The following is a 122,549-nucleotide window of genomic DNA, read 5'->3' as shown; positions in this document are numbered from 1 at the left end:
ACAGAGGCCCTAAGCAATTTCATTTGGGTTTTGGTCCTGGCTAGGGAAAAACTATGGGGAAAGGGACTGGTTTGGTCAAACACAAGCTTTATATCATGGACTTAATTTGAGTTAAGCTTTGTTAAAATCCTATCTATTTGTCTGTAGCAATATGTTGCCATAAGGAAGTGAATGAGAACACAAGAGTGCTTTAGGGCTTTGTACGTAGAGCTGTGGCAAGACAAGATCACCTTTGGGGCGTTTGCCTTCCTGTTCCAGGCTGCCATCATCTTGGGCACAATTAACAGCAGTACATAACTACCCACAACCCCACATCTTTCCTTGAGAAATTAGCCATTGATACTTTTAGATTACCCTGAGGAATGCAGAGCCCTGCAGGAACTTCTCAGACTGCTAAGACAGACTCTCTCCTGACACTGGGAAGCATGGAGGAGCACAGCACTGAACAAAGACATCACATAAAATATACAGGGCAAAAATCCACATGGGGATGGGCAACAGCTGTTACTTTCAAACAGTAACTGGATGCATGTTCTCCCCTTACCATGAAAGCAAATAAGAAGTCACTGAATATTGCTCAGTGGTGCTGCACCACTTCCTCCACCTCTGATTCTGCCTTCTGTGCACAAGAACCAGAATGAAAACTGCTCAGTGCTGTCTGTGAAGGGATTTTTCAGGCAAGCAGTTAAGCAGCTTTACACATCTTCCCCTGAACTAGTCCTGTGGGGCTAGAAGCTAGAAGCTAGAAGCCAGAGAGTTAGGCCAGTTTGTCCAGGGACTAATTTAGCCTTGCAGTTCCTCTTAAAAGGAGCTAAATCCATTTATTCTGCATTTCTCACACTAAAGTGTATTATACTCAGTGAAATTTTCTTCTCTGTAGTCTTTCAGTGGGTTGTTTTGACACTTACAGATGTGGAATCAATTGCAAGATGATGTTTTTCTTTCTCCAATGATGTGATCTGACATTATTAAATCTAGGTGTACACTGCATAAGGAAAGTCAAGAATCGTGGCTAAGTACTCAGAACAGAGGAAGGTCAAGAATTGTGCTACTCAGCTGTTATTTTCTACATGGCACCTCTTCATCTTAAATGGTCGTGCTTTGCAACTGTACTCTGCTCTCAGAGGAAAATATGTGCTTCAAATCCCTCAAGCAAACATAGCTATCCTCACTTCTACCTCTGCTTCCTCCTTGCTTGCTCTCCAAGAGCAACCAGAGGATAGAAGAGGAACTAACACAAAAGCCAAAATTAGTAAATCGCCATGCACATGATTACAGCAAATGGCAAAGGCCACTCCTATGTATCACTATAAAAAATAACACTAATTGGGATGCTTTGCAATTTCCTGTACAACCCATAATTAGGTTAGATAAGAAACTAGCAGTGTCTAAGTGCTATAAATGTCTAAATTAAGTTATTTTGAAAGTGCTTGGCACTTTGACATTTGAGAGTTCAGAGTAATTGGGGTATTGAAATAAAATTGCTTCTGTTATTTAAAAGGTCATTATCTTCTTCGGGTAGATATATAAGGACTATTTTCTACTCTACTGAGCTGGTCTATTTGGTTCAATTAGACCTGCTTCAGTAGATTTCTAGTGGGCCTCCTCCCACTTATCACAGCCCCAGCACCAGCACAGAGAAGGCCTGTAAGTATACAGCCCAGATATGGAGTATATATTCAGTTCATAATCAGATTCTGAAGAGCCCAGAGCTTCCCCCACGAACACCACAGGCTGCTATTCAACAAGGTGGCAAATGAGTCCTTACACAACAAAAGCCACCAAATGCTGGCTGAAGCCAGCCTGCCAGGCAGACAAAGGCTTTGGAGCAAATCAGGATTTCACCTTCCCAACCAAATAATCTCATGGTCTGGCAGCAGCTCTGGTTATTGCCATAACTACTGGAATTCCTTGTTTACAACATCCACTGTCCCACTGTCATACAAAGATATGCCTTTTTGCTTGCTGACTAGACCTGGTACTCTGCAATTGTGTCAGTTAAAGATGGGAACTTAAATGACTGCACCTTGACTGCATTTGATTTTGGTCAGTCCAGCAGTGTCAGTAAAAGAAGAAGTATAAAGACATGGACATTATCTAAGGAGATTTAACTTACCACCACTTCTCCACTGGAGATGCCACAGCCAGGAGATGGTAGAGAATGGACTGAGCACTGGAGAGGCCAAAGAGCACTCTCACTCTTCACTGCTGTGGCTTACTTCATGTGCTCCTCATATCAGAGAGAAGAGCAACCCACCAAGACTGGAGTAGGTACGGCAATAGAAGTTTTTGCTGTCCCTCTTGGCCAGAGAACACATGTGCAAGGGAGAAAAAAAGTCCTGAGAGCCTTGTGTCCAAACTGAACAATGAGACAATTTCTGACCTGAAACAAGGGAAGTTCCCATGCTGCAGTTGCCTCATGACTGCACTACACCAACAGCCTCCACATGCATAGAGTTGTAGCACCTGAATATGAAACACATCAAGTGATTGCTGAACAGAGGCACCACTGTCCCCATGAAAAGGGCATCACTGTCCCCATCATTTTCTCAGTACTAATTACAGCAAATATTATGGTCACTAATATGCCACTGTAATGCTGAAAGCTGTCTGGTTCTGGCCACTTCTTATACCAAACAAAGCCAGGTTGATGTCTAGATTGTTGGAGCCATTAGTGCAGCTGCCCAGGCTGCACAGTGAGTGCCACTGCCAGCTCTAGAACAGGGAGCATCTGCTTTTGGCAAAGATAGGCTGCATGAAAAGGCTGAAGGAAGAGTCAATTTGAACACCATACAAGATGCTTACCAAGTAAATGAAAACAAATAGCGACCTTCTTTCACAGGTCTTAATCACCTTTGCCATGGTTCAGAAAATCTGCATTTGCAGTTGACAGAAGTCCAAGTCTTGCTGTGCACGTATCCAAATCACAGCTTATTTCTAAGGAATGTGCAGAAGAAAGAGGAAAGAAGAAGTATACTTTTGTTGACAATTGACCTTTCCCCAGTCCTCAGGAAAAATAAAGATAGGTACAGTTCACCTTTGCTCCATATTTTGATTGGAATATTGGTGTGTCTTGGCCTGTTTTCAGTGTATGTTTTCCTGAGCACAGAAAGATTAGTATTTGACTCATCAAGTCATGCACTTGGAGGTCAGAAAGGAAGACCAGGCAGGTCATCTGTGTAGTCATAATGCAGACTTCCTTGTATGCCTGCATCATGAGCTTACATCTAATTACTGCATTTTCCACAGGCAATTACCTCACTATGGAGATCAGGCCGAACCTTGGGGAGGATGTGGTGGGGACATGTCTCAGCACTCTGTAGGGAAGGAGGCTGTTTGCCACAGGAAGATTTGCTCATTCAGCAACACAATTCAAAAGAAGAGTCATTAGCTAAGCAGTGTCCCATAGGAAGAAGAAAGTTGATCATGTAATTAAAAGCAGACTGGTAAAAACCTGTGTTCTAGTCCAGACTTTTCCTAATGATGCCAGCAAGTCCCTAGCACCAACATTTTGGCATACAGCAGTTCCTCATGTGCAGCACACATGGGGCTTCACTCCTGCAGTGCTATCCAGTCCCAATGCACTGGAAATCAGGGAACTGTCTACTCAAGGATGTGTTTGGTGGTATGAACAAAAGAGCCTTCACACCCATAATGTCCTTTATGTTCTTCCTGGCATATCTCTGACCCAGTCTGTGTGTTCAGGACACTGCTCTGCCTGTGTGGCTGCTCAGCCCTTCTGTGTGTGAGGTAAGATATTCAATCTCTTCACCAGGTCAAGGAGGAGCAGGAGGTAGAGGGAGTTATCAATTTAGCTCATTTCAATTATGCTAAAATGTTAAAGAGGCTGATTTTTCACAGTTTTTCCATCCCCACTAGGGACACAAATGGCACTTGAATTTATTACACTATAGTCTCAGCCTTCATTTACTACAAATGCTCACTTTTACCATAAAGGGAGATTGTGGAGGCAAATCCTGAAGTATGTCTAATACACTTAACTTCCACAGAGTATAAGGACAAGGTTAGAAAGAAGACAGAAAAGAAGGAAAAAGAATGAATATGTTGACCAGCCATATCAGATCTTACTCCTCACCTATTCCATTCATTTTGCCTGCCTTACTATTAAAAAAAGTCAGAGGTAGGAAACATTGCACCATAACACGTCCACAGTGGGGCTGGATAAAGGCACCAGCATCAGGCTGGGAATTCCAAACTTCACTTTGCAAACAAAATAGCTTTTCAAAAGGCACTCATATATTTTTATGCAGATTCAGGGAGGAGGGAAAAGTAAGAATGGAGATATTAATATTCTTGCATGTCAGTGAAGAAAAAAAATACTGCAACATACTCACCTGTTTGAAGCCTGAGTATTTTTTATCTCATGATATTAAAAATACAATATATTATTAAGCCAAGCTGCTCTTTGGCATAATCAAAGCAGTTTTATTTGCTAAATAGTATTTGTGAAATACAGTGTATTATGTCAAATTCAGTATCTAAAATAACATTTTAAATACAAAAGTTTTCCCAAGACAAATACTACAAAAATCTCATTGTCTATGTGCATATCTGTCAGTTTCTCTCACAACTTTGGGGTCCAGTGTGTAATTTAAATTACGCTTGACTGCAGGGTCAGTCCAACAACTCCTTTAAGATTCAGTCTCCATCCAGAGGCTTCCAGTTTCTCTGATTCTCTCATGCTCTGAAGGGTAAATTTTCTCTCCATCCAAAAGGTTGAAAAAACCAAGAAAACTTGGCTGTTTCTTCCTACCCATCCACAGACCAGCAGCAGAGCCTTCCCCAGTCATCACCAACTAGGAGCTTGGAGGAATTTCTTGAGAAAGAAAGAAATATACAAAGAAAACCATGTTTAAGAAGAAGACACAAATAGGATCAAGGCCTTTTCTGAATGTGCAGCAATTAGGAGGATGCAAGATTCAGGGGTGTACATTATCTTTAAAGTTAAAACTGTACATTATTTTTAAAGTTAAAATTGAAGACTCATGTTACAGAATATTCAGAGTTTGATACTTCAAAGATTGAGCTTAGAATTGGGTCCAAAATTTCCTGGAGTTCAGTGGGTGAGTTGTGGACAACTTAACCAGACCAGAAGCCCTTACTGTTTTCTGAGATTCTACGGATGTTAAATAATCTGCTGTCCAGACTCAGAATTCAGACTTGTTAGCACGATGTCCTGGCTTCAGCCAATGAAATCTCTGCTGCCTGCAGTGCCACCGACACTAATGAAACTAACTCTCACCCCAAATGCTGCCCCTTTCAATGCACATCAACATCATCCTAACTGTGCTAAAGCTGAGCATGCAGAATGCAGGAACATTTTATCAACTGTCAAAATCCCAACACTTTCGGAGAAAGAGACAGTAACTGTTTTACAGTACATTGTAACATCCTGGAGTAGGAGATAACAACAAATATTACAGCCAGATGACAGTGGGAGGGGCTTGAGTAAACTAAAATACTGCTGGCTCTGCAAACTGAGAGGAGTTCATCAACAAAGCTGTCCCTTGGCCAAAAACTTCCTGCTCAGATTTTAAGGAGGTAGTGTCTCCAGCAACTCCTAGGATAGGAGTTATTTCTGTGTTGCAGAGATGATGTAGCAGCCACTGAGTTCTACAACAATTCTGGCCAAAATGTGCTATCTGGCTTGTCTCCTACCTGTCCAGTGTTTGGCTTGTCTCCTACCTGTCCAGTGACTCCCCCAATTTCCTTCATTAATGCACCTAGCCAGGCCAGCTCCTTGAGGGGCCGCTTTTGGCTACAAGAGATCTGACTGAGCTCTCCAAACCCCCAAACAGGAACAGCAGGAGCCCAGCCCAGTTCCAGGCCCCCCTCCCAGGCAGTCCCACCTGGACACGGCCAGCGCCGTCACCGCCGGGCTCGTCCTGCTCGCCTTGCCAGTCAGGGCAACGCTGGGATTCAGTTCCCGACAGAGAACAAGATGTTTTCCACGCTTGTTACCTGTTGTGTGGTTTAAAAATAAATATTTAGAAAGTGTCTAGGGGGCAGCATGGATGGGATTGTTATTATTTACGGTCAGCAAGTTGTTAAGTTGAGAACAAATATATTTAATCTTGGCCTGTGCTGTTGCAAAATAGGCCCATCCCAATTTAATTTGTGGCTATGATAGTTACATGTGCTGACGTGCGGCTGTATCAATTGTGTGCTAAATTGGATTTGTGTATTATTGCTTTCTAAATTGCATGCCTAGTTCAGCAAAATTGTTCATCAGTTTTCACTGGCTCTGTGCTTAATAAGATGCCCCACAATACTTTGCTGCCAGGATATAATACAGCCCATAATTGCCTAGTAAAAAGAAATTACATAAAGCCCTGGTATTATCAACTTACCTAAATCTGCTCATAACAGAACCAATAATTAAATGCTGTGGACATTTCACATACACACACATACATAGACATGCACACCTAACAACATAACTCAATCACAGTTACTCTGGTCTTTTTAATGACTGTGTTTCGTATTAATTTTATTTTCTTTAATGCACAGAATGAGATGTGGGAATATTTGGTCATTTAAAATAATTCTGAAGTCATCTGAGTAGGTTAAGGGAGTATGACCCTGCTTTGATTACACCTCTCAACTCTTTATTAAAGAATGCTCTTCCCATATCTATTTGAAAACATAGAGCCTTATGTTCATGTGCAAACAGGTGTTGTCTCTACACATCACCAATCCCTGAGATGGGCACAAATTTTTTATGGTCCTCTTGAAAAGAAACACAAACAATAATGTTCTGCTGTACTCCTAAGGATGACTTTTAAATTGTCATTTAGAAAACTGCCTAAGATATAAATTTTACAAATAGCTAAAATATCAGTCTGTTAAAAAAAAATGCATATGCAATTATGCCTGCAAACACCTGCCATGGGAAGTTAAAAACAAGAACTTCAGAAATTATTAAATCAAAGGAGACTTTTCAATAGGTAAAGAGAATCCACAAAATGACTACAGAACACCACAGGGATTTTGGAACGAATGTCAAGTCTTTTGCTTTGACTTATTGACAAAGTCATCTTCAATTAGAGATGAGAACAAAAACAAATATGAAGTTACCACAGCTGGACTATCTCACATGGGCATCTCAGGTGTTCTTACACCTTTCCTAGAAGCATCTGGCTCTGGCTACTCTGAGGCATGACCAAGGTTTGATAAGCATCTGGTTAGGCCATTAAACATACAGAGGCATATTGGAAATATTTTCATATAGCAATCAAAGTAATGTTGATGCCAAGTTCCATGAACAGCACTTCTGAAGATCTCTGTGGTAATGCCCAATTACTGTATAATATCTTTTTTTTTTTTCAGATGTTACATCTATAGCTCTATATTTATGCAAATTGCGTGCCTAAAATTGAAGTAATAGAGAATGTTTGTAATGAGGACCACAGCAAATAAGTGGAGTAAATTATACATAATAACACCACAATTCCTTTCTCTTAGAAAAAGCATCGGGAAAAGAAGAAAGCTGTTCTATTTAGGATATGCCTTTAAAGCTTTCTGACAGGTTTCAGCTCCTGTATTTGTTAGAACAGAGAAGCAAGCTTGACTTGTTTTTAGTACCAGTCAGCACCATAGTCCCACGATCTTATTAACCTCAGCTCTGCAAGAACTCCATGGTATCAGCTTCAGCTGCACACAGCCTTGAATAAACAGCACTGAGAACTAGGGCCTGCTGCTGGCCTCCCAACAGTTTGAAGGACCTCTGACTTCTTTTAAGATGGCAAAGACAACAAACTTCCCTGTTCCATCCCAGAGCAGGATCTGGCACTGCCCAGTCTGACATGATGCCAGGATACTTTAGTACAGGCCATCAGCAGAGATGCCAAGGCAGTGGACTTTCAGGAGCCAGGACTATTTCCAGCCATTGGTTTCATATCAGAAAGGTGGCCTCCTGAGGTTCACAGAACCCATGGGAGAGCTGTGAAAAAGCCTTCAGCTTCATCCAGGTGTGTCCATGAGATGCTGGCTCAAGTGTGCTCTCTGTCTCCAAGGTGAGGCAGTTGCCACCCACCGCTGTTGCTGGTCACAGTAAGACTGCCTCAGTTGCCCACCCCATCTCCTGTTCACACCGCTGTGCTCACAGCCCCCCTCATTCCTCACAAGCAGACAAGGCTTGCAGCACAGTGGGGGTCACAGTGCAGTACACAGCCCACCCTGCAGACATACCTGTGCCGCCCGGCTCTTCCGTCGCGTTGCTCTGCGCTCCCAGCCCGGCACCTTGCTCCGGGGTATTGCTGTATTTGGTCTTCCACAGCTGTGCCAGTGAGGGGACAAAAATGGAAAAAGCATGGATCATAACAATGAGAGAATCATATCAATCAGCTCCTGCTTCCCAGCCAGGGGTGGGAATGGGACTTCTAACATCAGAACAAGATTTTGCAATTGTCTCCTTCTCTGTCACTGTGCTGCAGGGTGTCACACTGGAGGAATGTATGGGGTTGCAAGGCTGACACGCTACTGAAAATCCCAGGAACCCAGAAAGTTCACCTACCATACTGGAGGGCAGAATCAGCAGTGAATTCCTACTCATGAGAAAGTAGGACTTAATATACTGAGCTGTGAACTCTCAGAAACCATATTCAAATATGTTTCTGAGGAGTATAGAATTTTTCCTTTCAGAATCACCCCAGAATAGACAGCACATTTTCAAAATTCTCCCTGAATGGCGAGAAGACCTCTTGTCAGGATGATAAAAGTTGATAGGAAGCAAATATTTTACTCTGATTTTCATTTTATGCCCTCTGCTGCACGGTGAAGAAAGTACCATGGGCTTTTAGCAGCTCCGTCCCTCCATTTAGAACAAAAGAAACTCTACTTCCAGTCTACAATGAATCAGGTTCCTTTTTCTCTCCCACATCCACCTACCCTCACCACTCCATCTGTGCTTCCTGTGATGATGATGCTGCGTGTGTCCCAGTCCATCACTTCAGCAAAGCAGCAGCAAAGGATGTGGCCCGTGGGGTGGCAGGCAGTGCTGATGCTGGCAAGCAGGTGGCCATTGACTGTCCACAGGTACAGGTGAGACCCCGCACAAGACATAATGTCCCCCTGTAACAGAGCAAGGGGCAAGACACTCATCCTCCTCATAAGTTTTAAATGCTGATTAGAAATTGCTAAATTGCTCTCTTTTAAATTCTGACCACTGTTTTTCTTCTGGGCAGATGATATAAACTAGACAAAGTAAAAATTACTTTTTTTTTTCATGAAAAATTCGTATATTTTTGCATCACGTAAACCTGAAAAAACCGATTTAGCAAGATAATGCAGAAACGAGGGTGGGTTTTTTCCCACATTTTTAAATTAAAATATTTCATGAAATGTTCCCTTTCTGTTCTCCATAAAGGCCAGGTTTTTAGTAAAAAAAGCAGACTGACAGACTGACCTAACTAGTGTCAGGGACAGGGGCTATGCACAAGCAGCGCCTGGCACAGGTTCTGGGCCAGGACTACTGCTCTTGTAAGTTTTACAAACAAGCATTCTCTGAAACAAGGACGTGATGTTCACCTGCTTAACTACGAAGCCTTTGGTGATTTCACAATCCTCCTCTGCCCCTCACAGGGAGCTCACTGTCATCGCATTTCTACACCGTGTTCTGCATTTGACCAATGACCAGCTCTGCATCCAGTGACCTGCACTTGTGATGCAGAAAACATCCTTGGCACGGCCCCTCTCCCCTCCATTCCATGCAGGTGCAGCCTTACCAGAGACTGCTTGTAAGGAGGAAATACACAGGTAAGTCCTTAGGGAAACACACAGAGCCAAGAGCCAGTGCTGCAATTGTAAACTATCAAATCAAAAGTGCTTTTTGATCAAGTCATTAATTGAAATTGTAAATAACTTTTCTTGATCCATACTAAGAATCAGCTAAATAGAACCTCGTCAGCAAAGTCATCTGGTTCTGAGAAAGGACAGTGTGCCCTTAAATTAGCAGCATGCATCTGGTTTAAGTCAACTAACACCTCACTTCACCCCTGCCTCATTTGGGGCCAGGGCTCTTCACCCTGCTGGGCTGAATTCTGGAGATAAAAAAATGATAGCATGTTCAAAACAGAGCTGCCAATAATTTAAGAGATTAAATTTCAGCTATCATATCTGCATGACAGTACATGATGTCCAGGCATTTGGCAATGATCTACAGTGCATTTCAGGTCTGGATCAGGGATTTAAAACTAACTGAAATAATTAGTTACAGCAAGCTTTTACAATCCTCCTTAGTTTATGAACTTTTTGGGTTCTTATTTTGTGTCTACGCTACACAAATACCATGAGGTTTGGGTCTATAGATGAAACTTCTAGATGCTCAAGCAGCAAGAGCTGTGTAGGGTTCTTATTCCACCAATTTTTTTTCCCTTCGAAACTTTGCTTTGAACCCATTCTGAATTTTTCAGGAAAAAACCCTTGCTACCAATCATGTAATTTTGTGTCATTCAAAATACTGTAGCACAATGGAAAGAAACATTTTGTGTCTATTTTCATGTAGCTTTACATAAATATATAGAGAAGAATTAAACAAAAATTACCTTTCAGAATTAAGTGTCCTGTTTTGCTAACATCAAAAAGAATTTTTTCATCCAAGATATGGACCTTCTATTATTTTTCCTTGAAGCTTCAGTCATACTTTTCTAGAGGCTTTTGCTCTATTAAATGAATTTTTGATATACTGTGATTCAAACACCTTAACCATTTGCTCTCCAATAAAGTGGAATAATTTGGATCAGTTACCAGACGATCCTGGCACAGACTGTCTCATTTTTGGACAGCTCCAGGAGAGCAGATACTGACTGAAAAGGCTGCTGTACTGGCTGGTACAGAACGGAGAGAACTCTGTCCCCTTGGGATCTCAAGCAGCCCTGTGCCAGCCCACCCCCTCATTCCTGAATGCTTGGCACTGCTTCAGCTCACTTCATAAGGACCACCAAGATACTCTGAACTGGCCTGCTGAGGCCATAGGCCACTTTACACTAACCAGGACTGCTAGGACTGTGGGCTGAGCTGGCACTGAACAGACAACTGAATTCCCACCCTAAATTGCTAGCCATCAGACTGCATGGTTAATAAAGCCCTGATATGAGATGACTGTTTTGGCACAGACTAAGTAGAGAATATCTGCCTGGTTTCTTACTGCTATGAACTCAATTTTGCTTTTGTACAATATCCAGGACTAGATTCAACCTTGAATTGTCTGAGCAGCTGAAACCCTGTCCTAGTATATTAGCAGACAGAGAAAAAACAAATATGAAAGGAACATTTTTGGGAGGTAAAATGCTGGGAGAAAAAAATCTCATCCAGAGCGTTTACAGTACAATCCAATACAGAATATTTTCCTATCAACATGCATGCAAATCTGGCCAGGCACAAACCTCAACAGATTTATACCCACTGCTCTCAGGAGCCCTCTAAGCACCTGGGACTAGAAAGGAAAGGAAAAAGCCAACATTATCGCTGCAAAGGTGTAAGACAGTTGTCAGCTGAGCTGGCAGACTTGAGTCTAACTTGTCTCAGCTGCATGAATGTGCAGCTCAGATGTGGCTCTGCTGCATGGATGTCAGGAGAAATTAATGAAACAGGGGCAACAAGGTTATAGGTGAGCCAAACCCAGGAGGTACTAGGGTAATACTTCATGCTCCATAAACTAAAAGTTGTTTAATCCTGCTATCTATCTATCCACAGATGCTTCTACTTAGCTACTCAGTCTAAGATGTTGCTTTTAGTGCTCGCCTCTCATCATTAAAAACACTATTAGCAATCTCTGCAGAAAGAAAAAAAAATCAATGTATCAGACTCTCAGGATGTTTTTATGTTGGGAAAAGCACCCATTACATTATCATGAAATGTTCATGGCTGCATCAGAAGAAAGATGATAAATGAAGATCTTACTGTTGAATTGTTGATGGCAACAGAGCTGAGGCTTTCCTCGTGGGCAGGAAGCTGGTTTATGAACGTCAGCTGGTTCAGGTCCCAGATGATGCAGGTTCTGTCTTCAGATCCACTCACAAAGATGCTGTAAGTTACAGAGGCAGCAAGGCAGGTCACTGCCTGAGTGTGTCCATACAAAGCCTGGTGGGGAAAAACCAACCAATAAACCACAGCAGGTGGTGGGTGATTTATTAGGGAACCACGGTCCTACCTCATTTGCTTATTACAAACAAGCAACCTAGTCATTCTTTGGAGAACTGAACAGGGAATGAGGGGGAAATACCAAAGGATATTACAGAGAAGCATCCTTGTCCTCATAGTTAAGGAAAGCTGAAGGTCCAAGAGATTATATGACTTGCCCAAATTACATAGTGATTCAGGGCCCTTGACCTGATCTTCAGACTCTAAGACAGTGCTTTGTGCTCAGAAAGAAAAAAAAAAAATCACTTCAGTCCATGCAGTTTTAACTAAAGGTTATGCTTGGAAATTTCTCAATATTTAAAAAACTTATTGAAATACAATTTATCAAGATGTATTTCACTAGCCTTCTCAATCTTATCTTTCTGAGTAGCTGAACAAGTACTAATACATTTCTAATATTGGTTAAGAAGAGAAACAGGATTTATGGAGAATTCTTCCTTTAAAGCCACATAGAAAATCCTTTCTCTTTCATCATTACACAATATTCTTTTGTTGTTGCTGTTGTTTTATAGGTTCAGAGACATAAGGAGTGCCCAGTTAAACTTACCCTTATTTGAACAGTTTATTTTAAAAGAAACATGCTTTAGGCAATTTAACAGCACAGATAGAAGGCATGGATTGAAGTATGCTGCTAACAATTTTTTTTATGCAGTGTTCTCAAGTGACAGAAGTGACACTTCTGCTGCATAACCACAGTAAATGACAGTAACACCTGTAGGGCAACAGAGAAAAAGTCCTTCACAGCTTTCCTAGAAAGCCTTTCAGGGCTCATCTTTTAGCTGCCTTACCCAGCAGTTTCACTTTTTGGTTTTCAAAGGAAATTTATATTGCTTGCTGGCTTTGTTTCCATGACATCATCAGCATATTTCTAGGTTCTGTCTCAGCTGAGCTTGAAGCAGGGGAGCCACATGTAGCAGAAGGCTTTTGTGGGCACACCTCATCCTCTTTTCCAGCATGTGACTGTGAGACTGAACTTTTGCTGGCTAACATGTGCTGCCACTTGCCAAGGTCACCAGGACAACAGCAGCCAGACGTGAATCCCCTGGTGGAGAAGCTGAGCTGCAGCAGGCTCTGCATTACTGAAGGTGACCCACAACTGCAAGGGATGACTTTCAGCTTGGGACTTATTCCATTCACAAGCACTGTCAGCTATAAATACTGGCACAAAACTAGGTCTCCAACTGTGGTTTTCAGAAGTCAGAAACACTGTCACCTAAGCATGGAAAAGAAGGTTCAGTGATAGCTTTGGACTGGCTGTAGAAAACTGTTTTTACAAACGACTGGGCATAATCAAAGGCCCCTACTTGAAAACTGCACAAGATTGCTGCAAAAAGACTGGAACAAGGCAAGTTCAAGGATTCAAAATTTCCTCTCCTTTCTCCAAAGCATAAAAGAAAACAGATCCAGTGTGAAAGCATCCAAGCTGCCAAAACAAGCCAAGCTAAGCTCCTGCACAAGTTTCACTAAAATTTTTTTTCTCTTTTGTTTTAACCCATGAAGATCCTACTTGGCAGTGAAACACTTTAAATACAAGCTGAGTATGGAAGAGAGGATAGGCTTGCACACAATTACAGTATCAGCTTCAACCCAGCAGTGTCAATGCACATTCATGAAAAAAAGGTCTCATGCTTTTGGCTCCCTACATATTTTCATTATCATTCTGCAAAGACTGACAGATTTTTTCCTTAATGGGAAATATCCTGCAGCATATTTGCATAAAGATCTTGAGGCCTATCTCCAAGGTATTTTAACAAATATCAAAAGACAAAAAAGAAGGCCAGGTTCACTGTAGGAATGTTTAGTCCATTAAAACTTAAACCAAGTTTGACCATTCAACTTAACTGGTTGACAAGTCACTTACACTTTACAGATATGCTCCACACCTTCCTGAGAGGTCTGTGAGGCAGGGAGCCCACCTTACTCAAGGGTTTCATTTGGCCTAGAAATTCTGGAGACTGGATCACACAGATCCCTCTGCTGGTAAATTGCATGGATCAATACTGAGGCAATTAGGCTCAATGTTCAGTGTTCCACAAAACTGTGGAAGCAGATCCCGCTAGAGAGGCAAAAGCTACTTTTTCTGCAAAAATATAGTTTCTGTACTTTACTACATTCCAAACCAGAATGTGTGAGTCCCATGAGACAGCTGGTAAGTGAATAGCATCCACTTTATAGCACATAAGTTGTTCTTAAGCAAAGCTCACTCTCTCAGGAAATTTTTTGTTCAGCAGAAAAAACAGCCACCATGAAACAGTGAATTACATGAAAGCAGAAAGTAATTCACTGGAAGACATTTAGAACCATAGTTCAAGTTTACATCTAGTCCAGACAGTCATTAAAAGAAAAAAAAGCCTCCGCTAGCAAAGTAAAGGAAAAAATATAGAATTTGTCATTGCATGATCTCATACCACTTTGTGGATTTTGGGTAATACCAAATTAATCACACTGAAACACATCAGCAAAGCTGATTTTAGATTTTTTAAGAGACATAATAATGCAGATAAAAGACAGCCTCTTTGGTTGCCTGAAACTCAGACTGAGCTCCTGACTGGTATAGTTTAGATGCTGATGAAAATTATTGCTTATGCTTTTCTCTACTGCTAGTTCTTCCATTTCTATGTCCTCCTTTGGAGTAATAACCAGCTGGATTCAAAGGTCATCAGATCTTGTCTCATATATCTGTCTTCTACAGCATCCAACATCATAAACCTCAAAAGCGAGGTTGCTCTAAAACAGTTTCCCCTGCTAATTTCAACATGATTTCCAACAGGAATTTTTCATAAATGAAGATCTAAATACTTCTCTGGCATCCCAGAATACAATGAAGTTTTCACTTCATTTAATGACAAATGAAATATGTTTTGGCTCAAGGTATGCAGAGTACTGAAATATCATCTGAATACCCTTCTATAAAAAATGAACAGAAGAAGCTTCTGACACTTGGAGACCTTGGTGATCAATGATCCTTTTGTCTGCATAAAAATAACAGAGTTTTTTCATCAAGAGTCTCTTCATTTCTTTAGGGATGCCATGCTACCTTCTAGATATGATAGTGGTATACTCTAGTTTTACTTGTAAAGCTGAGAACTCACTGTACCTGAACCACACAAATCCTGCATGAGAACTCAATTTTGTAAATGAAATAGCATGTATACAGGTGGTTGACGACTAGAGATGAGCTCTAAATCAACAACCACTAAAAGGCTTTGGATAATGAGGACCAAAAACTATAGTATTCTTATTGGATGCATTCCTCCCTCACAGAGTGTTCTGAATTCAGGTTGAGAAAAAAGAATCAAGAGCTTTGCCTGGCTGAGCCTTCATCTCCACCAAGTTTGCATGATGTTTTACAGATCCCGTCCATTGCTGTACCAGCCCAGAATGAATTATAAGCATCTCCAGGTGATACTTGGTTTTGAAAATAACCCAAGGGCTGCATTTCAAGAGAGGAGAATATGCCTTATCTTCATTATTCCTTTTATCGTGCTGAACTTTGACAATGCTACTAAAGTGAAAATATCCACCAAGTGGTACTCATAGCTATGAGCTGTTGGTATAAGGCATTTTATCAGCTCCTGCACTGATATGATCATATGAGGCTGTCATATGATACTGCTCATTACTGCTTTTTTCCTGCTTTCTTATTCAACAAAGGTGCTTCTTTTGACAATCATCTCAGAGATAAAAACCTTATCTTCTGGGTTTCATTAAGTTTCCATAGCAGAAGAGGCACAGTACTTACCTGTCTCAGGTTTAGATATTTCACTTTGTCCTTGACCAGGGAGAATTCCCAGACACATACAACTGAGCTTGTTCCAGATGTGATTATGGTAGTTGCTGAAGGACACACTGCACAGAGGCACCTTCCCCAGTCTGCCATGCACTCAAATGTAGTCATATTCTGTACAAGAAAGTATCTTTAAGTCATATTCTCATCTGGTGATACCATGCATTTACTATTACCAAATGACAGGTTCAATTTTCAAAACTGACCCTCCATATTTTAAATCTAAGAAAGAAAAGCCCATTATAACCAATCTCTATGTGAGCACAGATATGAACATATGGACATGCACAGGCTGTGGCTGCATGCAGCTCTGCCATCTTCCAGGAGCCAAACAGGAGTGCTGAACAAAGCTCAGTATCTTATGTCTTAGGAGATCAGAGTCCTAATTTCTCTTATGCCACACTTCCTACATACCTTCAGGAAAGCTCATTCTGCCACATATTGTAACAGAAGGCAAACATTCCATGTAGATTATAAAGAAGTCTCAGGTTGTGATGGCCACTGCTAACAGAGTTACCACCAGGCCCTGCAACCCTTCCTTATTTGGATTGAAAAGCCAAAATATAAAGTATAAATTCCATTCTGTGCTCTGTTAGCAGCACCCAGATCAGCCTAAAGCAGTGTCAGGTCTATTACACCCTGCTACAATTACAGCACAATCATCTTCCTGTACGTTCTGCTTTAGCTCTCCCCCACACAACTGAGACAACACTCTGGTGCCAATGATTCTGGTGGAGTTGGATGGCACAGCTACAAAACCCCTACCATAGACAGAACAAACCTTTACCTACTTACAACAAGGACTAAAAATTCTTACAAGCTCATGTCCACCAGCACTGTTGACCGAGAGCAAATTCAAGTCAGACTCCCAACTATTACTCATAATGACTGTGTAATCACACTCACTATGCTCAGCATCACCCCGAGTTTTGAAGTGACAAACTGAGTAATTGATGCCTGCAGCAACACTATGAACTGCTAAGCACTGATTTTATTAGACAGGGAGCAGAAATTAAAATATATCTCATGGCTTTTTCATTTCCATTGACTTTGGGTATGTCTGCAAAAACATAATGAATGCCACTTGCGCAAATATCCAAGTTAGTATCTTGCTGAATTACACGTTGTGCAATTCTGGTATCTAAGCTAACTTACAATTCTTTGCATAACATTGTCGCAAATACATCCAAAAATCAGTGTATTTATGGCAGAGGAAAAAAACTACATCTGTCAAGTGCCCTAACAAGCAGTGTGATGATATAGGCCATTTATTTTTAACAGCAAAGAAGTAAGAGTGTTAACTTCATTATTTTGAATGAATGCACTGGGCCATGCTGGAGCCAAAGGGGAATTGACAGATGGTTCTGTCTTAATTCCAGCAGAATTTCTGCACAATGAAATTTCCAATCAGTGACCAGGAGACCTTGTGTTGTCCTTATGACCTATGGATGGAAAACTTGAGATAATTTAGAGGCATATGTCATGTTTTTGGGCAGTGTAAAGTAATTTTGCACTATCTTGGATATTCAACTTGAGATTCCTCCAGAAGCTTGACTGTGAGAAAGTCCTGTATAGCATCCTCTAAAGTCAGGTCCCCAACAGCCTGTGAAATGGGTGCCCAAACCAGTCAAAGACCACAACATATAATTAATTTCGTGAATTCTTAGAGTTTTTCTTATTTACCTTCTCAGATCCATAGTTGCCAAAGCAGCAGGTGAAGTCCTCAAATCCCCAGCAGAATGTTTTGCTCCAAAGAGGAGGAATCAAAATTTTATTTTTTTCAACAGCCAGAATGCCTTTCTCTGTATGAACAATGTGCCCAATAGCTCCCTTGGGATAGTCTGGCAAGACAGAGAAAATACTTAATTCTGTTGGGTTTAGAGCACTTATGTTAACTTTTCTCCTTGCACAGCTTGTGTGGGGAGGCTGGCAAGTCTCACATCTGGGTTCAGGGCTATGGCCAGGCTCACAGACAGAAATCCACTCTGAAATTGAGATTCCACACAAAATAGTGGAAAAGCTCCTCTCCAGTGGACCACATAAATCCATGTGGAGAGGGTGATGTCTTATAAAAAATTTGTTCCATACTTAACAATAGCAGTTTGAAGGAGTTTTCAGTGCCCAGTCAAAATACAAAGATACAAAGATCACGGTTGGCAGAAGGGATCTTAATTGAACCAACTCGTACAAAACTGAATGGCTACTTTTGTGATCTTGAAAATCCAGATTCATCCTATCCAAGAATTGTGTACTTGTTAGCTCAGAAAATGGAACACACCCCCTTGCAGCACCTTTTATGGTAACTGGTGAGAGCTTCAGATTTTGCAGACTGCTCACAAAAGGAGGAAGAATTCCACTTGAGTGAAGGAACAGCCCAGTCTCTCTTCCTGGTGAACTTTTCCCTTGAGCATTCCTGGATGGATGTGGTTTCGTGAACAGCTAGAACAAAGAAACGTCATTGAAAAATAAATCTCTATTTGCAAGACCATGCAGGAGAAACACCTGCTTAAATCTTTAATCACAGACTCCAGGACCACCATACATGAACCTCTTAATCAAAATAAAATGTACACATACTACGTTTTCATCAGACTACATCCCTCCTTCAGAGAGACAGAAAGCTAATCCCAGCAATTCCAGACAAGAAAGAGAAGCACAGGTGAGACTTGGAGCTGAGCTTTAGTTGACTATACCCATTCCCAGACTAGTGATTACTTGTATGCTCTCTGAAGGAGCAGAACACAGAGCTGATGCTGCAGCTGTATGGAATACAACAGGAGCAGCACGGTTAGAAAGTGGGGGTGCATATTGATGTAGTACACAATCTGGAAAAGCCTATAGCTCATCTTTCAGCAGATTTAAACCAGAAGATGTTTCTAATTTAAGTTAGTGTTATTGGTTTCCAGTCAAAATACTGTAAGATCAAGATTATGTTCTTTACTCTCATGATAAAGTGGTACCTGCTTTGGTATCTGTCCAAAGTTGCTGATAAATCCTAGGATAGTGCTCTTAATCAGAGGATCTTTAATGTTGTCCATCTTGTCTCCATAGAAGTAAGGGTGATAGGTGTTAATTGCCTCCACTGCAGCTGAGCCATGCTGCTTGTGGCCAAAAATAAGGTCTATCCAGCAATGAAGGTGTGCACTGACATAATCACTTTCCAGTGCCTGAAACAAACAAAAAAAGAGACTTAATGTGTCAGGCTGCATCTATTACAAAATGCATTACTGCTTTCCAATCCTTGCTGGAGATAAATTCTCTGCAAGTCAATCATGACACTTTCAGTTCCTCCAGTACCACCATTCTCAGCACATCCTCATAAAACACTAAAAGAGACTAAATTGAACCTCCACAGGAAACAGAAGGACAGAGTGTTTGACTTAATAGACACCAGGAGCAATATCCTCAGGGACAGCACAGGTAGGTTCCACAAAGCAAAAAGGAAAGCATTCCACAGATCTTTGCAACCACAGTGATTGGCACATGGATTAATAGGACCAGAATGAACAACTACTACTGGATAAGACTGGAAGAGATGCTACAAGTTAATATATTCACCTAAATGTGGGCTCCATAGAAAGCTCAGTGCAATCACAGAGGAAAACTTCTGCTTGTAAGAGCCAGACAGCAAATTCATAAGCAGGGAACACAAGCTTAAGCCGAACCTGTACCCACCACCAGGTTAGCTAGATATACCTGTGAGGCTTCACCAAATACTACTGCTCCTACCATCACCTGCCTCACCAAATTTTTGTGCATTCCCAAACAGCCTTGCCCAATGATTCAAGCAGCAATGTCAAGCATTATTAAAAGCACTTTCCTATCTCTGAATAATTTGACTGAGTAATCCCTGATGTTCAGTGAAAGGTCTTCCAAGCAGACCAGCCCACCCAGAGCACAGCAGAAATAAACAAACTAATGGGATCCAGAACAATGGCTCATTTCACAGAGCAGACAGTTGCCCAGTGCAGCTGGTGTAAATGACCCTGCCCACAGCTATAATGATCACAGGGCAGCTCACAGAACAAGCACAGTGTACAATCTGTCCCTGAACAGACTCAGAACTCATTCTTATTAATAAAAGCAGTTAGTCCATGAATTACAAACTGTAAATTTTGACTGGCATTCCTGCCAAAGCAAAACAAAGCAACTAACAGAGCTGTAACTGTGCAGCCTCTCAGTATTTCACTGAGCACCATGGCAAGCCCAGCCAGGGAGGGAGAACTTGTGGTTTAGGGAGGAAGTAAGTACATTTATTTAGTGGACTAGATTCCTAACTTATTAAGCATGAAACAGGAAGCTGTTCAGAGTTTTATGTCAAGAACAATTCTTTGCTGTGATAATGTTGAACGCAATAGTCAAACCTCAGAACAGTGTAAACCTCAATCTGTTTTATGCACCAAATTCACTATGAAGCCTCCTAAAAATGGCCACAATACCAGTAATTAGTACTCCAGCCTTGTGGATGATTTCAGAGGAGACTGAAACCCTTATGTTTCAGAATTCAAGATCTCTGATTCTTCACTTCAGGGTTTCACTTCACAAAGTCTCCCAAGCAGATTAATTAAGATTTCTTGCAGTCCCCTGTGTAGTACCTAGTATCAGCTATGGTTGAAGAGACAATATTGCACTGACTGTACAGGAAATCTGATCAGGTCTGGCAAATTATTATGAACACAAGTCTATAAACATGATCTTTCATTTGCTAAGCTGTTTCTATTTGAGATTTAAATTAATTTATCAGCTGTGCCAATGCTACTAAGTAGTGTAGCCCAGTAGAAGCAGTTCTGTAGACAAATGGTAGAGAGCACCCAGTATCCACATAAAATGGGCTCTGGGGGCTTTACTTCCAACTAAATCCAGTCTGCTCCTGCAGGCTGAATGCTACCAGCATCTGGAACACACAACTGGAGTGCAGCTTTTCTTTCATTTCCAAAAAAATCTAGTTTACACAATCTGTGATCATTCTACAGTGACAGAAAATCCATGCCATGCAGGGATGACTGCAGTTTCATTTCCGAAGTGCACCATTACTCTAAAGCTCAAGGTAAAAGCAGATTTCTCCATTGTATCCAAGTGCCTTTGGAGTGTTCCCCATCACACAAACAGTAAGGAGCTCAGTAGTTTACTCTCCAATCAACCCACAATAGAATAGACAGGATGTCTCCCTATGTTTTTCTTTAGAAAGCATCTTTCAGTCATACATGGCTTTTTGTCTGCAGCACAGCTGGTAGGGAAGGATGGTGTTGCCTTTCCCATATTTGGGGAACTGGAAGACAGAGATTGAGCACCTTGGAAAACCACAACACAGAGCAGTAAAAGGAACCAGACAGCCCCAAAACCTCCATGCCTTTCATGGAGCCACTAAGGAATATGAGGGAACTGTTGCATATTTGACCTCAATGGCCAAAACCAATTTGCAGTAGGTAGGAGATAGGGCATTCACTGGACTCAGCTCTTCATTTTAGCTAGGACAATACTTCCAGCAGCAAGTCTATAGTCTACACAAAATTTAGATGAGGATCTCCTTCCTCCTAATAACTGTATCATCACGTGGTTATGGGCACTGACAAAAGCTTGGATCTCTCTTCTCTTCCATCACCTTTCTGTGAGAACAGAGCTCTGACCCTCTAAGTCACTCTCTACACCACATCAGAGATGCTTGTCTCAGTAATACCTATTATTGTGTATGCACAGGAAATTAAGCATTCTGAACATAGCTTTTAATCTCCATTTCAGTTCTTTGGCAAAAAAATCTCTGGTAGATGACTGCATTTTCAAAATGATTGAAGACAAAATTTTTAGTAGGTTTTCCATCACAAGAGTTATCCATTTCAAAATAGGTAAAGCAGCAAGATAGAAATTTAACTTCCTTTAGATATTTTTTTGCATTATTGTTCTGACAGATTTAAACTGAAGTGTTCAGGTCATAAATACAAAATTAGAAACTAAAGAGAGCCTCTTAATTGAAAAGATGAAATAGCTCACTATATAATCAAGTCACGTTATAAAATCAACAGTCACAAAAAAACCCCAAAAAACCAAAGAAAAGGAGGAGTGCTGCACAAAAAAAATTAGGCAAGCAAGGGCTCAGATCATATCCATGTTCATTCACAGGAGTAACCTGAGTGCATGTGAATGAAGCCAGAGTTGAACTGGCTGTCTTTCATACTCAGTCATTCACAAGCCAAAGAGTTTGCAGCATCAGGAATCTTCCAGTACCTAAAGGGAGGCCTACAAAAAAGCCAGAGAGGAACTTTTTACAAAGGAATGTAGTGACAGGAAAAAGGGAAATGGCTTAAACAAAGAGGGTAGATTTACATTAAATATTAGGAAGCAATTGCCAGCTGTGAGGGTGCTTAGAATTTAGAACACGTTGCCCAGAGAAAACTGGATTGCCGCATTCCTGAAAATATTCAGGATCAGGTTGGATGGGACTTTCAGCAACCTGGTCTAGAGAAAGGTGTCCTTGCCCATGGCAGAGGAGTTGGAACTAGGAGATCTTTAAGGTCCCTTCCAACCCAAACTGTTTTATGATTCTATGAGAGTAATGGTAACTTAGTGGGAGCATTGTGGTTGTTGTTAATGGTTTAGAGAACAGTAAAGAGAAGTATTTAAAAATAAGAGTATGACTCTGGTTTTGTTCAAAAGAGGAAGAAGTTAGGGTAGTAAGGAGGTCAGAGGATTTAAGCCAGCATTTGGAGAGGTCAGTTGAGGAGAGGCTTATTTGGAGATACCAAAATAGAAAAGATGGTTGTGTCAACAGATTTGGATATAATCACCTACAAAGTGATTATTGAGAGAGAAAGTTGAAATCTCAAGGGCAGGACCTGCAGAGCAGAGGTGAGAAGAACCCACTGATGCAAAAACTGAAACAATATGACAAACCAGGATAATGTGTGCACTCACACATGCAGCTCACCCGAAGAAATCTGATGGGGTAATTAATGCAGGAGCACTAGAGAGACCTGCACCAAGATATTTTGCTGCAAAGTCTGAGTTCAATGCCACAATCTTCATACAGAATTGCACTTGCATTCACTTTTATGTAGCAGATGACATCACATGGAAGACTTTCTAACTATTAATAGGTAGCACTAATTGCAGTAAGTCTCAGGACCTTAGAGCTATTTGCTTTCAAATAGCCAAGGTTGACTCCATTAAGGGCAGGGAATTACATTAAGTTTCCCCCATCCCAACCCCCCAAAATAATAATAAAAAAATTAGTTCTGGCGTGACTCAGAGATGGAAATAAATAATTTAAATAAACACACAGATTGTTAGCAACAACATTGGATGGTATGCATATAAATTCCTGTGCATTACATTATGTTCTCTTACACTTGTGGGCTGAGATATGTTCATGCCATAAACCGATGCATAATCCACATCTGATGTGGAAAGTTTGCCTTGATTCAAGGTGAATTTTTAGGCAGAGAAAACACATGCTAAGCTCAGAATCAACACAAACTTCACAAAAGCAGGATGCATGTGGATCCAACATTTTCATTTGTGACTCTAGCCTTCAGAGCTTCATTTTCAGTGGGACCCAAGTAGCATTTTGTCACAAATCTTTATATTCACTGACCTGTCTGTGCAGGAGAATGAATTTATGGGGGTCCCCATCTGCCCAAGGAGGAAGCTGCACATCTCCCAGCACTGTTCCATCCTGCATGCAGCCTGCAGGAATTACAAAGGATGAATCCAAAATAAGAATCAGACACACTGAAAATAGGAATAACTTTATTAAAACACTGAAATCAAAGGAAATTGAGGTGATTTCCCCACATACAGTTTCAGGTTCATCAAATTTAGTGCCATAGAAGACTGAAGAATCAATGTTTTGGGATTTCTGATCCAGTAATAAGGCAGTGAGAAGATGTGCTAATATTTGTCACTAATGCAGTAGAAATATGCATGTCCTCAGCACAAACCATTTTAGTACAGAATGCAAACGTAGACAAGACAAATGTGTTTGCACAACTTTCTTTTTATACATAATCCTGTGGGTCTAACTGCCAAATATTCCTACCAAAGCAGCCATGGAAAGGGATTTTGTTCTCAAGTGCTTTGCAACCTGATTCCTTTCAGAAGGTGAGCATATGTTCCTAATTCAGAGCACAGTGTTGTGCAACTGGATGAATTCAAATCTAAATTGAGGTTCAGGTCTGGAACCACAAGTTTCCCTACAATTTAGCAGTGAATGGATTCGGGTTCTTGGCTTTGCCTATTTTAAAATCTTCCTGTATATTTGCTCTCTACTGGCAAGATTCTGGTGATTTTTGGGTCCCCCCTTTCCCCGCAATTCCACTCAGGTCAGTCTCTGTATTTTGATTTCAGCCAGATTTTGTTTCTTGGCCTCCTCTCAGAAGGAAACTACCCTAATTCTTTTTTATCTTTTAACAAACTTGTAACAGCTTTTTTTCCCTTATTCTTATATATAAATATAAACATTACTATCTTTTAGCATGCCTCATTTCACTGATACCTTAAATACAGTTATAGCTAGATTTCAATGGGTTAAGTTGCCTTTGCTGTCACAAAATTCAGGATGATTCTTCAGGTATTTTTCCTCTGCCTTAATTGTTAACCTTCCAGTGTCTATTAAAAAAAAACAGCTTTGCATTGCAAATGGTGTGAAAGTCCTGTAAAGTGAAGTGAATCAAAACTGCCATGCTTATTTCTAAATAGTGTTTTTTCTGGATTCTCTCTGAGCCTTCATCATGGATGCAGTAAGGTCTAGAGACAGTGTACATTCAGAGGGGGTTGTGATGCTCCTTGAGGACAAGGAAAATATATCAAGTTCATGTGAGTTGTACAGAACCTTTGAAAATGAGAGTGAGGACATTTGGAAACTAATCACCTTGTGATGTCATGAAGATTGAGAAAAAAAAAAAACAAAAACAAAACCACCTTTCACCAACACCATTTAAAAACTGACACATCTCCAAAAGAATAATACACTTTCAATAATTGTACATGTATGATAATACAGGCCAAACTTTCAAAAGCAGTCAACTAAATTGATTATATAAAACTCCACTTTTGTGTGACAAAACATGTAATTCTTTTGCCTAGAAATTAATAGGAACTACTTGCTTCTTCCTGGGCTGAAATCTTGGTTCTTCTGACATAATTCAGTTTTCAGAAGCTTGTATTCTTCTAGTGTTATTTGAATAAAAATTGATCTCATTGTTAGAAAGACTCATCCACATAAATCCAGAGACCAACTCAACATATGATCTGGATCTTTCCTTTCAATAAGATGCTGGAAGGAACACTTATGTCCCTTCTAGAACTTACCAAGTTCAAAGTGATTTGCATTGGTTAGGAACTCTGGCAAGTAAAAGAATTCAGGGATGAGCTCCCTGACATCACTCATGTTGTCCCTTGATGCTGATTCCCATGTGCTCTTGACACTGTGAAACATCCGGTCTGCAACATCAAAACTCCCACCCTGCGGAGTGGAGACAGACAAAAAGACTTCAGTGTGAGTATTCTGTTAAATTAAAAGCACCTTAGCCAATTTTGCAATGTCCTTTATCCCATGATTGATAAGGGGATGTCTCAAGATCTGTCCCAGCTCCACATACTGTGGTCTAATTAGGAGTTATCTTAGTCCTGATTTGCAGATATGTACATTGAGAGGCCACAAAGCTTGGAGTCTTAGTGCAGCCTGCAATAGCAGAGGCAAGCAGGAGCCATCATGGGCAGCTTGAGAATATCCCCATGCCCATTTTAATGCTTCTGAAAGCAATTAATTTATTTCATCCCAGAGTGATTTGCAAGCAATGGACCACTTCACTTATGACCCAAACAATTGTGAACAATCTTATGTGCAATTCTCCTGTGAAAAAAAAATCCTCGGAGAAGGGGAGGTTACCACTGAAGTAACATTAATTAGATCCAGGAAACAGGAAAGGCCCAGTGCACAGGAGTGTTGCAGGGACTGGTCATTCTGTATGGGAAGGAAGGACAGCATAAGAGAGAAGAAAAAAAGAATTTTCAGAACTCAAGCTGAACTGGTAAGTAATGAAGGAGATAAAAAAACTACCTTACATCTTGAGAATATTTGAACAAGCTTAGATTAATGAGAGTCAAACACTAGACAAAAGTGGACTTAGTATCCCAGGACATCATTCTGAACTAAGGCCTCAAGGGGAAATTAAAATAAAAGTCACTCACCAAAGGAGGATATACGCCTTCTAATGAAACCATTTTTCCTACAGAATTTCTTAATGGGATTTCAGATACTGTATGCATTTGTGAAAACCCAGGTTTACCTTTACATATGTAATTCTACATGGAGTATGGAAGAATTTAATGTAACATAAAATTTCTATAATAATGGAAATAACCAAATAAAAAATCAGTTTTTGGAGATGACCTGATGAGTTTGTCAGAAACATCAAGCTATTTTAGAGGAAAGCTGACTTTTAAACTCTTTTAAAGTGACAGAACTGAATTGTTTCTCAATACCTAGTTCAGGTGCTGGCAGCAGTGCTCCCAGGCTAATATAGATATTTTAATTGGGGTTAATTAATTTGGATTATATGTCATGGGACATAATTTTACAGCCCACTGCCAGGGCTCAAGAGAGATTGCCAGAGATAGAATGAGTACCTTTAAATTGTTCTGCAGTATAGTGAACACATATGAATGATTGCTCAGCCTCAACCATTCAGTCCTCAAAGCTGCTTCCCTGGGCAAAAAGAATGAACCAGTGGGATTGTATAATGAAGACACTGAAACACAGATGAGGTGCTACAGTAAATCTGTTAAAGATATGAGATGCAGCAGGTTCTGTCTGTGGCTGACCTCTTAGGGAAATGAAACCTTCAGTTAGGTTACTCTCTGCCTGTAGACTGTTGCATGTGCCAGATGAGGATGTTGTACTTCTGCACAGTAACAATCAGCTGAAGTTCTGATTTGCAATCTATTACATAGGCAAACAACATTTAAGCACTCATGTTGTGAGGATGGGATCGCATTCCCATGGATCAGATGAGCCCCAGCAGCAGTTCCCACATCAGTTTCTGATACTAAGAACCACTGCCCTTTTGGCTCCCCTTGAGTCCTGGCTCACTTAGGTTGCAGCTCATTCAGATCTGCTCTTCTCAGTCTGGCAACTGCAAGTCAAGAAGTGATTTTTGCTATATCTTTTTTTAGGGAGAAAATACCTTCATGGATAAGTTATCAGAAGACAGTAGTCAATAAATCCCAAGTGCTGAAGCCCCATTCCTTGCTTGTCTTTTGAGATACACTCACACCAAAACTTAACATATATTCCAGATGGAAAGATCCCACTCCTCTTTCCGCTAAGGAGCATTCTGCTCAGGCTTCTGGTCCAGCCTCATCTCTAAATGACAATATAGTTCTGCTCTAGCTCCTTGTCCTTCTTCCTTACACCAGTGACAGTTGTGAAGCCTTCCCACACCCATTCAAGGGACAGAGTGAAAAAGTGGCTAATCACATGAGCAAGCCTATCTGGAGTTAATCTGATGCACAAGGTCATCTTGCTCTTGATCATTATTAGGCAGGGACCCTTGGAGACAAATTCAAATTGAAATTAAAACAGAGTAGAAGGAGGACTATAAATAAATCAACAGCTAACAAGTATCTCATTGAAGCATATTAAAGGGCTTTGTATATTTAATCTGCAGACAGTGTGCTGTGTCTGGTGGTGATTGATGCTTTTTCATCTTTTTTTGCAGCTTTTATGAGAGCTGGTGGTAATCTCCTGAGAAACAATATGATTTGTAATAAAAAGATTACCTGTATTAAATAAAAATAATATATACATAGGAAATGCTGTTAGCGCGACAAATCTGGTTAAAGATATTACCACCACGAAAAAATGTGATTTTTTCCCTGGCTGTCTAATTCATTTTAGGGAAAAGTAATATCTTTAAAACTTAAGCCTGTATTATTTATAAAGGAAGCAATAACTGATTTTCCCATTTCCTATATTAATAAATTTATTTGCATATATTTATATCAGAATTAATGAGTTTTCTCTCTCTACGAATGCAAAAATGCACTGAAAGGGAAAAAGAGAATCAAGAATTGCTTTATGCTTTTAGATTGCAAGACAACGAACTCTTATGACTTTCTACAGCTAGACACACTAGCTCTCTGTTTTCTTTCCTTTCAGTAGAGGCCTTACTGTCATCAAAAATACTAGAAAACATGCTTTTTAACCCTACAGTCCAGCAGGGTATATACAAAACAAGTGGGCAAAATGATCTCTAGACAGAAATCAGAACTTCACATACTTGTAACACTAAGCATCACCTTGGTGGTGGCTCTAGACCCAAAGACCTCAGTGTTTCTAAGAGTTGCTTATGAAGGTGCAAAGACTTACAACATGCCCAGAGATGCTGAGAAGTTGTTACCTGCTTGTAGTGCTTAAATGACTGCTCGAGAGTCACTAACACCATGAGGAGTAGAGACCCTGGTCTCTATAAGTACTTTTGAGAGGGAAATGTCTGGAAAAGTCAACCTGATAGCTGAAATGCAAGAGTGGGATAAGAATAAAAGGAGATAAAAAAGCTGAATTGATCAGAAGCAAATCTCAGTATTGAGGGTAGGAAGTCCTAGGATGCCTTTCCAATAAAGACACTAAACATGGAAATCTTTACTGCTCTTTTCCCATGCTGAGACCAGTTCTTGAAAAGAATCCCAGGAGATACTTGACCAAGGTAAAGTGGAAGGTTTTACAATACCTGTTTGATAAGCAAATTTCCTCTCCATTCCAGTACAATATACACAGCACATACAAACTTTTATCCAGAGTCAGATCTCAATACACTTAAAAAAAAGTGAAATGAGGTTTCTCCTGTATAGTCCCATTACTGAAGGCAATGCTTCCTCACTGCTGCCTTCTGTGGCCAGGTGCAAATCAACTGCTTGACTTGAGAGACAAGATGTTATGCCACCATCAATTTTTCACATAGAGTGCACCCAAGTGTTGCCTGTCCTTGCCATGTATTTAGACTGTCCATTTGCAGATATAAATGTAGCTTTTTTATTTTTAAGATGCTAAGAAGTTTTCACAGCTCCCAAAGGCAGCAACACTCTTACAAGAGCTTAAGTGTGGGAATTCTCTTTTTGCAGCCTGACAATGACTTGATCATACAGTTCTCAGACCTGCTGTTTTCCTAACAGCATCTCACAATTAGCAATTCCTAAGCTACCACAGGACTAGTCACCTGGGGGAAATGACAACAATGAGCTCAACTGAACATGTGCCAACATAAAAGCAAAAGAATACGAACAGAAGGAGTTTGAGAGTTTCTTTTAGTGGATCCACACCCAGAAATTTTTTTTGTATGTTTCAGATCTCAGCAGCCTTTGAAGATAACTATCCTCACAAAACTGCTGTTACCTGCTTCTCATGCAAACACAGGCACAAAGTATTCACTCAGACTGAGAACTCATTATGCATGAGAAGTGTGCCAGAGAGATCCAGCAGCCTTTGTTGTTTACAACAAGAAATAACTGCTCCACAGTCATTCATGACTGCAGCTAACATATGGCTCACAGAATGTGATGGCAACCATTGCCTCAGGTGGTTCACTAACCCATCAGCTACTGCTGGTAACAGCCAATATCATAGGGCTTATTACTTAATTAACACAGCACTTTATTTGTATTACTTCACTGAAAAAATCCAAATCACAACAGCAAAGCACTTGAAAAGCTGCAGGAGACATGGCTATCCCTCACTATGCTTACAGCAAGTCTCCAAGTGTGAAATATTCTGGCCAAGTTATCTTCCTGTATTTCTCCACAAGGATAGGCAAGATACTCCTTAAAAAATACACCTTGGAGAGGGATTGGTCCTCCTGGTAGACCCAGTTACAACACAACACATTACAGAAAAGAAGGTAAAAACTGTCTGCTACAGCCCAAGTGTATTTGCTTCAGCATTACCAACTGCCTGCCCAAAAGGGCAGTCAGGAAACTTGTTGCCCCTGTATGTTGGTCAGATGAGAAAGGTACAGACAATATTCAATTTCCGTAAGTTTAATTCCATGGTGAGAGCCAGTTTGGCATTGTATAAACAGTAACAAGTTCAGAACAAGATTATATAAAATATTCCTTCTGGACCATTGGATGTAATCTCATCCCACTTCTTCAGGAAGTTGATCCTATGATCCCTATCATTTCACACCTACCAGAACCCATATGTCCTCACCTGGCCCAGGAATGCTCTTCATGCCACCACAGCAAGCTCCAAGTACTTGCCAGTAGCCCTGTGACTGTACTTGGGCTTAAAGAATACCATACCAAAGTCAGAAGCTTTTGCTCAGACAGGCAATAAAACATTATCTGTTTGTTTACATGCCTCAGCTCTCACTCTCCCTCACATCAATCATGGTCCCCTTAAGGTGTTTTCACTGAATTCAACATTCATGGCATAAATGTTGCCCCAAGTAAGCCCCAAGTCCACATATAGAGCACATCAAATGTCAGAAAAACTGATCCTCCTTCATTACACAGCCACAGTAACGCACTACATGGTTCATAACAAGGTGTAGGAGAGAAATTATCTTGCCCCCTTACCTGCAGAGAACAGAAGGTCTGGGTAAATGGCTCCATTCGGACCAGGTAGGATGCCACTATAATTGCTGATGAGTAGTGAGTACAATAATGGCACTGTGCTGACAGGTCTCCTGGAAATTGCACACAAATCACATTCCAATACAAAACACCACCATTTGAAGCCCATGGCATCCAGTTACCAGAATACAACTAACTAGGGAACAGGTATTTTCAGCAGATGTGTCCAAAGACCTGTGAGTTACAGCACACCTTGCACTGAATATGTGCATTGAATGGGCACAGTTACTACTGAACTATGTCCATTTTTTTTGCCTTCCACATTTCATTTTCTGAAGAATAAAGCCTTTAACTTTCCAGACCATCCCTTTCTCTAGTAGTGCCAAAAAGTCTTGGTCTTAAGAGGTCAACAGCCTCAACATTCTGTTTCCTTTTCTTAAGGTTGCTGTTAATTAACCTGAGTGCAGCAGTCTTCTACATGTAGATTAGCTAACAAATAAGACCAATGTGTGCAGCTTTGCTAACAGCACAGTCTTTTCTAGGGAACATTGCTTTTTGCTGTAGTTTTTTTTCCTGTCCAGGGGAAGAGAACAGAGTGCAGCAGTACAAGGCATATAAGGCAGTACTTGCAGGAGACATTTCACTTTGAATTGTCAGTCAGTTTGTGGACAGCAGTGAGAGAGGCTCTTCTTGGCATGGTGTTTCCCTTAGCCACAGCTCTGCAAAGTTTTTGGGTGTTCTGAGGGGACTCAAGCCTCTGTTGTCTATTACCCTCCTAAAACACTCACCCTCAGTTTTTTCCACTTCATTGAAGCGCTGGATAAACTTGTGTTTCCTCTCCAAAGTCTGTGCTCCCATGGGCTTTGACAGGTCTCGAAATGTATGAGGATTGGTGAGGTTTAAAGTCTGAAAAGGAACCCAGCAGAGATGGAGATTTTAAGATCTTAGACATCATAACTATTCCAGTGACATTGGGAGGTGGTAAGGCTGTGTTGGAAGCTTCACTCATACAAGGTCACAGGTTTAGCCTCCTCTAGAACTTCACAAATAAAGGATAGATTGCAAATTGCTCTCAAGGCTTTTCTGTCCAAAACTCCTTCTCTGTGTTCAGAGAACCTTGTCCATGGCTCTCTGCTGAGCTGATGCAGCATGTCCTTAACTAAGTGTTAAATAGATGTTCATCCATAGAACATAATCCTCAGTATGCTGACCTGAAGATAAGGCTAATCTATATGAAATCAGTACAGTTCTAACTAACTACTTTAAATTTTAAACCCTTGGTCTAGACCCCTCTGCTTCAATGGCATCATTCACCAATCCTTTGTGCAGTTGCTACCATAGAAAGCACAGAATTCTCCAGCCAGTACTGACCTCAGAGTGGTAGTCAGCAAGGACCCATGGAAACACAGGATACTGCATGTAATCATTGTAGCTGCGGCCAGCCAGAGTGTTCAGGTACATGAGGTAATCAAAGTTGCTGATCTCCCTCTTCTGCAGGGAAAGGAAGCAGACATTAAAATTTCCAGATTCTGCCCCTAAAATCCATGCAAAGGCACTCTCACAGGCCTGTGGTTCCCAGGTCCACCAGGACAAGAATTATATAAATAGTAAAATCAATCATTTTTTGCCCTTCAGATCAACACAATACCTCTTATACAGCAACCCATTCAACAGAACCTGTCTTCATTCCGTCTCACCATTTGCATTTGTCTATAATCACACAGTGCTTTTATGCTGCATTTGCATAACAGAGCACTTTTTCTTGATTTAAAAGTGAGCCAAATGCATGCAGTCTGGATATTGGAAAATCCTGGACACCTGCCTATACAGAAAAGGTTGCAAAAAGTGCTACATGTAAGCAAGAAGGTATGGATTTCTTCATTTGTCTTGAGTCACCAAGATCACAGCTACAGAAAAATAAACACATCTCCCAGCTCAGCAAAACATCTGTGCATTGATTTAGATGTATTGATGATCTGTGAACAGGCATTCAGCTAGGTGGCTCTCTTTGGTCTCAATTTAAAAATGTGCACAAAATCACACTTAATCTGCTGGACAGTAGCACTACATGTTTCATAGCAGGAGGAGCAAAAACTCTGCAATAACCAAATGTAAATACTGTGCTCCTCTTGCCAACAGGCTCGCCTCCAGCAGTGAGGAAACAGCTTAGGTCTTGAGGTATGTACATACACACATACACATCTGTGTGGTGAAATTCTTTGCTTAATCATATGCAGCCAAGATTTAGCTTACCTGCCACTTCTGGAGCATTGTCTTTTCCCCTCCTGAGTGCTTCCTGTATGGAACAAATATTTGATTGAAACAGCTTACTTCAGAACAATAAGAGAAAGTCAACACACTAACATCTGTGCTCCCTGTGCCCCCTGCTCTCATTGCACAGAAATGAGAGAACACAAACACTAGAAGGCTGAAGATCCACCATTGACCAAATAATTCCAAAATCAGAGTGTCATTGATTAGGTTAATGCTGTTCTGAGTTAAGCCGCACTGCTCAGTCTGTACTCCCAGGCTCATGACATTGTGGAACTATAGAGTGCTAATGACAGGTATCTGTCTGCTTCTATTCTGAAGCCTTATTCTCAAAAGCTCATGCTTTTCTGAAGCATTCAGAAAATGCTGGCTTAAAACCAGAAGTCTCTCAGTCTTCATATCAAAGACTGTTGTTTCACAAAGCACTTTGAAACTAACGTAGGTCTTAAAGAGTGGATTGTCATTTTAATATTTTTTTTTAAAATAATAAATACGTATTTTTTTTGTTCGTAAAGTGCAATTTGTTACTAAAACTTTAAATAAAAAACCCAGATCAACTAAGAGCAGGGGAATTCACTTGAAAATAAGAAAGTGAATAAGAGTCAAAGGTTCTGAAGAAACAAAAATTGCAGTTCAACTGCACTGCACCAGAATGTATGTCAGTATTTGAAGACCATAGACTCACTCTTGTCATATCTAGAGACCAAACTGAGATAAGTGACAACTGGATTATCATTGTTTATCTCCAGCTGGTAAATGAGCCCAACACAGTCACTTATGCACCCTCCCTGCACAGGGATGGAGGAACTGCAGGAGGAAAAGTGAGAAAACTTGTGGGGTAAGATAGTTTAACACATAAAGCATAGGATGTGATGCAAGCAAAACAAAACAAGGAATTCACTCACAACTTCCCGTTGGCAGGCCAGTATTGAGCCATCTCCATGGCTCCATCACATGTAACCATGACTTATGGAAACAAACGTCATCACTTGGAATGTCCCTGCCTCTTATTCCCCCAGGTTTATATGCTCAGTATGGTAGAGTTTGCTGTGGAACATGCCTTTGGCCAGGGGGGATCAGCTGTGTTCTCTCCCAGCTTTTTATACACCCCAAGCCTCCTCATGGTCCTGGTGGGACAGTTTGAGGGATAGAAAAGGCCTTGACCCTGTGTAAAGACTGCTCAGCAATAACTAAAACATCCCTGAATTATCAACACCACTTCCAGCACAAATCCAAATGCAAGAGGAAAATTTACTCTATCCCAGCCAAAACCAGAACATAGATTGAAGAAACTTCATCTGCCAAAGTAAATAGGCTTACTGATGTGATACAATACTGGTGGTAACAGAGGCTCTTCTCTTTAAGAGTAAGACAAATCCTAAAGTGCCAGCTCAGAGTCAGGACATTTCAGTTCATGAAGTGTAAGGAAATCAGTTCAACATAGATTATAAAACTACTGCAGGAAGAACTAGCTGCTATTTTTCACTCCTGTGCTTTATATTGGATCACACCAGAAATCCACAAAGTAAGGCTTAAAGTGTCATCAAAGAACTAAATAAAACAGCAGAATGGTCTATGATGGTTTCCATTTTATTGAATTTGCTGTAGTAAATTCTTGTCAACCACCTTTCATGCTTATGAATAATTGTTTTACTGCCTATTCAATCCTGGACCAGTTAATACTGTCCTTAACATAAAGGAAAAACACTACAGTTTATACATTATTTTGTTACTTGCTTAAGACTCTCTTCAGAGAAAAGTGTATCTGAGAGAAGATTTTTGAATGCGTAAGCCTGAAAGCCAAGATGAATTCTAGCACATGGTCTACAATTCCTAAGCCTTGCTTAGGTCTCCTGCTGAGCATAGGAAACCTAATAATGATAGGCTATGTTTCTGGAAACCAATACACACAAAGGTGTAGAGTTCATGTCCAGTACAGAAAAATATGATCTTCACTCTTTGTCCAAAAAAAGATTAGATTATACAATTTACACCGTGTAAATCAGAAGAAATTCTATTGAGTAGCTGCACGCTCAGTTTGAGCAACACATGGGTCATGAATGAGGGAACTCCAAAGTACAAAAGAGGTATTGTGAACACTTATCCTTTAAAATTAAGTCCTCTCCCACTCTATGGACATTTCACAGAGCTTTGCCCCAGTGGCCTTTGTAACAAGGCCTCCAAGACACATTTGGAACTCAGAGAGGGTATCTTAAAGGGATGTAACAGGATCAGGATTCCTGGCATTATTTGAAGTGTGGTTGGATTAAGCTGTCTGTTACAGAGAGATCAAGTTAGGTTCTTCAATTTCCACAGGGGGATTCTCGCTCGCCAAAACCATCCAGGTTTAGTTTGGATTTCTGGCTGAGTTAAAAAGCAGGGGAGAGCATTATAAAATGCTTCACACAGGACTAAACTGGGCCAGTCTTGTGTGGATGTTATGCAAATATACATATGTTGACTTGTGGGTGCCATGACACCCTGGTGAAACACTTGCTCTGCTTGTCACAAGCCCTAACAGCTAATAAGATCATACAAGGGTAAAAATAATTCTCTCTGCTGACTTTGGGAGCCACTACATAACTCAAAGAGGTTGACAAGTTCACCATGTCATGAAGATAAACAAGGCTAAATGTAATCTCTCCCTTGTAAAAGCCATTCTGGGTCTCAGAGGAGGCTCCCTCTAATTCCCCAGAGATCTGAAATTCTCCATTCTCCTCTGTTTACTCAGGTTTTCCAAACAAGAATTGCATTACAGGCAGCTCAAGCCTATTCCTACTTTCTCCTTGATAATCAATTAGCATTTTTCCAGCCAACACCTCTCTAGACAGCACAGCAAAAGTTCAGTGTAGATGAAGGTCAAATATCCAACTGCAGTAAGTGCATTTAAAAATAAATAAATAATCAAAGGCTTGTTTGTAAAAGAAACTGAAGTGCTTTATAAATATAAATAACTAAAGTTCCAGAGGGAGTGAAATTATATTAACTCAAGAGAAGTACCTACACATCTATCTGTATCTTAATTTATAAGGTATTTGTAGGGCACCAGCCATGGCAGAATGTAAACACAATTTGTACTAATGATGATCCACCTTTGGCTGCTCTATACATAAGTGATTTATTAATCCCTCTTCCATTAACATCAGAGTATGATCTCACCCTTGTGATAGCCAATGTGCCATTTGCCAGAGACAGGTGGACCTCAACACATTTGAAGATTCATTGCAGATGAGGCAACCTTAATGCATAAGATTTTGCCTTCACTAAAATTAATACTAAAATTCCAATAAACTTAATAGATTCTTAGATTTCACAAAACTGCTTTAATTTTCTTTTTTTTTCCCTTCCATCCTCCAGACTACAGTCTAAAAGACTGTGCCAAGGCTCTCCTAAACCAACTCTTCTTTAAGAATCTTTGCAATTACTAAGGATATTGTAAAGAAAATCTCCTTTCTAATAAGCCAAAAACTTAGGTCCAAGTCATACTATTAACAGAGGAAAGAAGACTTCAAAAGAAATACCAGCTTTCCCTTGTGAAACAATCAGGTCTCCCTCAAACTTAAAAAACTTTTTGGTTAGATTACTTTATTCTACAGTTACAGCGTCTTGCTCGTTTGACTGTACCAATCCACCTTCCAGGTATGCCTAACCTGTGGTAAAGAACTGAGATGTAATTCAAAATAAAAAATAAATGTCACATTCAGGTAGGGCTCCTTGAAGAAAGGTGTCTTGAAGGGGCTTAGGGTGGAGAAAGGAATCTCCCTCATTTATGGAACACTGCTTGCACCTTCTGCATTCACTGTGCTTAAACCAAAGGGATAACATTTCCACTGTGGAGGTGCTGCACTCAGGCGTACTTCAGGTTGTGAAGAAACACATCAAGTAAATCCAGTTAATCTGTTTAGGTGAGCAGAATGCAATCTCTGGCCCTGGAATCAGACAAGTACATTAACATCATCTTCATGCTTCTCTATGCCAATAATATCTTGGACCTATTATTGGCAGGAAAGGCCTCAATGTTGCATGTCCTGTGAATAATACCTAAACAAACCACTCAGCTTCTTCTCTTCCATAGTAGGATTTTTTTTGGATATTATTTTGAAATTATTGCGATCATCTACTAAAAGCTTGAGCTTGGTAACCTCAGACACAGGGACAAATTTCAATAAATTCACGTGCTCCAGAGGGAAATTATTATAGCAAGTGCACTTTTGAAGGGTCACTGATAGGTAGATGTGGGAGATAGATAAATTGCAGCTCATATACTCTCTGCTGCACCATTACATGAGCCTTCCCTCCTATGTCCACATCTATCCCATTTGGCATGTGCTAAGGATGCTATCACAAACATTGAGAGTTTTAACACACAGAGATAAATATCTCTCACTCCGCTACAGCCAAGTAAAATAAAGCAGTCAAGTGACTAAAATGGACAGCTAAGGCAGTGTTAGAAGCTGACTAACAGCATCTAATGGGCTCCAGATGCTTTTTCTTTCGGCATAATTTGAAATACAACATTTGCAGGCAATGCATGCCATTCAGTTCTTTTCTTTCCAGCTCGATCTTGCATTCTGGAACCAAACATTATGCTAATGATCTCCAAGGGTGTAGCACTCCTGTTGCTTAGTAACAGTAACTTAGTAAATTCCATAAGCTGCAGGAGGAGCCCTGAATAGCAGGACCCTGGAGTTGGGGAAGCCCTTTTGCCACTCCTCACTGGCACCAAACTTCTGGAAGAGCTGCCATTTCCATCAAGGAAGTACAATTCAGAATTCACAGGACTGCAGATAGGAAACTGTCCTGTGTTTTGTGCTCATGGGTTGATTCACAGACTGAAAGATTAATTCATTATTTAAAGAAGAGAGACAGGACAACTGCACAGTAACTGTGAATACCCAGCCCACACTACTGAGAAAAACCGAGCAGCTTGTGCCATCTGCACCTCGCCCTCTAGGCCTTTTCAGCTACTCAGCCGGTAAGATCACACCCAGGGGGGAAAGCTTGACAAAATTGTTAAGATGAAACAATGTTTTTGATTATTCTTGGTGGGCCTTGGGTTTGCAAGTGACTTTGCCCTGTGTGATAGTACAGGGGCCCTGAAGTCACCTGGAAAAGTAAGAATGTTAAGAAAGGAAACTTTTCTCAAACTATTTACTCATGGTAGAATTTAGTCTAAACCTGCCTGTTAGCAAGAGAGTGCTTTTAAGACAATCAATGAATTAATCTCTCCCACAACAGATCACATCCAACAACAAGAAATGGCAACAGGCTTGTAAACGGAGAAGTAGAACTGCTTGGCTTTGTGCAAAATCACTTGCTGTATGAATGCTGGTTTTAAGCTCTGCATGCAAGTATTTCCCTATAGATGAGAATATCACCTATTCCCTGGGTGAATTAGCAGACATCACCTCTCAGCCCTCCTGCCACCAGAGCGGTGCAGAGCTCTGCTGGGCCTGCTCTGCAGCACGCAGAATTCCCAGAGAAAAGAGAGAGGAAATTTCTCACAGAGTAGTTCAAGGTGGGCTCAAGATGATTCTGTGCAGCTTTGGGTGCAGTGAACTAGGAAGCACCAGCCCTAGAAGAAAATAATAGGCAGAACCACAGAGAAGGAGGACCTGAAGCACCAGGCAGTGCTACAGGCCGGTTCTGCTCCCGCCTGGGCCAGAAAAGGAAAAAGAAACTGTCAGGGTCCAAATGTGCAGTCTTTTGGGATCAGGGCAGTCTTCTTAGGGCAGGCTTAAGATAGGGGTCATTGTCAATGGGTTATTGACACACATGTTCTATTAATTTCTGTATCAGATGAACCTGTAAATTCTAGGCCTGTTAAGCACTCCTAAGGCTCTGGGCTTTCAAAAGTCCTTCTAGGCCAAAAACTTTAACAAGTGCGGATGGAAAGGGAAAGGGTTTTCTAGTCAGGATCCATTTTAGTCAGCCCTTATCACAGAAATACAGCACCCTCCACCCCAGGAAAAGGCTTGCCAGCAACTCAGAGGGTGAACCTGGCAGTGGGGTGCAGGTTTAGAGAAAACAGGTGGAAAGTGTCATTAATGTTTCTTAGGTGGTAGAGCAGCACACCTCTCCTTCTGCCATTCCATGAGATCACTGTGAGCGTAAGATTGAACAGGCATAATTAACATTTAAGCAAGGAAGACTCCTGTGATTCCTGAATTTTTAATATCAGTGGCTACAGAACTGGGGCCCTCTTACCCAGAGCCCAAGACAATGAGACATGGCTAAGTAAGCTCCATTATCTCCAGCTACAGCCCTGGAAAACCCTGATAATTAGTTTACAAGCATGCAGAGGCAGGAGAGCTATTCACCCCTTCAAGCTGTCAAGCACACTAAAATGTTTCTGCAGTCCTCCACTACTAATCCCTATTTTTTTGGAATTGCAAATCATATTTTTCCAAGTTTGAAATGTGGCTCCAACTTTTAACCCAAACTAGATAGCAGTTAGACTGAGCACTCCCTAGGGACTTGATCAGTGTATCTGAAGTTCACAGCTGGATTTTAAAAAAATCTGACTAAACAAGGCTGTGTGAAGAAACTCCTTGCAGTCTGGACATTATGCAGGGCATCACACGAAGAGATCTGTCTTGAGAAAAATCACACTGATCTGTTTGTTTGGGCTTCTTAAAAACCTGAAAGGTCCAGGTTCAAACTTCGTAGCAGCTTGGAAAGAGTTACTGACAGAGAAATACTCAAACCCAGCAGGCTGAACTGCAGCATTCGTTCGCCAGGCTCCCTCTAGTGCTGCCAGGCACACACAGCGCGGGGAGACCCCGGCACCGGGAACCACTGACCACGACCCTGGCACAATGAATGATTCTTTGCCTTGGTGGTAGTTTTTAAAACAGGAAAGGAAGCTATTGTGGCTCAATATTTCCCGCTTGGATTTAAAATTAAAAATAAAAAAAAAAATATTAAAAAATGTAGGAATACAATGTTTTCTAAGTTTTAAAAATGTTTTTTAAAAAAGCATTTTAAAGGAAATTATAATTTTGAAATTAGGCAAAAAGTTACGTTTTTCTTGAGGCTCCGATTCATTTTTTAAAGGCATACTTGGTTGAGAAGCTTCACTGATCAAAAAGCACTGAATGTCAACTCATCCAACACAAAATTCAACCAAAAAGTTGGACCCAAAGGTCACCTGGTTCATGTCAATTACAGGAAGCAGAAAGTCTCTTCATTCTGCTAACACATAAGAAAGCTCCCCTATGGATCTTTTTCTGAAGCATGGCTGCCACTCCAGCTCTGTGCACCAGAAAGGACTCAGGGTGTCCTGTGCCAGCAGTACGGCCCTGGCATTCCCCACACTGCTCCACTTTATCTTCACAGAATTGCAAATAAGAATATTGCATAAAATCCTTAACATGAGTGGGCTCTGATTAGAAAACCCTGCTGTTTTGATCACCAGGACTTTCTACTCACTCCTGGGGAAATTATTTACACTAACATCAACAAAGGTGAAAAGAGTACTTATTTATGCTGCAGAGTACTTTGCTTCAGTTACCAGTCAGCATACAGATAGAATAGCATTGACATTGCTCCTTGGTAATATGGTTCTGTAAATACTCATGAGAGACAAATATGGGAGTGAACACAGAAACATTCAACTGTGTTTAAATATTTTCATATAATAAAAAACCTCTTTTGGAATACACCCTCGGGGCAAGACTGAATCCACTGTGCTGCTTCCAGTATTTTCTGAAGCAGCTGCCTCATTACAGAGCTCTTGGGAGAGTGGGTGGTAGCTGGGTTAATGTTTTTTGCATTATTTTGGGCTATGGCATGTAATTGAAAAGAACTGAAATGCCTTAGTTGTAGCTTGAGCTTCCCCTTCATGTATTCACACATGATTAATGAGTAGCCAAAAAGCCTGAAGGGTTTGTAGTGAAGTCTTTCTAATAGGGACATGTATTGTTGACAAATCCATATTTTGTCCTAAACAATCATTCATCAAAGCTGCAATCTGACTCTTCAAAATTAAATGCCAGAGCACCCAGACCTGAGATTACTCAGCTGTAACCTGTGCTCCTCTCTAAACTCTCACTGGGAGGGACATTGTCATCCATTTCCAGGGAATAAGCCTATTTCCTTTGCCACTAGCCATAATTAGCAGCTGTATTTAATGACCTTTGATTAGAAAGAGTTCACCAAGCCTGAGAGTAAGTGGACTATTCTCTTACAGGCCTCACTTTCAGGAAGCATGTAACACATGCTGAGCACCAGTATGAGTCAAAAGTCTGACTACTACACTTATATAATTTTGCTGAGGGCAGGGCACCTTTTCAGTGGGAGACCCTCTACCCCACAGCATGAACAAAATAACAAGGTTAGAGAGTCCAGAGGAGACATTTAGCAAGGCCTGGTTTAACATGGCATTAAGCAGCACTGACACCAATATCTCTGTTGCAGTTTGCCCTATAGGTGATGTATGAATTGCCAATTCATTTCTGGGAAGTCTAGGACGCCACCATGTTCCTGAGTTCTGGTCAAAACAAAATTCTTAATAATTTCCTTTAAACATTTAATCTTTCAATAACGTCCAGAGCCCAAATCTCATGTCCATTATACAGGGAATTTAACCAACCTGTTAGCAAATGCCAGGCCTGTAAAGATGGCAACTGTTGATCTGGTAGAATGAGACAATTTTGGATAGCTTCTTTTAATGCAGTCTCTAAGGACTGGGTTGAGACCTACAATATATTTTTTGCCAGTTCTCAACTGGCTGATGGATAGTAACATATTTCATTCAGTTTCATTATATCCTAAGCTCAAATCAGTATTTAGGAATGAAAGTCAGCAAATATCTCCCACTTGTAATTTCACCCTGTAATGTAATATAGATGTTACATTGCAATGAAATAATATTGTAAATTATTAGACTTTCACGTACTAAAAATACTTTCAGGAAGAATTTTCAGCGTTGCAGGTTTGCCATTGAAGCATTCTGCCCTCAAAAAAACCCCCAAAAAAACCACTCACCTTCTGAAAAGTCTAGCAGTAATATTAACATATAACTGTGTGATTAATAGCCATGGTTTTCCAAGGCTTTATTGGAGTTCTCACATTTTATCCACAGAGTCTGGTGTGTCTGTCTATCAGCAGAGAGATGCCCAAGGGAAAAGGTCCACAAGGGAAAAGGATCACCTTGAAAGTGGCCAAAAATTCAATCCGAGTAGCTTTTAATGGAAGGCGCCGTCTTGACTTAAGCAAAATGGGCATTGCCACCTTCCCCAAGTGCATTCTGGAGCTGGCTGATGTGGAGGAACTTGATTTGAGCAGAAACATGTTAAGAAAGATTCCAAACATCATTGAGAAGTTCCAGAACCTGATGTGGCTGGACCTGCATAGTAATCAGCTTGACGAGCTGCCCCCAGCAATAGGCACACTTAAGAACCTTACTTACCTGAATTTATGTAACAACAAGTTGACCACAAAAGGTCTGCCAGAAGAGTTGACCCTTCTCAGGAACCTGCGTACTCTCAACCTTGGCTTGAACTGTCTTGAGACTATTCCCACCACTCTTGGGACCCTGAGGGAACTTATTGAGCTAGGGCTCTTTGATAACTCCTTGACCCTCATCCCAAAGAGCATAAAAAGGCTCCCCAAGCTTGAGAGACTGAATGTGAAAAGAAATCCTTTACCAGAATTTGCAAAGGAGGACGAGCCAATTGACACCGTTAAACGCATAGAATCGCTTTACTTAGTAGAAAAGAAAGACCTGTGCAATTCCTGCCTGGAGATGTGTCAGGGTGAGAGGGACGAGCTGCACAAGTTAGAGGATGTAATACCTGGCCCCTCAAAAAGGCCAAGTTTTTCTTCCCTCACTACACCCAATTCCACTGCATTGGATAACCAAGAAGAATGGAGAATGAAAGAGGAAAATATCGTTGAAGAAGAAAATATAGTTGAAGAAGAAAATATAGTTCAAGAAGAAAATCCTTGAAATATACCAAGGCACTCTACAGACCATGTTCCATGAAGTCCATCCCAAGCAAATAAAAAGCTGACCTCCCTCCTCCTCTGTTTTCCTGCAGTTCTGCATCTTTAAAGATCAGCTTCATTTTGGAAGCATATCTTTGTGGTCTTTAAAATGAAAACCAGAACAACTAAACCAGATGTGCATTTGGAAAAGGCTATTTATATCTGTGCCTGTCAATATGTTCTCCATATTTGGGCTTTTTAGGGTCTTTTGTGTGTGCAGTGTCCAATAAAAGGATCTTTTAAAAACCAGGTTTTTCTAGCAGATCCATTCCCACCACTAAGCCTTAAATATTATTTCTGTTCATTTTCATAGGGTGAGACAGAGTTGAATTAGTCTCAGTAAATAGCATTTGGAGGAAAAGGCAAAGACCTGGGAACCTTTTGCTGCTGGTGGCTGCCACCAAGCTCTGAATCTCAAAAACCATTGTCAGTGTAGGAACTGCAAACCTGTTCCAATTCAGTAGAGGCAGCAAACACGAGTTTGTACTTGTGTTATGCTCGGGAATAATTAAGCGGTACAAACACAATGCTTAGAGATAGATAACCAGTGATCCTTGATACCATCAAGGGGCCAGATTCTGCAAGTTCTTTGGGATTTTGAGTGCTATACCTAGGTGCAGCAATCTCCAAGTTGCACAACACAACCAGCATGACTGCCCATACTCGTACTGTTTTGTCAGCCTCTGAGTCTCTCTCCAAGGAAGATGTAGAAGGGGTAGGAAAAATATTTCTCCTTTTAAGGGTCCCAGGCTTATCACTTAAGCAGTGATGAAAGTGATTAAGAGAAGAGTGTCTTTGCCATGATCCAAGAGTCAGTTTCTGAATTGATGAAGTCAGGTCTGGTATCCCCACAGCACTTTTAGCTTTCTGTTGACATGTACCTATGGACATGTGCACCTGAGCACACACATTCACTTCTGAAAACACATCCTTAGGGCAGAGAGTGCTGACATCCTGCAAACAGCAATATACAGGGACAAGCAACGACCAGATTATAAAAGCACTCAAGCATGAAATGATAAGGGCTGCCAGTGGCTGTAATAACCTATTATGACATTTAAGTATGTTTGAATGAAGAATAAAGTATGCTAGAATGCTTTTTGAAGTTCTGGCAACACCTTTGAATCTTTAAAAGGAAGGATACAAATAGGTATATTTCTATAAGCCTTTTTTAAGGTGCAACTTATTCACATAATTGCACTTATTACAGTTATCCAATGTTTCCTATGTTTTACCTTATATTTAGGGATTCTTCTGTTATCCCCTTTGACTTCAAAGCAGGTTGGAAAGAGCAAAATCTATAAGAGATATGAAAGGTCACATTATAGTTATGCAAATGGTTAGTAGCACACATTACATATCTATATAATGCTATGTCCTCACAACTTTCTTCAGGAAGCCACAGTATTGCCCTGAGACTCTAACCTAAGACAAAGCTGTAAGACAACAAACAAAAGCGTACATTTAATACTGAGGAGTTGCTATGGACTGGATAAAAGCAGTTTCTTTCCCCAACTGGACTCTGAATTTACACATAGGGTTATGGACTTTTTGGCTTAAGGCGCTATTAAAGTCAGAGAATAAGAATCCACTCAGACATTTATTTAGCAAAAATAGCAACAAGAGCACCAGCCCCTCATCTCAGCCATTCATATTTACATTTGCTGTGGGTTTATGATATCAGACAAACTATACCCCTGAAATATATAGTTTTGGTGACCTTTAGCTGAGGATCAGAACCTTGTCTTGAACTGCCTTTGAAGGATTCCCCCAAGAGATACTTGTCAGAACTCAGAACCAGCAAAAATTGGCTGGCTCTGGGGCAGATCCTGGTGATTCTAAGTAACCACACTATGCAGCCTGTTTAGAAGGAAAGAACAGACAAATCTGCACTTTTTAATGCAATACTGCAATAGAGATTGTTCAGAGATTTCAGGAGCAGAGGGAGTTGCTATGATTCTTTAGAATTAACAGTACCAATGCTCAGTTCAGGCTGCAGAATTTAGTACAGGAAGCACTAGTACTGAAGTGAATTTTCCTGTGTAAATGCCAGTGAATGCAATCCTGATATAATGACCAGAACTGCAGTAGACAATAACATACAAGAAAATAAAGTGCAAATGAATCACTTCATAGTCTTACATTCAAGTTCCTTTAAACAAGACAAGCACATAAGGAGAATTTTTTAAAAATGCCATTTTAAAAAGTTAACTCTACAAAGATAAAGTTAACTCTACAAAGATAAAGTCAGATAAACAAAAATATGTTATTCCTAAAGAATTCAGTGATACTATGTAGGTTGGAAAAAGCAGGAAGAAACTCTCTTTCACCCAGTACTGTGAGGTGAGGTGGAGGTGACTTTCATCTCAGTGGCAGGAAGGAAAATAGGTACAGTCAAAATTTCCTGAGGTGCAGGGACACACAACACAACTGGATTCTAGAAAAGTCCTACACATTAGAGCCCTTGATAAGTCAATAGCGATATAATGCTCCAAAGAGTTCACAGGTCAGCAGAAGGAAAATTTCACAGCTAAAGTGTAACCCATTAAAGCTCAAGGAAAAAATAGAAAATAAAGCTCCTGAGACTAGGATAAATCAGGGTGGTATACCAGAAGCATCACAAGGAGCATTCCCACATTATTGTGAGCTAGTCATTACCTTTTAAATATCTTATTTCGGTCAATGTCATGGAAGACAAGAAATCGGGAGTAACCATTTTTGAAGAATATTTCCAAAGCGATCTCCTGGAAAGGTAAACATTTACAGTGTGAGGAGCTGCAGAGCAAAGCCTAATGCTGCAAAGGGTGCATCATGGTCTGCCCAATTCTTCAGGGCTTTTAAGAATAAGACCTTGACTTTTTTGACAAATGTGCAGAACTAAAGCAAAATATGTCTAACATTCCAAATTTCTTCGATTGTAGGGATGATCCTACTAGGTGACTAGGAGTTCAAACACTTCTTTGAAGCAAAACCAAGCTCCAGATACTGGTTCTATCACTCACCTTTTCCTGCTGTTTCTGAAATATTTTTATCATGAAATCTCAGTGTGATTAATAAGATAATAGTAGCATTAGGTTCCAACGAGGTGATAAAGATAACACAAAGAAGGGATGTTTATTTTAGAAAGCAACCATAATGCTTTCTAAATTAAGACAATGCTCAACAGAACTGCCAAATAATTTCTCCTGACTAGAAGCACCAAAGGAGGAAGGGGAGTTTATGACATTTTGCACCAAAACTTTGAGGAATTAAATTTGAAAGAAAACTTCACTCCCTTTTCCCCCTCCCCATAATGTCTCCACATATTATTTTGCTAGGCATTAAAATATAATCCTATTATTTACTTAGTGAGAGGTCCTTTTTTCCCCCCTAAGCCATTCAAGTAGAACTATAAATAACATGTAGTGTCTGGGAACCCAGACACGAGTTTCAATCCAAATGCGGCAGGTGCAATACAAACCTAGAGAAACACTCTGATGGCAGGTGGCCCATAAGTGATTCACAAATAAAATCTAAAGCAGAAAGGTAATATGAGAGCAGCTATGACAATAAACAGCTCACAGCATTTGTTCTGAAGCTCAGCTTTGCAAACAAGTTCTGCTCAAGTTGTTGCCATTACAGAATTGGGTCAGTGCTTTGCTCTGGGCGGGGCTGTGTGCATGGACAAGAGGAGACAAGCTGAGACACAGTCACTACCTAAACAGCTGATCTACCTGTCCTGCAGGGAAAGCACAAGGAATCAGCTTTCCTTCCCCCCCCCCAATATTTTTTCAAAGTTTGTGGCACAGAGTCCCAGCACAAGCCTGATAGAGATACCTGAGTTTTAAGTTCATTAACTGAAAAAAACAATCCTGGAACAACAAAAAGACCATGGAACAACAACAAAAGACTCCAAGCCACAAAACCCCTCAAAACCAACAAGCTCAGCCTTTGCCCCAGGCCCATTTAAAGACTGTTTCTACTCATCTCCACTTCTCACTTTTGGGTCACACCAAAAATTTCTATTTTATATGTTTAAAAAAATCCATGTATACACAAATGTGAATATATGAGTAGTTGGAAGTCTTCTGCTGGCAAATTTGATCCTATCCTCTAAACAGGAGAGTTGAAAGTTCTGCTTAGGCTGATCCTCAGTGATCTTAGTAAGCTTCATACAGTTACTCAGAACATGATTTACCATTACTGTGCATGCTTGGTGAGTGACCTAACCACTGCAATATACTGTATCCTGAAGCAAGTGTCACCTACCAAAATTGCCCAGTTTGCATACATAATTAAATATATAATAAAACAGGGCTGACTCATGGATGACTACCATACTACATGATATAAAACAATTACCAGCCCCGTTTTCTCCAGCTTCTGAATTTTCTAAATGATTTTGTAATTCCCTGCTGAATCTCAACCTTCCAAAAATGTATTCAAAAAAACAAGTAACTAGTTACAGCTGCTTCAAAACTTCGTAATTTGGTCAAATCTGTGAATTACTCCTTAGACTGTATCAAAACCCTCTAAAGCAAGTACAGGCCCTGGTGTTGCAAGAAGCTCTAGTTACAACTCCTCTGTGATTCTCCTGACAGGTTCACCTAAACAAGACAAAACTGAAAGGGTACCAAGACCTCTGGTGATGAGTAGCTCCTGGGTATTACAGTTACAAGCACAGAATCCTCTTCTTGGGCTTATAGTTCTTTTACTGAACCACATGCATGACTTGAAAGTTATTCCATGAGGCCCAGGATAAGTGTGTTAGTAACCCATAGTACACTGATGCCACGACTACTGAAGTCTTTGGGAGCTGAGTATTACTGGAAGTCAGCCACTTACTGGTAACTTCCATAAAAATAAAGAACATTAACTTCAAGTCTAATTTTAAAACACATTGTGTGAACGACACTGTTAGCCCAACAACTAATCAGCCAGCCACTTCAGTCAGGGTGTTTAAACACTTTGGTGGGTATAGAAAGGAGGTCATATTAGCAAAGGCTAATGAAGCAATGATGGGACAAAAAGCATTTTGATACTCAAGCAAAAAAATATCAGTAGTCTTAGTGAAAACTGAGCAAGTGGTTTTTAGTCGCATGTCATTACTGATGTTGCAGCTTTCCCTGAAATGACTGAGCATGTGAATTCCTACCTGCAGGAGAAAGCGCATCAGATGGATCTCTTTGATATCGTGGTATGAATAACGGGAACACTGCTGGTCTCCCACAGCATGATCTTTATGACATAAGTTGAAAATAAATTGATCACTGATTCTGGAGGAGAAAAATAAATTTAGAAAAATAATTTGAAACAAAAAAAATAGACATGGAGAGCCCTCTTGAATATCCATGGCCTCCCCTAAAGAAAAATAACAATACCAAGAGATATCAATATCAACTGGCGCATACGAAAACTGAAAACAAAGCTAAATAAATAAAGTTAAATCCTAAGGGCAGATTTTATACTAGTTACCCAAATTAAGAGCCTGCGGAGATTAGGGGTAGGTTTGGAGTTATCTTAATACATTCAAATAGGCAGACAGCAATGTTTTGCACACATTGAAGTCTGAGAATCAGCAAGGGAAGAAATTTGTTGGGAGCACCTGAAAGCCCAAGTTGAGGGTAAGCCTCATATGGACACAGCTATTGTAAACAGCAATCACTTGGAATTAATAATTAACCAATTAATTAATTATTATTTTAGTTGTGTATCTGTATTAGAATTGCAATCAGCAGCCTAGCCCACAGAAAATCCTTTAGAAAAACAACCTAAGCTTTTATCAGATCCAGTCCAATCAATCCTTAAGTCACCTGATCAGATTGACTGATATTAGACTTAGTGAGATTGGGATGCAGAGCAGACAGTCAGGGAGTAAAAATGCTGAGCTACTCACTGTCCCACTGGGCTTTGCACATGAGCACACAGTATGCACAAAGAGCTTGGTCTAACAGACTCATTTTCGATATTGATCACTTTCAATAAATCATGAGTCAAGAGATGATAGCAGTGTGCCAAATATTAATTATGATTCTGTCTTGTAGAAGAAACCAAAAAACTTCTGAGACAAGAAAGCTAAAGGCTCTTGTACTAACTGTTCCATATGAATAAAAGATGCGAGTTACTCAGAAAGAAACTTTAACAACACTATAACATGACTGAAAACCAGCAATGTACGTGTGAGACTGTCCACCATCTCCATCTGTTGAAGATGAGTGTTCTCATGGCACCTCCAAAACCTTTGAACAAGAACCTATGTTAGTTGTGCTAAACAGTTTTTTTTAACAAATGGAAAGGATGGCAGACTTCTTGCTGTGCTATTATTCTGCTTGAAATCCCTACAAAATCTGTGCAAATTCAAGGTATCCATGTGCCAATACTGAAGTTGACCAAGCAGATGTCTGGAAGGAAGGAAAGAATGACTCACCTGGACAAGCAGTGACGAGTACAGTAGACTTCCTCCTGAGGGGATAACACAAAGCACTCGCAGATGTAAAAGTGCTCTTTGCCAAAGAGCAGCACCCCTTCCAGTGCTGTATGACCCTGCACAACTGCCACGGAGCACTTGAATGTCACCTAGAATGGAGGCAAGCATAATAAAACTAGGAGTCAACACAGGAGACAGAGGCAGCAGGGAGCCAGAGCCAGTGATGCAGAACAGATGTTTGTCCCAAAAAACCTGCCGTATTTATTGGCAGGTTCACGGGGAAAAAGTCACAAAATCATTGTACAACTGACAGAAGTCCAATCAGAATATATGAATCTATCAATCTAATTGTCCTAAAAGTTTTAGATAAAAATTCTAGAATATTTTTTAAAATTTCCCTTGACATCCTAAGACTCCATTTCTTGTTTTTACTCCCAAGTAAACTAACTTGGTCCTCAAAAAAGAGGAATTTCTAAAACACAGCTTAAAAACCCGGGGAATCTTTCAACAAAGTATTCTGTTTATCATACATGTCAGTTCATAGAAAGTGTTCTTGGGAATTGACCAGTTTTGATAATAAAAAAAGAAAGCTTTTTTTCTGGAACACTTTATATGGCTGAGAGATGGTGCAGAAAGTAAACAAACCAATTTAGAGATTGGAAAATTGTGTGGCCTGCAGAAAATTTACAAGTTCTGATTTTAAATCAAGCAGTAGTTCATTGCAAAGAACTTCCCTTACATTTAGAAGCATGGAGTTCCTTATTTTTTGTCTGCTCATAATATTCCATATATACTCAGCTCCAAAAGCTAAGTCCACTGCTAAGTACAGTCAACTGGGATGATCAAGCTCAACTTAGTGTTGCCCTCAGTTTCAATCAGAGCTTTCAACCAGTACCTCCTGTGTTCCCAGGAAGGGGGCAGTAACTAATAATTTGTTACCCCAGCCTCAAAAATATTCCTTCCAAAATCCCAAAACACTAATACTACCTTACATACTAAGAAAACTGCTCACTGCTGAGCTCCTCCTGGAAATTAGCACAATCCTGGATTGCATAGAATCCAGAAATTAGTGTAAAATTTTGCAAGATGAGTCCATGTGAAGCTGCAAGGACCAGAGGGCTGCATACAAAGAGATTAGAGAGGTATATACATAACAGGAGAACTTTCCTGTTCAGAAATGTAATGCAATGTTCTTAAGAGAACAGACTGACAAGTATGAGAAGTACACAAAATCTGTTTTTCTCTTAACATCTCAATTATTTCTATCAAACTACGTAAGAACTAGAAGGCTGTATTATTTTATGGGACATGCAAAATTGACCCAGAAATGGCATTGGTTTTACTAAATCATGTAAAGTCTGCATGATAATATGTAGATTATGGTTCTCCTTTGCTCTTTGCCTTTGTTCCTAACCTCACTATTTCTGGAGTCAAATTTACAACCTTCCTTGCCATCCCAAACTATTCATGGTCTAGTTAAGGTCAGCTGAAACAGATGCAAACTGCTTCACAAGCTTTTAGTCATTGATGTTGGGATATCATAAATATTAAATTCATAAGTAAATGAAATAAAATCTTGTTTCCACACTTAAATGCTTTACTGAAAAGCAATTATTTTACCAACAAATGGGGTGCTTCATTTTGAAATCACTTAGTGGGCACAGAAGGTTGCTTTCTTCATTCTGGGTTTAAGGGAAATAAAAAAAAAAAAAAAAAAACAGGCCAGGGAGATTTCTGTGGGTAATTTTTCATGAAAAATCTCTTCAATCTCTTTCCCCTCTAAATGATTTTTAAGAGGAAGGTAATATTTTTCCATCACCTCTCCCACAGGAATGCCTGTCTCTGCGGGGATATGCCAACCACAGAACTCTGAACTGGAGTGCCTGCCATTACATGCTTAGAGATGTATGCTTGCACTGAGAATACTGGGGAATTCAGCTCACATTAGCAAACCACATGGTTTCCTGAAGTAATTAAATAGGAAAAAGATTGCTTCTTCCCAAAAGGAAGGTAACTGAATATTGAATCATCAGGCAGTTGCATAAAGCAGCTCCACAGGCATGAAGTTGAAATCCAGTCTTATAAGAAATCCACCTCATCAAAGACAGAGATCATGTGTGTGGGTACAGGGGGCACATGGATCATGAAGGAGGCTTGCTTAGGACCAGTAATTTGGTCTGGCATAAATAAACACTTTGCTATTCTGCCTAAGGCAGAACCAGGGCACAGTAGTAGACCTTATTGAGCATTTACCTCTCTTTCACAAACCTTAAAATTTAAGAACAAGAATTCTGTACTTTCCAAGCAGAAACTGTCAATAGTGTCAATCTCTTTCTTCAACTTTATATAATTTCTTCAAATTTATATTATTACTAAATATATATGCATTATTTGAAATACAAGAGCTCTTGAAATGAGTAAATTTTTCATTTGGGGAATGTGACTTATATTATTGCTGATGAGTAACAAAGATCTGACTGAGTTGTACTGCAGAATCTCTGCCAGGACAGTGCTGTACCTGCAAGTCTTGTACTTTCAGTCTTGCATTGAAACACCAAGCAGCTTTAAATTATCATAAATTAAACAAAAACTTTCATTTTGTGTCAAAACAGATCAAAACCCAGTTCACAAGCTACTAGAATCATTAATCAATGAAGCAAACATGACATAAAATAATTGAATAATTACCTTCTAAGTTATTGCCCAAAGCCCTGCATCCCTTGATTGCTCTGTTCATTGAGATGTACAAGGGAACACATTCACTCAAACTCTCACACACTCACACACACTGACACACTCACACACACTCAATGACTTTTCTGAGCAGTGCAGGAAATCAAACGGCTCCAGTTGCCTGCTTAAAGTGCAAACAGCTCAGGAGGCAACCACTGACAAGGCAGGACTGGGGCGCACTAAGTGAGCACAGGACAGCTAATGTCACCCCCTGCTGCTTTGGTTAATACTTCTGTCAGCTCGGCAAGGCAGTGACTGCTGCTGGAAAAAAACATGCCTGGCATTTCTGATGGCTTCCTGCAGAGTTACATGGAGAAGAGACAGACAGCCCGAAGGCTCAAAATGAGATCAGTGCATGGAAATCATGCCTCGCATTTTCATGCCTGTCTCCTTCTGCTGGGGAGAGGTATGGGGAGGAAGGGGCAAAAGGAGGAGGGGCAGAGAAATTAATTCTGTTACAGAAACAGACTGCACCAAGAACTCTGAGAAAGTCATATTAGAGAGCATAAGTGTGACCCATTAGCCACCGGCAAAGCATCAAGAAAATCTGGTGATGGTATTGCAATATTTTAATAACACAGCTATTTCTATATCTATGTACAACTATCACAGCACTGTGATGTCTGAGTTTAAATACTACAAGTATTTGGCTTCCACTATGGGATGCTAACTCCTGGGCCACTGAGGGAATGATGCCATTAAAAAGAACAGATACACAGTAAAAGATCAGGAAACGAGGCTAGGTTGTCAATTTAATTGATGTTTCTCAATTAAATTAACAACATCAAAGTTACCATCTTCCTAAAAGTCACCCTTATTTACTCCACAACTCATCTGCTCCCACAATGTTCCTGAACCTTAAGTCTCTTTCTTACATTGGGAGGAAACCTTGGTGAAGGGCATCCAGTCCAGTACAAGAGCAAAGACAGAACAAAAATGTTTTGAATAGATAACACTTGATGGAAGCAACAAAGAGGAAGCATGAAATTTTCTATGGCCTTCGAGGGAAGAATCTTTCCAGTACTAATGGGGAGACAGAAAGAAAGACATGTAAAAGGAGGAAGGAAACATTTTCTGGTGTTCTTCGGGAAGACACGTAAACACCACTGAACTAGCAGCCTATACAAAACTGGCATACTCTTTCAGAGGTTATAAATAAATTTGATGTAGGCACTGCTCTGAGCATGAGCACAGTAGAGGTTGTAGAGCAGCACAGGAATTCTCAGAGTCTCAGAATTTGCCATGTCTTAGGGAAATTCAGACAATAGTTTCTCCTAAGAGACTATCTTGTTTATCATGCTAAAACTTTTTTCTTACTTCAAGGAATTAATGTTATTTGCTTTTCAAGAAAAGTCTGTACAGGAGTTCAGAAAGAGGCTAGAAAACTGTATTTGTTCTAAGCAAACAGAGACTAATGATGTCTACTGTAGCCTGGATCCACCTGAACCCCCAAACTGAAAGGAACATATAGGTCTCCATATCCAATTCACCCTCTAAATTGCCATGTCCCCAGGGAAAATTTTCTAATTCATCTTTCCTACCTTTTCACTCTCTGCAAACTCCTGCAATATAATTTGTCTCTCCACACACAGTTCCAAGAAGTCTTCTGAATGGAAACTTTCATGTAGAGCTGGGAAGAATGTTAACTGGTTACAATCCAATCCCTTCTGATCCATCTCCCTCTCTGCTCCATTTAACATCAGATCTCCTATATCAGTATAAAAGAGATTGCAGTTTTAGTGGCAGCCGGATGACACCAAAAGCATTTGGAATGAAGTCTTTCACTCAATCTATTCTACCTTGGGAAGCAGTATTATTTATCTGCAGAAAACAGGCAAGAGAATTAAAATCTGTAACTGCTGAAGAAGGTTGCTTATTTCAGGGAACCAAAGACGGATACATGCAGTCAGTCATAATTCAAACATAATTCAAGATCCCTATAATCACAGAAGATTAGGAAATGAGGAAAAATTTTAAATGGCAGTCTTTTAGGGACATGGACTGAGCAGGATCTTAAAAAAAAACCAAAGAGAGAAAACCCACTTATATATTGCCAAAGCTATGTCCCCATATTTTGCAAACTCATGCAATGCATGCAGATAGAAAAGGCACAATCAGTTTTCATATTAAGGCTGACTGTAACTGCTTCATGCAGAAACTACAGAGTGCTTCCATCTTGTTTGGAGTCTAAAACAATGAGCTCCACTCATGTGATTGCTAGGCCCTATCACAGTAAAAAGTATACAGTACTGCATATTTCCAACAGCAATTGGGAGCTTTCCGGGTGCCCAAAAGTGCCCACGGATTATACTTTAAAATAGCTATTTTGCTTTAGACCTTTCCGGTGGTAACAAAAGAGCAGCAAATTCTGAAGACAGTTGATATATCACCTATGAAATTTGCACCAATTTTGTTACAGATGTTACAGTGACATTTTAGCCCAGAGCACCAAAAAGGGGCTTTTTTCTGGATTAATTTGTGACCTAGAAATCCATACCCTAATTCCAATTATTTTTGACTCTTTATATCTACGGTCTTGATGACCATGGACATAAACAGTCTTAATGTAGCCCTAAAAGATTACCTGGATTCATGTCAGTAGGGGAAGTTGCTTCCTTTCTGTTTGATAGGAGAACCTGAAAAGAGACTGGGTGAGACTAGAGTGGAACATTCAGATAGATAAACATAACTCAGAACTTTGTTGGCAGAGAAAAAAAAAGGGATTTAGAATTATGTTGCAAATAAATGCCTTGGAAATTCAAATAAACTCATTGGAAAGGAATAAATAAACATCACTGGAAAGGAACCTAAAGGAAAAAATGTCAACAATTAATCAAAAGAACAGCAACTGTTACAGACATTGTGCACCTCCTGCAAAAGCTGTCTAAAGCTTTATACCTCACTCTTAGTTCGCATCGTTGCCACTTGGGTGTTCACATGCTGAATCATCCTCCTCCTCATTCGTGAGGGTCCCTCACGACAATCAACAATCCATCGTGGCTGCAGTGATCGTGAAGCATCTCTCCAAGGGCCCCCTCTGTAGAAAAGCTGCTCCTCAAGTATCGCCCAGTCCTTGGCTGCTTTGCTGTAAGCACACTGCTGCATCTGTGGGACAGAACCACTTTGTGCTGGCTTTTGGACACTTCCCTCCTGTCACCCACCAGTGGCACCACCCCAGTGATTCAGAGGGATCTACCCAACCCACCACTGCAGATGGGACCACTGCAGAGGGAGTGCTGCAGACCTAAAAAACACAAGTGACCACTGGAAGTGTGCTGCAGGAGATGTTACTAGTGATAAAATAGAAATAGTCTGACTAGATGATACAGTGACAAATAAAAACATGTCACAAACTTCAAAATAGCTGCTTTTTAAATTTCCAACTCAGAAGCAGGGAGCCAGGAGAATCACATCACAGAGGTATGTATTCACTCCATTTTTTTTCTGGCAAACATGTGACAAATAGCAACAACTGGGTTCACTAAAAACAGTCTGAATGATTCAGCTGTAAGTATACTATGCTTCCTCTCAGCAAAGCATAAATTTAATTCTTTCTGCTTAGGTGTTTTGTGTAAGGAGCTAGTGAGCACTAACATATCCATTTAAAGGAGAGAAGAGGTGAGAATTTCAAAGAGGCAAAGTTTGTTGGTCTCTGATGGCCAAACCTGAAACAGAAACACACCTGTGATGTTTTACTATCTATGAGCTTGAGATCTATTTTAAATGTTTTACTGACTACTAAAGAAAAAAAAAAATAAAAAGAAAAGTCAAAGTTCTTACTTTCATGTCTGCAATTGGAAGAGTGGAATAATTCATTTAAACAAAGGGAAAAAAGGGAACTGAAAATAAACTGGGGAGTCTGCTGAGTGATGCTGTATCACACTTCACTGGTAATGTCAAGAGAGGATTGTTGACTCAACCCTCAGCAATTCTTTAGGCACAATATTCATCTCACTTCTAAAATGCTCATTTTCTCAGGGTAGTCCAAGAGTAGCCTTTCAACAACAGAAAGCTGCTGCCCAATATTCCTGTCCTTTACCTGTACGTGGTCCTTGTACAGAGCAGCATAGAGCTCCTGCCCAACTCTTCGGTACCGTTCCATACATGACACGAAGCCCTATAAGATATATCAGAACATTTATGGCAACGTGCTGCAGGTGTAAATCCTGTGAGGGGCAGAAGCAGGCATTAGTTGCTCTGTCTTTTACAAGAACAATTAAGGAATATGGCCTGTGTCTGCAAGTCTGATGGCTCTGCAGATAGTGCAGAGATGAGTCAATCACCTGAGAGCAAGTCGCACACTTATACAAGGATTATAAAGCAAGACATCATCATAACAAGGGCCATTAGTGGAACTTCTCAGAACTTTCTCAGAAGGAGAAAGAAAACACCAGATATAATTTAAGGCTCCTCTTTTTGCAGCTGAATTACTACTGTAAGTAACATAAGTGACAATCATCTGTTGTAGAGACCCCAACTGAGGTAAGGATTTATAGTGAGATTATCCAGGAAAGGTGAGTGCCCCCAGTGCCATATGAAGGCTGTCACAACCAGATGACCTTCCCTGACAAATGTGAGATTGTTGCGAGTCACAGCATGAGGCTAAACTTGTTATAGCCTCGTACTTCCTAAAGCCATGGATCAGGTAGGTAACTTTTAAATGCAGGGACTCTGTGCCACACTGGCAGTGATCCCTCACAGCAAACTGTCTGGCTGCTGCTTGCACTGGGCTCTAATTAAGTTAACACACAAGGTCTGGGTGTTGTGCCGATTACTGCTGGCTGCCAGCCAGGTCTGTAACCCTGCCGCGAAGTCACATTTATTGGTGTTTCCCTGCAGGAAGCTCCTGTTTTACACTGATGAAAGTCATTATATTTTTGTTTGTTTAAAGCATCATTAAACCTGTAATCACAGTTGCGGCCTCACAAAACTACTCCATAATTCATATAAAACTCCCATAAAAGCTGACCTAGAAAGCAACAGTGTCTCTGTGCTCTTAAACCAGTCCTGGTATAGGAGAAAAGTTGAGATCCTGGCTCATTGTGGACTTGGGGCAAAACCATTCAGAGTAGAAAATCAATTCCTCCATTTTAGATATTCACAAGTTTCTCAAGCCAAGTCAGTGCTCTACTGGCAGCTGTTTCAAAGTTGCTTATAGTCTGTATTTCACTCATGATCATCAGTGAGACCCCTAAGGTTAAAGTCCACATGGCAAAGATTCTCACTGACCCAGCTCCTAGCCCTTGAAACATATGAAGGGTCCTAAGAAAAAAACCTTTTGCTAGCCACATCTGGTCAACTGAAGACTAACCACTTGGGCTTCCAAATGAGCTGTAGCTAGCTAGCTTCAACCAGATGAACATGTCCCTATTGATCTCACAGGAAAACCATCTGGTTGTAAAGTGAAATGAACAGTTCACAAATTTGGAGATGACTATGACTGGAAGAAAAAAAAAAAAAAAAAAGCCAAACAAGCCAGACCAACACACAAAAACAAAACCTGAAAAAGACAACCAATAAACATGGAGAATATAGACCAGGCTATTATACCAGACTAAGTATTCAGTCAAAACAGTTGTACGGTAATGCCTAGTGAATAACTAGTGCAAACAAGTTTCTAAAAAATAAACAGATTCCATTAAAATTGTAGGTGCTTATCCTTTAAAAGAACAACTTTAAAAGGAGCAGATTAAATACAGCAGTGCCACAGTAAAATCTACGTTAAACAAGAACATGCCAGCTTTGATAATTGCTAATGTAGTGCAAAAAAAGGTTTGCATTTCATATGCAGAAAAGCAGGTGAAAATGTAAGAATTGTAACACACATTTTTGGGAAAGGCATACTAAAGGACCTCATTGATCATTCCTTTCCTAAAAATCTGAGTAGGAAACCATGCTTTAAGTCTTTTTGATACAGATTTCTCTACTTTGCAGCCTTAGGCAATCACATTGTAAGTAGAATCAGATCATTTTGCTGCCGCATATTCCCCAGCCAATATTTAGAGCTTGAAAAGGTGATAAAATCCACAAGTTATTTTCCTATTAAAAAACCAAAACAAATAACAGACTCAAAAACTGTTTCTTCTCCTGCTGCATGGAGCCCTCAAATAGGAGAGAAAATGATTAGCACTGAGGAAACCTAGGGTGTGAATTTTCTGTAATTTCTTTCAAGTAAAGCAATTGAGAGACTGTTTGTATTCAGAAACGATTGAAAAGGAAAAAAGATTAAGGTGTGACTTATAAGTTAACAAAACTCTACTGAGCTTTGGAATGCTTTATATCTGATTTTTTAAAAAATATAAATATATGTAGATCACTTAACACTCCTGCATCTCATAAATATTCAAATTTGCCATAATAAAGTCATATTGCACGATACTACATATACTACACATATACTACAGTTCTTTCCTAAAGAAACGTTATATCATTGGGGCTCTGCACTTGGAGGCTTTATTTACATGGGTTGTGTTACAGAATACACACACATAAAAATATGTGCCAAAACTCTTAATAAATGAAAATAAACATCAAGAGAAATTAATTTTGGACTTGTAAGAGACACAAGGAAAGTCCAAATGTTCAAATCCGTTGCTGTGCCAAGAGAATTATCCCATGGATGATAGTGACAATACCCACATACTTGATTTGAAGCATGTGTTTTAAGTCATCTGTTGGTAAGGAGTAGAACTAGTGATATTCGTCTACTAATTTAGCTCTTCTGAACAAAATAGATGTTGTAAGTATATAAACATACACAGTAAGAGCATTAATGTAGCATTACAGCTAAAACCCTTGTACACTACTTTTGACCAGTAATCTTAGAGATCTTAATGAAGGAAGGCAAAGTCTTTAGTTTACAGACGAGGAAACTAAGAAGTGAGTTTCTGGAACATCACAGAATGATTTGGGCTGGACAGGACCTTAAAGGCTTTTTAATCTAATTATGACTATTCAAGCAATCACTAGGTTTTTAGAAAGTATTTAATGGGCATAGGAAAACAAAACAGCAGGTAGGGAGCTCTTAGGGTTGCCAGAAACTGCATGTGAATAGCATATGTGACACTAGCAAAGAGTTTGTGCATGGCAGAAACAGATCCGATGACTCTGATTCAAGAAATCACTGTGTTTAAGGATGTGCTTAGGCATGCATTTCACGACTTTTATGTACAGGTTGTCAGCTAGTAAAGGGGGGAAGCCTTGTATTTAAGCCAAACATTAGAGATATCAACTCCCAGATAATATATATGCAGCACTTGAAATTCAAAAGTGACAATTAAAAATACTTAAAAGCTCTATGGCTCATAACTCTGAAAGAAGAAAATAAGAAATTAGCACCATTAGAATGAGAAAAATTATACTATACCAATGTGATAAATTTCGCACCTTGAATCAAACAGAAAAGGAGATTAAATAGAACACTAATGAAATGCCATTTTATAAAGAGCAAATTGTTCAATTTTTCTTTAGTATATATTTCCAAGCAAGCAGCTCAATATTAAATGTCATCTACTTGTGATGGTGCAGCACTGCTCTTCCCACCTCTGTCTGTTGGACTGCATGGCCTAACAGTGTGGATTAGGATGCGACCTAATCAGGAAGGAGAGAGTTTCTTACAAAAGCAAATGATTTTTGCAGGCATCATGTAGAGCCAATAATTTTTTTCATAGCACATTTCTGAACCACTATGACTTACACAGGCACAGAGTCAGATGGTCGGTAAAGTTTTGAGCCTAAACTCTTTGGAGAAAAGAAAACTCTCTTGTATTCATGGCAGTTCTCATGCTCCCTCTTTTTCCACACACCTACACAGAATGTGCAATTAAAGCCCAACACTTCTGGTCTTCTCTTGCTAAATCAATCAATCCGTTCCTCATCAGGGTTGCTACAGAGGACAGGATTACAGCTACCATGGCAGTTTTACAGAGAAGCATCTGAATGCTACAGTAAACTACCAGAGCTGGGTGAAGTCTCCAATGCACCAGCCCTGTTCTATTCAGATGGAGACTAAGAGTGTAACCTCTCCAAATCTGCTCCTCTTACTAAATCCAATACAATGACCAGGTACACTGCTACCCTGTGCAAACAATAAGCCAGCCATCTTGAGACCAGATTACTTTTCAAGTAAGTGACTATGCACTAAGCAGCAAGTAGGTTCATTTCATTGGAGGAAAAATTGTCCCATTACTCCTCAGGTAACAATCATTAAGCTGAGGCAGACAATGCTTTCCTTAGCAGTGTAAAGAGAGGTTTATCCTAGTCCTTCACATACACTCTCCACACTGAGGGTTGTTTTCAGGCTCTTTTGAATCACAAAATTGTTATTGCCATGTGGATTTTATTGTTGCTTTGCCAAAATTCATTTAGCTTTTCAACAGACTGAGTTCCAGCAGTTAAGTGTTGCATGGAAGCTTCGTGCCTCAGCCCTCTAGGAGGCTAATGCAGTGTGCCAACTGCTCCTAAGGATCATGGATGGATTCCTGGCATTGCCAGTTGGTTGGGGAATAGCAGACCTAATGAGAAAATCCTCCATATTTCAGTGCATCATAAATGTACCCACACACGGGTGGGTTTCAAAGGGTAAACCTAAAGTGTGGTGTGTACATGTAATGAGACTTGCACACTGTATTTATCAGCTAAGCCCAGGCAGTACAGAAGCCAGTCTACTTCTATAGCAATCATATATCTGTATGTGTGTGTGCAAACACACAGCCCTTCAACAGACCATACTATTGAACAGATTATTTCCCGGGAGAACAGGTAACTTGCCTCCTAATAGCAAAAAAGCACAATGAGAGTCAAGGCATGTTTGTTCTTCAATCCTATCTCTGAGAATGGCTTCTGTGACACTGGGATAATTCATTCAACCTCTTGAGGAATCAGTTTCCACCCTGTTACAGCAGAAGTATTAAGTTTCACCTCTGAAGTGAAAGGTGAAGGTCAGACTTTCGCATTATGGGGAACAGCAGGGGAGTCTATTCCTGCCTTCACTTGTTCTTACTCACTGTTTCCCTATTTCTATTTAAAATATGTAAGTCCTACAGGTGTATGTAGCTTAGGGCTTTATTACAAACTTTTATTCAAATGCATTTGTCCAACAACCTCATGCACTGGAATTTTCTGATTACATTTGAATCATGGCTTTTATTTTAAAAAAATTGCCCTTCTAATCCTTTAGCTGATTAAAGAATTCTGTAAACAACAGTATATGCTCAGAGGTCAGAGTACAGAAAAAAATAAACATCTCTCTCCTGACCCATAAAGAACAACCATTTTCTTAAAATTACTTAAATTTAAACATGACAAGACTACTTCTGGAGTAGTTCAAGCTGCTCTGCAGCAAAAAGTATAAATAGAACACAGACAAACACAAGCAAACATTAATTGGATTAGCAAAGATGAGAGCAACAAGAAATGAATGGTCACATATTTCAGTAGTTAGCAACCTATACCCTCACTTAGAAGAAACATTTAAGTCAATCTTGCAGAGATTTCTAGGACCTCCCTTGATCTTCTGTTCTTTACTTTTAATTTTAAATTAACACTTCAGTCTTTTGAATTCAAACCATTTCTTTCTGAAATTATAAATAAAATGTTGAATCAAAAAACTGGAAGAAAACAGACATATTTGAACCAAGAAATATGAAAATTTATTTGTCTATGTATTCAGCAAAGAATAATCTGTTTCAGTGGCTAGCACACATTTCTAGGATTTTTCTGCAACCAAATAAAACTCCTCTTTCATCCATGTTAATACCATTCAACTCATTTGGCATCAGCTCTGTTATGTGAAAGTAAAACCGCAACCAGCAGCTCTTGAAAGATGAGACTTTTGTGCCAATAGCTTTAAACACTTAATTCCACTTGCTGGAATCCTATATCCAAGCTTAAGCCTGACCTAGACACAATCTCAGTCTCTACCTTGAAAGGCAAAAGTATATCTTAAAACAACATGCAGGAGAAATAACAGGCAACATTTTCATACAATGTGTAATATTCAGTGAAGGGACTTCATTCCCACAGAAGACCACTGAGTTTAAAAAGCAGCAAAACTCCCTCTGAAGAGCTATCAACAAAAAAAAAAAAAAAAAAAAAAAAAAAAAAAAAAAAAAAAATTTTGTAGGTGATATCTCTTGTGCTTCAGATTTTAAGATGAAACTGGTATCGATCATGAAATAAACAATTTTGCTAGGATAGGTTTTTTACTGTGCACTGTGCTATCACACACCATCTCCTGCAGCTGCCTCTAATGAAGTTTTAGAGGACAGACAGAGGGGCCTGTGAATCTGAGTCAGCCTAAAGACTTGTATTCATCATACAACATTTATATTCCAATTCTCAGCTAAACACTGGTGTTCAATTAATGGGGAAATGATTCCCACATGTTGCAGGAAGTTCAGTGATTTGTATCACATAATATGAAATAGCTCTATATTTTATGTTTTCATGCAATTCTTATCTAACACTGACCTGTTGAATTATTTCTCTATGATCTTGTAAACAATCTGAAAATGATAAATGAGCAGTGTGTCAGATATGCGTGTAAGGGGACATGAAAATTTCTTCAAAGTTAAAGAAACTTTCTTCAGCTTGCTACAGCACGCTGTAATTTAGCTTTGAGCCAGTTATTAAACAAGACAATAATATTATAATGGAAATTGTTCAATATACATCATTAATAGTAAAGTGCCTGCTTTCATTGAAGTAAAAAAAATGTGTGCTATGAGCAGTTTTGAAATGAATATTTGATTCCAAAGTTCCCTTGTGCATTTAATGACATGCTAATTTACATTTTAATTACTTCCTAAGAAATCAAAGCATTTGTTGACAGAAGAACATAATGTCAACTTCACGGTGCACTGTTGGTGGATAGTTAATGAACTTAATTAGATAATTAGTGATGTTAATTATCCTTCTATTATGAAGATAAACATGTTACACAAATGATGCTCTTTTCAAAGAAATATCATTAAATGTTTGCTTGTTTTAACTCAGTTAACTTGAAAAGCTGATAAAAGACCAACTGAGTTATTGGTAAGGAAAAGATTTAAGTAATGTTTCTGTCTTTGCAATTAGAAGTTAGGACGTCTCAACCTCTCCATTCTGAAGAATGGGATTTAAAAGGGGATTAAAAAGACATTTTCTATTTCAAGTTATATGGGCCTTTAGCATAGAGGAATGCAATTAATCAACAAAAACAGTAGAGGACAGGCACAATCAGGCCTCCTGTTAACTGAGGAGGCTCTGCAATTTTTGTAAAGAGTAATAGCCATATCTGTAGTTCTGAGGCAATGTGTCTAATAGGAGTTAGAAGTATGGTGCCTGTAACCTTGCTCAGGCACTCATCGTAAAGAACCTCAGGACAGGGAATAGACAACCTGCAACTGATTTAGAGCTGACTGAAATAGAATTGCTTCAGTGGTCCTTTGCTGGTTTTGTAGCTTTTTTATTATATGAAGAACAGTCACAGTCATTGTTAAGCTAAAAATGAAATATCTGTAATAGATTTTGACAGCAAAACTGTGAGGGAGGGAGAAAGGAGGAGAAAGAGCAAAAGATCAAAAGCTCACTTTGAAACAGGAAAGTCAGTGATTTGAAACCTTTTGGCACTGTATTCAATCTTAAAGACCTTCCTGCCAGCAAATGTACCCAAGCATACCTGTAAGCATCAAAAAGTCCAACTTTGTACAGTGCTCCTCATGCTCCTGCATGACTACTCAGATTTCCAAGAAAATGCAATTACCAGAGCAGATCACTGCCATTCTACTATAGAAATGTAATTACACTTCCTTTTCTACACGATCACTACTCCCAGTCAAAGCCACAAGCAAAGCACGAGATAGTACAGTGTATTCAGAAATATGCAGAAAACACAGCTGCATTTGATGACTAATTCTCATACTTGCCACCAAATAGCAGGAAATTGGCTTTGCTGATGAAGGAGAACATGAGCAAAAGTACAACGGAAACATGGGGCCAGATCCATTGCTGGAGTGAATAGTTTGAACTTTGTTGTTTGTTCTAGATTGAGGATTGGGTCTCAAAAGCACTCTTTCCATCTTGTCACAGGGAAAAATTCAAGAAGAGTGTTTTGCTGCTTGTTTGTTTTAATCTGCAGCAAATACTACTACTGCTTCAACATTCTTTGTTTATTTTTCAGTTGACAAAGGAATCAAGTTAATAACCCAGTAAACAACTCATTTCTTCTTTTTGCTGGGTGCACCTCTGAAATTCTGAGTGAATTTCTGCACTTCTCAGTTTAGTCACTTAGAAGCAAATAGTTTTATTTTACTATGGGATTTAAATTTTTTGGTCCTCACTATATAGTTCATACTGGTTGTTTGGTTCTTTTTTTCCTTTAACCTCCATGTTTCAGCCAGGTGCCTATTGCTGTAGGACATAAGTCCATCACTGGCGGAGGTGAAGACAGGCAGTAGCAAACACAGAATTCATCTTCTATGACACAGAAAATGATACAAAATTACATTACAGGACATTTTAAGTGATTACCGAAGTCGTCAAAAATACAAGCTAAAAATACAAATTTATTTACTTTTAATCTAACTTTTTTAATGTAAGTAAGCATATGAAGGGAGAGGGCTGTCGAGTGGTAACTCAATATTTTGTTCCTCTTAGATTTCACCTCTCTAAAAAGTGCACCAAACTCTGAAAGACAGGCTGGAGGGAGAAGGGGGGGAGAGGGAGAAAGGAGAAGAACATTTGGAACTGTAGCTTCATATCTCATTGAGAAGAACAATTTATCAGAGCTATGGAGCTGTCAGTACGTGACATGATAAGGAATAACATCAAGTGAGTAATGTTTCTTCCAAACCCAGCTCCTTTAATTACAAGCAGCTTCCTTGCAGAAGAGAGACAGAAGATGTAGAAACACCAATTTCATGCACTTGTGCCTGAATAATGTCTCCGTGCTGCCTTTTCCAGATGGCAACCTTTTCACTGGAGGAACTAATGATGTGGGCATATTTAGGGAAAAACCAATAACAGAGTCTTTAACCTTCAACAGCAAAAAGCATGTTGTACAAAATGTTCCTTGGGATACATTTACAAATATCAATTACATTGCTCACTGAGGTGTAATCAGCTGTAATAATCAAAATTAATTTTAAAAAATAATTAAACAGACCCCAGGGCAAATAGTCAACACTCTTGTAGCATGACATCACAGTATATACATATGTACCTGGGAAGAGCTTGCTCACTCTGTAAGCAGCAAAGTGATTTTAAGAACTGAGAAGGGCTCTGTGGGACGCTGAAAAAAACCTTGCAGCTCAGTAAGGTGCTGTCAGACACATGAGCTGGGTGTCAGCCTTCCTACTCAACACATCTGGAAGTGAACCAGGCATCACCAGGCATAAAGCTCCAATCTCCTATAGCTTGAGCTAGAGTGTTAAGGCTTCCTAAAGTGAGGCTAATAACAGACTCATTGTCTCCTCAGGAGATAAAAAGAGACTTTAATATGTTGAGCACCACAGTAACACAAACTTGGTTTAAAGCTCTGAATATTCTGTCAATGCACTTCTGCCTTACCTATAGCCAGTTACTCTACCCCTAGTACACTTGAAACGTAACATCTATCTAGTGCTTTTTATGTCTAGTTTTGAGAATGCTAAGCAAAAACGTGGAAATGGCTCTCTCTTTCAGCAAAGGAGGGCCTTATGCATGATAAAAATAATTCACATCTTAATTGCTGACAATAGGAATTATGCATACCCTCCAAACCCATCCCTGGGTTATATACCAAGACTTGTTTCCCTATCTCTAGGGGCTAAATTAGAATTTGGACCTTTAATACTTCATATACAGTAGAAAATGTAAGGATAGTACTATGATAACACCTGAGCCTTTCCACTAATCCAGTGCCCAAAGGACAAGTCAATATAGGTGATGCAAGTCAACAGCAGCAGCAGAGTTGACATCTCCTCACCTTGTTCCACTCCAAGCAGCACAAACATATCTGGGCTGCTTAGATTTATCAAGTGCCATAATTGGTGCCAATGCAGAAAGTAGGGATTATTAGACTATATGAACAGGCTGCCAAGAGAAGATCTTCAGGTCACTGTTTCTTTGTGATTATTTCTTGCAGCCTAGAAAAGGAACTTCAACTGCAATAGCTGTCTAGTTTACAATGGAACATGTCAACCAACAGACACACTCAGAAGCCTCCCAAATCCAGAAAAACCTTTCCAGAGATAAATGAAAGGCAGACCAGTGACAGACCCAGAAAAGACAAAGAGCAAAATTTACCTCTGATTTGCCTGATATTTCCTTTGTGTTTCGGCCAGGTATGAACCTAATAGCTGAAGAGAGGCTTTCACTCCAGGAATTGTGCTTGCTCTGGGACAGGCTTGGCCCTGCTTTATTCTGGAGAAGCTTCTTTTCAGATGCTGCAAGGGAAAACAGACAAAAAAGCTTTTAAGGCTTGAAGTTGAGCCTGTCAGAAAATAAAGGGGTTCTATCCCCATTAGACAAGACAAAACAACATGGCAGTGTGTCACTCCAGATGAATAATTTTGTATTTTTATAAGAATTGAATTAACACAAACTTCTCAAGCTTTTATTTAAAAGCCTCACAGAGGTCTGCCATAGATCAGTTTCATTACACAGACATGAACATTGAATCACTTCAGCACTACACACATTGCAATGCCCTACTTTCAACCATATATCCTCCCTTTTAAATCTTCCTAAGGGTTACAATCATCTAAGGAAATTTCTCTTGCTTGCAGTACAACATGAGCCCTGTGACACCACCAGGTGATTACAGAAGGGCTGAGTTATGACACAGAAAGCAATCATCACTCTAAATGAGACAAACTGAGAACCTGCTTTTTCAGCAGGTGAGGAAAGGAACAGCAGCTTTCCACAGGCACCCCATTTACCACAACGTTTTTGCTTACTACAATGAGTGTTCCATAAAAGAACAGAGACCTAGCAAGTGCTGCCAAGCTTTTGCCATAATTTCTTCCCATAAAGGAGTGATCTCTGTTATCTTCATGTCCCTTTCTTTGTCATTTCCTTTCACAGAAAGATCCATCTTGTAAGTGTCCTCCAGAGCCTGCCGCCTCTGAGAAATGAGCTGCTTCCAGATGATTTCTACTGTTCTCAGAATCTCCTGGCGGACTAGGAAACAAAAGTAACAACAAAAAATAATTCTTCATTTATGTTTTCAAGTCAAGCAACAGGTAAAGCAAAAACATCTCGTTTGGAAGAGCACTGGTTCAGAGCAACTGCTGGAGTCAGTGGAATTGTTCCTTTTTTGTCCACTGCATCCATAGGTTCTAAGCTAGACTAGTTAATCTAATACAGAAAACAGCAGGACATTTCTTTCATGAGATTTTAACTCCTCAAAAGAAACAAGTAGGAGTGACACAAAGTTTCAACTGGTTTCTGCTTTGGAAAACCATTTAATCAGAATTTTGATGACCTTATTATCATGTATAGAATGCTGAAGCACATAAAGGACATTCCTTTATGTTGCCAAGCATCACTGGAGATGGAGGGGTAAAGGTAACCAGGTTGAGAAACAATTTGACACAGAAGGAAGATACCTACAAGGGAGTGCTGAGTTCTTTTGCTCTATTTCCCTGATAACCAGGCTGATTTGATTGCATCTTAACCAAGCCAATATATATTAAAAAATAAAAATTAAAATAAAACCACTGCTGCAGGGTTCAGCTGGCCACACAGAATCCAACCCCAAATTTTTTCTGTGTTTCTCTGAAATGCTCAAATACTTCTTTCTGTATGTGACAGACAAACTTTATATGGGCCTTGAAAAAAGAAATAGAGCTACCAACAGAATATGTATCTGGCCCCTTACACTGGCCATAACATGGAGGAGAGATCTCCAAACTGATACCCAGTACTCCTGAGGATGCTGGGTGTGACTTTTGAATAAAACACTTGATGTAAACAAAATTTATTTTTTAGTACATATTTCCTTTCTCTGTGCTATGCCTGCAGTGCCTGTACACCAAAGAGGGAATCAGTGGCACTTGCAAAAGCTGATCTGATAAGTGCTTAAGACAGTATTTTCCTTCTCTTTAAGCCACATGCAACACGGTACCATAAATTACCATCATCTGGAGTAGGCAGGCTGCCCTTTTCCTCTTCACTGGGTGCAAGGAAAATTTGGTGATAAGAAGCCAGCTTTGGTTTTGCATCCACACCAAAACCTTCCGAACAGCTGTAACAAAAGGAGGAAAAACAAGGAGGGCAGGTGAGGAAACCAGACTGTAACTGAAGACAGTGAAAAAGCTACAGACGTTTCTGCACATCCAGTCCTGCCTGGATACTAGATGAGTATTTTCAGATTTGAGAGTTTATACCAGTCATGTAATTTTCAGCAAGTGGGAACTTAACAACTGCCAGTCTGGTTTTCAAAGTCAATGAGCAGTCATCATGGCCCTGTAGCTCACTCTCTTGTATGTGCCTTATCTTGTATGTGCACTTTACTGCACTTTACTGCACTTGTATCTGCCTTTCATCCCAATTAGACAGAACATAGGCTGCGACACTGATGCAGCCAGTCTGCATCCAGCCTTCTTGCACCTCCCCATGGCATCTTGCACTTTATCTCTACACTGAATTCCTATGCTAGAGCTATCTGCCCCATGTGGAAAGCAGTGTCTTGCACTTGAACTGCTTAGTCTGAGTATTTGTATCAATGATGATGCATTTCAGTTCTATCAACATCTGTAAGAACAACAAACAGTGTATGGATGTTCTAGCCCTACCCAATGCAAAGGGCAAAACTCCCAACATCAGAACAACTAAATTGTTGCAGCTCAGATCCAAGGAAAAATAACACAAAAATCACAAGATCCATTCACACTTCTGTATGTGTTTTAAATGTACACGCACACAAATGACTGCTGGATCAGCCATCTCACTAAATTACCCCATGCAGATGTCTGGGAGAATGGCCACCTACATGACTGTGGAGTGATCCTAGCCCACATCCCAGAAAGATTTCCAGATGCTCATTCTCCTGATGGGCTTGTGAGCCAGCTCCACTGAAATCAGTCCAAGCTTGTTAACTGCAGTTACTACTCTGAAGTGAGTAGGCTGCTGGAAATGCAGGATCCAGCTCAATCTCAGCTTCTAGTGATTCTCCAGGCTGAATATTGCCCATGTTATGTGACATGTTCCCTGCTGCACCCACTTACATAGGTACAGCACAGAAATAAAAAGAAACATAATAAGATGAACATTTGTACCTGCCCGAGTTCAGTTGGCAAAGGCAGTACATCAGGCAGATGACAAAATTACTATTTGAGTTGTAAGTTGCAAAAAGAATGTCCCACTGCTCTTGCAGAACAAAGAGAGTATTCAGGACATTAAACTGTTCCGGCAGAGATTGTTGTGGTCTGGATAGGCAATATAGGATGGCTCTGTTTAAGCAGCTGTACAGGGCACTGAGGAGAACTTCCTTTTGAGAAGCAGAGCTTTCTAAGACCTGTGAAAACACAAAACAGCAGAGTACTTGGCTTGCTCAGAGAACTTTCTCCCCAAGGATACACTCCTCCCACTTCATTTAAACTGTTGGGAACTTATTTCAGCAAAATTCCCCTGAACTACCTGTGACATAAAAATTCTATTTTTCTGCTGAAGTTCCCAAAACTGTGGAAGAGACTAATTTATCCCCGTTCATCAATGTCTACATAGCCAATGTCAGACAGTGCCACAAAAGAGTTAACTATCATTCCTTTATGCTTCACCATCTATCTCTAATTATAATTTACAGCTGTTATGTTCTCATGCAAAAAAACAGGAATAACAACAATCACCAAATGGATTACAGCCGTCTTCTTCAGAATTGCAATATCACAACCTCAGTGTAAAAAACCAGCATGTTGATAGAAACTGGGGAGAAAAAAAGTGACTCACCCACATAATCTGCTTGGCAATGAAGATCAGGATTTGCTTGGGGTCAGCAGCGAACATTCTGCTGTTCAGCTTCTCAACCAGCTTTTGAGCAAAATAAGCAATGTTCATCAGGGATAGGGGTGCAGCTGATTCTGAAGTACCATGAGGGTCACTGCTCCCTGGAGAGGATATAAAAGGGTTGATTATTCCATAACAAGAAGAAATGAAGAAAAAGTGAAATGTGCGATTACCAGAACTGAGAAGAAACAGTCTCATGTCATGATATCTCAGAGCTGAGACATGTCTAAGGTGACTTTAGATATAACAGAAACACCTTACTCAGACTGGAAATGACAGCTTCATCTTAAGGATGGAGCCAATCTCACTAAAATGCTGTAATGAAGAACTGGTTTAACTAATGACTCAGACAGGAGAGCAGCAACAACTAAGTTAATGGGGCTGTTTCCAGAAGCATTCAAGCATAAACCTAGGTTTCTTTCTACATGCTCCCTTTGTAATATTCAGAATCTCTTCTCAAAAAGAAAAAAAAGAAAGAGCCTTCCCAGTAAAATTATAATAATTTATGCAAACTGGCTTGCAGCAAGATTGAATGGACAGTGGAGCCTGCTGAGCTGGACTGTCCTTTTACCTGTTGTTTCCAAACCTTTCCAACAATTACACCTACATGCTAAATATCAGTTAGCATGATATTTAAACAATCAGATACTCACCTCTTGGTCTCGTTTTCCCCTCGCCTTGGCTGGTAACCTGAAAGACATCCATAGCAGACAGCAGAACTTTTGTCTGAAAAAGTCTTTTCTGCTCACTGGTGGCATCCTCTGGATAAGCCTATACAGTGATGGCGTACATATTAGTACAGCAGGAAAACAGGAAATTTGACTCCACTTTCAGCAAGAATGCATATGTTGACAGCTACTGGACAACAGAGGACATGGCAGAACCTCATTCCCAGCTGGAAAACCAGGAAATCTTCCACAGGACTACACCATGTAGCTGATAGCCAGTACAGTCACTCTCTGCACACTGAACAGAAACAAGGTTTTGCAAAGGGCCAGAATTTGGCTCACAGGTGGTTCCCAAGAGGTCTTGTGCTCAGGGACATTGGACTCCATTAACAGGCTGAGGATTCAGACAGTCAGAAATCCAAACTCTACTTTAACTCTACCAAACCTTGGGATAGTATATATAAACCTTTAGGGATCTGTTGCTCCACAAGAAGATTTAACTCATTACAAATGCAGTCAAGCTTATGTTCATACTATTCATATTAATAAGCTAAGTCTGCATCAGAACTCACATCTGGGACACCTGGACTACTGACAGTTAGGAGCTGAAGCCTAAATTTTTCACTTTCCCCTTTCTTCAGACTACTCTGATTCTCTAGAGTGCTTTGAGTGGTTGAAGTTTATTATCCAGATTCAGCTGCTACAGCTTGTATTAATCTGTACTTAAAGGGGTACAGGTTTTGGGGTGTTTTTTTTTTTTTTTTTTTTTTTTTTTTTTTTTTTTTTTTTTATTTGAGAAAATATCTCAAAAATCAGTACACAGGATGGTCCATGTGAAATTTTCTATTCTCAACAAATTCAAGACATGCCCTAATGACAAGCAGATATTATTAAGAAAAAGGGAATTTTTTTTTTCACGCCTTTCTTCAATATTAAACATTGCCAGAAAAATGTCTTTTCTTTCCCAGGGACAGCTTTTTCTTAGTTCACATTAATGCAGAGGAATTAGAGAAGTCCTTTTTCCCTTTGTTACTGTTAGCACTTTTTTTACTAGGTCACTAGCAGGGTATGCCCTGTCCTTCCACCCCCCAGTGCAAGGTAGAAAAGCAAAGCCTGGTGATAAGAGAAACCTCAAGAAGCAGCTCCAGGGGATGTCCTTGCTTGGTTGCTGGGATGTTGAGAAGACTGTCCATGAGGAGAACTCGTGCAAAATCCCACACTTGTTTCTTGGCAGGGTGTGGTAGGAGTGGGACGGAGGAGGGATCTACACAGCCTTTCCCTTCAGCGATGGCTGGAGCATCAGGAGTCAAAAGGCCTTCAGGCCCACCCTGTGAAAGCAGAGAGCAATACATTTTCACTCAGTCTACTGTAAATTGATTTTTTTTCTCTTAGTGACCCATCTCTGGTCTGAAGGGCTTATGCTGGCTTCTGTACACATACCTTGGGTGGTCCTGAATGAAAAGCAACCATAGCCAAAGTTTTCAAGAAGTCAGGACAGTGCCACACGGGGTCCTGTGTATAACTGTGATAGATCAAGCACAGAAACTCCATAACATTCCCTGGATAGGCAATGGCCCAGGAGGCTTCTGCATCTGCAATAGGCTGAACAGACAAATGTGCATCTGGTCAAGGCAGCTATCCTCTCATTTGAGCTTATAAGAGCTTATCTTTGCTCCTTTTTAGGTATTTTGTTTGTTATCTTTCTTCCAACGCTAGCCAAGCATGACACAGCCACAAAAGTCAGACAAGGCATCAGTAGCCAACCCCCACTTTGCAGACTGAAGACACACCCAACCAGAAAGGTGACACATCATCATCAAGAATGAAAAAACTGAGTGCTGTTGTGGGCTAGATCTGTCTCTGCTCTCTCTCAAACATGAGCCCATCACATCCTGCGCTGCATAACCAGGGTAGTTGTGCCCCTTGGAAAGCCCTGCTCACTGACACATTCAGTATTGCCCTCTGAGGGCAGAGCAGGACTAGGGAATACAGGTAGAGGCTGCCACCAGCATCTCTCTCACCTGGACTCTTTATTCACCCATTCACACTGCGCTGTCCTTCCAACAAAACACTCACCTTGTCCACAGTGAATCTAACCATTTCCAGCAGTAACACAGCTGCCTCTGCACACAACCCAAATTTGAGGACATTCTCTGCAAGGTGGTGCTGCAAGATCCACTGCAACATAGACTCAAGATCTTTCTACACAGGAGGAAATAGATTTCATTAAGAGATGGAAATTATATATGATACAGTAAGAACAATACCTGCTCTCTCTGCATCAGAACAAAACCAACATGTGTCTACCTCCAGAAGCTCCTTCCTCTCCTATTAAGTTTGTAATATCTAATATCTGCATGAACAAGGTCGTTCTGAACATAAATTTTCTTAAATCAAAGTTAACTAACTTACTTTAAAAAATATGAATAGCTTTTATTATCACAAAACCCAAGTAGGGTTAACTTGCCTTAGAACCCTCTCATGGAAAAGGGCATAAAATGTCAAAACAGTAACGCAATAGCATCTTTAGGTGCTTGTTGGCTTTTTTTCTTCATACCTTGACTGCTTCAGGTGGTTCAGACTGTGGAGTTGACAGAAAGAGCTCTGCCACAACCAAATAGATCTCAGGGATGTGAACATGATCAGTCAGACATCTTTGCAATACAGAAAATCCAAAAACCAAGAAGTAGCCATTGTCAGGAACTGGAGGATGACTTTTTAAATTATCTTTAAAGGAAAAGAAAAGGAAAGTGTCAAAAAATGCATATCATATCAGCAGAAGGATTACTGACACAATTTTATCCTCATTTTTCTCTGTCCCAGAACACTCAGTAGTCTGCTAGGCTGCAGTATCAGCAGCCAGACTAACATAACAATTTTTTCCACTATCACTTTTGTTAAAGGGCTTTCTCCCTGAATTATTGTTCTTCCTTTCTCCTCCCATTCTCAGAACCCCAGGTAATTATCAAAAAGCAGGCTGAACAAATCTTTAAGAAACAAAAGGTTTCAGAGCACGAGTTGACATCTGAACACCTTACAGGCTTATCAAGTTTGATTTTGTGCAATACAAAAAAGCCCATCTCCCTGCAGATGCTAATCAGAATTGCTAATTACCTGCAAAATACATTCCACTTTTTCAGCACAGAAATGCTGAAGTACCAAGTTTGTGCTAGAAAGTAATTTAAACTCTTAGGTCTACTCAGATCAGTGGGAATTCTCCTATCATGCACACAATGATCTTCTATCACTGAGCTGGATCAAGGCAGTGTTTTGGAGACATTAAACCAACACATACCCATTAGAATATTCAACCCTGCAGAGCTGTTTTCCAGCCAACGCCCAGCCACCATCCCCTCCTTGAATTTGTTCAGCAGTGAACGATTGTGGAGGAAGCACAGAAGGAGTTTGATGCCCAGGACAACTGTGCTGAAGTGCAGGTAGCTCTGTGTGAACAGCAGAAACCAGTCTGGCCCCAGCGCCAAAAATGTCTTTTCTTTTTCCCTAGGACAAACATGTAAATGAAAACACATGGAAGGAAGCATGATGGAAGACAGAAAGGAGATATTATTTAAAATTATCTTGAAGTGATTTAGAAGCTCATGTTTCTCTAGAAAAAAATCTCATTAAAGGTGTACCACAAGAGAAAATCACAAAGATTTAACAACAGACTCATTCACACAGCCAAAGTCATTCAATTCCTGCTACATCTAACCTTGTATTACTGTCAGGGAAAAAAGTTCATTAATATGAAGTCCCTTCTAAGAGTGTGCATCAATAACTGAGGCAAAGTACATCACAGAATAGATCTTTCAAGATATGAAATTCAAAATTCTGGTTTAAATTTTCAAGTCCAAGATGTGCTATCTAAAGAAAATGCACAGCTACAGCTCCCAGCACTATGAAATCTGCCTTTCAGTTATGAAAGGTAGAATTATAATAACGGTATTCTCATGGTTATGATAGAGGGGTGCAAGTAATCCTACATTAGCTTGACTTGATTTTCAGAGACAGATGGGATTTTGCAGGGGGGAAATGGGCCACTGAGTAAATGAATCAATATGATTCCAACAGAAGCCATTTATTGTTTGCATTACATGCCAGATACAGATTCTAGGTCTACTGTCCATGTAGGCATCTCTGGGTTGGCTGAGCTGCTTCTTCCTGAGGCAGGCACACATCCTTCAGGACATCCAATGTCCATCCTCACATTGTGCTTCCCCTATCTAGGATTTACATTTTTTGCAGACATTTTCTCAGGCTCTCTTCTTATTTTTGATCCTGTTGTTTTCTCAAGTAACCTTGATGAATTCCTGAGAGCTCTAACAACAAAACTGCAGGTGGTTTGATAATATTACTCACAACTGGTTTGGCTGGTGCATCAGAATGGCCTGTTATAGAGATACATTGCTACAGGATTTCTTCAACCTCTGCTATGCAGAAGAAACATCAATATTCAAGTTTTCCCTTCACTGTATTTTCTGAAAACATGAGACTTTTTCCAAAATGGGTATCAGGTGTGTGATCAGACCACACAGCTGTGTGAATGCCAGATAAATCACTGACAAAAAGGGTTCTCTGAATTCAGTCTGCTCTTACTTAGTATTTGTTGAAATTCAAATATTATCAGTGTGTTTAGTCCTGGTTAAGCACCAGGATGAAGAAAAATCTGGAAGACAGCAACACTTAACTTCATATTAATGAATATGAAGTTTCTACTTACTCAGAGGACAGGTGAAGTTTGTCTGAGCGTATTACATCTAACAACATCTTCAGTAGCTGGTTTCGAAGACAGATTGTCTTTCCAGATGTTTGGTTTAAGGCTACAAATATCAGAAAGTAATAGACAGCAATGAAGAGACAAAACATGTTCCACTGCTTTGATGAACGATTTTGTTTGCACCAAATTATCCCTGTAGAAGTACTTATATCAGGGGTTTTTGCAGAGTAAAAAGATGCAGACATCAAATTTTAGACATAAAGATTCCTGCTAACATAAGAAACAATCTGTGCTTACATTGCAAAAGTCCTCTCTTTAGAATTATTTAAAACTCTCATTCTGACTGCATGTTGAACAATATCTCACGGGAAGCTATCTCAGGTTAACTAGAGAGAGAAATGTAAACGGGCAATCTGACTTGCATTGCCTAGCTGAGATGTCTATATACAAACTGCAGTTAACCACTGTCTCCTTAATATAATCTGTTGTTTAGAGGTGCAATAGCAATAAAGCCTCAACTGAAAAATCACAGTGAAAGGGTGAAATGACTGGAAGTTCCTCCACATGAACCTGATAAATATACAGATACTTTAAGGGGTGTAGAGCTCTGCATTATTATTTGTTACAACAGTAGGTGTAGTAAAGTCTTCACAGAAAATCCAGGATGCCCACTGAAATTTTATGCCTTGTAACAACCCAGTATGTTAGTTTGGGGGAAATTTCAATTTAATGTTTTTCCTCTCTGTATATATCTGAAATCCAGCATTGTGTCAGCTGTGGACAATGCAGCCAAAGTACTGCTGGTAGCAGAGAGAGAACAAAAAGATCACCTTAGTGCAGCCTGTTCCTTTACATATTAAGAAATTTGAACTTTGCCTCTTCCTGCCACAGGAAGCAGAAGCACTAATGTTGCATTTAGGGTTCATTAGGGAAGGAGGCAAATACTGTAGTTACCTATCACAACACACACCCCAAAGGCAGCCCCTCACCTTCAGTGGGCCTCTCAGCCACACTATCCAAGTAAATCTGATTTTCATCCACAGAAGAAGGTTTCAAGGTGTAAACAAGGAACAATCCAATCCTTGAAGAGAAAGAGTGAAGCAGTTGTGATCAACAGATATTAATTTAATTACTTGGAGATTATATGCAAAGCTGGATGCTGGTTAACAATGACTTAACAACCACCATTAGAAATTCCAGTCACTTCAGAAATAAAATGCTCATTTGCACTCCTTACAACATGACAAATTTGATACACTAAATCCATGACTCTCACCTGTCTCATCACCTATATGAAAAAAAGAACAGACTAATCCCTACAAGCCCAGGGTAAGAATATACATACAGGTAATATATTCAGGAGCATACATTCACATAAGAACTGGCAAACACCAAGTTCATGTATTAGCTCACTCCACAGTTAACTATTAGAGGTGCTCCTACTCTCCAACAGAACAAAAGGCAGAGTCCACAGATTTGACATGCAACTCTGTTTCTACATTTTATTAAAAACAGAGCTTTAGAAACAGAGCTGCCATCTGTGCAGTGCATTTCCCTGGGAATTAGGTGGCTGCAGACAGCACTATATGGACCTTCCTCAGTTGATAGGTTACAGGCTGATGCAATTAGGCTGGGAATATAAAATGAAGCAGTGCTTACATTCTGTGAAGAGCAAACAAGGATTTAAATGCTATGCTTCATGAAATCCTGACTAACATAACTGATTGAAACTCAGGAACAGAAAGGATTGTTACTGGGATATAAGCCAAACCAACAGGATTAGGAACACAGTTCTTTGGGGCCAAATTGTAAAACTGTAGTGATACTTTAGGGACAGGGCTTTAATGAAACCAAATATTAAGTACGAATTTGAGTAACCCAGTCATATCTGCAGAACTGTCTGTGCCACCGTTATAACACTCATCACCCAATTCACCTTCACACAAATATAAGGTTGGAGTGAATGAAAAAAGTTTTTCATCAGTTTTTCACCAGGGGATCCTGTAGTTGCCAAAGATCTGGTGCTCTACCCAAGACAAGGTGAGGAAAGCTCTGCTGTCAAGCTCTCTCCAACACTAGCAGAAATATCTCTCATCTGCAATCTGAGGAAAAGCTATAGACCTTGAAGGTTACCTGAGAACATCCCTTGTATTAAAGTATCCTTGCAAGAGATGGGACAGAATAGTGCAGGCCACAGTGATCTTGGAGCTGCTGATTTCAGGATCATTGAAAAGGAAAACAAGCTTGGGCACCATTTGCACCTGGTAGGCAATTGCAACATTCTGACATGCATCTCTGTAAAAAAAAAACACAGGGACTATTAAAAGCTTCTACTGGAAATGACCAAATTTGCTGAGTTTTAGCTAAAAGGATTCTCAGGTTGCACTGATACTTGGCACTTCTGGCTTCTAATATTGTCTTTATAACATTTCAAACACTGTCAGACAAAATGAGCACGTGTCAGTGATGGAGATCTAAAGACTACTTTGTGTCTCATATTCTTCTCCTCTCCCTCAGAAACTGCTGCATTCCAGCAAGTTCAAAGAAAACATTGCATTTTCAAGCAGTAAAAGAGTTGGTAGCAAAAAATGCTATTCCTGTAAAACTTAGCAAGGGGCACCAGACAGCTCTGTACAGAGCTTTCTCCTACCAAAAATCAGGAATCTAGCTTTACTCAGCCCCTCTGCCATGCTTTGTCTCTTTAGATACATTTAACTCCAGTCCAGATGATTAAGAATATTGATAAAAGGGTTGTGTTTTGATTTTAAACACAACTTCAATAATATATTTTTAAAATTATTTCATAGTCAATTCAAGCATTCAGATTTCCCCTCCCCAACAGATATTTAAATTTTCATTGTACAGCAGTGGTTCCATGTGAACCACATAACCAGATATAATTTCCCAGTCTGACTCCAAAGTCATCTCAGGGGCTGATCAAATCACTAACTCCAGGCTTGAAAGAGCAATAAGAGGAATGATTCACTCCCAGAATCCACTGATTCCTCCTGGGATTAGATCCTTCATATCCATCTCAGAGTTCCAGCTTTGGGTTACAGATGAGTTTGTCCCAAAGGTTTCTGATTCAAGCACATGTTTATACCTGGAGGACTGCAAGATTTCCACAAGGTGGGAAAGAAGAACAAGGTCAAGATTTTCTGGTGCTTTCATCCAAAGCTGAAAGACAAAGCAAAGCAGAGGTTTTACTGCTCTGCTGAGCTGTGAGAATAGTAGCTGCATCAGAGAAACAGTTAAAACTAGTTTAGGGAGGAGAACATTATAAACTTTCAGTGTTTCTGTAATGGAACCTGCAGGCACTGGGGAGTCCCTGCTAGTGCAGGGAACTGTTCTAGTCCTGAGGAGCAGACCTTCTGGGAGTGTCCCTGCAGACCTGGGGGGCTCACAGTGGGGTAATGCACAACACACAACCTCATCCTAAATACTGGATCCAGGAGATGCTATGACCAAACCAAACCTTGTATCATACAGTCATCTTTAACACAGCCAAACCCACAGTAACATGAACAGTTTTACCTCAAAGTTGCAGAGAACATACTGGAATGCACTGTAATTCTTGATGACAGAAGACTCAAAGCCCAGTTCAGCTGTGCCCACTAGGGAGAACATTAACTGTAAAATCCTGTTGTTTAGTAGCTGGGTTTTCCTCTTCAACAGATAGCTCAGCAACTGAAAAAAGAAGATGGAATAAGTATCTGCCAAGTATAAATCTGTATTTATAAACTAAAATATAACACTTCTCTTTAATTCAAGACCAAGGTATAGTTTACTCAGATGTAGCAGTCATGCACGCTACATCTGTTATGTGTTTTGCATAAGCATCATGAAGAAAATGAAGATTTTGGTCCAGATATTAAATTTTGTTCAGGAAGTATAAGGATGAAGGAGCTTGGCAACCTGCGGCATTGAACAGGAGGAAAATATGTGTCCTCTTATGTTGAATGTAAGTTTTAAAATGAAACAGACAAATATAACTGTAAATAATCACAATAGGGGCTCTGTGCAATTCTTCATGGATGTATTCTTAATTGGTTACAAATGGTGTTAATTTAAAAAATATTAATTTTTACCTCCCCAAATGAAAAACATCTGTGAAACATTGCCAGTTTCTCAACTGAGCCTACCTTTGATTATGCAACAATTTCTCCATACTGTGAGAAGAATGTTCAGAAAGCCATTACATTTTGAACAGGTGGGGAAGAATAGAAATTAATTTGAAAATACATATCAAGACACATTTATTACTTGACTGTTAAAAAAAAAAAAAACTACATTCCATTGCAATATGATGATTAGTCAAATGGAGAGAACACTATTTAGCAAAAAATCAAAAGGAACAGCTCATACACAATATAAAGATAGGAACTGACCTACAAGAAAGGACTGGGCAAGCCATGTCTAAGTAGGACAAATATATTCATATAAATTGCGATCAATTTATGAACAATTTGCATGTTGGGAAAATGGAAAGTTTATAATAAATCATTCATGAAGCCCTAATGTTAAGGATCCTGTTTGGAACCTTCTATATTAAAGAGTCTTCTCTGTTCCCTCAGAGTTCTCTGCTTTGCCTACACAGCACAAAGTATACAATACTAAACTGAAAGTTCATACTTGAGCCTCAATGCATCCAATATTACATATATAGAATTTATTAACAACCAAAATCTTCAACCTGCATAGCTTTCAGGTTTAAAGATTAATTTAATTTTTAATTTAATCTGGGACAGACCTAATCAATGAAATTCAGGCAGCACATATTTATATCAGCACAATTCCTCATACATAGTAAAGACTAAGCCATAGGAATTCCCTACACTGGGCAGTCTGTAAAGAAGGATCTTAGGTGGTATGAGCCTAGGGAAGGAAGAAAATCTCCCTGAGAAGTGGTCTTTTGTGTGTAGGATCAAGTGTGTTAGCAAAAGGTGGAGTAGATCAGTCACAAATCTGCTGCACTGGCTTATTTAGTTTATTAAATCATGCCTGACCAAGAGGCATCTGTCCTCATATTTCCTTCAGCAAATAAACTGTTACAGAGGTTCCCAGGGACCATGAGCACAGGATATACAGCACTACCCTATATCCCCCTCCTAATTTAGAAAGTTCCAACCACAAGTGGCTATAACCAGGATACGTTTGGTTCATTCCTGATAGATTTGGGGATAAATACCTACAAGGGAAAGACTATAGCCAGAATGAATGAACAAAAGTTTGTCTACCTGGTATCCATGGATGTGCCTCATCAGTTTTTCACTCAAGGGGCTACTGTTGAGGATGGAGTTCAGGACTTTGACAGCTGCATACATGGTGTGGTCGTCACGGGCCATAGCAATGAGACCCAGGAGAATGGCAGGGCCTCCAATAAAGTTCAGGCTGGTGGCTGCTGGAGAGGACTGGAACACTCTTACCCCTAGGAAATGGCAGTGTTATTCTACCAGGAAATAACACAGACTAAATCTATTACTGGACAGAAAAAAAGCTCTGCTCTTAAAAGAATATTAAACATTAAGACAAGTGCATTTACCATATTGGCCCACAGCAACTGACCCAATAGTCCGCAAGGAACCCGAGAGGTGTCCAGCAACATTCTTAGCTAGGAATATTGGAGTTGAACTGTCCCGAGAGCTAATCCCAATCTGAAACAGATAAAAGGCACTTTAAGAAAAGCTTTGGTAGTATCAGGAACACTAAAAGTAGCAAATGCATGGTCTAATACTTTACATTATTTTATTAATTTTAGACTATGAAAACCATCTTTTATTTTTCCATAAAAAGCTGATTGTAAGGACAAATATTCACCCACTAACAGCATCCCACAATGCCACTACTTTCACATATCAATAGATCTGGTATAAGCAAGAATGATAGAATAGTGTGTGAAAACTCCTTGTTAAGGTATTAAGACAACACAGACTGAAACAAATTATCATAAAACCTGAAAATTATGTTTCTTTTTCCTCTTTCAAAAAATGCTTTTAACATTGTGTTCACACTGTCCAATCTATTCTGCTCCATAGGTGAAAATTTAGCTATGAGTAGAACAAAGTTAAGGAATGGAAAAAGAAGTTTTTTAAAAAATCACTGAAAGTACACAGGCAAGATGAAGTCAGAAACTTGGCTCTAGAAAACTGATTAGAAGCCAGAGAAAATTTGTTTAAGACAAGGGGAATTTGTGACCTCTTTGGCAATCAGCCGACCATCCACTTCATTGTAAGAGCTCTTTATATCTTGGACTGTAGTGAGAGATGAGCACATGGCATTGATTCCAAAAGAAATCTTATCTTCTGCCACCAGAGGTGCCATATTTTGACCACTGCACCGGTCCTCACCTAAAACAAGAAAGACTGTGAATATCTGAAGGAACTTTGCTTGTTCAGTACAAAAGACAGGAGAGAGGCAGGTGAAAAATAACTGGAGGAAACTGATGTTTAGGAAATAATTTTACTTGGTCTTAACAATAACCAGAAAAAAGCGTTCACTCTTCGCAACACAGTCTGTGGCAGCTTGCATCACCAGCAGTTGTGTTCTCTGTTAACTGCTTTGCCTTGATTCTATATCTTCTCATAACATCTCATGAAGCTCAGAAATTTCCAGAATAAACATCTCTCTCTGTCCACACAATATAAACAAAGTTTCTGGACATAGAAAACATTTCAGAGGCCTTCTGTGTTTCTGGGAACTTTATCAGGGTACCCAAGCAAAGATTTGATTGGAAGGAGAGCAGAGGCAAAAATTCAGAGCTGCCAACTCACAACATTTGGGAGGCTTCTAAAACGAACCAGGTTCAGCAGTCTAATATGAAATTCTCATATTTATTTCTTTAAAAAAAATTATTCCTGCTCACACTTGGAAAAACTAGATCTACTTTTATTTAAAAAAAAAAAGTCAAGTTATATTTTTGACAATTTTATAGACTGGAAAAACATCTGACTTAGAAAACTGTTTACTAGTGCTGGTGACACAGGCCTTTTAGGCAAAAAATTAGTTCACACACCACATGAAGATTAACTATAAATAAAATACCCCAAGTCTGTGTCACCATTTCCCTTCCAGCAGGACTTGGTCTGCAGACTAAGCCTCTCCACAACTGCAGCTGATTAGCAAGAAGCAATGAAAGACTGGGGAGACAGGACACAACACTGCCAAAAATTCCCACTGCTGTTTGCAACAAGGTCATAAATCCATTTTAAGGGAAAAAAAACCCCACCAAAACATATGGTATTTGGGGGGATTGTGGTAAAACTTTTTTAAAGTCAAAATTTCCATTTGCCTAAGTTTCTTTGGGTGTTTTGATGGAATAAGGAGAGTGAGAGAGAGATCATCTCACAATTAGGAGATCACATCTTGTATGTCACTCTGATTTCCCAAAACAGGGCATCACTAGTCAGATGGCCACAATCTGTGATTAGTACTAAAGTCCATATGGGAAGAACTGTGCAGAAAACAAGCCCCCTAGATTTCATAAAGACTCAATGATTCAAAAAATCAAATCCTTCTGACTTTTACAGGTAATATTTTAATTTCAGAGCTGTACTTTGACACCATTTCTCTCTCAACAACCCCTTCCCACACATGACTTGCAGCTTTTTGTGTATAGATTGATAGCATTCTCTCTTTTTACATTGTTTGAGGCTGGAGCATCATAGGAAAGATTATTTTGCTCTTTTCAAATGAGAACTGACCATCCCATTTCATGCCAAGCTCTAGCACAGAGGTGAATGCACTATTTGTTGAACAAACAGCAGTCGATAAATGAAATGTTTTGTCTGTTTTTTCTGTTTAATAATTGAAGATAACCGCATTAGTTAAAAAACTTCCTCATTAAATGGAATGTAACTTACTCCTCTATCCCTCTCTCCCCTGTGCTCTCTCCTATTTTGCAGGCATTTGCAGTTGAACTCCATACTTTCTGCCTTTTTTCTCCCCCTCTTAGCACAGTTAATGCAGAATGCCTCAGTTAAAGCTTCTGCTTTAATGTTTGTCCAACAGAAATCCTGATCTTGCAACTCAGGACATGTTACCCCACTTTACTCTTCATCTCTCTCTGCTGCTTGATTCCTACCCTTCTTTCCAATTCACAGTATGTTACAAGATCCTCACATATCTTGCTACAATCTTGTACAACATTCAGTAATGCAGTTTTCCAGACTTTTAGAGTGATTTCTAGACACAGTTGGAACACTAACAGAAGATTATAAAAATAAAAAGAATATTGCCCAGACAAACAAATAGCGGCAGATACGAGAATTATCACATACCTTGAAGTTGTACTGCTTGGAAATTGCTACAATACTGGGGGCCAAGCTTAATAATAACTTCTATGGTTTCCACAGAAATGGCTTCTTCAAACAAGTATGTAGGACCAAGGCGCCAGGTCAAGGAGGACTTCTGTCTCCAAATCCGAGGAGTAGCAATGTACCCATAGACATCAATAAAGGAAGAGGGATCCATGGAAATACAGCTGCCTGGTAAGGGCTGGAGATACTGCATCTGCAACAGAGGAGGATTTCACTGAGGGCATCCAATACACTCAGGTGCCGTGGGGTCTTGTCCCTGTAAGGCACAGCCTGCCATCTCTTTGCTCATTGAAGTCTCATTCAGCTGTGCAGCACAATTGTACTGGGTCTGGCTGAGCTGGAGTTCATTGTCCCACAGCAGCCCCCACAGTGCTGGGCTTTGCACTGGGAGCTACAAAGGGGTTGATAACACACCAGAGTTGTGGCTGTTACTGAGTAGAGCTGGCAGCATCAGTGCTGGATCTCCAACATTCCCTTCACCAAGGGGCTGGAAGTGGCAAGATCCTAGGAGGGGACACAACTAGGCCAGTGGACCCAAATTAACAACAGAGATATTCCATATCATGTAATATCAGCTCAGACATAAAAGCTAAGGAAAGGAGGAAGAAGGGAGGGAATTCCTTATTTACAATGCTTGCCTCCTATAGCAGCTTCTCCATGTGCTGAAGCCCTGCTTCCCAGGAAGTGACTCAACAGCACTCACTGATGGGAAGTAGAGAGTAAACCTATTTTTTATTTCTTTGCTTGTGCACATGAAAACTCACTTCTGCTTTAATAAACTGCCTTATCTCAACTTACGAGTCATTTTCCATCTTATTTTCTCTCCTCTGTCCAACTGGGAAGGGGAGTGGTACAGCTGCTTGGTGGGCACCTGGCATCCAGCCAAGGTCAACTCACCACAACAATTATTGACTACTGTTCAGAAATTGGACCATGAGAAGTAAGGTAAGCATAGGCATTCTGAATGCTTAAGCCTAATTTTTTTTTCCCAAAAACACAGTCAAAAGAATTTCAAGTATTGGCAAAGAAAAACCCTCACTTGACTCCAGACTTTTTTTCCTTCCCTAATTTCATAATGTTGACTGTGACATTCAACACAGAAACACAAGTTACAGATCACATTTTGTACTGGCATAAATGGAGATTAGGCAGATTTTGAAGAGTGCAGATTGTCCTATTGCATCAACAGGCTTCAGTGGAACTAACATTGTTTAGGAAACAGGCCTATTTATTTTTGGTACCAAAATAATGATTTGGCCTCATAAACTGAGTTTATTATTTTATTTAACTGTAGAAGATCTCTAACAGGAAGCAGTTGGAATTTTTTGGTAGCAAGAAACTATATTGTACTTTGGGGCTTAGCCCTGTCTTTAACAATTTACTGTTAGGATTGGAGACTCCAAGTATTTACTGGTCTCTGACTATTGCGATTTAGAAAACAGGGCTGGTCAGGAATTGACACACCTGAGTGAATAAATATTATACTTGATGCAACACATCCCACTCCAGCTCCACCAACTAAAAATAGCCTGTGATATTATTAATAATCTTTGCCTATTTCTAATTTCTTAGACAATCTTTCCTTCACTGTACATATCAAGTTGAAGGCCTGCATTAAGTCAGTGAACCCAACACTGGGACAGTCTTTTGTTTACTAAGGGATTATTTTATTTATATGAGCTGTTTCTCTGAATGTTAAACACACTAGCTGTGAATTCTTTCATCAATTGCAATGTTTAGGCCTAGTTTTATTGATGACTTTCAGTCTCATTTGAAGGAAGTCAAATTAAATTAAATTTTCATTCTTGAAATGAATATAGGTCCCAAAAGGCATTCAGGAGACAGATAATTTTTCTCAAGTATGGGAAAGAGAATATTTCGAATTAAACAGGTTGCATTACAGGGGAAGAATAAAACACACAAGTGAGCTTTTCATGTGCTGAGATTGAATGGAAAGATGGGAACAAAATGGAAGAGACCAAGGTTACAAGTTTCGATTCATAAAAGGATTCTGCTCAAAACCCAAAAATCCACCACATCAACCAGAGATAAAATAGAAAGAACAGGCTGCATTTTCTACACTGTATTCAAAATCCAAAAATCAGATCTCTGAAATAGTATGAGAATAACTGAAAAACCAGGAGCATGATGATATTAATAATAGAAACCAGGGGCTATTCTCATTTATCTTGTAGATTATGAACCCTTCAGGTGCATTTGGATTACTTTTGCCTGATATTTCATGCAACCCGAGAACTAACTGCTGTGTGACAAAAATTACAAGAAATTGCATATTAGAGGAAATACCAGTACACCAATATTAGCAATGAACTCATGAATTGATATCATCCCACACACTGAACAACTAACCCAGAGGAACATGTATCTGTTCCTGAGTGCTTAGTGTGCTGGTGAGGAAAAAGACCACTGATGGATTATTCAAAGGTTTTAAGAGAAAGAGGACAGCTTGAAGCATAACCAAGTAAGATGCTTGGGGAAATTCCTCCTAGTTTTGGATTCTTGCAAAGAGCTGGCCAGTCACAGCAACTTGTTTCTCTGTGACATTTCCACTTTTCAAGAGCTTTCTTCAAAAGAAAGAGTGGAGACTCTCTGCATAACTCATCATCTTTGCAGGTTTTAGCCTAAATCCAAGTCCTCCTTGATTTAGGGCTCTCTGGTCACACTTTGATGTGAAGTACTTTTATAGCTGACAACTTCTTGGGCTCAAACTGATAGATCCTCTGAATGACTAGTAAACACAGGAAATTTTTACCTAAGGGTATAACTGAATTTCAGCAACATAACGCTGAGCTACCTGCAACTTAGATATCCCCCACTCTACAGGAGCATCACCACATAAATTTCCCTGGTTATCTACATGCTGAAGGGGAAGGGGAGAACTAGTTCAAAGCATCAGTATAAGCTGGGAACAAACTTCTAAAAAGCAGCACAAGTACACCCTGTTTTGTCTGGATTTCTGACTCCACTCACACTCAGCACAGTGACATGTGTTACATACGTAAATCATCATGCTTTGACTTTCTCAGAATAATACTGAAGAGTTGTGGTTGGTGCATGGGAAGATGAAAATGAAGAGTATTGCAAGGCAAAAGTCAGGCACAAGATCTATGCAGAGAACCTTTACCTTTGCAGAGCCAAGCATCTGACCATTTATATAAGCTGACACAACACAGCTCTTCTTTGATTCCTTAGCAACTGTCACTGTGAGATGATGCCACTGGCCAGTGACCAGAAGTTTGCCACAGCCAAACTGGACTTGGCCTGGAAATGGGGAGGGGTTTAGGACCTCACCCTCAGGTTCCATAATATCTGTAACAGCAAAAACAGGGATAAGTCAACAGAAAGTTTCTCATCTTCACCTGCCTCTGGAACACAACTTTCAAATGTGACAGAAAGAACATGACACTCTGTGGGTAGAGTGTGATTTGATACTATTATGTCTAATGTCTTCAAAACACTCCCCAAGGTCTGTTATCAGGACCTACAACCTGCACAGCCCTTGAGATCCCTACAGCATATAACTTGTCACCCTCTCAAATAACACCTGCTACCTGCCTTGATGCTGTGAAACTACCATGAGCTAGGACAAACCCAATATATTCACCAAGAGGAGAACCCCTCAGTGTATTTACAGAGTTAGCTGACACAGAGAAAAAATTCCTAGCAAATCCATGAGATAATGAAAGTCTCTATATTAATTTGTAGCTTTTATAAAAAAAGGCAAGCTGGAATTTTTATCATTATCTAAGGCAATCAGAGAACTCATACAATGTCAGCTGTGCAAGAAAAAGTCCCAGCTACTATTCCCACTCCATTTCCAACCTCCTCTGGAATATTCAATCACATTTACATTTGAAGTACCGACTCTACTCGATAAGGAAAAGGGGATAAATATCAACAGGGAACAATATTAAAAGACTGGCATAATAGAAAACATTCTGAAAGCAAGGAGAGGAAATGAGTTGTTTCATTAGGAAGCTAGATCACCCCCCAAATCCTCAGTCCTACTCTCCAAACCTACTTGGTGTCACACAGAACAGACAGGTTTGAGCCCAGACTCCACAACTGCACTCCACAATATTAGTGACACTCAAAAATTTTCCATTGAATATTGCAGTAATTCACAATGCCTACAGCAAACTTAAAAATTAAACATGGGCAACAATTACAATCACAACTGGATTCAAGCAGAAAACTGAACAGAAATCTCATTAATATCCTGGATACTTCAAAGAAGATGAAATTTATTAATGAAAAAATCCGGATAACAAGAGGACACAGCTTGACTGAAAAGAGCCATACCAAGTGGCTGGAATTCCACCTCTTCTGTAGAAATGATCAAAGAAAGGTCCTGTGGGAGGAAGCTTACAGAAAAGCAGACAAATTCTTGCTCTGTTCTTGACATGTGCCTCACAACCGTAAGGAAGCGGAGTGGGTGACTGTTGTGCAGCAAACCAAACTTGCTAACCAGGAACCAGCAGGACAGTGCCAGGCCACTGGAGGGAGGGAACGTTCTGCTGCCTGTAGACAGGAACAAAAAAGCATTCATGAATTGTGAAGCCATTAGCAAACTGCTTTCTGTCTCATTCTTCTATACCGTGGAAGAACCAACATTAGATTATTTGGTTTAATTTCTATTCTGTTGGACTTCATTGCCTGTATTTAATATCACAGGGATTGCACATATGAGTCTGTGTACATATATAAATGACCTAAAGATGGCTAGATCTCCACGCTAGGGTGTCGATGAATTAGCAATCTCCAATCCAGAAACAAGTTCTCAAATTTCACAAAAAATTCGGGAAGCAAAAGGTACAGTCATTTCCCAGTCCACCTAATGGAGGATTTTGATGTATAGGAGAATCCCACTAGAATCCCATTAGAAACCCAAGTGACAGTTCCTATTCCTTCCAGAGAAGATTACCCTAAGGTCTGGTGGCTCTTACTTGTTAAGACTGTTTTGTTAGAAGCCTGCTTTAAATTTGTATTGCTAATATGAATTCATCACACTACAAAGCTGCATGGAATTCCCCATTTTGCTGAGCAGTACAAGTTATACAGTTCAGAGCTGGTCTGGGGGACAGAGACAGAAATGTTTTGAAATGCACAGCTTATGTGCTGCCCTTTCTTACAACTGTTGAATGCTTTCCTTGAGGCTGAGAAGTCACTGCTCCCACCAAGTTGTAGGTGAGTCAAAGTGCTTACCCATGCCAGTCCCTCCCGAGACAGATTGGTCTGCATTGGATCCCATGACAGTGGCCAAGGTAGGGAGGTATAAACACCTATACAAAAGCAAGCAAGAACCCACCATCAGAAACAAAAAAATCTCTGAGGATCACCCGTGACTTCTGGTATTGCAGCATCATGGTGGCAAGGCAGAGAGTAGGCTGTTAGCAATAAGACTGTAACAAAATATGTTGGCAACATTGCTGCATGGAAGGCAGCCATAGGGTACATAGGTTAAGATGAAGAGAGAAGTGAATAGTTACTGTGTTCAGCATAAGAGCTTGGAGACCCCAGAGGAGCTAAAATAAAAGCAAGAGCAGCAATACCCGTAGCCTTCCATGGACATGTCAAACTCCACAAAGGATGGAGCTAATGCAGTGCTGTGTATCTGGAAGTTCCGAGGTGATGTCATGGAGATGAGGCTCATGGCAGTCTGGAGTGCCAGTGCAGATCCCTTAGACAGCCAAGGAGAGGTCCTGACAGGCACAACGGTCTGAGGATCAGATTTACTGTCCACCACACTCTCTTCTGAACCTGAAAGATGAACAGTGCCTAACCAGATCAACGTCTGCAAGTCTTTTTCCAGTCCCAAGTATTGCCCATATTCTGGGTATCCCTTCTCAGAACAGCACTTCATGCTCTTGAGATAACACATCCTCAGCAGCCTACAGAAATCCTACAGCAATACAAAATAATATTGCACTGAAGGCATTTCAAGATAGGAGGCTGTCAGGAGAGCCATAGCCATATTTCAGCCATATTTTCTTCCCATGCATCTTCAGGCAGCTCCAGAACTCACCCTACTAAATAATATCCCCAACCCATTGGTTCAATTTTCTTACACAAAGACCATTCATTCAACTCTGCTGAAACAGAATAGTCACGAGCAATATGTGGGAGAGGATTTGAAGAATGACTTCAAAGAACATAAGACCCAAATACAGACCACACTGTATCAGGTGTCTCAGGCATGAGACTAGTTTAAGCACCAAATACTGTAGCCTCTCATCTATAAATCGCATTAGAGGAGAGAAACAACTCAAATGGAAAACAGCCTCCATAAGCAAGGTAGATTACTAGGAAATCCCAGGTACTACAAAAAGCAGTGCTCTTTATTCCCATCCTTGTCCTATTTCTATCTATAAATCACAGGAAAAAACATGCTGCAAACAAAGACACTCCCCTTAGTTTGTAGAATATTCATATTTTTATAAACCATGTCCATATCTGATCCAGCAAAATCTGACTCTATACTCAGCATCTAACCTGAGCAAAGATATTATAAATTGAACTCTGCTGGCCATTAGATCAGCTCTCAGTGTTGGCCAAGTACCATCCAATCTGGGGAATATCCAGTAAAAATCTTCTAGGCATACTTCACTGTCACAGTGACTGTCTTGGAGCAACCAACTCAACTTCAGTTTCCTGTCATTTCAGTGACATCTCTAACTCAGCCACTGTTGTATCAGCAACAGGCTGTTCACTGTGTGCTTACCTGCACTAGCTGAATCACTCCCCTGACATGAAAGGACCTTGGTCTTGTTTGTACTGGGTCTAGAAGGCAGTAATGGAGAACCTCCCAACCACAGAAATTGCCTAACATGAAAGGAAAAAAAAAGGTCCTTTAAAAAAAGGAAAACAAGTCAGACACATTTGGAGTCACAGCAACCATGCAAATAGAGCTTAGACTTCTGGAGAACAATTTTTTTTATTGAACACCAAACTTTAAAGACATCCCAAGTAGAACAGAAGAAATGGTTTCCATTGTAATAGCACAAATATTTTGCTTGCTTTACATTTCCTTTCAAGGTTTTCCTGTTGAAAAAAAATCAAATATTCCTTTTCTTCATCAATATTTTTGAATAATCCTAAATTTTCAGAAAAAAAAATCTGTGGGTAGGGGGTTTTCATTGAGTTCTTTTTTCAGAAGTCCTATTCCATATTTAAGTGAAAGAAATACAGTCTTCCATTGAATATTTAAATTTATCTGCACTCTGGTAACTGTTAGGTACTGCAATATCTAGCACTTGATAGCAATAATGAAGACAGTGCAATCTCCAACTGGAAAAAGCAACTGAGGAAGAAGACTCCAGTTTTTATTTTTGCATTTTTTTATTGACATGGATCTGAGACACAAGAAAGTAATTTTTACTCTGCAGAAAATAGCTTCTCCATATAAATATCAGGAGAGAATAACCCTGGTTGTTTTGCAATGACTTAATCAGTTAATTCATAAATGGCTTTACAACCCCTGCAGAGATGATGCAGCAGAACACTACAGACTCATAGCATCTTCAGGAGTCATTTAAGCTTATATCCTGCAGTCATTGAGAAAGGAGGATTAACTGGGATTTGAAAGAAAAGGCTGAGTGTTGCTGAATTAGAACACTATGTGAAGCATCTAATTATTTAATAACCTTTGCAAAAAAATGGTACCACTAAAGCAAATTGCTTCCATTAGATATAATCTTGTACCTTAACACATGTGGCTCAACAGCCTGCGATGAGAGCTTCTCGAACACCCTAGTGAGGGGCAGATGCAGGGGATGACTGTCACTGCAGAAAGCATCTTGACAGGAGGTTATGATTGTGCTCAGCAGGCCAGATTCACACATCACCTGACGACTCTTCTCTGACTTCACCAAGGACTGGATATGATCAACCAGAGCACATTGGATTTCCTGGGAAAGCTGAAATGGACACAGAAGTAAAGTCAGGGGGCTGGAACTAAACTGTATAGGGCAACTGATTTATTCTATTTTAATTTGTTTTTCAATTGTCAAATCCCTGAGTGTAAACATCTGGTCCAGAAAAGAAGCCCCTAAGGCAAGAGGCTCAAGCAGAACTGCCTGGCTGTTCTATCAAGCTCTGCACTAAAACAATGTGCACATATTCATCTGAGCAGCTGCCTGGCCATCCATAGCTCAGCTTTACTGCCTCACATCTATGGCAGTGAAGGAAGAAAACAATCAGCTGATATTAAAAAACAAGGGACCACCACCAAGGGTAGGTTATTAGGCATAAGCTCCAAGACCAACAGAGGAACTCAGAACATATTTAACATTAAGCCTGTGGAGAGCCAAACTGATGATCTACTCTTCATTCTAACAGCACTGTTCTCAAACAAAACTGTATCAAGTGATATCATTAAACAATTTTAAACACTTCTCTATATGTTTTGCTGAGTTGAAGCTTTGCTTCGTTATTGTTAGTGATCTTAAAGTCTCTCAATTCTCATAAATTATCTTAGGCCAATTTGTTCCCAGTTTGGAATGCATTGTACCCTATTGACTTAACTAGATTTCATGTTAAAGGAACTGGATCATATATTCAAGCACAAATCCTACAAAGATGAATTATTCCCTATTTCCAAGAGCTTTTGAGCTTTCTCATATGCTCTTCTAGGAAATCAATATGCAAACTTTTAAAGGAAAGGACAACAATGGTGACAGACACACAAATAAAAGTAATGGAATTTGATTTTATAACATGAATGAGAAACAACTGGATTCAGAATAAGATTATTAAGTGTAAAGAGGAAATGAGCTCCTTTGCATTCAACCAGACAAAGCCTATACAGGACAATTTCAAAGCCAACAAGCAATTTGTTTTCAATGTGTCTCCAGCTGCAACACTTAGAAAACAATACATCCATTGCAATATACATACTGTTTTGCAAACTCAGCTACCATTTGTTATATCTGAAGGGTGAGATCTTTGGGTAACATTTTCTTCTCTCTGAAGGACTATTCATTGCCAGGGGTATGTGTTTCACTGTGCATCACATCACACATAGAAAGAGTCCACCAGACTAAACTACACTATTACAGTGTTTCAAAGTCTCACTTTTTTAATCTTTTAATTAACATTTCGCTTCATTTCTGACTATGTGCAGGAAAGTATGTGTAAACACCACTAAACAGAGAATGACAGAGGTCATGACTAAGTGAAGCAACTGGTTTATTCCAAAATAAATCCAATAAAAGCAAAATGGTGTACAAAAAGATTGATTGTTTTCATTAGCCTAGCAGCTCTGTCAATACCAATATTGCCTTGTTTTGAATAAAATGAGCTGTTTTCATGGATCTTTGTTCCAGTAAAATGAGATTTTAGTGGAGATATTAAAGGTGGCCAGGAAACCATGCTGTGTATTTCTGAATGCATGGATTGATTTTCTTAACACTTATGCACTGTGAATCAGGATATTGAAGGTGCAGTTAGAATGTAGCTGAGCTCTGCCTCAGATTAGAGTTTTAAAGGGCAAATGTCACCTAGCAATTTGCCCAATCTGCTTAAGTAGTTCCCAGATTCTTTCTCCTAAGAGCCCATAATTTCAAAACTTGGTAGCTGAATTTAATTCACTGTTATTCATCATCAAGATTATTAGGCTATATTCAAGATAAGCAAAAATGATGAACTTTTGTCACTGTGCATTCACTTCAAAAGGACGCAATTTCCTTAGACTGAAGAACAATACAGCAATAATGATGTGTGCAGAAATACTTGAAAAAATTTACTTTTTTAACACCTACAGGGAGAACAAATAATTTAGCATAAATTTAAAACAGGGATAAGGGTCTTTTTAAAAGGTGCAAAATCCTTATTGATGGACAATGTTTTACTCTCACAACAGTGACTATGATAGCAGCTCATACAAGAGACATGGATGAAAACAGAAAGGAAAAATCCAGCTGTGGAAGCAACGGTATTATTTAGTAAATGTATAAATAATTTACATGGTGAATTGCGTGAGGAATAGTTTTTGTTTGTATTCAGAAGAAACCTGCCACGAGGATGAAACAGAGCTGAATCATGCTTTTATTCTCTTCTCAAAAGTTCTTTCCCTTACTCACCCTTATGAGATCTAGACAATCTTTGTTTCTGACATTACAAATGGGAAAGATTTATCATGACACTCTGGAATCTTAAAATTTCAGTCAAGGATGAGATGTGTCTGAGAGAAAACTTCTTTCTTTTTAAGGTAGAAAACACGCTGTGAATATCTTGGGCCACACATCTAAAGTGGATGCAAACCTGTCTCAATTTGCTAAGTGTTTGGAACATGTGCAATGCTATCTTTCATCACCAAACAGACAACATATTAATAAAAGAAAAATCTATCTTGTATGTGGTCAAACAACATCCAGTCTGAAGTGGCTTAGTTCCAGTCATAGGCATGGACATGAGCAATGTGCTCTAAATATAATTTACTGACTCAAAATTCTTGGTCAGTTTTAGAGTTTTAAACAAATTTCTGTACCCATGACACTCAAATGATTTTTGAATCATTCCTATAAATGGCAGGAGTATACATCCACAAATCTATTCTCCTCCTCTCCTCTGGAATCAGCTGTGATTTCAGAAAGTATCAGAAATGGCTGAAGTGCAACATCACCTGTTTTACTGTCTGCTACTGGGTTTTCTACACTGAGAGGCTCAACATTGCTTCAGCCCATCATTTCTTGGGTCTGACACAGGTCACTGAGAAGTTGCAAAATTGGCAGGATATTGATATTCTTTTCTGAGGGTCAGAATCAAAAGTACATTAATTTTATTGAGTTCCATTAATGTTTCTGTAAAAGCAGTGCTTTCTCATTGCCAGTTTTGTGAAAGCAAAGGGATCGCACATGACCTGAACCAATTCTAAGATTTTTCCAGATTACTCCTGGACTCTCGGACCTAAAATATCTATTATGGCACTAAAACAAGCAGAAAGATATGAGTTATTGTATCTTCTTCTCCACATTTGCTCCTAAAACCTGTACTTTTTGATTGTCTTAAATTCAGCACAAAAAGCCCCTTGAGACTTTTTAATGAAATTCTGCAGTGCATCCACAAAGCCATTATTTTATCTTATCTAGCTGTTAAATACCGTGACACTAGAAAAAAAAATAAAATAGTACCATGTTTGAGACAGAATATATCTACCCAAAGAATAATTCCTTTAGTTATTTTCCTTCTACCAAGTAGCTCCCCTTCACTAGCCACTGAGGTTAAACCTTTTGAAACAGATCTTACCTGACTCCTGTGTTCCAAGTGGAATCTCCTGGCACAAGGATTCATATGTTATGATTAAAGGTATTAAAGTCCAGCCTTTTATGTGTCTACCTGGCAACATCAGTGAGCTTCCCAAGCTCTGAAATACTCTATTAATTCTCTCTCTCATTCAATGATTTTTGAATAGAAATATCCAGGAAAATTCTATTTTTCCTTTATTCTTTTTTGTGGATTATTTTATGAGAACTCTTCAACACATTCGTTAACTCCTAGTTAGAGTTTGACCCAGGACCTTACATAATAGTGGTCCAATTTTACCTGAGGCAATCATATTTACAACAGCAGTACTAAAACACTATCAGTAATAATTTCTTATTGACTAAGAATAAAGGAATGAGAGAAAAAAGGAAAATATGAGTATACTTAAATACATAACTGAAATTGCTGCAATTTGTGCTCTAATCCTTCATATTTTTAAGAACACTGCCATCTACTGAGGACCTGAGAGGCTCTCCCTCTTACAGAGCTCAAGTCCTAGAGACAATTCCAATTTCTTGTTGACAGTCTCATTCAATTAACCATTCCACTTGTTTTTCAGAAATTAATTACTGTAATTAACAAAATTTCACTAGCCGATGGCTTGATTCCAATAAAGAGAGTTGGAATGTGCCAGTAGTTATTTGTCCCTTTCAGAGCTCTGTATGAACAACCTGGTTTTATTTCAGTCCCTCCATATGTACTTTGGCTGCATTCAAGTATTTTTAGACCAAACAGCCAATACAATATAGGCAGTATCTTTATTCAGAGTGGGTGTGTATATATATGGAAGTTTTGACAAAAAAAAAGACATTCTTAGCTGCATGAAACGTTTATGGACCATTAGGTCTGAAGAGTCAGACTGTTATGGTTGCTGGGCTGTTAGCAATACTTTAAACAGTTTTCAAGGCACTTCTACATTATGCCTTTGCAATAAGTATTCTGGGACCAAAATCCATGTACTGCATCAGGCAGGTACAGAAATGCTTTGGCAAACTGACAGCCAAAAGTCTTTGTTCTGACATCTCTTGACTCAGTGAAATTTGTTCTGTTCCTCCTGACAGTGTTTTAGGTAAATGTAGTACTGCCACATTTGCAAAGACTGAGCAATTGCTGGAAATGAAGCTACACAGAAGTATAAGACACTGTTAAGATGACATTTTGATATGTTCAGGCTCACCTGAGCATGTCCTTCTTTGTACAGCTTTGGCAGCAACCTCACCATGACACAGACAGCACCTGCATGTACAATGGTGCAGTCTCTCATTTCCAACCTGCAGTAAAAAGACACATCATAATTATCATTAACAACAGCAAAGACCTTCTAACAATGTTCCAGCAGAGCACAGCATTAAATCCTCCTAGTAGAAACCAGGCTCAGCATTGGAAACTAAGCAAACAATACAAATGATCCAGAACAGCTGGATGCCTCCCTAGAGTAACAAAGACAGGACATCACCTGCTCATGAGCCGATATTTCAAGGACCTGAACATACAAAGATGTGCAGCAGCCTCTTTAAACAAATTTGTCTTTGAAGATACTTGCAGAACAGAAAACAGACAATAAGAGGAATTGCTGCTGCATCAGTCCACAACCAGTATTATCCTTTTATTCTCTAGGAGTTTATAACTTGGGTTATACAGTAAATTTAGTACTTTAAAATGTAATGGAAATAAGCAAAGGTGAGACAGTCTTGATGAAATCAGTATGCCACCCTCCCCTCCCATCACCAGAATCTGCCTAAAGTAGTAAACTAAAGTTGAATATCTGCTTTCCCACCAGTTTTCGTTTGTGCCATTTATGACCTTTCTATGTTCAGGCACAGGAAGGAACTGAGGAATCAGAGACATCACAGAGAAGATCAGCTAATGTCATTCATTATGCAGGCTAGAGTTCAGATACATCTCAAAGATGAATCCACAGCATAGCAAAACCTCTAGTTTAGGCACTACAGGCTTTTCCTGTTCAGAGTATCATCAGCACTGGGTGCACCTCTGAACTGGAGCTGTGATGTGCACGGTCAGAAATATTTGTCCCAAGCAGATCTCACAAGAAAAGCAAAGGCAACATCTAATGGCTGTAATTAGACTGACAAAATAAAGCACAATATCCTTTATGGACTGTATGAAACACAAGGTACAGGCATAAGAGTAAGCATTGAACAAAACAAAAACAAAAAACAAAAACAAAACAAAACAAAACAAAACAACAAACAAACAAAAAACAACAACAACAACAACAACAACAAAAAAACAACACAGACGTTTTAGACGTTTTACAAGGGAAGTAAAGGAGGGTAAAAAGGCAGTAATTGAACATGTTTGTTAGCCACTCCCAAAAAGGCTCATCTGATACAGCAGTACAGGGAGTAATGTGTAGCACACTGCCACACAGTGACAAATAATTTTTACTGCACCCTCAAGGAAGATAATTTCAAATGAATTGTTCGTTTGCAATATTTTCTGTGCAACAAATCAAAATCAGGTCTGGTATAAAGAGTTGTTGCAGCAGTGGTTTCAGTGTGGATACATATACCTGTACTTGACATGAATGTGGGAAACTTTTTAAATGTCAAAGAAAAAATACACTGAAAATATCATCTCCTCCCATCTCCCAGAGAAAACCCACACCATTTTAAAAGAGAAAAATCCAGGCTCACTAAAATCAATAGGGAAGAAATAATGGTTGGAAAGCTGTCTGGCTGGAAACAAACTTGGAGTGCTAGCCCAGGTGAACATGAGCAGAGTGTGCCCAGGTGGACAAAAAGGTCAACGTCAATGGTATTCTGGCCTGAATCAACAATAATGTGGCCTGCAGGAGCAGAGGAGTGATTCTTCCCCTGTACCTGGCACTGGTGAAGCTACATCTCGAGTGCTGTGTTCAGTTCTGAGCCTCTCACCACATTGGGTGCTGGAGTGTGTGCAGAGAAGGCAACAAGGCTCATGAAGGGTTTTTAAGAATATTTTATAAGCCTTTTCTCCAACCTTCTCAGTGGTTTTCTCTGAGATCCTCATTTCATAGCCTGTCTTAGTACAAAAGCTGTATTCCTGATCCAAATCCTACCTCTGCAAATACCCCATCTCTCAGACTCCTGTCCCAGAGCTATCCTGTCAGCCCTGTGATTCCACTCCATCTATCTCACCACTACCATGGTGTGAATTGCAAATCTGCTCTGCACTGGTGCTACTTAAAAATAAGACAAATAAGGGGTTTTGGGGGCAAAATGAGATGTCACAAAGAACCTGAAGAGCCATTAGCACAGTGAGCTGTCTGTGGTAACAGCAGCTGCAGCAGCCATGCTGCTTGGGTGGGCACAAAGAAAGGCTTCCCTCCCAAAGAGATCAGCCTCAGTTAACACAGCTTGCAGCAAGCTATGTCTAATCACTGGGAACAAAAGGCAAACCAGAGACCCCATCTGTCACAAAAGGTGTTTCAAACATTACTGCAGGAGCAGGAACACAGAGGGCTGGTTTTGAGATGGGAATGGCAGGGTCAATTCCCCTGTGCCCCAGAAGCTTGCAGCATCACTGGCCACAGGACAGTGGAAGGGACTAGAATATTATCCAGCATTAAAATGCTAACTTTCCTATGTATTAGTCACAGGCTACTTCCAGGATCACCCCCTTTCCCTGCCTCCTTGGAAATATGAAATATATGTTGCAAGAAGGGGCATCACAGGCCACCTACACAGACTACATTCAAGTTCCTCCTTTCAAGCTGCAGAGCTGCTGCCTGAAACTTTTTCAGGGGGAAGTGTGAGTGTGGAGTTCAGCTAAGAGGAAGCTGCACTAGGGGAACAACAGGCTTGCAGAAACTATAAGAATTCTTATTTTTATTTTCATAAAATTTACTGTTGGAAAAGACTGTATGGCTTGAAGATTGTCAGTTTTCCAGTATGTGTTCCTCTTTTGTGTTTGCATACACTTGTCATGGACAGCCTCCGGCTACCCCTAGCTAATCTGGCTTCATTTTGTGCCTTCATGTCCCACAACCAAGACAAACAATCCCAAATCAGATACTGTGAACAGAAAGGGTCCCAGTTTACAGGACTAATGTCTCTACAAGTGGTATTCAGTTACTGTAGAGCATCACATCTCAGCAGGCAAAACAACACAAGGGCATAGGAAGCCTGGCTCATTTCAGACCTGGTGGCTTCAGAAAGACAATCAAAAGACAGAGCCACATCCCTCCCAGCATTGCCCCAACCTACTCTTTATCTCTTAACATCCCTGGGCCTCCCTTTTACACACACGTAAACAACAGACAGTTTACTTCTCACAACCACCATCTATATACTGTTTGTACATGGACTCATGTTCTCCCAAATCAGGCTAGGAAGATCTGTTTGGGAAAGAGCATTTATTCCTCCTGAGCTACCAAGTCCTCTCCCCAGCACTGAGTATCTAACCAGAAACTTCCAGTGTAATTTAAAGAGTGGTGACACAGAGCAAACATGTCCATAACTACTTTAAAATCTGCTGCATAGGGAACAAAGAAATCCACCACAAATTTTTTACTTGCTTCAAACAAGTATGAATATAAACAGAAATGCTTATTCAGCCTGCCTCAGTACTCAGGGAAAAGAGTTCTGCTGACTTCAGTGACTGCTGCTACGAGTGGCAGACATCATGTCTTGAACTTGAAAGATGACTTTGCAATAATCTACAGTAAGGGCTGAAGAAATCTCACACTCATCAACTTAGCCTTTTTAAGCATAAGTCTGACCAGAAACATAAATTTGATAAAAGGGCTGAGATTCGAGATAAAGCTAGAGAAAAATGAACGGACAGAAAAGTCTCATGAGTTACAAAATGCATGTGATTCAGAACTGATTCACAGCTGACAGCTATGCTGATTTCTGGTATAGCGTCCCCTTATTACCAAGCAAACATATTTTGACATAAACTTTCATTCAATGAGGTAGGCAGCATCTCTGTATCAGCATGAATGAATGACAGTGTGTCTGCACATGTGCTTGGACACACACGCATGAGGGAACATTTAAAATATCTTAGCATAACTTTCATTTTTATTGTATCGAGTGACTGGAAGCAGCTTTCCACATAATTGAAATAGTCGAAATTGATCAGGGCAGGTTCAAGCACTATCTAAGCATAAACTTTAAGTCCCAGCAGCCTTCTTCTAAGACCCCATTCCTGCTCCCACTTTGCAGGTGTCAGAATCTTCAACATAAACTGCACCTCTTGGGGCTGTGTGTCCCACTGCTTGACTAAATTCTTATAACCCAATTTTTTCATCATTTACCTTTCCAAAAGCATTCATTCCTGCTGCCTGGAGGCCTGGGAGTTGGGATTGAACTGATTTGTTTACCCTTGGCAGGTTACATCACACCCTACCTCAGTTTACTATCATACGAAATGCACATACCAGCCTTAGTACTCTATTTCCTGTAGTAAATAAAAGCTTACTTCTCTTCAGGGTTTTCCCATAGCATATAGGCAGAGGCAGATAATTTGTTTCCTGGTCTGTTGAAAGCAACAGGATGCTCTTCTTGAGCTTGGGGTGCCTCCTGATCATCTCTTGATTCTTCTCTGATCTCTGGCTTCCTCTCCTTAAAGAAGCTTTCCTGATGGAGGGTTCCTTTGACCATACGATCAAGAAAATTCAGAATCCAAATGCAATTTTTCAGCCACGCTGGGAAAGGTTCTGAAGTACAGAATGCTGCATCCAAGAATTCTGCAAATGTCCTCTTCTTCTCAAGGCTCACAGGAATTTGCCTGTTCCCTTCTGTCCAGAAGCATCCAAGTGATCCAAGATCCTCTGCCATCTTTTCATAGAGACCATTCCTCTGGAAGAAGTTGCTGTTGACAGGGTCTAGGTGCAGAGCTGCAGTTATCCCCTGAAGAGTGTAGAAAACCAGCTCCAATATACAGTTCTGTCCAACTGCTGCCCACTGCCCAGATGGAGGGTCCTGCAATGCACCTTCCATGTCTGAGAGGAGGGACAGGAGCCCATTGAATCCACTGCAGGTTCTGAAAGCTGAATGGCTCTTGGGACTCTCCAGTACCCTCAAGAGTGACTGCAAATGTTGGCAAGAAAAGAAACAAAAGAAGCACTTAAAGCAAGGGAAAAAGAATACTTTAGAATACTTTAAAATTTCAAGTTTGCACAAAAATTCTTCACTGAAATTTCACTCCTTGAGGGGGGAGGGGAAGGTGGTCAAAATTAAGGTCATCACTGCACAAGTTCTCCTCCCCTCCCCATATACCCAATGAAGCCTACAATCAATACTTGAATGCACAGTTAGGAGCTGCTAAAGCAGCCTAACAGGGTCAGAACAGGAGGAAGGAAAGAAATCAAATTTCCTGCTTTACATATCCTAGCCAGTTTGGCCAGAGGTAGTTTCATATCTTTGTCTCTTCTTTCATCAGTCCTCTTAGACTCTCTCAATAAACCTGCCTTTGCCCTAAATAAATGGAAGTAAAGATCCAATTGTAAATACCCTCATATGGAAACTGGTAGGAAGGCACAGCTCCCTACAGACAGGTCTTCCTGCAGCCCTGAATACACATGAGAACCCACACTAGATTTTGCTCATATGACTGAAAAGGCTCTTCCCAAAAAAATCCAGTGACATGGGGTGGGACAAAGAATATTGCAACCAGTAGGCTCTCCTCATTAAGAAAGACAAGAATACCTTTTTTCCAGCTGAGATATTTTTAAAGTTTGCATAACACTTCAGAGAAAAAAAAAGCTATAAAAAGTAAGATCTCAAGACAATGAAGTCATTAGATTTTACCTAACTTCAAGAGGCTTAAAGCAGGTTATAAGTGAATGCCACTTGACAATATTATACATACATAAAAAACAACTTAAACTATTTGACAATTTTGAACGCCATGTTCTTGGCATTTTAAAACAAATCTGGAAAAGTTCTTAAGAGCTGTGGAAGTAAAAGTGGTGAGAAAAAGAAGCATGCAAGGAAACAGTCTACTGCATTTGAATATAATTGATCCCAAGTTTTTGGGATGCTGCACAATTCATTTTGTACAGGGACTTTTCAAATTTGATGCTGTAACCTTTGCACATTGGAAAGGGTCAATTTTACATATAGAACTTCCCAAGAGATATCCAGTGAAAGAGCTTTACTTCACAACCTCCTGAGGAGGAACAGTTTTTAACAGAAATATATCTGCCTGTAACAGGATCTAGGACTGTGAGAAAGGGTTGCCAGAACTGAAGGGGGAGGGGGCACTCTATTACTGTCATTCAATTTTGTATGATAATATATCAAACCAGGCAGAGACTTCTGAACAGGGAGTAAATTTAATAACTTAGAGTTGAAGTTATCAGGATGGCTTTAACACATTCCAGAGTAGGTCAACAGTAAACACATTTCCTCCAGCTTTAACTCAGTTAGAATTTAATCGCCTATGAGTTAGTATTCCTCTGTCTTGAATCTATAAGACTGATGTCTGTTGGAAACCCCCTAACCCAGTTACTGCTAACAGAATTTATTTCGCACATTCCATTATTTGTTATTCCTCATAATTGTCCACGTGCCACGCTGGAATAAGGCAGTGCTAATTGCATTTGGGCTCAGGCTTTAACAGCTAAATATACATTAGCAAATCAATCTGAATTTGGGTGTAACACAATCACGGTCCCAATGGATAAAGAAAATAAATTCATTTGCTTACATTATGCTTTAATACAGTTATCATTTGTCAAAATTAGACACTGAAGTTGCATTTATTTTCATATTAGTTTGGACACCAGACTCAACTTTTCCAGAGGTATTGTTGAAGTTTACTATCCAAAGATATAAACTTTGTCCTTTTAAATTTTTTTTAAGAACATGGTTCTTTTATTATAGAAGCAGTTGTTATATTGTACAGAAAAGTGAATTCCATTCACACTTGACAGAGAAGGTAGAAAGAAATTTTGAAATCAGTGCTACGAGAGTGCTGCTTTTCAACTGGATGCCTATGACCTAAACCAAAGTAAAGCACAGTTATTCTTTCCTCTGTTTCATTGTTTAGGGATCAGACACTCTGGGGTCAATAGAGGATATGACTAGATCTAGTTTCTTCCTCCTGAAAACATTCATAAAATTCTTCCTTTCTATTGCCTCATCTCTTTTTATATGATACTTGTGTTTGTGAAAAATGACAAAATTAAGGACAGCAAAGTTTCAGCCTTGGAAACTTATCAGAATGAAGCTGTTCATTTCATGACTACCCTGGCTCTTCCAATCTTATTGCTTCATATCTTACATCCTCTCTGCACATACCTCCTTTCATTCACATTTGTTTCTCCTTTCTCTGTCACATTACACAGAACTGCTCATACAATTGTGCCTTTAGTATTTCCATTTGTCATTCTTGCGTTACTATCTAAATCTTCAAAATACTTCATAATCTGATACTGAGTGGAAGTATTGACCACACACGCATTGCTAAAAATCAAAGTGCTCAAGTTACCATAATCTAGAGCTGGCCTATGCGCCTTCTGCTGCTCTTACCATCTTGAAAATAAATGTTCCCAAGAAAACAATGCCCAAATGAGAGCCACATTAATTACCTTCAGAAGATCTACTTTCAGGTGCAGTTCCCACTGAGTGGAAGAACAGAGGGCCCCAATAATAATGCTCATATATTCCTCATAATTGATGGCTGATAACTGCTCCAAGATGCTGAGAGTAGCACTCCTGTAGCACTCATCATCCAAAAATATCTTGATATATGGCACCATTCCATAGTCCTTCAGAACAACTAGGGACAAATACATTATCATTTGTTAGTTAAACTATCTTTTGCTTGTAGTTTTTACAGGCAGATTTTCAGTGTGCCACATTTCCACAAATACAGCAGGACAGGTAAGAAGAGCAGCTGGTTAAGCTAAAGATGACACAAACTGAATGGCACGACAACAGCTAGGGATAAAATGACTGGATGACCATGATTTCCAGTCATCAGAGAAAACAGCTTCCCAATACAATAATGAAAAGGAAAAGACACCTTAGTTTCAGCTTAAGCATCTCTTTCATTTAGGAAGGGAACTTTTTGATAGTTTCTGAAAATATATTTACACTGCACAAGACGCTGCAAACATGATGATTTTAGGATTCCAGAGTGAATTGAGTGGATTCCAGTATTCAGTAGGGTTCACTCCTGTACTACTGTGTTCCACAGGATTCCCTACAAAAAGACTTTTTAGGTATAACACAAATATAGGAGTATTACAATTGTATGTTAGAACATACAATTACTCAGTATGCACCTGATCCAATCAAGATTTCAAATAAGAGATATGATGGAAGAAAATCTGGAAGAACAAACAATACACAAGAGTCAAGTACACATGCTTTTTCCCACAAGCTAAGTTTGTGCATCCTATATAAACACTACAGGAGTAAGCACATAGATGAAGGAAACAAGCTGACAGTTGAGACAAAGTTCATTATGCAGAATGAGAATACCTTTGTCACATTTTTTTCATAGTATAACACAGTTACATTTTTTTGACTGAAGCACAAAAGACAGAAAAATTATTGGTGCTCCTTAAGACAGTGGCCACTTGCCACCAAATATCATGAAGGTAATGCAGTCATATGTAATTCCTTACCTGTGTTCCTCACAGACCTTGCTGTAAGGGCAGCCACCATCTTCAGCATCACAACATTTAATTCCTTCTCAATGCCTTCTTTTAGACCAGGCAGATGAGTTCCAGCTGTCAGTATATTAAAAATTATTTTACAATTTACAAGAAATGGAAGGAAGAATTTTTTCTTGTTCCAATCTCAAGCTTGCATTCTAGAGAACCCCAAATTAAGAGCTGTTTAAAAGTGTGGGCTGAAGGGTGCTACCTAGAATAATTCAACATATACTAGGAAAGAAAACACAAGAGCTGTTTAGGCTAGTGAAGAGAGCAATAAACAGCAAAGATTTCAGGGAAGACACATCTTATGTGCCAAATTTAGACCAGTTGGCTTAAAGACAAAATCTAGCTACTCAGTACAAAAAAAAAAAAAAAAAAAAAAAAAAAAAAAAAAAAAAAAAAAAATTACTGTAGAAAGAGATGATTTATTCCTGTTGATCTGCCTACTTCAATGGTCATTGTGAGCAGCACTAAGTTGTACCTGATTTCCTCAGGATCTTGGCTTCCTTCCTCAAAAGTGCCAGCAGTAGGCCTAAGAGCCCAGAGTCACGGAAGATATCACTAAATAACAGGTCCTTCTGGGTCATGCTGAGAAGGCATTGGAGAGCTGTTAAGGTGCAGAATGGCATTAGGTTTTCCTTTATCAAATACTGAATCTTCTTCAAAATCTCATGGGGGACATAGGACAGGTCTAGGACTATGGACTCCACCAGTCTGAAGAACTGGACTTGGACTGGGTGTGGCTTGAAATGAATTATGTCAGTGAATCGGTTGATAGGTTGCAGTGTCCATTCCAGAAGAAAGAAGTTCACTCTGTCCCAAGCCCATATGGTACCAATTGCTGCCAAGATTCTTCCACACAGGTACTGATCATCGCTTCTCTGGAAAATGGACTGCAACACCTTAAAAGGCTGGAGGTTTTTCACTGTCATTCCTGTGGGGAAAAAAACCCAGGTGAGATAATTTTTACATGAGTGTTATTTAAGTCTGCAAGCACCCTGACTATAATGCTAAATCATCTGAAAGTGGAAATAAGAGCAACAGACATAAGGGATGTAATTGGGAGGCATATTCTTGAGCTTGGATCAGACCCTAGAGCTGACATGGTCATTTCACTTTGGTGTAGGTGGCATTCAGGCTCCTGCAGCACTCACACATAGATCTGAAGATGCCACATCATACTCCTTTCCTCCATATTAAGACACAAAACGAATAGTTTCATTTTCCTGTGACCCGCCCACCCACCCACATGTGCATGTATATACTGTACCAGAAGGCTGTGTCCGTTCAAAGTCAAAGTGTGGCAATTGTGGGTGTACAATATTGCCAGAAACTTTCAGTTCAGTTTTTCCACAGGTTGTAAGGCAAGTCAGCATGTCCAAGATCTCATCCAGATAGGGGTCTCCTTCATTTTGCTGCAAACCCTCACATCTGGGAACAAAACTCAGGACAGTCATATGTTCATGCCTTAATTATACAAACATTTGGGTACATCATCAGGTATGGAGCACAGAGGAGTTGCACAGAATAATCCACACCATAGTGGCACACTGGATCAGAACAAAACCTACAGACTGAAGGAAACTGAAGTGATACCAAAAGAGTCTTATGAACAAAAAATGCTTTAACTTAGTCCAGTTATTTGTCCTTAAAACAACAACAACAACAACAACAACAACAACAACAACAACAACAACAAACCCTAACTCAAAGAAAAGTCTTATTTGGGGAATAAAAATTTAAGCTCTGCAAGAAATCAAATAATTAAAACACACTTCATATAAAAATGTGGGCATATGGTTGGCAAGATACAGGACTTGCTAACTGAGATAAATAACAGAAAAATCTCAGCCCTGAAGAGGGGAAAAATATTATATTGCCTGAGCTTTGTGAATCTTGACATGAAGATGGCAGGTCTCTCCTAAGTAAGGAAATAGTTTGAAATATAACCCCAGATTTGCCATGGGTCATAGACTGAAGTGACAGTCTGTCAAAGGACAGAGAGCTGCTTATCATGTCATCTTATTCTGTAATTCTCAGGTAGGTCAATTCTTAAGGAAAACTGCATCATCTGGGCATGGGTTAGTGGCAGGGAAATAGACTGACAGTGTTAGATTAGAAAAATCTCAGAAGAAAACAACATAATGTTCTGGTTTCACCTAAATGTGAAAAAGAAAAATAGAGGGTAAGTGCTCTCCTTCAAGGAATGCTATTAGCAAGTGCTTTTTTTTTTTTTTTTTTTTTGTTAAATTTATTTACCTGAAGAAAAAGTTCTAAACGTCAGAGAAGAGGGTACCTGCTCACACAAAGCATCCTGGAAAGAAATTTCCATCTCCCCCTTTATGCCAGCCTATGCTTGCAATGAAGACTAATCTGAAGCCCTGAGCATCTGTTATTTCTGTCTCTCCAGTCCAGTTACATCACTTGAAAAGGATGGGGACATTCATAGCCCTCACTGAAAAAGATTCCACATTTCCTGCCCTAACATGGCTAGAATTAATCATAAATATTCATCTCAACACAGTTTATTTACAAGGGAAATCCAGACAGTCTCTGGTAACTAAAGAAAATGCCAGAAAAACACAATTTTTTTTCCAATCATAAATTAATAATTTTGTGCCATTCAAAAATTATGAACAGGCATATTCACTCACAGATATCTTTGATTTCATGATTCAGTTTACAATCCTCTAGATCCAAATTACAAAATACCCTCCCCCACTCCAGTCGTTTTTCAGGGACAAAGTTTTCAAAAATGTTGGAGAAATAGTACAAGAATAGGCAAATCCAGGATGGAAACAAAAACATCTGGAAATGCTCTCTTCAAATGATGTTAAAGATACTCAGTTTGGTGTGACAACACAAGCTGACAAGGAGAGTAACAGATTCTGCTTTGTATTTTGGATTAGGATAACTAGTGGGGATTTTTCCTGATATGTTTATACTCAGGGTTCTAAAGAAAGTAAACATTTCAGATTTAAGTTTGGGTGGGTTTTGTTTGCTTGTTTTTGCACAGCAAGAAGATAGTGTTTCCCTCCCTGGCTGGCTGCATTCTCGGATTAACAGCTCACCTTAACTGAGACAAATGTCTCTGGCTTACATCCTTTTAATACTAATTGATGAAGAACCTTTTTCTTGTGTTCAAAAAGCCCCTATCCCACCTGCAGACTGACTTCCTCTAGACTGGTCTCCTTCTGTTATGGTTTAGTAGTACTGCTTCCCTTCCTAATATAGCAATGCTTTGCATCCACACACAGTTATATATATGACTCATATTTTCAGAGACTACTATGCATTCTGAAAATTAACTTTTACCATCCTCTAGAAGCCCACTAAAAATCTCTCTTACCTGAGTAAAATTTTTAGCAGGAGTTGGTAGCCATCACTATTTTCAAACTCTGTTAATAAAGCTGATGATACAGGATAAGAATCTTTCACAAAGCACAACACAATACTAGCAGCTTCACACACATCACAAGCTGGTAATGTATCAGCCAGTGTAAAGAGATTCTGAACAGCTATTTTAATGCAGTCAACAGCTGTGGAAAAAAAAAATACAGCAGGTATTTAAGAACTGATAGTCAAACAAGTTTAAAATTACTAACAAAAATTAAACAAATTTGAAGTTATTTCTCAGTAAAAGAGGAGTTAGATAACTGTTTTTCTACAAGGAAAAGAGGATATATGAATATCATACTCATTTCAGAAGCTACATGAAGAGCATTGCAGGTTTTAAAATATACATGCATTTCTTTGCTTTACTACCAGAAACTGATTTAATCTCAGGAATATAAACTTCCAACCCCCACCAAAATTCACATATACTGAATCCAGCTGTCTGAGTACAAGGCAAGCAAAGATGAACAGATTTAATTGCTTCATACTAAGTCAATCACACATTCTGTGCAGAGTTCACAGATTAATTCTTTGCTCAATGAAGCATATGTAATGGGGTACACACGTTTTGCTCTGAGGAATGAAACCTATTGTTCTTGTCTAATCTCATGGCCAGTCCTTCCAGGGCAGCTACAAAATGTCCAAATAGTTCTTTTCATCTCACTGAGGAAGCCAAACTATGGAATACTTACTGATTGTATTTTGTTCATTACAAAACTATTTTTTCACTTCTAAGAAATTGAGTCTTGTGCACTTCTTAATAAGAAGAAAACTTCTTGAACTAATAAAGCTTAGAAAGAAATGAGGACTTAACCAACCATGATGTTGTACCACAAGATACCATTACTCTGACAGTGCCCCCAGCTTTGTATTTAGTGTTCATGAGTCTCAGGCCCACAGACTGAGTAACACAACTTAAGAAAAAACATAATACCTCTTCCTCTTGCCTGCATCAGTGCGATTAAGTGGGATTGGCACTTGTCTGTAATTTGGGGTTTTTTTAAAGTTAAAAACCCTGCAGTTTCCAGATGGCTATCAGTGCTAAATAAAGCTCCTCTCTACTAAGTCAAGAGCCCATGCTTTGCAATTGAGTGCTGGATGATGTAAGGTAGATTACAGATGATGTAACCTATCCTGGGGAGACTCTTTTTGGTAATTCATTCTCAAGAGAGCTATGAGGAAAGGAGAAGCCAATTTACTAAACCAAACCTTGTAAGTACACAATGCTGGTTTTGGTCTGAGCCTTTGAAATTGTTCTCAGCACACGGCCTGTAGGTACTTTCCATGAGTGGCTGCACTGGCCCCACAGAGAAGAAGTTGCTATAATCAATGACTGAAGTTTATCAGCTGTCAGAAGTTCCTCTACACCTTGTTCTTCTTTGTACATGTTAAGCATTATCTGAAAAGCAAACAAACAATAAACACCTCTAGAGATAAGCAGGAGATGAAGAAAAATCCCTTGGGGAAGGAGATTATATGTTTAATACTAATTCCAGGAGAAGGGATGCAGTGAAATGAACAAGTAAAACTACCACTAGGATATTCTTCATGGATTTTTCCCACATAATGTCATGTTGTTTTGTTTAGTAAAAAAATAAGAGATAGTTTATATGTTTTATATGGCTCCTGGTGCTTATTCAATGTTTTGCAGTCCAAGATTACTGGGTTTTTTGGCAGTATGAATCAAATGAACAGCTAAGAGCCTAAGTGAACATCTGAGTACCCAGGGCAAATGAACTCCAAAATGCACATCTCACCTTAACAAGCATTTCCTGAGTTTGGGCATCATCCTCACTTGTCTTCATGTCATCACTGGTTTTCTTTGGGGGGACAGTAAAGAAAAGGTACAGGCACTGCAGCAGAGCAGCTGGAAGTCCAGATCCAATAATGTTCCACATAGTCCTCTAAGTAGGAAAAATAAGATCAGTCCCTGCAGAAGCTGACCAAAGTTTACTAGTGTTTCTACACACTGAGAATAGCCATGGCAGATGAAAGCCCTACTTGACCATTTTACTCTCATGAGTGCTCTAAGGCACACAAGACTGGCAGTCACATCCCATAGCTGTAAAATCCACTTGGCAGAATTACACTATGTGTTGCTGTAGCTATTTCCAGGACTTCTTGCTCCAGCTGAACTACAGCTTTGGTAGAAAACTGTGTGTCCTGCATATGGAGACCTGCAGTCAGTGAATCACAAAGCCTGCAAACTAACCAGCAGCTGAACCAACACTAAGGTCAGGGACAGGCAGTGTCCCCTTTCCCTTTACTTTCCAGGATATTCTGCAGCCAGAGAGGCCTGGTATGCTGAAAGTGTGAATTCTCCATTCCCTCTTTGATTCAGCACAGCAGCAGTTTACCCATAATGTCTTCACTTTTTTTAACATATTGAATGACTGCCCACACTCCTAATTACAAGTTTTATAAATGCAAGTGACAGTTTCTTCACAGTGTTTCTCAGCACTTATTTCTTCCCATCTTCACTACGGCTGTGTAGAACTTCCAGAGAAGTCCCAGTGTGTGTGCTTGGCACACAGTAATCATAACAAAAATCAGCACCAAACTAACAGAAGAATGAGGTTTGTGATATGAAGTTCTGTGAGTGTGTGTGCTACAAAAAATGGCATAGTCTTAAATCTGTGAAAAACACAAGTTTCATTATAAACCTCATGTTGTGACTAGCTAGATACATAATTTTACAGAGCTCCCAAAGAACATATCCACTATAATCTGACAGCAAGATTTTATTTTTATGTTTCTTTGAACAAGAAAGACTAAGACAAACTGTTTAACTAATGTCGTGGATAAACACACCACAGATGCCCATAGCAGGCTGTACTCCTGATGCCAGCCTGCATTTGGGATGGCTGTACAAGTAGAGTTTGTGAAACACTTCAAAGTGAGAGGCTATCAGGAATGAAAAGTCAACCACTCTATCACCAGACAGATTCTTACTATTCTTCTTTTTGAAATGTAAGCTAGACTGATAAAGAATACACAAAAAAACACACAATGGAGGGGAAAAGCAGACAAATACTAGGAAAACCAATCTGATAATCAAAACTAAAAAGGTATCAAAAAGCACAAAATGCTTACTTCTCTCTTTTAGAAAAGCCTGGCCTACAAACCCAGAGGTGTGTCCTTTAAGTGTGTACCATGGGCATGCCAAAGCTCAGAATATTAGGGATAATGCAAATACTGAGACTTGGGTGTTGTGGTGCCTACAAAGTTTCTCTGAAATTAAAAGGAGAACATGCTTTGTGGTACTTTCTCTTACCGAGTCAGTCTGAGAGAGCAGATACACCGATTTCAGGAGCAAATAACCATCTCCTGCTTCCCCTTTCTGTTGCAGCAATTGCTCCAAAGCCAGACGCGCTTCCTCTGTTATCACAGAAACATTAAACTTTCATTCCTTAGTGAAAGATGAAAATGCTGCATTTATGCTTTCTTAACAGATCTGACAAATTTAACAAAATTACAGTAGCAGGAGGCCACTAAAGTAAACAGAAAAACATAAAATGATTTTGATTCAGCATCAAGCTCAGTTCATGTAAACTACATGTTTCAAACTGACAAATTTCACCAAGAATACCAGCTCACTTCATGGAGCTGGCAGCTGACAGCATGAAGAACGTACAACAGCCACCAGTTAAGCCATATGTTGTTAGAAATGTTTTTCTCATTTAAGAAAGCTCCTCAGAATAGTGTATAACCTACTCTTTAACTCTTACATGCATTATACATTACACGCTTCCAGCTACAAAAATTCCAAACTAGAGATCAGCATGGCATACAAGGCCAAATCTTCAGTGCAATCACCTCAAATCAGTGCTACCTCACACCCACTAAAATGTCTGGCTTGCTACACAGAGCATTTTCCTGTTCCCCCTTTATTTCCAGCACACAGTACAGCCGAAACACACACATTTGAAGAATAACTGGATCCAATGGATATGGTACAGGATCGTTACCTGCAGGTTTGCCATTGAGGTTCCTCTTAATTTCTTTAGTCAGAAGCTTGGAAACCTCGCTGGCTAACAGCTGAATGTTGGGTAACATGATTACTCCAGCAGATTGCTCCCAGGCCTGAAATCCAAGTGTAACTGTTAAGTCTCTGACACATCATGTCTTTGGTAAATTAACAAAAACTAATAAATACAAATAAAGGAGCTTAAGGCTAACATTCCTCTATAAAATTCCCTCCCTAGGCAGTGTAGTACATTAAACAGTATTTCCCAGTCAGGCAGGAGTATGACATTACAGACACAGAAGTCAAACTGAAACTACCATTTGAATCATGTAATGCACCTACTGGAGAGCTTTTACAGTATTTTCTACAGTGAGTACAATCCAAACAAAGTAAATGTTGGTCATACCCTGTGTCACTAATTACTCATATCAAAAATTATGCTATCCCCTTTCAAAATATGATTAACACCCTGAAGAAACAGAAATTTATAGACCGGCTTATAAATAATTTACAAATAAGTTTATAACTTACTCGTTCAAGAATGGACAAGCAATTAAGTACAAAACTTATTAGACTAATAACAGTAAGACTTGTTGATTCCCTGAGTCTGATAAACAAACCCCTCTTAAATTTTCTTACGTCTGCCTTTGGGAAAAAAAATTAAAGATCAATAAAGAAAATATTCCAGCAGACTAATACAGTTACATCCAACCAGCCTCTGAGAATCAGGTGCCAATTCTTTCATATAAAACATCAGATTATACACACATTTATGTATTAGCAACAGTTCAGCATTCACCTCTACAGACCAGTCTGAGATACCTCTGTGCTCAGCAACCATGAAAAATTTTCTTAAAAAGAAGTCTCCTCCTTTTAGAAGCTCTGAAAAATAATGCTGTAAGCTCCAATGATTAAAGGAAGAAATATGACATATGTCTTCGTAAAAAATATTGAATCTGATGTCTCATAATACATTCTGCCAAGAAATCAGTGCAACTCATCGTAAATGAAGATCCTCTACAAATATTATTTCCTTCCCTACCATTGCTTTCAATTTCTTTTCCTTCATCACAAATGGCAGCTTGTGGACAGTGTAAGTCATCTCTCAGTAACCAGGCAAGCACCTACTTTTTACTTAATTTTACTGCAGTCAATAAACAAAAGGCACCCAAATCTTCTTTCTGTGCTACAAGAGTGAAATGCAATTGCATGGTGTGCCTATTACTCATTTTCATCAATCAGACAATAATATTAAAAGCAAACTATTTTTTTCAGATTTTGACCGTAAGTTACTTTCAGAGACACTCAGTTGCAGAAGTAAGATCCACTAATTCCTCCACCTCTGATGCAGAAGGGAGGGAAGATCTGTAAAAAACATAGGCAAGCTGGGTAAACACAATGACAAGAAACTTACAGTCACTTAAAAATACATGTTTGTCATTAAGCTATGCTTTTTTTTGGAAGGAAGCAGTGAGAGATTTCTGCCCCTCTTCCTCAAAGAGGAACATCCTTTTAACAATTCAGAAAGGCCTTGTTATACTCACTTTTCTGCTAACAGAATGAGCAGGATAAGTTTTAGAAGCTCAGACCACACACAGCAGAGAGCAGTAATCAAATGTTCAGAGCAATGCTACTAGTCCATTTCCCTACAAAGCAGGCCACTTATGTTCTGATTTGATTTTGTCAGTGCTCTTCCTGAGGGTTGTCACCAACCTTTAGAATACACTGTCCTTTAGGAACAGACTTAATTATTTTCATATTCATATCTGAGCCTATAGGAGATCTGTATCGACCTGACTCCATTGTAGGACATCTGCTTTTAGGGGAAACTCAAATAATATGGTATCAAAGTAATCTGATTTTCTTTCTTCTTCTTAAACCTGTTTCTACATATTTAAGATTCTGCCACAAGTTCCCTGTGTCTGCTGTTACCATCTGCCCTTCCTATTCCATGGTTCATGGAGAGATGCTAGCTCAAAAGCCAGGCATGTAATAGAACGTTCTGATACTTCCTGAGACACCAAGAGGGAAGATACAGAAGGCACATTAAAATGACTCCCAGCCCAGGCCTGAATCATGAGCAGATGGCTGACATTTCCCTCCCACATCTTTTCTTTCTACGTCAAGGAGTATCAGCAAGTAACAAGCCCCCATACCCCAGGTGTCTCCTGCTTGGTGACCCCTCCCTCCAGCCAAATGAGTAAGAGCTAAAGCACTCTAAAGCAAAAAGGCAGAGATGCATTGGCATCTCCATGATTGAAACAGGAAAGTAAAAGCAAGAGAAAAATCTTCCAAGGAGTGAGAGGACTCGCACAGAGTCCATTGTTAAACAGGGGGAAACGAGGTAGTTTCTGTAAGAACTTCATGACATGTACAACTCAAACTGAGATGCATTTCCCCAAGCCAGCAGAAGGCTGGTATATTAAGGGAGTAAAAGTCATGTGGGAAAGATATAATGACTAAAAACTAAAGGGCAAGATCTTCCACAATGTGCTCTTAAATGAATGATTCAAAGCCAAAATTCTCTAGTCACGCTTCTGGATCTAAATGCCTACAAGGCAGTGCAAAGTATCTAAGGAAAGTGGAGAGTATCAGAGTCTGTCCAAGGACATGATATGCCTCACGACTGTCTCCCATGGCTGGGAACTGGGACCCCAGACTCTGAAAGGAGCCCCTGGCCTGGCTGAGGTGGAACGTTTGCCAAGTCTCGAAGGACTGGTATAGATCTCCATGAGAACGGAGTGCAAGAACAATGGAACTGGTCACAGTGGACTGAGCCAAGGCTGCTTGTCCAAACTGGTCTGTCCATACCAGAGGTATGGCTTGCAGCTTGTTCCTGAGCATCCAACCTCAACACAGGTGGTTCCCACTATGGCTCTGTACCCCTCACTTTGGTCCCCACCTTAACCAACCTTTAAAAACTCTGGAGACCCCTGCTCACTTTTGTGATCACCCCACTGGAGAAGATCGTGTCTATAGTCGTCTATGGGCATCTCTATGCCTCGAGGACTCATCCCTCCACGTTGGTAGCTATAATCCCCTTCCCCTCTTTCTCTATCTTTCTTACTATTCTTTATTTTCTCTCCCCTCTATTGCATTTGTTGGCACTAAATAAAGGTGCATTTTTGATTGAGTAAACTGAGTTGTCCCCTGCTGTGTCTTTTGCGCTCTGAGATCCCTAAAACGAACCATCAGGGTCCCCACATATATTTGCAGACCCTGACAGACAGGAAGAATTTGCTTCACATTGGTTGGAATGGGGCTGTGTTTGGATTTGTGCTGAGCACAGGGCTGATAATGCAGAGATGTTGTTGTCATTGCTGAGCAGGGCTCACACAGAGCCAAGGCATTTTGGTGCTGCCAGGCTGGTGAGGAGGCTGGGGGTGCACGGGAGGCTGGGGGGAGACACAGCCAGGACAGGTCACCCCAAGGGACCCAAGGGATATTCCAGACCAGAGGGCATCGTGCTCAGTACAAAAAGTGGGGGAACAAGGAGGAAAGAAGTAGGGGATGTTTGGAGTGATAGTGTTCTCTTTTACATTTCCAATTTGCTCCACAATTTCACTGATGAGGGGGTGACTCCCTGTGTGTTGTTACTTGGTTGCTGGCTGAAGTTAAACCACATCAGGCAAGAAGACAAGGAATCTGAAAACATCTCTAGGAGAAAAAAGAAAAACAACAACAAAAACTATGTTGCTCTCACTCCAAACAAAAAGGTTGTAACTTCATGTAGAACTGTCTCAGAAAAAAAAAAAAAAAAAAAAAAAAAAAAAAAAAAAAAAAAAAAAGTGAAATTTTCAGCATGCCATTTTAAAAGCAGATCCATGGAAAAAGGACATGCTCCTCTGCAGAAAACTGTCAGCCCCAAACTGACTTTGACGTGCATTCTTTGGAGGCTGAGAAAGGAATGCTACTCCTTTGCAGAGCCAGTAATTTGGTGACCTGATAAGGCAATGGTGAGCTCCCAAGACAGCAAAGATCACCACAACACATGTAGTGCCATTTGCAAAGAGATTTGTTTCCAGTGACAGGCTCATACAGAGAGCAACAGTTCTGTTCAAATATAGCCTTTGGTTTGGGAGGGACACTCTTCTATGCAAACAAATCCAGAAGTTCAGAGGAAGTGGTGAAAAGTGAAAGCTTTGTTCAATAAACATAAAATATCTGTAGGACCAATTAGATTTAATGTGAAGGCCATTCTGAGGCTCCAGGCTATACACTCACTGTCTTTTCAGACCCTTCCACTCATTTTGTCTGCACTGCCTTGGACCAAGGTAAGCTTGTACTCAAACACCACAAACTCTTCACCATGGGCACTTCCAGATCCTACCCACAACTCAATTGTTTGCACCAGTTTCAGTGCTGTTTATTGACACCTTTATCTACAATGATTTCACTGTGCACAAGGACTTACATCAAAGGTTCATTCTCCATCCACCTAAGTGAAATATTTATGACTGTCTATAAGTTATTCCTGCTTTACTGTCATGGACACCAAAGATGTCACAGCCCTGAGCACAGTGATTTTCCTCAGTTCAAAATGCAGTGTATCCCCTTTTATGCCTCACTGTGCTACCATGTAAACAGTGACCATGCATTAACTTTTATTTTTCTCACCTACCCACTGACTTCTATTTCAGAAATCCAACTCAGCTAGGTAAGGAACAGACAGATCTGAGTTCTGTCACTCAAGACCACTGAGAACTCACAAGTACAGACACCTGAAATAGGCCATCATTAAAATAGAGTTTCACCAAGAAATGTTTTCATTCTCTGTCTGAAAGACACACTGAGAGTGTAAAAATGCAGATTCAATACCCATAAATACCCAAACTAATCCAAGAGAAAAACAATTGTGTACTTGTACATAGCCACAGTACATTTAAAAACAAGCCAGGTTTTTTGCTTCACTCAGCATACACTCTGCCATTCTGTCTCTGTATGATCCACTCAAGAAATTTTCTGTATATTCCAAAGACTCTAGCAAAGAAGACCAACCCATAAGGTTCCCTTTCATTACAGGGCTTTTCTAGTTTCATCTTTGAATACGTTAATCTCAGAAATTGTTGGCTGATGGCAGCTGTAGGGCAGCCTGCTAATTAAAATTTTCTAGTTCTCAGCTGTGTCCCTTGCCCATGATATGCCCTTCCTCTTCTCACTCCATGGTTTCCTCATCTCTCACCCAACTCCTCTCTCAAGCACTAAAATTAGACATCAGCATTGTCATTAACCTCAAAATTCTGTCTTAAGGCTGTACACCTTCATTTCCCCTAACTGGCAGCCACAACCACATTTTCCCAGACTGAAACTGTGCTCAGCATCCACTAAGTAATAAAATAGATGAGGCAGACATGAGGTGACCTCTTCACAGGGTACTCGCTTTGTGAGATGCCTGTCTCACTCCCTGATTTCAAGAATAGAATTTAGCCACTCAGGAAAGTGAAGGAGTACTTTTTTCATGCAAACCTACCAGGTAAGGTAGATGAGAGGAGGATGAGAAACTGCTTCTCCAGGCTCTCAATGGAGTAAAAGAACTTACCACCTAAAGCGATCCTGTTTCAATTAACTACACTGGCTGTTTAGGTGACCACAGAATGGATAGAGCAAAAGAAACTCAAATTGGCATCTGCACCAAAGGCAATAAAGAGAACAAACCTTTAAGAAGAGGGGAAGAAGTTCCAGCAGCCTTCTCTGTTGATCCTCTGAGATGAGAAAGGGAGCCACTTGTTCATATTCTACAAACTGTTGGCCCAGAGTCTCCCACAGTAGGGTGAGGCTCTGGGGTAGCTTGTCCTTGCTGTGTGCAGGCTGCTCCAGCACCTCTGCTGTGTCTCCATCATCAGGGTTCTGCTCTTGCTGTCCTGCATTGTCAGGTGAATCCTCCAGCTGCCACATGGGTTCAGCTGCTTCGTCCATGCTGAGATGGGACCAGATAAATATACTGTGTTATTTACACCTGTTATGAGTCAACTCCTCCAAGAAATTAGACACTGACAGTTTAAACTCTTGGAGTTAGAGTTGAGAAATATGGAAATGCTCACAGTCACCGACTCTTCCAATTTTAATGGCAAAGCACCCTGCTTCTGGACAAAAACATTACTACCCAGCAATTGCATGAACAAGCTCTCTTCCATGAGACATATGCATGTGCTACACAACTCATCTAGGCTTTGGCAGAACAAACCAGTAAACCACACAGCAAATCTGGATTCCAGCCCCAGCTTTGCCATTGTGACAGATCCTCTCCCTGATACCTCAGCCACCCCAACTGTAAAACAAGTTATAATTATTACTATCAGCAGATCTGCAACAGAGGAGCACTAGCCAAGAGCTAGGTTACACATTTCATTGAGTATGGATGCTAAATTAGCAGCACGTCACTGATACATTCCCCACCTAGAGAGGGACCAAAGCCCATCTGCAATAGTAGCTGTGTGGAAAAACCAAAGATTCCTCACAGAGCTGTTCTGGCCCAAAGAGGCAGCAACATTCAGCTCTTCCTTGTGGCAAATTCACAGCTCTGTACAATAGGTATTTCCAGAACAACACTGTTTGTTTTATTGATCATGTAAACTGAAGCGGATATGCCGCAATGAAGGAGCTTGGTGCTTCTGGCACTCTCATGTCCAGCAAAATTAAAAGGAGTCCATCTTGCACTACATATTGAGGAATCTTTCTGGTACCCTTATTTCAACCCCAAGTCCATAGTGTTCTGGGGGGTCACTCAGCTCTACTTCTTTGCCACAGCCTTCTGTGAGCTCACCCTATTATGCTGAGCCTATATCATGACAACATTTACACCAAGAGATCAGGCTTCTCCAGTTTCAATCAAAGTCATCCATGTGCTTATCAGAGTCTAGGTCATTGTCTGACTACTCCTGAGACTTCTACAGGACAAGTTATGACAGTGTGAGTAGGCAAATGGGAGTTGTTACCAAGATGAATGTAGCTTACTTTACTTACCAAGGATATAGTTTTTTAAGAGCTCAAAAGAGTCTTTAACAAATCATTACCCTCAAAGAAAAAACACCAATCTACCTTAATTTCTGGGAAATAGGTTCTTTCTCTACAGCCCCTCTGTGATTGCCTTTCCAACATTTCAATAAAAATGCCAAAAAAGCAAACATAACTAAAAATCTAAGTCAGATCTGCACTACCAATACATACATACATTAAAATAAATTTTAAAATACAGTATGAGCCTAGTTTAGAATTATGAGCCAACATTAAACTGCATTTGGAATTGTCTTCCTTCACCATCCACCAGTTACACAGGTAGCTTACTGCTTGCATTCTGCCCACTCCATGCCAGATAAACCAGTTTCACTTCCACACTCCTACAGTGCCACAGAGATGGAGGGCAGGGCATTTATCTTTCCACTGTGCACCACACCACCCACAGCAAGATGATGGTCCCAGCAGATACCTGTGTTTAGATGCAAATGCTGGTCCTTCACACTACACCACAGGCTAACATTTTACCACAGCCCATACTCTGTCCTTTGCTAGGAGATGGAGGCCTATGTCATTTTGATCAGTCCCCAAGGAAAAGTCAGTCTAGAACTTCCCCCCTCCACAACACTTTGTGTTTTGTTGCTGTTGTTTCCCTTAATTATCTGTATTAAAACAACAAGCCCTATGTGATGAGAATGTGTGGTGACTGCATAAAGAGGAAGGCTCTGTTCCTCATGACTGTGTGGGAGTTACATTTGGCATATGTTACATTTAACTCTGGGATTTTGACCCACTTGAGTCATCCTGAAGCTATAAGGATGCTGGTTGAGATAGCCTGGGTGCTGTTCTTCAGTGGCTTTAGTGGGCATAGTTCAGTTATGTTTCCAGTGAGGCCCAACTTGCATCCCAAATAGCAAAGCCATTCTCTCCATTAAGGAGATCTCTCAGCTTCCCTTGGAAGCTACTCTGCTAAGCCTAAGTCAAGTAACTCACTTGACTGCTATCAAGTAACTCATTCCACTGCCTATGTTCACTGTGGTCTTCTGCACAGAGAACCCCAAAGGGCTTTACAGAGGCATTCTACAAATGGTGAGATTTAGGCATGGAGAGGTGAAATGAAGTGCTTCCACTGGCCTCAGAAGAAGGTCAGTGTCTGATGAGTCAACTCCCTGAGCTGCACTGATGGCTCTGCAAACGTGTTTACCAATTTTCCCTTTCTATTTTTACTTGACTGAGAGGGCCTCTCTTGTTGGTGGCACCGTTAAAGCAAGCAGGGACAGCCTCTCAAAGTGTTCACTCTATGAATCCATGTGATGAAAGGGTTCATCCCAGCTCCACAGAAACTCTTACAACCAGATACTCACAAACAACTTCATTAGTGAAGATGGAATTGTAACAGGTTATGTAAGATGTTTAAAGTGTATGTGAAACACTTTAATCTCCAAAATTACAAGAAAGTAAAAGGAAGATTATGATATTCCTCATTATTTATTCCAACTATTTATACTACAAAGCCATATTAGACTAAATATCAATCCTCCAGTATTAGTCTGTTGACTCTACTTGCACTACTTCTCCTAGAAGCCTTTTCTTGCATCCACAACTTGATTAGGACTTTTAAATCCTTTCAATTTTCTATCAATCTTAGAGGACAATTATTCTTCTAGACCAACCACAAAATCACGTAGTTCAGCATTCAAATATCTTTGGTATTAAGGATAACTTAGATATTTTGAAAAGGTCTTATATGTTGTCCCTTGTACACTACATCACTTGTTCTGATCCTCAGTGTAAGTTAATAGATTATTTCAGTTTTGATAAGTTTTTTGTTTGATTCTTGATTTAAGTTTGATAAAATAGTTTTTGATAAGTATCATAATGATACAAAAAGTAAATTCTAAATAATAAATATTTTAAAAGATATAAAAGCGAAGATTAATCAAATAAATCTGACAGTATCATTCAGAATGTAGTCTCAGGTTACTGAGAGAAAATGGAACTTAATTTTGTCTTTTCCCTTTTTGTTCTAAATAAAGCTTGTGTGAAATCACACAGCAACGTGGCTACATCTTTCCAGACTGAAAAGACAGAAGGGAAGAAAGGCCTGACCAAAACTAGCAGAAGGACCAGCAGAATACTGTTACTAACAGTTTACTATTTGAACAAACATGATTTTTAAATGACATTTTAATTACATTTATCTGTGATTACTCCCCTCAGCAGTTCATAGAATGATCCCATTCAGGTAAAAAGTCCCAATTAGCATCAAGACCTAAAGAGAATCAATTCTCATAGCAAAATTCAGGCCAAAATTGATCCACTTTTTACAGTTCATATCTTTAAAAAATGTTAGTTGAGTGTACATGGAAATCTTTAATCTCCAAAAGCACATGAACACAAAATAAAGACTACAATTGGCCTCCTTATTTACTCCAGCTGTTCAGATTATAAGAGATAAACTAGATAAAATATCAGATCCCAAGTTCTAGGACTACCTGCTTTAAATATTCTTTATCCAAACATAAAGATATTTCTTGACTATTAAATCCCAGGATTCTGTGGACTATAAGAAATACACAGCTCAGATCATCCCAAAAATGCAGTGTGATACTCCTTTATACTCCCATCCTTTCATTGGCAGCCAAGATGACTGTTTAATAAACACAGTTATGACAGCTAATAATTGTAAATATGCAAAACAGTATTCCACTACCTAAGGAAAGCTGTCTTTGCACTGCAGTTTAGTGTGAACTTTGACTGAAACCTTCATTAACTGAAAGTAATCCTATCATAGCACACCAGTTGCAACCAATATTGCAGGTCCCTTCAACATTCAACAGTCTGTTCTGTCCAGTTTCACAGAAAATCTCTTGACATACCTGGTCTCTTAGATCTGGCAGGTCCTTTTGCAGTCAATAACCATATCCAGAGAAATGAGTGTTGCTGCTTCTGTCCTACTAGGCATGTTGGTGTATGCAGCAGCTCCCACTCTGCTCTTTAAACTTTCCACTGTGAATCACCTGATTAGCTGCTTCACTTACTTCCTGAGGAAAGCAGAAGTGAAAAGCAAAGCCACAGCCCAGGAGCCATCAAGCTCCCAAAGCAATTTAAAACAGCTCAGCTAACACACAAACCTAGAAGGCACACCATTCTTCTCCCTGCATCAAGAGTAACCAGGTATTTCCCCCTCTGTACCATATTCACAAGGGGGAAGGGGAAGGGGATTTGTTTCATTTTGGTTTTAAATTTAAGGTTCACAAAACTACTACAGGAATACAGCACCACAAAGCTCATGCTCTCTGTGCAAAAATCTATGGGCAAATTCAGGCAACAGTTGTAGTCCTTCCTCAAATGCCGCACCCTTAAAATAAATACATTTGAATGGCAAGGGGAATTCTGTGTCCCTGACCTCTTTACTGAAATGTTCAAGGCAGATACTTAAATCAAGAGGCAAACAAGCACTATAAGCTCACTGACAACATAAATGAACCTTGATTAGATAGGGGCTTTGGGGAAGATTGCTTCTTGATTGCCTGGTTGCTTTTTTGTTCTCCCCAATAAAACATCTGAAAGGCTTCAGAATGTGGTGGTGTTTGTTTTTTTTTTTTTTTTTTTTTTTTTTTTTTTTTTAGGGAGGGTGGAGCTTAAACATTTTTACACAGCAAATTCAAGTCTTTCCAACTGCTCCTTCTCAGCAATTTTGTGGTGACCTAGAGAACCAATGGGATTATGACCTTACAGTGACTGAA

At 39.8% G+C, this 122,549-nt stretch overlaps 2 protein-coding genes across 3 annotated transcripts; one reads left to right on the top strand and one right to left on the bottom strand.

Annotated features, from left to right (window-relative positions):
* Positions 1-4,454: 4,454 nt before the first annotated feature.
* Positions 4,455-121,761, bottom strand: WDFY4 (WDFY family member 4). 2 transcript variants are annotated; one of them, XM_083866338.1, is made up of 62 exons: positions 121,680-121,761; positions 117,502-117,763; positions 111,848-111,962; positions 111,154-111,257; positions 109,637-109,783; positions 109,089-109,278; positions 107,833-108,022; positions 105,754-105,914; positions 104,965-105,417; positions 104,451-104,555; positions 103,407-103,597; positions 100,292-100,902; positions 96,042-96,135; positions 91,304-91,518; positions 90,324-90,424; positions 89,155-89,362; positions 88,808-88,884; positions 87,905-88,123; positions 86,727-86,911; positions 83,543-83,774; positions 81,462-81,613; positions 80,809-80,920; positions 80,504-80,694; positions 78,801-78,953; positions 78,370-78,443; positions 77,400-77,561; positions 76,256-76,347; positions 75,270-75,369; positions 73,845-74,050; positions 73,107-73,276; positions 72,626-72,751; positions 71,990-72,151; positions 71,680-71,877; positions 70,535-70,652; positions 69,825-69,982; positions 69,155-69,393; positions 68,012-68,121; positions 66,864-67,055; positions 66,180-66,319; positions 55,954-56,031; positions 54,813-55,019; positions 54,499-54,550; positions 53,456-53,622; positions 49,182-49,330; positions 47,910-48,030; positions 45,434-45,519; positions 44,011-44,073; positions 32,768-32,810; positions 31,886-32,005; positions 31,303-31,420; positions 30,518-30,627; positions 25,253-25,406; positions 23,538-23,629; positions 18,910-19,116; positions 18,241-18,388; positions 17,633-17,790; positions 15,905-16,063; positions 11,923-12,102; positions 8,911-9,093; positions 8,212-8,299; positions 5,871-5,982; positions 4,455-4,837 (listed from the first exon to the last, which is right to left on the bottom strand). In XM_083866338.1, the coding sequence occupies exons 2-62, from the start codon at positions 117,760-117,762 to the stop codon at positions 4,771-4,773; spliced, it is 9,576 nt and encodes a 3,191-aa protein (XP_083722464.1). In that variant the 5' UTR covers position 117,763; positions 121,680-121,761; the 3' UTR covers positions 4,455-4,770. The 2 variants fall into 2 exon arrangements, with proteins under 2 accessions (XP_083722464.1, XP_083722465.1); XM_083866339.1 differs by lacking the exons at positions 4,455-4,837; positions 5,871-5,982; positions 8,212-8,299; ... (5 more) ...; positions 18,910-19,116; positions 23,538-23,629 and having other exon boundaries at positions 25,283-25,406; positions 30,518-30,624; positions 31,299-31,420.
* LRRC18 (leucine rich repeat containing 18) lies at positions 41,901-42,737 on the top strand (the record flags this gene model as incomplete). The annotated part of the gene is made up of 1 exon (XM_083866685.1): positions 41,901-42,737. The coding sequence occupies one exon, from the start codon at positions 41,901-41,903 to the stop codon at positions 42,735-42,737; it is 837 nt and encodes a 278-aa protein (XP_083722811.1).
* Positions 121,762-122,549: the final 788 nt, after the last annotated feature.

The sequence above is a fragment of the Zosterops lateralis genome (genome assembly GCF_965231275.1).
Source record: "Zosterops lateralis genome assembly, chromosome: 8".
NCBI lineage: Eukaryota > Metazoa > Chordata > Aves > Passeriformes > Zosteropidae > Zosterops > Zosterops lateralis.
Note: the sequence above shows the minus strand (reverse complement) of the source record. Positions and strands in the feature narration are given on the sequence as shown.

What these genes read in the sequence shown, in the direction of transcription:
- WDFY4 (XM_083866338.1), bottom strand. Translation starts at nt 117,762, where the DNA reads ATGGACGAAGCAGCTGAACCCATGTGGCAGCTGGAGGATTCACCTGAC. An exon ending in AGTTTGCAGAGAGTGAAAAG is followed by an intron (nt 49,331 to 53,455) that starts GTAGGAAAGATG and finishes CCTCCATTCTAG; the next exon opens with GTGACATTCAAGTGCTCCGT. An exon ending in TTGCTGACTACCACTCTGAG is followed by an intron (nt 31,421 to 31,885) that starts GTCAGTACTGGC and finishes GTTCCTTTTCAG; the next exon opens with ACTTTAAACCTCACCAATCC.